Genomic DNA, 117,513 nt, shown 5'->3' with positions numbered 1-117,513 from the left:
TCAAAAGGTTGTTTACACCCCCTAATTCAGAACCTGTTTGGGTGCCAAATCATTTGTCACTTTAAACCCCTATTTGTTCAGCAGTCTACATGGTGTCTAGGAGATAGAGAGTATCTTCCTCTGTTAATATCTGGTGACTGGTGGATATCAGGCATTGTGTCTGTGTGCCCTTTGCAGAAAAATTTCATGATTCTTCAAAGCTTTTCTCAAGTTTTGAAGGAAACCATCAAATTCAACAGGCTGCTGCTGTGAGTAGTGAACAGGTCTCTCTGCTTTATCCACTGGTTTTATCTATCCTGGCAAATCTGACAGTACATTTTTCCCCACCCAGCATGGAATAAAGTAAACAAATCCCCTCTGGTGTTGAATTATAAAGTGCATAGCACATCGCAGCAGCGGATACAGTGAGAGGTAAAGCTGGTACAGTAATTAACTCTTGTGCTAGTTTCACACAGAGATGTTCTGTGGACATACTGTTTTTTGTCCCATGTACAAAACTTAACCAGATAACCAGAGTGATAAGATAACCAGACTTAACAAGCAATGATTATCCTCACTGTGGAATCCTGCCTCCTCCTTGCAAGAGGGAAATTAAATCCAATAAGAAGAGAAGAAGAGCCTTACTCTCCTCTAAGTTCTTGCTTCAGTATCTTGCATGTCAAAGTCCCTCACCACTGCTGTAGTTACCATACACCTTTCTGCCTTGCTTCCCTGGGAATTATCACTATAGAAATCCTTCTCTTTTTATATTTTTAGCCTTCCTTATAATTATTTATTTGTTCAGTTATTTCACTAAAACCAAGTCTTGTCAAGTGCAACAATATCAATGTAATATTCTCCATATTGATGGAGAATACAAGGAGAGGTCATGAAAGATGATAAGTACTCAGCAAAAACATCTGTTATCTCTTGTTAATATGATTTAAAACAAAAATTGTAATAGGACAGTGTTGTTTAAATTTAAGCGACTGCAGCTAGGGAATTTCTACTCCAGGTGATGTATTTTCCTTCAGTGTCTCCCTTTTAAGCAAAATGCTCTGTACCTGTCTGCCAGCCCATCTCTGAAAAGAATCTCTTCCCTGTTGCAGCGGCCTCAGGGAGACAAAGAGTTACATTGTCCCACCCCAAACCCCTTGTGAAGGGCGGCCCAGGAGTTCTGATTGGGTTTGAGTCCCTGGGGGGTTCTCCCTTGCTGTGTTTCTAATGGTCCCTGACCCTGAACTCCACCCTCAAAGGTGTAAACCCTCGGTTCTGTCCCTCAAAAACCCCTGCTGTGCGTCTGTTCGGGGCTCTCTGTTCTGGACCTGAGTTTGTTCTCATGCTGAATAAATGGTTTCATGAACGGGAGCCCGTCTCGTTGGTGTTTCATGCTGGTCCCCAGAACCCTGCTGCTTCCCTGGACGAGATCCTGAGGTTGCAGGCTGCAACAAATGGTGAGAGAATGCGTGGCATCCAACGAAGCACCAGGAGAACAGCAGGACCCGGCTCCATGGACACCTCGTAAGTCCCCGGCTGATGGCTTGAGAGCCGGCGAGACCCCCGCCTTGGAAAGGAGGACTCGAGAGTACCTGGCAGGGAGACTGGGTTGAGAGTGCCTCGGGCATGGGGGAAGAAAAGGGATTACGGAGGTGTGGGAGCCGAGACCAGACGCTGGGACAAGCACCTAACATCACCCAACGAGACGTATTATGGACGATATCAACATTATGGACGATTCTATCAACACTATGGACGATATTAACATTATGGACGATTATATCAACATTATGGACGATTATGGACGGTATGGATCTTCCGGTGGGCTGTTTTTGTCTTCTGTGGAGTTCCTTTTTTGGTGTATACCTTCCTGTACCTTCCCCTTTCCTCTGTTCCTAAGGGCAGGACAAAGGGTGAAAAAAGCCAAGATGGCTCGGGGTTGCTGCCGTCTGCCCGCCGTTCCGTGTCCTCCTTCACCCCCTGTCTTTCCATATTCCCCGTTCCCTGTCCGGGAAAGCCTGTCCCGGCCTCCCCCCCCATCCCAAGATGGCGCCGGCCACGCGGTCTGGGATCCTTTGTTTCCCGCCTTGCTCCTTCTTTTCCGGTCCCAAACCTTCCCGAACCTCCCAGTAACTCCTGCTTGGCCCCATCCCTTTGTTCGGTGCTCCACCCCTGGGGGCTGTGCCTGTTCCATGGTGGGCAACACCTCCTCTGGGGAAATCGAAACTGTAACCGAGCTCCAAAAGCCAGTGTTACACCGAGATCATCTAAAGAGGCGACGCCCACATGGGAGCCGGAGCCGAAGCTGGAGATCGAAGAATTCTGCCCCTCGTAAGAGGAGATCTAAGAGCTGCACCCTTCCTAACAGAGAATCCTAAAGTGGAAGAGACTGAACAAAAAAAAAAAAAAAAATTATGTTTGCATTAAGTACCATCACCGTTTAATTTGCCCGGCGTAGTCCGAGATTTAAGTGTTTGTTTTCAATTTTGTTTTTTCTGTTTGCTTAATGTGTTTTGTTATTGAGCTATTGGTGTACCACAAAGCAAAGTGGGTGCGCTGTGGAAGAGGTGAGATTTTAAGGTGTATGTTTGGAAACATTTTAAGCTCCTAATTAAAATTTGGAAAAAAATAAATAAATAAATAAATAAAAAAGGAGCAGATGTTGCAGCGGCCTCAGGGAGACAAAGAGTTACATTGTCCCACCCCAAACCCCTTGTGAAGGGCGGCCCAGGAGTTCTGATTGGGTTTGAGTCCCTGGGGGGTTCTCCCTTGCTGTGTTTCTAATGGTCCCTGACCCTGAACTCCACCCTCAAAGGTGTAAACCCTCGGTTCTGTCCCTCAAAAACCCCTGCTGTGCCTCTGTTCGGGGCTCTCTGTTCTGGACCTGAGTTTGTTCTCATGCTGAATAAATGGTTTCGTGAACGGGAGCCCGTCTCGTTGGTGTTTCATGCTGGTCCCCAGAACCCTGCTGCTTCCCTGGACGAGATCCTGAGGTTGCAGGCTGCAACACTTCCCTAGCTATTTCCAAGTGTGGAGGAGCATGCTAAAAGAGGGATTAAGCTTGGCCTTTCTCCTGTTAATCCAGCACTAATGCAATAGCTATCTATATCGCTGGAACCTCCCACATTGTATCTCCTGGACATCTGGCATACGTTGAAACTGACTGCTGTTCTCATCATCCTCCCACTGGCAATGGCTGTGTGTGTGCTGGTGGCTGCTGCCCTAGGCCAGCACCCACCTGTGCCTCCCACAGCAAAGAGAACCAAAATGGAGCAGGACTTGGGACAGATCAAAGCATTGACAGAAAAAGAGAAAGAAGAGGTTTTCACAGGACAGTGGAGTTTGCTTCAGATCTACAACATGGGTCCACCAGCTGTAGTACAAGTAGGAGAGTCTCCTGAGATCTTACTGATTTCTTGAAGTATTACCTTTGCTCACATTCTGTCTCATTTTCTGCATCTGTTCATTGTTCCTTGACTTGTGTCAAGCAGGTGATCCTCTGGACTGTTTGTAAGCCAGAGCTGCAGCCTTCTCTGGAAGTGCAGGTGCAACAGTGCTCAGCTTAGCACATTACTCCTGTGTAAGGATGGGATCAGCTGCTCTGCCCTTAAACACCACATTCTGGCTGGGCTGTCTGATGCTTTTTTCCAACACACTGGAAGCATCACCTGGCAATAAAGATGTCTCAAGCTGCTGCATGTACCGGCTTTGGCATGCTCTTTAGGTTCACATCAAAACATCAGCACTGTTTGCAGTTTTACTTGGAAGGTGACTCTGTTTCTGCCTGTATCAGGCAGTGTTCACTGATGGCTTCTCTGGCCACATCACAGGCCTGCCTGGGCCACTCTTCTTTATCCTCCAGGAGGCAGCAGGCTCCATACTTCAGTGTACTGATCCTCTGCAAGCCTCAAAGGACTGTTCTGTAAACCTTAAGCTTTTTTGTATCTTCTGAAGCCATACAGATGTGATATCTGATAAAATGCTCTATTCTATTGGATTGGAAAAAGCATTAAAAACTCTGATGCCTTGTTTAAACAGTTAAAAGTATAATTCAGGCTAAATGAAATTGATGGATTGGGGGGATGAATTATTCAGGGAGGTTTTTTTGGTTTGTTTCTTTTCTTTTGTGTGTTGTGGAGTATGATTGCCTTTAGGTGAAAATGTAGGATCACAAAATTACTCAGGTTGGAAGGGACCTTAAAGAACATCTAGTTCCTGCCCTCCTGCCATGGAGGACTGCACCTTCTACTAGACCAGTACCTAAAGGGCCCTACAAGAAATTTTAGGTTAGCTATTAGGAAGAAATTCTTTCCTATGTGGTGAGGCACAGGTGCAGGTTGCCCAGAGAAGCTGTGGAATGGCGCATCCCTGGAAGGGTCCAAGGCAAGGCTGGACATGGCTTTGAGCAACCTGGTCTAATGGGATGAGTACTTGCCCATGGTGGGTGGACTGAAACAAGATGATCTTTAATGTCTCTTCTGACCCAAACTGTTCCATGAGTCTACGAAATAACTGGCCAGCATTCATCCCTGGTGTTTAATGCCACGATGGTCGTGTGTCTGTGGATGCAATAGAGCTTGCGCTACTTCTGTCTCAGATACATCTTCACCCAGCTAAACTCATTAGCAGATAGTCAGCTTACTCCAGCCTGTGCTCACCTCAGCAGGGGCTGTGCTGTGGGACATGGCAGCGCGGCCGAGCGGGAGCTGAGCGGCCCCGGTGCGCCGGGAAAGTGGGAGACAGGCTGGGATGGGAATGTGGGAGACAGGCTGGGATGGGAATACAGGAGACAGGCTGGGATGGGAATGTGGGAGACAGGCTGGGATGGGAATGTGGGAGACAGGCTGGGATGGGAATGTGGGAGACAGGCCGGGATGGGAATGTGGGAGACAGGCCGGGATGGGAATACAGGAGACAGGCTGGGATGGGAATACAGGAGACAGGCTGGGATGGGAATACAGGAGACAGGCCAGGATGGGAATACAGGAGACAGGCTGGGATGGGAATGCAAGAGACAGGCTGGGATGGGAATACAGGAGACAGGCTGGGATGGGAATACAGGAGACAGGCTGGGATGGGAATACAGGAGACAGGCTGGGATGGGAATACAGGAGACAGGCTGGGATGGGAATACAGGAGACAGGCTGGGATGGGAATACAGGAGACAGGCTGGGATGGGAATGTGGGAGACAGGCTGGGATGGGAATACAGGAGACAGGCTGGGATGGGAATGTGGGAGACAGGCTGGGATGGGAATGTGGCAGGCAGGCCAGGCAATACCTCCTGCATCCTCCCAGCCAAACCTGGGCCTCTGCAGCCAAAGTGTTGTGAGGGGCTGTGACCAATGTCATTTCAAGCCACCAGCATAATTCCCTCTGCTCCGCCAGCCTCTGAGACAAGGTGTTCTTGGCCACGTTTACGTGTCTGTAATCTTCCTGCTTTCAGTTCATGAGTGAAACGAGGAGCATTGGGTATTTTCACTGTCCCTTTTACTTGGCCCAAATCTGCCAATTTTTGGTAACTCATTTGTCTCAGCAACAAAGATGAAGCAGACTAGACTTTATCTCTTGTAGGTCCTCAGAATCTTTCAGCCATTTTCTTCTTGAGCCCTCATGTTGATCCGGGTATGTTTACTCTCAAGGATGGTGATGATCACAGTTCTTCCTTATATCCTCCCCAATGAGGCAGGCTGGGGGAAACCAGAAAACTTCTGAGAAAAACAGTGGTGTGAAGCAAGCAGATGAGGGTTGAGACAGCAAAGACTGCCATTTTGTAATCAAATGGACAAACACTGTCCCAAAGCTGTCAAGACACAGCAGTTCTGGATTGTTTTCCCCATTTGCCTCCTGCCTGAGAAAAGGACTGTTTAACTCTCCTCACTTCTGGTCATAAATAGTCTCAGCAGAGAGACTATTAAGACAACTTATGTGTTTCTCTTTTGAAAATCTCACTCAGATGCTTCAATCATTAGTACTTACACTCTGTAGACTCCTAATTGTGGTAGTGTCACAGTGTGAGACCAGCTCTCCATTTGAACTGGTTAGTGTGTGTAGACCTTTGCCGGGCAGCAGCAGCAGGGCCATGGGAGTCTGGGTGCATGCAATGGGGTGCAGTGCAGCAATCCACAGCACAGCCCAGAGGTGGCATTGCTACCCTCTGCTGGACTTCCCCCCAAGAGGCTGGAGCAGCTAAATTCCAATTTGCTCAAGTGGGTAATGACCTGTGCTAGATTAAATCATGTCCCTGCAGTGGGCAACAGTGAGCAACTGAAGGCAGGAATCTTGATGGGAGCTGGAAGAAGATGGTGGGGAACTGTAGGTGAGGAATAGGAGCACCTGGCTGCCACTGGCCACCCAGAGCTGCCTGGGGCCAGTGCAATTCCATTGCATTTTACATTGCACAGGTTAAACAAAGGTGAGAAGAGGAGGAGCAAGACATTTCTGAGTTTTGTTCTTTTAATTGTCAGAGTCTCTGATTTCCACCAGAGGACCTATGTCATGGTGGAATGGGCATGGGCACAATTCTGCCTTTGCGGGCCTGTGACAGAAAGGAAGACCGAAGCAGCTCCAAACATTTGGTTTTTTATAGGAAAATGATTCAGTGTGGCTTAAAGAAAAAAACAAGAAAAAAACAATGTTTATGTGTTTATATAGTTTTATAGTTAAAACTGTAATACAGTTTTAATTGAAATCCTTCCAAGCATTTTGGTGGAAAAGGGAAAGCCAGGGAAAATGTTGCTGAAATACAATGTTTGATTCAGTGGAAAATTCTGATTTAAATTCTGAAAACATGAAAGACTGCGGTCAAAACAGAAGCTGTCATGCCACTGAAAAGTCGTATTTTACATTTGCAGCTGTCATTCTTGTCTGAGGGCTGAGATCCTGAGGGGACTGCTCAGCTTCCTTTCCCTGGGAGGTGCTGCCCTTGCTACTTGCCAGAGAGAGGGTGAGCCTGGCCTCCAGGAAAGCTGAAGGATACAGGGAGCAAAGTGCAGCCCTAGTCTGTAGACCCTATGACTTTCATTTTACAGGTATTTATGTAACTGTTGTAGTATTTCAAGGGTCAGTTTCATTTTCTATTAAACTCCACAGTTTCAGGAAGTCCTGTTTACATTCAGAAGCAGTTTCAGCATTAACAGTGCCTGTTAGCAGTTAATGAGTTCATGAGATGCACTCCAGGACTGGTGCACAACAGCCTTTTCCATGTGCCTGATGCTTTGTCCTCTCTTCTGCACACTGATAAACATGAGAGGAGAGACCCACAAAGCAGTTTTGGGTAAGGACACCCCAAGAAAAGAGAGGGGGCCAAGAAAAGCACAGAGGCAGCCAGAAAGCATAGGAAACACGCAGTCACTTTTAAATCTTACTTTTTAAGTACATATTAAGCTGATCAAACAAGATGTGCTCTCCCTGCTAAATGAAGTCTAGCAGAACTCTGTGGCACTGCTTGTCCCTTCCCAGCAAATCAGCTGACTGAACTGGACAGAGTTACTGGGGTCATGTTTCATATGCACAAACTGTTCTTCAATCACTTGTCTTAACACATCAGCAACAGGAACATCTGTCTTCCTCAGGTCTTTAAACAAATTCTTATTTTCTTCTTTATTTTAGTGTACAACTTCATTTGCAGCTGGTTGATCTCCTCACTTGGTCCTGGTTGGTTGTACAGACATTTGTTATAGAGGTGATGTCTTTTAAAGGTTTCTAAGCTGTGAACTGAGCTTTGATAATTTCTACTTATCAAATAATATCGGCCTCCAAATACTATTGAACTGAGCCTTTGACAGCAAAGAAAAATCCATGTCCTTCTCCAGATGAGCACAGGTGATATGGTTCCACTGATTTTTGGGGGGGTTTATTTATATCTGTACAAACCATAGGAGTATTGGTTAACTTAAAATCATACAAAAATCTGAAATGTGGAACTTAACAGAATCTGGGGTGACGGAGTTGGGTTGAGGGAGGTGACTCTACCTGGAGTACTGCAACCACCTCTGGGGCCCCCAGCATCAGAAGGACATAGACCTGTTGGAGCAAGTCCAGAGGAGGGACACAAAGCTGATCAAGAGGGCTGGAGCACCTTTTCTATGAAGACAGACTGCTAGAGTTCAGGCTGAGGGCTGTTCACCCTGGAGAAGAGAAGGATCCAAGGAGATGCTATAGCACCTTCCAGTACCTAAAGGAGCTCAAGAAAGCTAGAGGGGAGTTTTTTAAAAGGGCATGTAAGGATAGGACAATGGCTTTAAACTGAAAGAGGTCAGGATTAGATTAGATATACAGAGGGAATTCGTCCCTGTGAGGGTGGTGAGGCACTGGCACAGGTTGCCCAAAGAAGCTGTGGATGCCCCATCCTGGGAAGGGTTCAAGGCCAGATTGAATGGGGCTTTGAGCAACCTGGTGAAGTGGAAGGTGTCCCTGCCTATGGCACAGGGAGTTAAAACTAGATGACATTTAAGGTCCCTTCCAACTAGTTCCATGTCATTCCATTTATTTATATAAGTAAACTGCCACATCACACTTTTTTGAAAGAAGCAATTGTTATTAATTTACCAGTGAAGTGTCTGAGTGCAGGGCTGTGGTACAATTGAAGAAAAGGTGTTACTTTCATCCTCTGTGTGATCAGAAGAAATTTTATTCCACACACCATTCAGTGCAGTCCAGTGGGCAGCCCAGGTCCACCCAGCCTACTATTCCATGCTTTGGATGAAGAGACATCTTTCCCACACCCCAACTGAAGAGCATGGGGGGACCGGAGACAAGCCTCTCACCACAAGTACCTACTCAGCCAGGTCCCCATAATCAGGCTGAGAGGCCAAATGTCAGTGTCTGGGCAAGAGCAAGGTGGAGGCTGTCACAAGCCCTGCTTCTGCAGCTACCCAGGGAGCAGCACAGGATTCACGAGGGTAGCAGGATCTGCAGCACACTTGGAGGGACATTTGGAGAGCATGTGTGAATCTGCACTCTGCTCTGCACACAGCTCCACACCTGCCAGCCAAGGCACCAGTGCAAGCCCTTACCACCTCTTGTCTACCTGTCCTAAAAGTTGGCATCCTTGGCCAGATGGATGGAACCAGAACCACTCTTGAGTTTGATAACAAGCATGGAGCATGAACTATTCTCAGCTGCTGTCCCACAGGGCTTTTACTAGCTAGGGATAACTTTTTGTGACTCAAGGAGGGCTGGTCTTGACAAGTGGTTTGATGCCAAAGCTATTAAAGCTGATGCTACCTTTGGACTGAAATGCAAGACAAGGAGTTTGATGCTAGATCTGAAAGAACTTTATGCTGCCTGCAACGAGTGCCTCCAGCTTCATCTGCTGGTGAGTCACTTAGGAGTGTCTAATTCCATGACTCTTAGGAAACGAAACTTCACCAACCAGCTCTTCTGTTTAGAACGGTGTGAGGGAGAATTCAAGGGCTTGGTTCCCTGCAGCCTGGTGCAAAACAGTGTCAGATGCTTCCTTTCCAATTTTGTAGTGTTTTCTAGCAAGCTTGCCCTAGTGTAGAGATTTGGCAGCTTGCAGGAAAACGGAATGGAACATGCTGTTATGCCACTGGAAATCCTGGATAAGGTATCCACCAAGCATAAGTCACTAGAGCCCCTGTATTTCATAGATAGTGAATAATTTCTCATACATAGTGATGGATGCTGTGATAGATAATACAGTGCAGCGTGTGTTACTGGACAGTACCAAAGTACTGTTCTGAGATCAGTGATTCTGGGTTTGCATCTTTCCCTTTCTTGTTCCTCCATTGCTATTCACATCTTCTGGCCCTGGAGAGCCTCTAGTCCTGCTCCCCTCCTCTCTCTTCTCCCATCCTGAGCCGAGGAGTCCCCCAGAGTGAGAGCATCATCAAGTGGGAGTGTAGGAAGGAGGATGAGCAAAAGAGAATTGTACCCCACTCTCCTTTTGTGGCTTCTGGTGCTCTTGAAGCTACTGTCTTGTCTCAGCCTTTGCCTGGGAAGGGCACTGTGTGCACTGGGGAGAGGTGTGAGGGCCAGTGTCAGCACAGCCTTGTTCAGCTGCAGGTTCAGGGGAAGTTTCAAGGGACTTGTGTAAATCCAATGGGCAAAGTGAGCTAGTGAGGAGCTAGTGTGCGGAAACAGAGGCCAAAAACCTCTGAATCCCACTGGCCTCAGCCTGAAAAGATTCTGAAGAACGATGATATGGTATTGACTCTGTGTGTGACTCCAGTAACACCTTTTTTTTTTCCCAGAGAAAAAGGAAATAAAATGAGGGGTCCTGCACTAATTTCAAAGTGGATGTCCTGAATCAGAGTGCACCAAAATCATTATTAGTAATATTAGTCCCACTGATTCCCGTCATGATCAGTTTAAAGTGAATATTTTCTATTAGCAGTGTGTTTCCATTCTGCAGAAGTAAAATCTACTTTTACCAAGTTGGATGTGCAGAGAAAATAAATTAAAATACCATTAGAAGAAGAATTAGTTAATAAAACAGTTAGCCTAGTGCTGAGGTTCTCAGTTTTAAAAGCAGCAGTACATTCATCTAAAATAGTGCCATGTGGATGCTTTACACTTTTTCTCACCACATTGTATTATTCCATCACTACTCACAGGTAAGTTGGTTTGTGTCTTCTTCATAGCATCTTACACAGAGTCTGGTCTCCAATGCCAAATGGTAACATTCCAGATTCATCTGTGTCACACTAAGTGTATGATATGATTTTTTTTCAGAAGAAAATTCTAGTGATGGAAAGGATTTCTCTGCAGGAAACCATTAATTTCTTTAAGCACCCTCCTAATCTACAGGATTTGAGTTACAGATCTGCTCTCCTCAGCCTGTGCCTTCACCAAACTATTGTCATGGGGCTGTGCTGTCCCTTGCAGGCACATGCTGTAGCCAGGAATGCAGGCAGAGTGAATCACAATAAATGAAGGGGTCTCTTTATGTATGCTATTAACTATTCCTGGCCAGTACTGGGATTAATAACTGTTATTATCATATCCTATTTTTAGGATTTCTTGCCCTTGCTATGAAATGCATGTAGACAACAGACTAGGTCCATAATCTGAGATTATGGTAAAGCTGAACTGATTTCCTCCTTCCTTTTTATTTTTGCTAGGTAAAATAGTTGGTCTTGTCTCAATAGGGCCAGGATTTCAACTGAAGATTGAGAGACCCAATGCAAGGTTCAGAGTACCCAAAGGGGTAACATCTTGGGAGCTGTCTGGATACTATTCTTTGCCCTTTCCTCTGACCAAACATGTCTCCATGTCTCCGTTATCTCTCTGTTAAAACAGGATTATTCTGCTAAACCCCTTTATTACCGGGCTTTGGAAAAGGCTGGAGAAAACTCTTGAAATATTGATGGAAAAACCATGGCACTTCTCACTTTCTAGAAATGTCCATATATAGCTAAATTTAGGCAGTCTCCAAGTGGATTTATTTATTCTAGTAGATTGCATGGTCTATGGCTTTCTCCAACACTACTCTGCTCCCCAGGTTTACATTCCTAGGGGCTGAATCCTGAAAAATCAGTTTTGAAGAACATTTTGTGACATATCTTGGCCAAAAAGTACAAGTCTCCCTGTCCTGGCTTTACAGCCTGTCTGTTGTCAGATTACCTAAAAGGATCTGAATCCACCACCACTGTTAGTGTTGCGCTGGCAGCAAGATGAAAGTAGCAATGTGCTTTGTGCAATAGGCACGCAACACATAGGTATACGTGCTACTGGTGATATGTAGCCCTTTTTAGCACATTTCTCCCAGTATTTATGTTGTTTAATGTATCTGTTAATTTTCAGAGAAAAAAGTGAGAGCTGGAGAAATTTTGCTCTTTGTGAGGAAATAGAAGCATGGCATTATGTCACCTTTTCCCAATCTCTTCATAGCTTTGCTGGAAGAGCACAGAGACAGTTTGGAACTCCTTGTTCCTGGCTGTTTGTACTCCTGCTGTCATCAGCAGTGATGCTAATCTGAGGGGTACTGCAGTTGCCAGAGTGCTTTGGTGAGCAGGGCAATTCCCCAGGGGTTTAGCTGACATTGGGGGTGTGTATAGTCCTCATGAAGGAGTACCACAGATGTGCCATACTCAAAGTTTGTTACTTACCTGACTCATGTTGAGGCTTGATGAAAATCCCACCTCCTTGCCAGGGCTGTTTATGATGGGGTGCCTGACAGCAGCCTGACTTTCTCCTTGCTCTGCCCTGACACAAAAGCCCTGTGTGAATTTCTGCACCCTGCAGAGAGTTGAGGATTGCCAACTTCCCAGAAAAGGACATTCTTACCATGCTGACAGAGCAGGGCTTCATCCTAGTAGAGATCCCTTTGGGAGATCCTCTCTTTCTTCTGGCAGCTAGCCAATGACACTTATGCCTTTGTCCCTGTCCCCATTTCCTCCCTGTGACTCTGGCTGGCCTCGTGCAACCTGCTCACCTGCTGTCTGAAATGACCTTTCTCCTGGGTGGTGTGTAACTCCAGCTTTCTGGGTTTTTTCTGCAAGATGCTGCCGTTTTTCTGGAGTGGGAAAACTCACTCATCAGCACCTGGATGAAGAGAGCAGCAAGCTGACCCACTGTTACACCTCTCATTTGCAGAGTGACTGCTGTGTCTGGTGGCTTCCAGTTACTAAGTGGCTTTCTTAGTGACTCCAAGAGTCTTTGCAAATTTGCCAATCCTGCTCTGGGGCTGGGCAGGGACAAGCACAGGCTGGGCAGTTCCACAAGCAGCAGGGCTCTGCACAGGGCGGTGCAGCTCTGTCTTTGCTGGCAGGACCAGCTCCTTCTCTCACTGTCAGTACTGAGGTAAACCTCGAGCAGCTCTGGCATCGGCACTCAGCCATTGCTGAGCAGAAAGGTCAGTGATGAGATTAGTGCCACCTGGACACAGCCCATGCCCAGTGGGCACCACTGGAGCCTCCCGGGGACCTGGCCTTGGGTATTGATCAGATCCAGGATGATAGTATGAGACAGGCTTTTTGGGGCTGCTTTCTCTCCCATTGAGCACACAGTTTCTCAATTTATCCCAATTAAAATAAAAAATAAGGATGATTGATTGAATAAAAAATATCGTGAGTATTATTTTAATCATAGAAATCAGCCTCAGCAGCAACATTTTGTAAACATGTGTCAAAAATAGGCTTCAGTCACCATGTTTGTGTATTACCGTGGCCTGGATTGCACTTGGCCTCCTTCCAGGAATCCACTTGATATCCATGAGAGATTCTAGCAGGGAGGGTATCCAGACTGTGCAGTGGCCACTGACACCACTCATTTGACCAAAGGGATTTTTTTCTTCCCTGTTCAAATGAGGGAGATATATTTTATATTTATGGTCAGCAATAGCTGAAGAAATGCTCCCTTGTTCGGCTGTTCTATGCGAGTCTAAAGAACTCTTGCAAGATGAAATTCAGCACCATGAAGCATTTGATTTTTAGGTGGTGTGACTCGACCTAAATACCACCTTATAAACCATAAATAACCTGTTCAATAACATTACAAATTTTGTGGTATCATGTTCCCATGGTGTGTCTTCAGGGTCATGCGGGTTTATTTTTGTGGTCATCTGACAGGATGACTAAATTCTTTGTCAAGATCTGGTTTGTAGGAGAGTCTTGTGTTTCCTGGTGGTAAGCTCTTACCGTGGGTTCCCAAATGTTCCAAATAATCAGTAAAGGGCAGGGAGAAATGAAACACAAAGTGGATAAATGTGCCACCTACCATCTATCACATATACATTATGGCCCATTCATGGCATGATAGGAGCCAAACCCTACTGATGTACAGACTTCTTCCTGCAGGATTCTCATCTCATCTCAGGAACTGACTGCACTTTACAACGTCCACAAAGGACCAGAACCTCTGCATAACAACCTAATCTCTCTTTTGGGGAGTGCAACTAGTAGTGGGCAAGTGATTCAAGGTGACTAGGAGGAGCACTTGTGTCTCAGCTCTCAGTTTGCTCTCCTCTACCACATCTGAAGGTCATCTCAACAGTGAAGAATTCCAAAAATGGAAATTGGGAATGATTTGTGCTTGCAAATTTCTAAATGTGGGAGTTTCACATTTCCAGGTGCAACTGCAGGTTTCCCTGCTACTTTGAGGAGGCTTGAAATAGACTCCTGAGGAAAAAAAAAACCCACACTGTCTTCTTTCCCACCCCTACCTGAACTGGGGGAATGCTGCTTAACCTGATGAGTCCAAAGCATGAGCTAGATTGAGAGGTGAGAAAATTATGTAAAGTGCTTGTGCTGGTGAAAGTCTGACAAAAGGAAACAACCCTGTTCTACTCAGAGAATGTGAAAGGTAAGAAAACAAGGCAGATGAAGTGATTTCATGTCAAAGTTTTCTCAGGGAAATGAATGGGACTTCAAACCTCTCCTACAGAGGGATTTAAACTTCTAATCTCAGAAATTTTAGTTTCTGTAAAGCATTGTGATAAGGACATAAAGAAGGAGAATTCTCCCCCAAGTAAAATGTTCCTCCGTCAATAGGCAATGAATACAGTGGGATCCAACAAGGAAATCAATCCATTGTGAGACTTCACACCAATGAGTGAAATGGGTTTTTCTGCTGGGTTTGGATTTTGGCTTTTTTTTGTTGTTTTTTTGTAGGTTGGGGGTTTTTGCTGTTCTGCATTTTTTTAATGTCTGCATGGGTACTTCTGTGTCCTTTAAAAAGGCCACTCCTTCAAACAGACTTGACCTGACAGTGAAAGCAAGCCAGTAACTTTTCTTAGCTCAAGGTCTAAATGTTGCCAAGAGATAAACTATTTATAAGCTTAACACCTGACTAGGTGCTAAATAGCTCCAGCTGATAAAGCTTTTGGTGCAAAATTATCACTCCAGATTAAGACTGGAAACCCAAAGACCTGGAGTGCTAGAAAGGATTCAGGTAGGATTTAAGATGCATTTAAAAAGGTGTATTTACTGTATCTTCTCTAAGGTTGTGTAATTCAGCAGAATTATAGAGTTTGATAATGATAAACAAGTCTTTTACCTGTATGTAAACAACACAACAGGGAATTTATTTGAAAGAAAATCACCTAAGTGCTTTAATATGGCATTAAAACACAAATGGGTTTATCTACACCCAAGGAGCCTTCTGTGAGCTGGATCTGTGTTTAACAGCCTCCACTGGATGGTGGCCCCTTCATTCTAAAATAAATATTCCCCTGACCGTAGTGTTTGTTATAAAAGCAAGAGAAAAAAATATCAAAGCTTGTTGTACTGATTTGCTTGTTTGGAGAAGCTGACAGAGCATAGTTGACCTTAGACATGGTGGGGAGGGGGTCAGGGAGCAGGACTGTTTTCATTTTATAGCATAATAAAAGTTTCAACATATGACAACCCTCTTGCATGGGGCTACAGGGGTCACAACCAATTTGCTGAAAAACACTCAACAATAAAACAGTCTGGAGCCTCTTCTACTGCAGCTCTAATCCCCTTATAAAGAAGTGGAGATAATCAGACTGTGTCACTCACAAAAGGGCAGAAGTAGAATTTCAGGGCTGTCTCACATCCTCATTGCTCCCATCCAAGCATGTGGTGCAGAGCCATTTCAGGGCAAGATTCACAGACGCCTGGAGCAAGGGAATCCAACCATAGTCAAAACCCAAGCCCTGGGGCCTGAGGATGTGTATGCGTGGTCTGAGAAAAGTGCTGAGCAAGGCCATATATAGGTTGCAATTTGTCCAGGCAGTTTTCTTCAGGTTGGCCCCACCTGAGTGTGTATGGTTGTGTGGAGCCAGGAACAAAACAGAACAATGGAAATGGGCAACAAGGAGGTCAGGAGGTTCAGGATGCTTATAGTCACTTTGAGTCCAGTCTGTGCTTGGAGGGATAATGTGGTATAGTCGTCCAAGCACCACTGCCCACTTCTGCAGGCTCAGCACACCTGCTGCCTGTTGTAAATGGTTGAAGTTGCAGGTCTAAGGGCTTCCTGTACAAGAGGCATGCTGTAGAGCCCACTTTCAAAAGCAAGCTCAACAAGGCAGAAATGAAACAGACTCTTTGTGAATCCTTTCAGCAACTTCATGTCATCTTGGGTCCAACCCAATTCCTGAGTGGACATCATCAATTAATTGTGGTAATGCTGCTGAGCTGCTCTATGCAGTCCTGTCTTACTTTCTTCCCAAGCACTGTCGTATTGGTAAACTGAGGGATTCTGCCCCTTGTGCTGGTATCAGCTGGAGGAGTTTGTGCTCCTAGTTCCCAGCCATGAGGCAATGCAGATCTCAGGGTCAAATTGGGTTGCTGCTATTATTGAAGGGATCTGTCTCTCTCACCCCCTACCTGCCCCTTGGCTGTGCTGACCAGGCACAGAGGCTCAGCCCATAAAGTGGGTCTGACTCGCTCCCTGCTGTTCCTGCCATCAGCTGCACATCAGCTACCACAGCACTGCACAGCTGATTGCTGGTAACCAGACCCAGCTCAGGAGCAAACCGAGCAGTGCCAGTTGCTGTTATTACAGTAAAGGAGACAGCAGGTGCCTTAGAGTAACACTGTCAGGCAATTTGACACTTTTTCAGCAGGAAATCCTTCATATACTTTGTATTTAGCAATTTTCCTCTCTAGCTGTTGCAGCCTGCAAAGAAAATGGAGAAACACACAAGACAATTCTAGAAGTCAGTTCAAACAGTAAGAATGAAAGGTGTTAAAGGGACCTTTTAGTGTCAAAGGAGCTTTTAATCATGTTATGCCTCATGAAGAGAATTTCTGTGATGTTGAAGGAGTATATAAAACAACTATCCTTTGAGGGGGAAAATCCAGCCATTCTGACAGTTCAGTATCCCCGTGGTCTGAAAAAATAGTAATAATTTCAATAATCATAATAATAATAGCAAGTATTAATGTTCTGTGGTACTAGACATTTACTAGATCTACTCCCCAATACTGCATGCAGTGTGCCCAAAAGGCTGCCTCGGAGCACACAGGTGCAGTAGGGAGCTCTGAGCAGAGAGCCTGGAACAACGGGAACTTAGCTGGCTCACCACTCCTGAGAAAATATCCCAGAGTGGATACCACTGCTTTCTATAAATAAAGCAAGGGCATCACATCAGGGAGAATGGAGAGCCAGCTGAGCTAAGGGATAGAGTTGGCAGCAAAAGAAATAAAGGACCACGAGTCAATTAAAAAAACACTTGTAATCAGTGGAAAGAGGTTTTGAAAAATATGTTACTGGGTGTAACAGGAGCTTGGGTTAAAGTCATGTTGGACACCATCCCTTTGCATCCTATCCTTGCAAGTTACAGCCTCTTGAAAGCCCTGTAATGTTGGGTGTGCCTAAATCACTCAGCACTCCCCCACAGGCATCAGGAGCCTCTGGGGAGCTGCAGGCCCTGTGTCACCACATGCCCAGCACTACTCAGGATGAGCAGCTACATTCATTGCTCATCCCTGAGCCCCATCAAAGGTGGTTGATCACCAGCTGATATCCTGGGGGTTAAACCTGGAGGGCTTCTCATCATGGTCAAAAGCCACTACTGTACTTAAATCATGACTAGAGGAGGGGGAGAAAGTGCTCCACCACCCACATTATTTAGGCAGCTGTTTTATTGATAAATAGGATAGATAACAGCTTAGTTCCTGCTGACTGCAAAAGGAACCTGAGCCCCCAAATTTCAAGCCTCTTTTTGGTTGAAATCAGCATTTTTCTTGTCCAGCTCAGCTGTTCTTGGAGCCTTTTTTTGTGTTTCGCCCAGATTTCCTCATTCCTTTTTGATGGGTCTCATTATATTCTGTATGAGGATTGTGCCTAATGTTTATTTACATCAGGGGACAAAACCTAAAAATGCAATGAGTCCCTTTTAGTACCTTGCTCCTATTACCAATACTGCAACATCATGGTAATTTATTTTACTAACAGAATGGATAAACAACGACCATGCAGGAGGTCAGATGAGACCGTGTGCAGTCAGAGGCAGCCCTATGTTACAGTCTGATATTGTGGCAGAGTGAGCTTAGCACTACCTGATTCTCAGTTTTCAAGCTCTGCTGCCAGTTTATTTTTCTCTCCCTCTGTCATTTCATTAAATTATGTTTCTGCTCTGTAGTTTGTGCTGCCTAATTTCCTTTTCCCACTGTTGGTCTTAAAAAACTTACAAAAATAAAAGCTTGATTCTGGCACAAGACAAATTAAATGTTGCATTTAACAGGTGAATGAGGAACCATCTTTTCTTTCAATGATATTCCTAGTTACAGACTTTTTGTTGAGACATCCTGATTAATTATTTGGACAAGTCATAAGTTCAGTGATGCCAATGCAAATTAAAAGGGAATCGGTTGCATTTGTTGGTGTTATAATCAGGTTAGTTAGAAGAGGGCAGGATGCATCTACTTGTCTCTAGGACATTTGCCCTGAGCATACTCAATGCAGTGATGGCTTGAAAAGATCTTAAAACAATTCTGAATTGATAACAGGGAAGTTTAATATTCTGATTTTTTTATAGATTGATTGATTGGTTTCAGAAGCAAGTACAGATTTGAAGATCTTATAGGGCAAGGTCATTTCAGTATTTTTTTGTTATTTCAACATATCTTTTAGGTTCAATATTAAGTTAAATGGAAATGTAGCATTAAATCTGATGTATTTTATTAGATTTTGTTTTTAAAATAAATATTACACTGCATGTTTGGAAACAACTCAAGAATTTGCTTCTGGAATCAGACCTTGCATGAAAAAAACCAGCTTGCAGTGGTAAGATTTTTTTTTCCTAATACAGATTAGGTCAGTTTGTCATAACATGGTGCTAAATAATGGCAAGATTTTGGGTTCTGTATGGGCCATTCTCTTAACAGTTGGACTTGATGACCCTTGTGGATCCTTTCCAACTCAGAATATTTTGTGATTCTTGATTCTGTGATCCTGATAGAAAGCAATGATACATGTGCATTGCCATGGCATACAACCACACAGCTCTGCCTAATAGTGCATGATAGCAAAGGTGAGGAAGGATTGTGCTGAGACAAAGAAAGGAGTCTCTTCTATTGCTTTGGCATCAGCAGTTTTAATGCCAAAGGGGTTTTGGTCTGAGTGTTTACAAAGGTGGCTCTACTTTGAGATGTTCTGCATATAAAATGAATGGGTGTTTTTATAAGAATTTCTATCCCTGTGGGCAGAGCTCCTTATGAAGACAAAATGGACTAAATTCAGACTGAGGGAATATGAAACACACCTGTCCAGCTTCCTGACAAGCTGGTGCAAAGATTATACTTTAGGATTGCACACAGGTGCCAGGCAGCCAATACATGACATGACATTGCACAATGAAGAAAAGTGAAGTTTCCAACAGAAGGATTCAACACAGAAATTATCAACATAACAGCCTTGGTATTGAAATTTGCTTTAACATCACTGTTGAACTCCAAAGATTTGAAATTTTATAGATCTGCAAGCCCAGGTCCTGATAGGCAAGACTGACATGTATTTATCAGTATAATCCAGCGTGACGGTCTTTGGAGTGGATCTTTCTGTATGGATGGATGCTGAACAGCTCCTGAAGATTTTCTTCAAATGAAATGTTTGTTTTACCACCTCTGCAGAGATTTATTCCTTGGGCATGATGGCTGGAATATCTGAGAAAGTACCTGGTCTCATAGGGTTTATGAAAAGGAAAATGAGACAGGGGCCCAGCTACAGATTTTCCACTGGGCACAGAATCTATACCAAGATTGGTGCTGTACAAAATATCTTAGGTGATCTTATGCACTTCATGCTTTTCACAGTTATAAAGTTTGGAAGTCTGGAGTGTTTTAATACTGCGGATGAGTGTCTTTGAAGGCAAACTGTAAGCCAATGGTCTTGAAATGTGCAAAACTATTGGGCATGTCTGGTATGTTGCTGATCCTTTTTGAGAGATACTCTGTTGGAAAGAACTGTTGCAAACACGTGGGAAGGACTGTGCCTCTTGAACCTTTTGCACCATTTTGAGAAGGCTGATGGACAAATCAGCTCAATGTAAGCAGTAAGGAGGTAGGTTTGTGAAGCAACTTAGAGCAGATCAATGCATATATTTGTCACAGCTCTGTGCTGTGTAAATAGATATCACAGTGGTGGGCACACTGTGTCTGAGGGATGGATTAGATGGACTCAGTGCATGAGCAGCAGCTGCACATACTCAGTTTCCCAGGTCTGGCCTAAGCTTCTCTGGGGCTGAGTCAATCAGCTGTGCACATATGTGTCCTATTATGCATGATGTTGTCCTCTCTTTTTATTTTTATTCACTCCATATTATTCTCTATAAATTCTGATTTTTTCAATGATGATCACCTCATTCTACAATCTCTCTTCCCGATGTTGCAAAACAGACTTAACTTCAGTCAATGCCTACTGACATCATTCCAGTTTGCTTTAAAGTTCTGGGATGCCGCTCATAAATGTACAACACTAGGTATACAGATAGCGTGTACAGTAGTCTTTATGTGTACAGGAAAGTTGCTACTCAGTCACTCTGCTGAGCAGAAAGGGGCTGCAGAGACACACATTCCTGGCCACAGCCACAGACCCTGCTCCCCCAGCAGCCTCAGCCATGGCCAGGCAGAGATGGTGGCCAGGTGATCAGAAACCTCAAGGCCTACCAGGCAAATATTTCTTCTGCATGACCTGCAAAGTCATGCTAACACCCTTATCTGGGAAAATGTCCCTTCCTTACTGAGTGCAAGACCTTGGGGGAATTTTCAGCCTGAAAGCTTCTAAATCAACTGCAAAAAATGTAATATAATCAGTTCCAAAGACAGCTTCAAAATAAAATGCCACAAATAGAACTGGAGGATTTGGGTTAGATTTCTTTGATTTTTCAGAAGGTGTTTGGCTTTCTTGATGCTGTCCTTTTTTCACACAGTTTTTAGTCCTCTCTTTGCATCTGTGGTGCAATTGTGCATATTTACTGCAGCATGTGCAGAGCTACAAAAATTCTATTTCTTTTTAAAATCTTCCTCCCAATGGAAGTTGTCTCAGCAGTATTTTGTTTAATTTGCACAGCAAAACATGTTTTTCCTGCATGAAACAAGTGAGAGGTGCAGATCCCATGCTTACGTATGGTTTATGCCATTTTAGTTATATGGAATAATAGCTTTATTGTCATGTAATTTCATTTGGTTCTCTGATAATATGCAGACTGTGCTGCTAACCTTCCTGATGATCTTTTCCTTAGGAGACTTAGCCAGTACAGAATTTTGATCTATGCACTCAAGGTGGTAGAGAAACAGAAACATATACTCCCGACAATAAACTTTTTCCTGCTTACTGCAATTTAGCCTAACCACCTGCAGAATGTGCACCTGTTTCTTATATTTCATTGGTGCCTGGTTCAGAGAGAGTGGTAGGCTCTGTGCATCAGGTCCTTTCCAGGTGTATTTGCAATTGTGAATGTCAGTAAATTACCCTGAACCATATAGGATCAGCAAAGTTACTTATTTACTCACCTCAAAAGAGCTGGAAGTCTTTTTGCCAGTTTCTTATTCAACACAGGATATTGATCTGGAGCTCAAAAAGAAAAAACTGTTAATGTGTCATGAGAAATTCGTATTGCAAGTCAGTGTGCACCATTTGTGTGTTATTTCACAGATCTGAGGCACAGTTTTAAAAATCTCACGATGGAACATCTGCCTCTCCCTGAAGTAATTGTTATGCTCTTAGGCCTCAGCACCACTTGGAAGCAAGTACAGTTCCACTAAAAATATCAGGAAGGTACTGATTTATAGTACCTAGGGATCTGCTTGTTCTTTACATAAATAAATGCAAAAATCTGTGTTCTCTACCCTTATTTGTCAGTTTTCCAGCAAGGACAGATGGAAATTGTCTGGAAGTAGAGTTTTAACTATATGAACAATTTCTTATAGGAAGAAAGCTGGAGAAAGCCCATATCTTCTGCATTATTTTCCCCAGCTATTCTCTTGTCACATTAATTAAAAACACAATAAATACCTGTAATGGATATCTCAGGTAAAGGACTTCAGTCTTTATCCAAGTACAGCAGCTTTGTAGTAAAATCTGTTCATATGCACATATACATACAAAGAGAGTCCTTATTCATGTGCCTCCTGACAGAGGGTCAGAAGACAATAATAGTTTTACATGAATTACAAAACCTAATTACTCTGGGGAAAGAAAGTTTAGTGATGCCTGGTTGATCTATTTTCTCTTTACATATTTATGTGTGCTATTTCTAACATATTATGAGACCTTCAGGGGTTTTGTCTGATGGTTTTGTCCTCACTTACTCCAGTGTGACTCCATCAGCTTCCCTGTTACTGAACCAATACACCTGAGCATACCACTAAACAAATATTAATTTCCATGCTCTGTTACACAGATGTGATGCAGAGCAGAAGTAAACTGATCCTCAGGCCAAACATGTGGTATGGATTGTTATTACAAAGATCAGTAATGAGGACAACACCCTTCAGTTACTCCAGTGGTTTCTGATAAATCCTCCTTTTTCCTCCTCTGTAAAAAATAAAAATACTATTAAACCCTTCATTCCTCTTCATATCCTAAGCAGTGAACCAATAACCACAGATGTTTCATAGAACTGGTGAAAATTTACACCATCAATCATCTTTTTTTTGAGATAGGAAGGAGTGCTTTCACTTTTGCCAGATACAAATGTCCCAAGATCTGCTGCTGCCATGTGCTCCACAGGCTGCCCCAGTGAATCATCTGGAATATTCATTATGACCTGCTGCCTGAAAAAGTGAAGGTGCATGCATGAGGTTTTGGATTTTTTTTTCTTTGGGTATGTTTTAAAGCTAACCACAGCTTCCTGTGCAAACTGAACTCTGTGTTTCCAGCATACCCCAGTGTCATTTCCGAGTGACTCAGATCTGGGCTGGTGTTTGCAGCCTGGCGTTCTCCTCAGGCCTGACCCACAGAGCCAGCATGCACCAGGGAGTGAGGTCCCTGCTCCTGGTGTTCCAACCATGTGCAGGTCTTCACTGGTACACAGCAAGAGCTTGTCAGAAGCTTGACAACAATAGCACAGGAATGTGCTGCTTGAGGCTCTGGGACTCATTGTTTCAAAATGTCAAGGAGATAAATAATTTAGCAAGATTCATATTTGGGTTCAGTGTTATCTGAAAACAAGACTATTGATGACTAAACAATCAAAAAAATATTGGAAAGGTTGCAAAGTGACAAGGTTTTAAGATTTAAGCCAATCATCATGAACTGGCAGGATGTCTCTGAGGGGAACTGTTTATCCTGAACAAAGTTTTTTGCAAATGCTCCCAAACTACCACTGTTAGGGTCAGTCTACAGGGTCCACTTAAGCTGACCACTGGCCTGATTGATTTTTGGGTGCCAAACCACAGAAAATAAGATTATATCAGAGGTTAATCCATGACACATAGTAGTGACCACAACTGATGTGACAGACATGATGTACAATTGCAGCAGAGAAAGCAAAACCATTTTATTGAAAAATAGAATGTGTCAACCAAGAAATGACTCAGTCTTTGCAGCATTTCAGAGAAAATATCTTTGGCATCCTGCATGCACCCATTTCACTCATATATATAATGTGAATAGTTTAAGACACCTTACCTAGTCTCACAATCTCAGGTCAAAAGGGAATCACTCATTAAAGGAAAATATGATGAACTTGATTTAAGCACTTTCGAAAGGTACTGTGTTGGCATGCCTGTGTTTGGTATCCAGAGAGCAAGTACAAAGTAGATGGATGCATTTCCCTACACTGATGTGGTGTTGTTCCTTGCTCTGGTCCCAGAGAATTGTCCCACCTGAGGAGACCAGGCAGTACCCACCACAGCCCAGGATGTGATAGATCATCCTGTCCCCAGACTGAGCCTGCACAAGCTCTCATCAGCTCCTGGGCAACTCTCAAGTACTGCACCCTTCATTTGGGCTGGACCAGCATGACCCAGGGAACTGTCTGTATCCCACTTGTAGTGCCATGAAACAAAACTCTTTCCCTTCTCAGCTACCACCGGCACTCCCCCAGTGCTTGCTCAGCAGCCCTGCATGCTGCCCACGTGCTCTCCTCGGTGTACCCTGATCCCCAGCTGACTTGCACAGCTGTTGGCCTCTCCATTTGATGGTCAGCAGTATTCAGGATTTTGTCTTACCCTGGTGACCTGTCCTCTGCAGGTCATTAACCATCGTTACCCACGGGTAATGATGTCTTCCTCAGCAAGGAGCCACGGAGGCTGCCAGCTCCTGTAACCAGAGGAGAGCATCATGGCCATCGCCCACACATGGCTGAGGCACCTGTAGCCCCATCAAACAACGCCTGGTGAAAACACCCTAACCTGTCCTTATCAGCAGGGTGGGTCTAGATAAATGCCAAAGAACAGAAGTGTGGCCAGCTCAACTGCAGAAATTACATTCTGCTTATTGTTACAGCTCTCAGTGACATCAAAGCAGCTTGGCTGAAGCTCTGCTCTTTACTCCAGCTCTCATCTGTGCTTTTGTGCTGTTCTCATCTTATCTATAAAGGTGTTAAACAGATTTTCCATCTCACTTTGTGGTTTTGACGCTTGTAAAACATGTGTGGTTTTTCCTGGAGCTATGATCTCCAAACACAGCTCAAGAAGATAATGCTTAGTTTGGAGATCTGGGTCTACCTGACTCAGCCACATTGATAGGAGTTGCGTAGCCCTGTTTGTATATAGCAAGCTAATTTTTTACTGTGAAAGAATCGTTCCTCTTTTAGGCTTAAGGTGAGAGTTTTAACATTTAACTCTGCTCGAAGGAATGAGTGATCTCTCACTTCAGTGGCAAAAAAACTCTTCATTATTTCACTCTAATTTACTTATTCACTTGAATATTTAAGATTATCTGGACTGTCATACTTATATTACAATGAAACTGCACTTAGTACTTGATTTAAAAAAAAAAAAAAGCTAAGCAAGAACAGAAACAGGAAAATATTTTTCTGTCTTCTTAGTTTTAGTAATATCTTTATCCAGAATATACTTGTGACTCTTACTATTGCACTGTCTGCTTACCAGCTCAGTAGACAGAGTACAGAAGTCTGCTGAGTTAGGTAAGTGTACAGTTATTTTTAACCGAGTTGAACATTACATGTTCATATGGCATGTTGTGCAACAGATATACACTGGTGTCCTGACATTCTGTCCAGACACTTATTCTAAATTTAGCTCTAAATTTAACCTGAGATGTAGGGCAAATAATTAAATGTCAGCATTATGAATAAAATCTCTTGCTTTGTGATTTGAACTTAAAGGAAGCATAAACCCCTGCCCCTCTCTTGTTGCATGCTCAGTCAGTGCAGGACAAAGAAGCTTTCTCCATGGCAATATAAAGGACAGCTTATTTGACCAGGGCTTCAGGGATTGTATTTATTGCATACAAAATTTTCAGCACGCAAAACCAGCACTGGGTAAATAGAGGGGGTGGTGCAGTGTCCTTTAGCACAGCCTATTCTGGAGCCTCTGCTGCTCTTGTCTGCACACAACCATCCATGTACCAGGCCTTGACACCTCATCAGGGGAGTGGACCAGCATAGCAGAAGCAATGTGGAAGACAGCTTGTTCCCTTGCTTTCAGTCTCTGAGTGCCATGGCAGCAGTCGCTTCCCGCTGACTTGGTCAGAAGCAACCTCCATCCCAAGCCAGGCTGGATCCCACCTTTCTAGAGCCCAGCCCATGCACCTCTCCCATGGGGCTGTGCACAGGAGAGTCCTGCTCTGCCTTGCTCTGCTAGTACCTGCCTTAGCTTCTCTCCAAGCCTATAGGGAGCTGTAACTCCTTGGACTTCATTGTGGTAAAAGTTATGGACATTACTGCAAGCTGCTGAATTTAGGCAGGAACATTTCTTTTGTTTTTGAGGTCTGTTTATCTGTGGCAAGAGTAAAGCAAGGACAGATCCATATGCAGAAAGCCTCTCTTGTTGTTGCAGGAAGGGGAGCAATGCAATAGGTCTTATTGCATACAGGAGGCACAGTAGCTAGAAACAAATCAGTCTGAAAGGAATTAGAGGGTACCACAGAGAAGCTTCAAAAGAGATTTTGTTAATAAACTATCCTAAGAGACTGAATGGAGAGGTAAACAGCCATGGCATATATCCAAGGATTCCTTTTAAAAACCTATGAAAAAGTTGTTTTCCATAAAAATTGTTTTCATTTTTCCATCAATTTGGAGACACTCTTTTTCCCAAGACCTTTGCTATTCACAGAAGTTTGTGTCTCAGGTTGCCATTCCCATCCTCCTGCTCCCCTGCAGGAGCCTCAGAGCCCTGGGACTTCAGTAATATCTCTGAATTTTGTGGATTTTGTAAAGGTCAAAGTAAAGGCAAGTCTTTCATTAGAATTCTTACTAACATACATTATAACATAAGATAAATGATATTTGCACAGCAAAGAGAACTAAATGATAATGTTTGTGATTTCCCTCTTCCTCCAAGGAACATGTATTTGTTTATACAGTCTTTGGGTTGTGTTCACTTCCTATTAGATTTTCACGTTCCCTCTGACTGATTCTTCTTTCAGGTTGAGTCAGTGGATGTGACCTTATGGTGACATTTGCAGAGTGGCATTGACTGTAATAGCTGTACACTCTTACAAAACTCTCTGGCAGGGCTGAGTCATCAGACATCTGAATGTGGTCTTAGGACCTGGACATTGGGTCTTCCCCTTTGTGGTCACGTCACATTTCCAGAGGAGTGAAGACTTTATTTTGATTAGGCTTCAAAGGGACAAATTTTCTGTGAGGAGCCACTGTACAGAGATGTAAGTCATACACTGAGCCAAAGTCCACCCTGATTCAGGGTGTGTGTCAGCAACCATTGAAGTTGGTTAAATTCCTCCTGAAAGGGGAATTATAATCTTGGTAGAGTGATCTCAAAACAGCTACATCTTTCCAGCAAAGCAGTATTTAGGCAGCAAAGTTAGTATGGAATAATGTATATCATATTCATTACCCCTGGGCATGCGTGACATCCTGCACCTTTTCCCATACAAGTTTCTCTGGCTCCTTGCCTCTCTCAGGGTATTGTGGCCAAAGCAATCATTAGTTCTTGCAAAGGAAATTGAAACCATCTTTTCTTGTGGGAGTTCCTATATTCTCGTTATTTGAATGTGGGTTGTGTAGCAGGAGGCACAGGAGAGGCGCTTGTGGTTCTGGTGTTCGCATTTAATCTTTGGGGCTGTCTGATGGAGGCACAGCATGGCAACACTAAATGCAAAGCTCTGCTCACTGGATATATGGTAAAGGATGCGTACTCTAGATCTGTGCTCTCTATGGAAATGTGCCACTCAAAATACCTTGCTGTCTTTCTGCAGTAAAAAATTCAGACCAGATCTAAGTAATAAGACAACAGTTACAGGTAACTGGTGCACAAATAGATACGCTGTCCTGAGGTAAAGTGTTATGAAGATTTTCTGTCCAAGAACTATTACTGTCAGAACTAGTCAGTACTTTATTCCTTTCAGAACAGCCACACATTTGCCAAGTGTTTGGATGCAGTAGAATTAGTCGTGACTGGTAGATACAGGCTGTGGAAGACTGTTTGTGTTGATGTCCATTCTCACCTGCACTTCATCACACATCTGTAGCAGCTCTGCACACAGAATGAGGAAGTAACAAGCTCACTGGTCTCCTGGGAGGCACAAACTTTATTTTTTCCTCCAGCCTCAGCTGCCAGATTCAGCTGTGTAGCTTGGTAGAGCTGAAGGGCTTAATAGTGATGACAGGCTAATTAATTCAAACTAATGGAAGTAGAGACAAAGGAAAGAAATTTTAAATGTGCTATCCTGACCTGGCTTCTTCTGGTTATTTTGAAGAAATATGAAGGAGAAAACCATCTTTCTGATTATTTTGCCATTTGTTTTCACATGGTCATCCTTCTTTTCTCCTCCTAGATTCAAATCTCTTCTACTGTGCCTTGTTTTTGAGACCCTAGCTGACTCTCCTCCATCAGCATGAGTTGGCCATTTCCATCATTTCTATTTAAAGGAAGTGAACAGATCTAATATGCAGTGTCTGAGTTTAAAATCTGTTCCAGAAAACAGTGTAAATTCATATTCATTTTCAGGTGACATACATATATACATACATATTCATTTTTGCAGGTGACATTTGTAATCTATTGAAATGTCTCAGGGTCAAGCTGAAAATGCAGATCTGTAACTTTGCATGCCCCAGGGGAAATATTAGCCAATCTGATGCAATGCTAATAAATCATGATTGTTATTATTATGCTTTGGTTGTGTTGTAATAAAGCCACAATATCATTGCATCGGGAAAAAAAAATCAACCCCCTAATGTATGATTTCATTTCTGTATAGTATTATTTCTGTAATTAAAATTCAAATTTATATGAGGCTGTCCTCTGAGGATTTCACAGATACTAATTAAATAAGGTCTTATTCAGCAGTCTCTATCCATATAAGTAGTCCTGTTGGCTTCCCATCTGCAAGGAATTTTGGACTGTTCTCTGAAGTTAATGCATTTGATTATTTCCACTTCACTAATGTAGAAAATGATACACAGAGGAGTTAAATGATTTACTCAAGACAAAAGAGAGAGTTAATGGTATCTGAAAATAGATCTTCTGAAGCAGAGTCCCGTGCTTTTATTGGAAAATAGTGCATCAGCATTCATAGCAGCTTCAAATACATCAAGGGTGCACAGATTTTTGCAAGGAAGCCCAGAAACGTGGGAGGGAAGGCAACTGCAGTGTGCTTGCTGTGAATGGCATGGGGAGCCACCTGCAATGTTCACAGCCCATGGGACCTTCAGCCCCAATGTCTTTTCATAATCACACAGGCCATCCTGGGAAACTCAGACGCCTTTGCTTTTGCAAAGCATGAACCTGCATCACCGTATGAGCAATTTTTCTTGAGTTCAGTGATCAAGGGTGAGAGATTGCCAAAAAGGAAGCAGAAGGGTTAAATGTGGGAGATACCCTTGGTTTTAAGCCAAGGCTAATTACAATCTTGAAACAGTACCAAGGAAAAAAGCACTGGGTGCTGTTTAAAAGTCACAGAGGGTTGGCTGACATCTTGTCAAGGGCGTAAGAGTTTCTCACACTTGGTGATGACATCCAGAGCTCCTTTGTCTGTCACAGTAACTGCTGGATGACTTTAATTTTGGACAAAACAGTCCCAGCACTAGTTATGACAGGCAGATAGTTTTGCAGACAGCAGGGAAGGAAGGTGTGCCAGGTATTCACCATGATGTCATGCTGGAGCAAGATGGATTCAGGAGCAAGCATGGAGAGAATGATGCTGGTCTAAAGACTAAAACAAAGCAGATGAGTTGAAAGGAATCATACATTAATGGGTGATATGGTCTTGCTATGTTTCTTCTCTCCAAGATTGCTCTTGCTAAGCCTTAGATGTGGGTGTTCATGCATTGACAGGGTGCCTACAAGTGAACCTCAGCCTCTACAAGGTACTCAGAAAGGATTCCAGATCCACTTCCATCTAGGCTTTATTCTTGGTATATGCAATGTTTTGACATGGGAATGAGTGCAACAGGAGCTGAAGGAAAAGGCACAGGCATAAGTTTAATATTCTATTATAGTTTTCCTCCATTCATTGTATTAGCTGGACAAACACATGGAAACCTCCCCAGAAGGACCATTATTATCCCTATGATCCAGACGATCCAAGTGTCAGTTCTATGTGTGCCTGACTGTTCTAATTTATCCCTGGATCAGTGCTATCTCCTCCTTGGCCAGCTTGCCCTCATCCAGATATGGGGAAGATGGGTACCACTTCACATTTATGGCCTTGAGGAGTCTGAGGGAGAGTCTATTGTTCACATTTAGGTGGTAGGAGAGCAGTCCTTTTCCACTAGTAAGCTCTTACAAATACTACTTGGAACAGGTTCACAAAGTGCTGTTGTCATCTTTTGGAATCCTGAAGTCTCCAACTTGCAGCCTGAAAAATGTATGAACAACTCCAAGCTATCAGTAAATACCCATGTAATGTTTGGTTGCTTTGTTTAATAAGCATCAGCTAAAACAAAAGTAAATGGAAATCACTTCTCCCCAAGCAAATAAAACTCTCCAGGACAGCATATTTTACTGGAAAATTTTATGGCAATTTTTTTTTCTTCTTTAAGTTCCAGAAACATATCCATATATGGTCTACTTGTCAGGGACAATAAATAATGATGTAATAGAAAGGTCAGCTTTGTGTCATTTAGCTACAGGATGTTGATGAAGTGGAGTTCTTCAGATAATGCAACAAAGAAGAACTTTAGGATTGGTACAAGTTTCTGCTGTGCATCTTCAAACAGGAAATCTGAGATTGGGAACAACTTATATTTTGGCTTGTATTCGCTGATCATGGGGTGATCCAGAAATAAACTCCAGGCTTCAAAGCGAGCGTGTTTCAAAGCTGTCCTGCAGTTGATCGAAACATCCAGGCAAAGCAGGGAGACAAATACCAGCGAGGATTTTCTGAATTAAGACTTAACCAAGGAGATAACCCATTTCAACGCCATTATTACCCTTTTATTTCAGAACAAAAAGGTAATGAAAACATGCATGTTTTGAATTTATTTAGTACTTTCAATCTCTCAATTCATTATGTCTATGCAAATATTTATTCCTACAGCAGTTTGTAACCTAACACCCTAACAGTCTTGGAAGCATTGTGATTTGCTTTTGCTTGTTTTGGGTTGGTTTTTTTTCAAATATGCCATAAAACACTGTCTGGTGTTAAACAGAACAGTAGCTCTGTCATTTCCTTATTTTTATTTTACTCACAGGTGGTGCCTGTATCTTTGTCTCTAGAATATCTTGCTCAGAAATCAATGCTGTAGCTACAACATACTCAGGTAGAATGTAGTATGCAAGGCACAGTGTGAATGAGAAAAACTACATCAATAAATAAGTTCTTTAATTTCTAGTTGGTTTGACATGAAGCTAATATTGCACTGATTTCTGTGTGGAATAATATGTTCTGAGAAGAAATAAAAGCTTGCAGGTGTATGATTTCCCACAAAGAATTTGCACAGAATCATGATTTGGTGGCATCAGGGCATATGCCATGCTGATAGGTGACCCGTTTTGACAGCTGAGGCTGAAGAAGGGGATTTGTTTGCTCAGAGGATTCCTTTGGGAAGCCAGGCTTTGCTCCTTCAGCACTGGGCTGGTGGTTTGAGTGGCTTGCATAAGCTGTCACTACAAAGAACTTGCCTGTTGCTGCAGCAGGACAGCATGAGGTGTCATCCTTCTGATGTCTCAGCTCTGGCAGATATAACAGGCACTGAAATCTTTCTGTTTTTAAAAAAATCACTTGCTTCCTTGTAGTAGTTATCCAATATAATACCCTTGTAAAACTGCAAAGTTTATCAGGAAACCGACCTAAAATGTAACAAAAATGTGAGTGCTTTAAGTGCTGGAAGTTGTTCTGGTTTCCATTGCCCACGGAGGATCTGTCCTGAAAAGTGCTACAGTAAGAACTGATGTAGAGGCTCAGTTTGTTGTGAAGACATCCAGCCGTGTTTGCCTTCCCCCATGTGTGCTCCTGCTGCTTTCAGAAGTAAAGACAAACATGTGGAAATGCAAACACAGATCTGCAGAAGCAGGAGCTCAACAATTCCTTACAAAAGGCAAAATGATGAAGCTGCTCCTCTACTCTCTTTTGCAGCCTACAAAGACTCGGTTATGTTTTCACAAATGTGGTTTATTGCACTCTGAGCCATAAATAACAAGGTTCTGTATTCAGTTACAAGCTGACTGGAATAAACTCAGCGCAAAGGCAGGCAGAGTCTGGCTCTGTTCCCTTAATGACCTTGTCACTCATCTGCCATCTTTCTCTGACAGAAATAAGTAATTCTGCTAATTCTGCTGCCTGGGATCTATTGAGAGGGGACAGGCAGCCTCGCTAAGCTTTCCTTTAAAGAAGTGCTATCAACAGGGACCAGTTGTTTCAGATGCTAATGGTATTGAATTGCACGGTTCTGCATGTTCAAAGCCAGCCATAATCCTTGTTTATTTATGTTGCATCAGGGATCAGAGGCCCATTCTCCTAAGCACAGTATGTTGACAGAGCTTGTAGTCTGAATATAATAGCAACCTAATTGTGTTTGTCTCTGGCTTTTGCCATCATGTAGGTGATTACTAGTACTCCCCTTTGTGAGTAGTACCTTTGGTTTCAGAGATCGAGCAGGTACAGCTGTTCATCAACACAGGTTAGAAGGTCACAAGCATATTTGCACAAGTATTTTATTTCCAACCTTACCTTCTTGTCACTGGATGCATCTAAGTTGCCTCTGTATGGCACAGGCCTGATTGCACATCTGAATTAACAAATTCTCACTGAAATCAGGATAGTAAAATTAATATCAGGACCAGACTCTATGTGGAAATGGTGGTAAATTTAGATTCCAGAAGATCTTGTCAGATTGACCTACTAAATGGCAGCACAGACAGCAGACTTCCAAGATATGTCTCTGCCAAGAGAGATCACTAGCATTCAGACCCGAAAGCAAAGCATTCTCTAAGAAATAATATGGGCCCTATACCCACAGCTTTAAAAATCAGGTTCTGCTGTCCCAGTAGATGCTGTGTGCTACCTGCATGTGAGGATGGGCTCTTGGGCTGCCAGGGAAATGCACAGTACAGTCAAATGTTAAAACATTCCCCCAAAACCTGCAGCATTTAACATTGAAATCTAATTCAAATACTTCAAACCTACATTAAGCCAGCTTAGAGCAAGGAAATAGATTCAAGCTACATTTAGAAAGGCCACTTTGGCCAGATCTTACTAATCCAGACTTGTTCAAATATTTCTAGCAACTTTTTTTTTTTTTTCACACCTTCATTACAGAAGGTGGAAAATATTTAGCTTGTAGTGTATTAGCTTAGTGAGCTTTTATAAGCCTGTGGTTGGCAGTTCACTGATGGCCTCAGATGGGGTAAACTTAGCCTTGCTCTGTCAGCTGAGCCAGGGCACTGCCAGGTGATGCCACGGAGTTTGGCCTCAGGGAAAGAAGGGTAAACCGAATCAGGCTGTGGTGCATTAGCCTCCAGTCAAAGGCATGTGCTCAGCCTGTCATCGCAGCTCAGCTGTCTCACTGCAGCTTCTTACAGACACAACTCAGAGCAGTGCCCCTGGCCTGTGGTCCTGCAGCTTCAAACAAAAGCGTCGGCAGGTGGAAGGGAGGGCGGTGGCTCTGCTCGCACCACTCTGCAGGGAGCTGTAGGGAAGAAGGCATGTGCCCTGCCTCCTGCCAAACTCAGCCACAGCACACAGGCAAACTGCACACACACACTCGTCTGAGCAAGTGGAGACAGCAGGGGGATGCAGGGACAGCTTCAAGGCCAACTAGAACACTCTCTGCGGGGGTTCAGGGCAGCCAAGACTGTCCCTGGCTCTCAATAAGGACCCAAAAGCTCCTGCAGCCCAGGATGTGACCCCACACCTTCATCGTGTTTGTGCAGTGCAATGAGTAGAACTGAAAAGTTTTCTCTGTTTTGAACCCTTTCAAGTTTCTCCCTGCAGGATGGATCAGTGATGGGAGCTGCAGCCAACACTGTTAATTCTGAACTCTGTGGAACTCCTATCAAAATATTTAGATTAGTGAGGCTCACCAACATGCAGGAGAGGTTCTCCCTTTTTTCTGTGAGTGGGTTGGACCCAGTTAACCCCTACAAACGATAAGAGGATGAAATAGGAGTAGGAGTGATCCCCACAAATTTAAAATCTCTTTAGCTCCTTTTGCCTTAAGAATGTGTGGGGAAAAAAAAAAAAAAAAAAAAAAAATAAAAAGGAGGGAGGGGAAGAAGGTCCAGAAGTGGCCTTTATACCTGGATCCATTTGGATGCGGTGAAGCAGCTTTATCAGTTAGCTCCTCTGTGCCAGGGTGTGGAGTCCTGTTGGCAGAGGTTTCCCGTATGGTCCTTAAAGCCCAGGCTCCCACAGAAGGCACTGCAACACTCAGATCAGAAGCACAGCAGCGGTGGATTCACTGCCATAAGGATGCTGGCAATGGGACTGGGGAGGATACAGAGGAGGAATCCGTGTCCCAGCCTGCACTGGTGCAGGTTGCCCTCAGAGAGGAGCAGTTTCATCTCCATTCTTGCCTTCTTCAAGGATTCATTGTGCATCACCTTCATTAGGAGCTTACGATCAGATCCTGCCCTTCCTGCTGACAGCTTGGTTTAGGTTTCTGAGTCACCACTGGGGCCAGGTCCCTACATTCAGGCATTGCAATGCTGGATGCTGCAGACGACTGCTGGATGTTCCCTCCAGCCGGTGGGTTCCACACATCTGCAGCTCACCAGTCACTACGTGAGTTCCTAGGCTGAGCGACTATGTAAGTACTGCCCAGCGTGCCAGGGGCTGAGCAAGCCAAACAGCAGCAGAAGCTGCTGGACAAACAAAGCTGTGTCATGGTTCCTAGCCAGCTGCTGGCTGGAGAGCAGCCAAAGGCAGGTACCGGAGCAGCGGGGGCACAGGGAGGCTATCAGCAGTGTGACGCCTGGGCTTGGATCTTCAGGACAGCAAGGGTCATAGCTGAGCTGAGGCACTGACTGGAGAAGGGAAACAACAGCAGCCATGAGAGATCTGGCTGAAAATAAAGGAAGAAAAAAAAAAAAAAAAGAGATGAAAAAACACCAAAATTAGGTTGCATTATTTACAGTAATTGAAGGTTTTATTCTGGCATTTTTCATGCCTGTAAAATGCATCCTTTGTTGTTAAATGTTATGATGTCAGTCTGAAATCTGCTCAGCTTCCCTTTACCCTGAAGACTTCCCACTTCTGGAGGGAGCTTAGAGCTTAAGATGGCTGTTGATGTGGGAGATATCACCGTGTCTGAAGTGAAAAGCCTAAATCCAAGATTTTAAGTTACTTGATTGATTCAAGCTCTTGCAATTTCTTCAAACTGTATTTGGGGAGCCGTCATTTCCTCTGGGTCAGGACTGTCTTTTGGCTGTGTGCATAGCAGCAAGGGCTGCTGCAGCAGGGCACTTTCCTGGTGTCAGGCTTGTGGCCTGCTGGACCCCTCTGCTGTCGGTGTCAGTGTGAGTGCCCAGGAAAACAGGCTGAGCTGGGTGCTTGGTGGAGAGAGCTGCTGTACGGTGAAAGGGAGCTGACAGCTCCCTGGAGGCTCCCATTGCTCCTCACCCCAGTGCTCCCCATTATTTTACACAGTTCTTGCTCAGTGCTTATAAAATCAGACCAATTCTGCATTGGCTATTATCTTCCTAAAAGAGGAAGATAGCTTTTCCACCTCCTCCCATAAAATAAACCCTTGGTTCTTGGACACTGATGGCCAGAATGCTCTCTGGCATCCGAATGAGATCCTGTTAGAGCATTATACCATTCATGGTATCAGTACTTCCCTATCACTGCTGGAAATTCTGCAGTATTTTGAATTGTCTTTGCCTTTTAGAGCCCTGCAGTGGTGGTTCACAGTCATTCTGTGATTGCTGAGTGTGCCAAATGTTTCCCCCTTCTCTCATTTCTGTCTCACTCGTGACCTTGAACTTTGTTCTGTGAAAAAGCAAAAAATCAGAAGTGAAACAGAACAGTGTGGTGCTGCTTTCCTCGTTGAGTGAAAGAGTCACTTCAAAGCATAGCTTTGCACGTTGCTTGAGAGATCTCCAGATAAGGTGGAAAAAATTACAAAGCCTCTTTGCACTTTATGGTGCAAAGGAACCTGTCCTTGCAGAAAACCAGAAAAGAGACAAACCTCTCCCCTTAATTTCCTGCAAATACAGCAAGAAATAAAACCAACAAAAAGAGACATCCATTGGTTTTCTCCTAAATAAAATTCAAAAAATTGTCTCTTTAATCTTAAGGGGATTTCCTTTAACTATTTTTCTCTTGAGATGTGGTAACCAGAATAAGCAGATAAAAACTTGCCTTGCTTGCAACAACTTCCCCTTTTTTAAACACCAGCTAAACCAGTTATTTCTGTGTAATTGAAAGGAGTTAGTTCATTCAGTTTTCATGCAGATTTTAGCTGATAACGTTCTCTCCATGGTGAAGGATTTCTGACGGGTTTTCTGGTCAGCCTAATTAAGAGGCAGACCTGAAAATCAGTACAAGATAGTTGAGGTTTTTTCCATTTTCCAGATTTTGATGATCACAATTTCCTTTTACAGGAAAGCAAAGAATTATAAAAATGGCTACGACGGCAGCAAATACTCAAAGACAAACGATAGGCTGTGAGGAGTACAGCCTGTACAGTAGCCTGAGTGAAGATGAGCTTATTAAGATGGCCATCCAGCAGAGCTTGGAAGAGGACCCGGCGGGTCAGCCAGCGGCCCAGAGCCCCCAGAAGTCGCTGGTGGCCCGTGCTGGTGAGGTGGGCGCCCCGAGCCGCGCCAGCCCCCACAACCCTCCCTACCGCATCTACCCCTGGCAAAGGTAAGCGAGTGCCAGCCCGGGCTGTTCCCCCCAGAGAGCCCTGCCCAGGAGGGGAAAACAGGCTCCCTGTCAGTGCCCCTGCTCTCTAATTAGCTCTGCCAGGCGGCTCCTGGGCGAGTCTGTCATTAGTGTCAAAGCTGGAGTCTGCTATAAATCCAATGAGGTCAACAATTTACGTGCTCATAGCAAGAGGAGGATTTCCTTGATGTTGTCTGTTTTAAGCAACAAATATAGTGAAAAAAGGGGCACAGCCAAGCTTTCCTGAGCAACAGAAACCCTCCCAAGGCCAGCTGTTTCTTTTCCCCACTGTATGCCAAGCTTAGGTTTTGCCAGAGTGGGAACAAAGCATTTGTTATGGGAAAACATAAGAGAGGCAGAAAAAACAGGTGTATAAAACAGTGGTACCTGATTACCTGTTAAACACTTCAGTTTTTAAAGGATGTGCTTGTTTCAGATCAGTCTGACTTCAAGCACACCACTCTTAACCAAGAGCAACTCCAGACACCAAATCGTGGCAGCATCCCCCTCCCCTGAAATTCTGAGCTGTGGTCACAGAGGCCTGCTGACAGTTTCAAACCCAGATATTGTTCCCCTTTCACTTTAAAAAAGGCAGATTTCTCAAGGGGGATGGGAATAGATTCCAAAGTCACCTCCAAAGCAAGGAAAAATATCCTTTTACACTTTTAAGTTACTTTAGTTTTCCCCTTTTTAATAAATTGACAGTTACTGAAGTTCTGTTCCTCCTCCTTTTTCATAACTCCACCACCCTCTGATGTCTTGCTCATTACCACCTGTGGTTGTTTGGTTTCCAAGGCTGGGAAACTAGGCGCAATTTGATGAGCAGTAAGCATGTGCATAGCTGTGGAATCAGGATGCTGTGCAGGCAGCAGTCCTGCTCCCACCAAAGACTGGTTTCTTGGTGTGGTTACTGTGCACCTATACAGTCAGCTCTCCTGTAGAGACCCAATGCAGGGGACAATAAGGGCTTCCCTGGCCATTTGGTCCTGTCCTTGTTGAAGGTCCTTCAACACCTGCTATTTTGGCAAAAAGCAGCATTAGCAGTTCTGTGCATTAATCTGCCCCACCTCAGCCCAGCAGTGTTAGACCTCTCACAAGAGAAAAAATCTTTGGAGCTTGTAGCACCAAATCTGTAGCATTGTTGAGCTCTTCTGCCACCTGGGAAGGCAGAGATGGAAAGGAAGCCGACATCCAGTAGCTCTGGGTCCTCCTCTGCCCCGACTTCTGACCTGTTTGCATGGCACTTTGGAGGTGATGAACATCACCTCACCTTGCTTTGTGCCTGTTTCCTGTGTGGTGGTGGTAGGGTTAACCACACTGTTGTCTTATATGGTCATTTGAATCCCCTGACGCTTCCTCAGAGGGCCAAAAATAAACTCGAGCCGAGTGAGCAGCTGAATCCAGTGCAGAGCAAGCCCTGGCCATCTGCTTTTATTCAAAGCCCTGACCGGCAGGCTCGCTCGCTCCGTCTCTGTGGATGTGTGTCTCTGTTTCTGCCTCAGCATGACCTGTTTCTCCTATTCGGAGTATTTCTCCTTATTTCATTCATGTCATCGCCACTCCAGATTGGCGGCCCAGCAGACAGGCCGTGCTCAGCCATCCAGCTCGGGGGCAGCCTGGGGGGTCAGGCGAAGGTACGACAGCAGCCTGTTCAGCACATCCCAGTCCGTGTAAGTGTCTCCCTCTCCCTCTCCTGTTTTCCCCTGCAGCCAAAACAAGCCTTGCTACCCACTCTCTCCCTGAGACATGTCTTCTGGGTGGTGATGGTGCCTGGTGGGGGGAAATGCGGAGTTCATCTGGAGGAGGTCTCACTGACACCTGCACCTCACCCTCGCCGCACTCCTGTTCTTGTTCCAACCTCCCCACTGCCCCAAGCCTGTGCTCTTGCAAGTGACCCATCTCAAATACCCTTGCTCTCTCTCCCTCTTCATCTCTCTCCATCCCCCCAGTGCTCATGTCCTGGGGACTCTGGGTCCAGTCAGAAGCTCTGAGGTGACAAGGACAACAGGGCAAGGATGACTGCACTGTGGTTAATTTAAATAGGCTGGCTCACTTATCAGCAGGATAGATGAGGCAGGCAGGTGCTGAAAGTAACTGCATTGGTATTAAGTTCAGTGTTCAGGAACAGGGAAAAGTGGGGGGGGGAAATGTATCACAGCACATAAAGCAGGTGAGAAAGTCCTTACTTCAAGTAAGTATTTTATAAATGCTCCCAAGATGCCATGCCTGCTGCCAGCCATACCTGTGCTGTCCAGTCACACTAAGGAGGGCTTACTTGTCCAAGGAGGAAACTGCCTTGACTGACTGATCCTCCTGTTTTGCTGTTGGCAGAGGCTGCAAATAAGCTTTGCTGAACACAGTCATGGATGAGAAAAGCAGTGGCCCAAGCTCTGTCCCTGTGTGTAGTGCCTGTGTGTAGTGCCTGTGTGTAGTGAAAATGTGTGAACCGTGATGGGTTTATTACAGCTCTCTGCAGTGCAGAATAGAATCATGCACCTGCCCTTAGCTATCAGATGACAAGAGGAAAGTGGTACAGCCAGCACTTCCCTGCGTCCTGCAGAAAAGAAACTCCCCACCTTTTCTATCTACCCAGTTCAAATTTTGTTTGATCCATCTTACACGTCCCTCCCTGGATGCACAGGCACAGTGACTACCCTTTCACCTCTCTTCTTTCACCTCTCACCCAGCTCTACAATCTCCCCCACCTCCCCCTGCATCCTGGCTGATTCTGACTGTTCCAGACCCTCCACTGGCATTGCCCTCCTTGACATTGTGAAAACCTCTTCCTGCTACAACATGAAAGCTGCCTTATCCCAGTCACCTGCCAGCCTCTCTTGGCCACACTGTAATCACATCCTCTCACTAGGTGCTCTGCACTTCTTGCATGCCTCTTTGATGCAGTAGAAAACTTGAGGGCAGGCTGTTGCTCTCCACCAGGTAGCTGCATAGAGTTCAGTATACAAGAAGGCTGATAAATTATCCCTCCTCTGCTGCCATGTAGAGCATGGGAGCATAGCTGGGAAATCCCAGGAGAAGATGATGGTATGACTGGCATTTTTATAGTCTTAGTCTCAGAGCTAGGCAGGGATAATATTTGGCTTCACCTGGGGAAGTGGTGTTCCTTCATCCTGCCTGCATCTCTCCAGGCTGTCAGGAAAAGAAGGAGCTTCTTGAACCATTCCATGCTCCACTGAACCTCTTCTTCAGCACTCAGAATTGACTTCACCAGACATCTCATCTGCAAGGGGTATTTATTATCTTGCCTACTGGTCTTTGAAATGCAGTAATTCTTTAGAGTTGCCTATAAGGTTAAGATTTCATCTTCAGGCTACCTCCGTGTTTTAATACTTGTATTTTCTATAGCTGATGAAATCCAGGCAGCAGAATGTGATAGGTTTTTATAACAGCAAACTGTAAGTCAGGCAGAAAACAAGGATTTCACATGGAGATTCATTAAACCTTCTGTTCTGATCTGGAATTTTCTTGGCTAAAGCATCCACAGCCTGGTCCAGCAAACCCCCTCATCTTACTCAGGAATCATTTAAGGTCAAGGAACCCAACAGAAGTTTGCTTCATTCAACATCTGAGGGCTTAAGCAGAATAATAACTGATTCTTCACACATTTTTAACCCCAGCCCAGATCCAAGGTACCTCCTGCTTTCCCTGAGGTCTCAGATAATGTGATTTACCTTGCATTTGCTGTGAGCCGGCCCGTGCACAGACTCCTGCCATGGCCCACCTGGCATGCAGTAATTCATTAAGCACCAGTAATTATATCATGTGCCCAAATCCTGAGGTCACAGCCCTACAAGTGTAACATGAGCCTTTGTGCAGAACAACAGATGGTTTCAGCAGCCTTGTGCCAGAGGTGTTGAAAGATGAAGATCCCCCACCTCCGCCTCCTCTCCCAGCCAAAAATGCCAATAGCTGCTGTCAGCAGACTCCAAAAAAATGCTCAATTTCAAACACCTGTATAAAAATCTATTACATGTACACAATTTGGAATGTTAGGTTTAGTCCCCAGGGTACTGTAATCAGTATGGAGATACAGCAGTGTCCCTGGGACATCCAGCCAGCAGTTATCAGGTCAGTCGATTCCTCCTGGGAGGGCTGTAGCCAGGACAGCAGCTGCATGTTCTAGCTGTTATCTTCTCAGGCAAAATGCCTGGCCTTGTGTCTCATATCTCTCTTCATTCCAGTGCTGCTATTTTTGTGACCCTACTGTCTTGAAAACACTGTTTCCATCTATAGAGAAGGAGCAAGTGGCACCAAATACTATTTCACCTGGGAAATGGTGTCTTTACCCATTCTCAGGCACAAAGGTTGAGATCACCTGTCCACTCCTGGCCCTGAATTTATCCTCAGAAAACCAGATTGGTGACTTCTTTCAATGCTAATATCAGTGTCTATGCCATAGATTGTGTGCCTTTGGGCAAACTGAAATTAGTGAGGCCTGTGTGAGTTTCAGACTGTTGGTCTGTCCAGCCCCTACAAGCCAGTGAAGTTCAGTGCTGCTCCTGTAACTCCCACAAATTGCAGAGGTTGCACCAGTATGCTGCTTTGTGAGGACTCCTGTGCTGACCTGCCCATATTTTTATGTCTCTGATCTCACTCTGTTGTGGTATTTTAGACTTCTTGTCATAACTAGAGTTTCTGGTTGTTCCCATCACCACTAGCCTGCATGACCTCCACCACGTGCTGTATTCCTGCCCTGGCAACGCCAATAGTCTGAGACAAGCACCTCTCTCCCGCATCTTGCTGTCTTCAGGACTGCAAGATTTTCTCTGTAGAGCTAGTTCAAACCACAAATGCTCCAGTGCTTTCTACAACTTCTTGTTTTCTGGCTCTGAAACTACAGCCCACATTCATTTTTTGCAAGTCCCCATTTGAACTGGTAAAATGCTTCTTCCTTCACAGTGTTGGCCGTGCTGAATCTTACTCATTAAGTGCATGGCAATAACAAAGCTGTGGCTGCCTTGTCCCAGCACAGCTCAGCTGCAGCAAAAGCAGGTGCCAACACTGGAAGGCACAGCCCACCAGCATGCACAGAGCTGCTGCCCACCACGGGCAAGGGTCCTGCTGCCTTGGCTGCAGATATGAGCTCCCCAGATCCCCACCTCTGCCATTCTACCAGCAGCCTCAGAAGGGGTGGAAGGAGTGGAAGGAACCAGGTGCTGCTGACCTGGGGAAAGTGGCTGCCAGGCAGTGCTGGGACTCCCACTGTGTGGGGAGACTCACAGGAGCTGACTGTTGTTCTGCAGCAGGATTGGTGTGCCCAGGTCCGCCCTGCTCTGCAAACACACAGAGAGCTCAGGTAAATGGGTTGCTGCCCAGATTGTGCTGAATGCACACTTGGCAGAGGGATTTGGGTAGGTGGATTTTTTTTCATTCCTCCCTGGATGAAGAAAGGAGAGCCAAGACCAACACCCCAGTGTTGACATGCTCTAACCAGAGCTCTCCCTTCTTCAGTGGTCTGGCTAAATTCTGAAAACAGGATTACACATGGAAATGAGAAGTCTCTTAAAAATACAAGAGTAAGATTTATTGATAATTTCTGTTAAATCCACCTGCAAGTCAAATCTAAAAATTTCTTCAAGGATATACACGGGTAATTCTCTTCAGAGTTGTGCTTATTTAAAAGATCTCATGTGGAAGCACCATGCCACAAGGGACAGCGAGGTGATGCAATCATCAGAGTCGTGGACACTCTGTAGTGTGTACAGCACTGTCAGAGCCAGTCTTGCACAACTCCCAACATCTAAAATATAAGTGTTTGTGTCAGATATTAATTACACCTACCTAGTTTCCTTACATTCTGAGGAGAGTGATCAGTAGCTCCAGACAGAGATTCTTCTGATCTGCTGGGAGTGACAAAATTAGAGAAGACAAGTTTCATCTTTACAGGCTCTATGGTGTCTCACTGTACAATTACGTGCTATATAGGCTGCAGGGGTTCACTATTTTGGGAAAATATAACAGTGATGTTGCTGCAGAAAGCTTCTCAGTAATGAAGGAAGCAATAACCAAGTTTTAATCTTGTTTTAAAGAGAAATTGACCCTGTAGTGGCAGCAATCAGGGATGGAGATGAAAAAGCAGTATGCAACATGATGAAATCAGGACAAAACCTTTCTGTACCTAATAAGGATGGCTGGATACCCCTCCACGAAGCTGCATACTATGGCCAAGTGGGCTGCCTGAGCCTGTTGCAAAAAGGTCAGTGAAGTTACAATTACAAAAGGAAAAAGAACATGGATAAACTAAAAGGCCAAATTAGCAGTATTTCAGTCCTAGCCTGGGGCTGTATATGAAGCTTCTTTCCAACCTCCCTGCCTGTATATTAATTTCACCTTCTCTTGGAAAGTAGGTTTCCAGACTGAAGCCTCTAAAAGCTAGGATATTTGGGAGAAAGTGATACAGGATAGATTCTGCCAAGCCCTGGGATTCTCATGCTCAGGCCTTGAAGCTGAGCTCTCTCCTGCTATGAGCTGCTTGGCTGCTGCAAGCTGACAGGAATAACCGCAGTTTCCCCTGGGGGGAGATCCAACCCAGCATCTCTTTGCTGGTGCTTGAAGTTAATTACTGTAGTTTGTTTTCAAACTGCGGCTGAAGAACAGTTACTCAACAACTTTCTGCATCACTAGTGGCCAAAGCTGAATATTTTAATCTAAACTGAGGACAGGTTTCCATACTCAGCCTGAGTTACAGTAACATTATGGTATATTCCTAATTTACATTGCTTATGGAAATGAATAAAGAATAAAAACTTAAACCCCCAAGGATTTAGAAGGGTGGTGGTGCTGCAGATAGTTGTGCACTACATGCCACAATGACTTTGGGCTCACCATTCCTTCACAGCGTACCCAGGCACCATTGACCAGCGCACCCTCAATGAGGAGACGGCTCTCTACCTGGCCACCAGCCGGGGCAACCTGGACTGCCTGCTCACCCTGCTGCAGGCTGGGGCTGAGCCCGACATCTCCAACAAGGCCAGAGAAACGCCGCTCTACAAAGGTGAGTAGCTGCTTTTCCAGGGATGCTGAACTCTTCTGGCACCACCAAGGCAGAACTGCAGGACCACTTGTGATGAGGGGCTCAAGGGCAGTGATTAGCTCTTGTTTTCTCCTTCCCTGTGGTAGTCCTCTATCTCCTATGCCTCACCTGCCATGCCATGGCCTTTCATCTCATGAACAGAGATAGGAATAGCAGCTGTCCTGCAGGGTGCAGGCTGTGATGATGTGCTGAGAGTGAGGGGTGAGATTCTCACTGGGGCCCTAAGCATGGGCTGCCTGCACAATGTCCCAAACTTACAGAAAGCTGGGTAGTGAAGGACTACATATGCTTTGTTAAATGGTAGGACCCAAATAGCTGTTGGATGGGCAAGTACAGTAACTACAGACATGCCAGTGACTCATATACTGTGTGGGTCAGCCCAGGCTGTGTGCTATGGGACAGTTTTCAAATTAAAAACAGTTCAGTGAGGTAGATAAAGTATTTAACACAGACACATTACTTTGCTGCTGGTTGAAGAGAACATTTTTTTCTTTTAGCAGACTAGCAATATATCCATGATATCACAAACATTCACAGGAGACTTCTCACACCTTCCTGTCCAACGTCCTTTGCTCCTGCCATGAGTTTTTAGCACTCTAAAATATTAAAAACACATATTACAGGTTAGAACAACAATCTTGCCTCCAAACTTGGATGCCTAGCATTAGAGCTACATTTAAAATGTTTTTGTTTTAAAATTCTGGCTTTTAGTTGACCAGGGAAAAGCTGTTCAGCTGTGCATTAAACACACAGTAGTTGTAGCAGCAGTAGCAGTAGCAGCAGTAGCAGCAGTAGCAGTAGCAGTAGTAGTAGTAGAAGTAGAGGTCATAGTAATAATAATCACAACAACAATGATATGAAAACACCCTTTAGACAGAGAAGTTAGTAAGAATGGATTATCCTTGATGCAGTATCTTCTACACTATCCTATGATAACAAGAACAGCAAACAAGAGTTTAAAAAACTGTCATAACAAAATAGTCATCCCTCACATGTAAGCAAATTAAACTCTGCAGAGCTATGGATCGATAATTACAGAAATGTCTAATTACATGGTTGGTTTCAGTATACATATGACACCTGTTTATGGGGGAGAGCACCATGGAGCTATTGCAAAGAAAGAATCAGTGGGACCTCTGTGAGAAAAATACACTATTATTTCAAAGAAAAAACTAATTGTTATGAAATGTGCTTCTCTTCTGTACATTGCACAACAAACCATTAAGGTGCATGGGAAGCCTCATGATTTGGGGTTCAAAAAGCTATGGGACAAATTAGAAGAATAAAAATCAACAAAATGCTATTAATTATTAAGAAACTATCTTTAGCTCAGGATGGTCTTGAGCTATAAATTGAACTATAAATTGAGAAAGTGCTACTGAGCTACACAACTGTTGATTTGAGCTTTTCTTACTTTCTTCTCTACATGGATCTTTATCTGCAGTCCATGGCAATAAGATAAGGAGTCAGTTTGCACAGAATTTGGAAAGAAAGTGTTCAGGTCACATGATTTCTGTAACATATTTGTTCTTCATAAATTACTTCGTGCACCTTATCACCTCACTGTGTCCCTTTGGTTTCCTGTTGGTACAAATGTGCAGGGCCAGATTCCCCTCGGTAGCAGACTTGGCACAATCCCTGCACAGGACACTTATCCGGGACCAGCTGAAGACTGGCTTCACTGCCACATCCTTTCTGAGCCTCAGACAGTGTCACTTGGCAACAACCTTTGCTCTCATACAGGCTTAAATGGATCTTTGGTCTTACTATGGCCTACTTGTATTATATTGCCTTGGGCTACCTGAAATGGATGCCCAACACCCAGAATACTTTCAAAAGCCTGTCCTAGCCTCTTCCCTTTTTTCTAAACAGCTTGTGAGCGCAAGAATGCAGAGGCTGCAAGGCTCCTGGTGCAGTACAATGCAGATACCAACCATCGCTGCAACCGAGGCTGGACTGCTCTCCATGAGGCTGTCTCCCGAAATGACCTGGAGATCATTGATATCCTGGTGAAAGGAGGTGCCAAGATTGAGTCTGCAAATGCCTATGGGATCACTTCTTTATTTGTGGCAGCTGAGAGTGGGCAGCTGGAAGCTTTGAGATACCTTGCAAGATGCGGTGAGTACAGCTTACATGCATCTATTCATTTAATTATTAATAATTCAGAGCTTCCCAGCAATTCTCCCTGTCTCATTTTTTCTGCCTCTGGAGGCAAGGCCTAGCCTGAAGAGACACTAAAACCCTGTTGCTCCTGATGATGGGACTGGGTAGGGTCTTTCACAGAGCATGAAATACATGGTCTAGAAACACGTGCTTCTTCAGCATTCATTCAGGGTCACCTGCTCTGGGAAATAATGTGGTGCTGTCTGACTGCATTTCCTTACAGCTTTCTAAACCCATACTGCTGCACACACATAGCCTAAAATCCAGTCAGTCATAAAAGACAGCTGTAGGTGGTGATAGATGGCAGAAGTTGAACTTCAGCCAACCCCATCTGCTCATGAACGTGCAGTGATGAACAAGGTTAGCTGTCCTCGTAATGTATCCTCTGAAAATAGATAAAGCACTACTGTAGAGTTTATGGGTTTATATCAAATAGAAGCAGATTCACTGTCCCTATGTGTAAGTGTTCAAACATATAAACACAGTGAATTTGAATCTAATTTACACTAAAACTATCTTTTATTGCTCCACTCATGTAAGACAGCTTTACAATAAGCACAATACACTTCACTGAGGCATACTTTATTTTCACAATGGACTAATATCTTACATGTAAGACTTGGGTCCTGCACTTGCAAAACAAGAGCTTACCAGTGATGAAGATAAGAAAAACTTTTGAAAAAATTAGAAAGATTAAGAAAGATATGAGAGTTGGGAAACAAAAAAAATGTGTTCAGCTGCCCAGATAGTCTTGTCAAGAGAGTTTTGTATGACCAGTTAGTGCATTATGCTGCCTATGACTTAAGAAACCAAGCCAGAATGTGATTTGTGTTTCAAATTAGATAGATATTAAGATTTCCTTAAAGTTCAATTTTGAGAAAAATGCACAAAACACCAATAAAACTGTCCAATTGTTTCAAGCCCTGAAAAGCTCTTCTAAGCATCCCAGGAATGATATCATTCATTTGTTTATGATGAGCAATTTTCATAATGAAAAGGGTTTCTTTCTCATTAGGAGCATAGTCCTGTGTTATGTTTTGTCACTGTAATTATCCTGATGTTTCCAGCTACAACATCTTCAAAGGGCCAAACACAACACAGATGTTTCAGCTTAGGGTGAGAGCCCAGGGAAATGTCCTCATTGGCAGAGAGTTTTCATGATCAAACAGAAGACTGATTGGTTTCTTTATTGGAGTTTAGAAGCAAAACTCCAGTGAACTGTCATTCCCATTTAGGATACACATAGAGCAGCCTTCCTGAGAACACCATGGTACAGTATATGACAGCCAAAAGCCAGGCTTAAAGGTCTTAAATATCTACAACAGAAAAAGCTAGATTCCATATTGTTTATGGCAAAAAAGTATTGCCTTAGTTTATACTTGCATGTTATTTATTAAACAAAGCATACATTAGAGCTCAAGAAAAAAACTCCCATATAATCCAGTAGTTCATTGATAATATTTATCTAATTTTTATAGTAGAACTTAACATTTGAAGCCTAACTCCAACCCTCATGAACTGAAGAGATATGGCCTCAGGTGCTAAGTTTTGAAATGCAATATTCATTGATTAAGGCACTCCCAAATAAAACCTGTTTAGAATTGTTGATCAGCACCATGCAGTGGTCATTTTTAACAGTATTCTTTTATCCTGGATACATATTCAAATCAAACTGGAGTATAAATACTATAAATGTGTATTTATAATAATTACAGTGTGACTATATAGAGTATAAATGATAAATTTAAATAAATATATAGCATAGATATCCATAGAATTTTAGAGAGCACCTATTGGGATGATCTAGTCCAAACTCCTGCTCAGGAATAGTACATATACATAGTGTAAACACATAAAAATTAATGGAATTGCTGTGTTTGAAGGAAAGGCCATATAAAGAACAGCCCATTGATTTTTTTTTTACCTTTGAGCTACAGATGAATGGAGCCTGGACTCATGATTGGGACCTAATAGTTGCCACCCATGATAAACTGCCCCTCATAAAATTCCCATCATATTATAAACCAATGTAAATCTATGATATAAGGGTGATATGACTGTGCCACCTCTGACATGTCAGTGTTCACATCTCCATCTAGCACATTTCATATCTCCAGTCATAGAAATATAAGTGTTCATTCAAAGTATGCTCCTCACATCTCATCTTAACCTTTGGGTGCTAAAAGGTTTTCTTCCTTCCTAGGTGCTGATATAAATACACAAGCCAGTGATAATGCCTCTGCTCTTTATGAAGCCTGCAAAAATGGACATATTCCTATTGTGGAGTTTCTTTTGTCCCAAGGAGCAGATGCTAACAAAGCCAATAAGGATGGCCTGTTACCTCTTCACATAGCAGCCAAGAAAGGGATTTGCGAGTAAGTTTTAGTTAGTTTTATGGTGTTATCTTTTAGAAAAGGATCCAAAGTCCTTGCAAAAAGAGAATGTAATGTCCCAGAACTCATTCTGAGTAATGTGAGCAGGGCAGATACCAGCTGAGAGGTGGGCTTTCTGCACGCAGAGCTCAGGCTAGAAACTGTACACTGGAGAGTGTATTTAGAGATTGGGATGGGATGGGGTGAGCAGGAATGTGGGGTGAAAGATTCCTTTTATTTTAACAAGACATCACTTATTACAGCTAAATAATATAACGTATCTTGGAAGTGGGTTAAACTGAAGTCCTCAAAATATTCTTGAAATATAACAGAAAAAGTATTGGTGGGGAATATTAGTCCCTAATAGCTTTTCCAGCATGGCTTGCAATCATTTCCCTACATGAATGTCCTGGTTTAGGCCTGTTGTGATTCTTCTGCAAAAGCAGAAGATGGTGGATTTGTCTCTGGTGTGCTCAGGTTTTCATAACAATCATTCAGTTCCTGACAGCAAGAAGTGGTTAAGTGAATCTCTAGGGCATAAGTGAGATAGAATATGGTGTTCAGTTCTGATATCCTTCCTTTCAGAAATCTTTCAGGAAATTGTAAAGGCTTCAGAAAAGAAGGACAAGAATTTCTCATGGTCTGGAAAATATATTTTAGTAGTGAGTGATTAAATAACTCTTAATTGTAACACACAAATTCATAGAAAGACCCACTGCTTTCCTTCTGAAATTAAATGTGTTTGGGATAGAGCTGAGCATATTTTTTAAACAGAGAGAAAAGTAGTGGAAAAAATAAGCAGAAATTAGGTAGTCCTCTGAAACATATTTTTCTAGGAAAGTGACAAACTATAATCTGTGATAAAGAATATCAATTTAGAAGATGCTGTCTGGGGATGGGATGTTGCACTGTCATGTAAGTAATTACCTGGAACATTGCAGCATGCTTCTGAGTCTGAACTCCATAGCATTGACTTCTGATCCTAGAGCAAGTTTTAGTTCCTGCTTTCAGTCCCTCACTACTAGAAGTGTGAGTGACCCACAGCTAATTTTTCATTGCAGTAACAGACCCCCTTGGTGACTGAAGAGGACTCTTCTGACTATCACAGTTTCTACCAAAATATTTCTACAACAGGGAAATGAGAGTCCAACTGCAGTGACTGTTCTGGACAGGACAGCTGTCTTTGCATAGAACTGCTCAAGTGTATTCCTGCATATTTCACAGTATCTGAGGAACAAAACCTTTTAACTTCACTACACCTTCCCATAATGTTTTTCATTCTAGCATTTAGATTTGCTTGGGAATGTCAGTTAAGCTTCTCAAGTCACTTTGATAGACCTGAGGATATTAATCTTCTGTAGTTGGAGTAGGCCTGGTTCCTTGTGCAAGCTGTGTATTCTAGAGGGCAGTGTCAACTTACGTAACATACATGGGTTTATACACTTACATCATGTGCATCCATACCCTGTACTTACTAACATAAGTATGATTCAAAATCTTCTCCAGGGTTTGAGTTATAAAGTAATTTTCTTGTGTGAGAGACAGAATTCAGCTTGAGTTGTTCACTTGCTAAAAAGTTGATCTGAAAGTACAGTAAGTTGATCTGAATCCAATTTGTTTATAGATTATGGGCCAGGTCTCTGAATCTTTCCCTCCCCTCAGTATTCTCACACCTGAGAATAAATTTACATGGAAACTCCACAACCTGAGTTCACCCGTGGGTTATGAAAGCAAGGGTCTGATTCAGAGCTTGTATCTATTACTCCCAACAACCAGCAGCACAAATGAGACCAGAATTTAGTTAAAACTCTGCATTCCTTCACTTGTAAAATACTGAGCACAAATTTTGTGCACAACTGCTGCAAACAAAGTAGAAAAGAAAGACAGAAGAAAAATATATTCTCTTATAAATATTTATCTAAATGACAAAACTTTAGCCTATTTGGCTGATCATCCTTAATTCCTCTGGTATTCAGTAAAATAACACCCTTCATGATGACCTCTGTATTCTTGCAGATTTAATACGTAATTCTGCAGGAATTCCACACTTCAACTTTTTTGCCAGAGCACGAAGGCTCCCTACCATCAAAAAGCCAAGAATGTGGTCCCAGGGCTCAACTGTCAACTCTTGTTGCTTGGTGTTTGTTTATTTTAAAAGACACCTTGTCAATACTGACCCGAAATTCATAAGGGTCATCTCATAAATTGTAGTACAGTCACAAGCAATCATTTAACTCTTTCCCCCTTAGAACTGAGATGTTGAGAAGGGAAGACTTTGTGAAGCATGGGCAGATTTACTAAGTGAGCACAAGTCAGTAAACTCCTGGCATGCTCACACTAAGGATGCTCTGTCTCCTCCTCCATATAACCTCTAACAAACAGAAAACACAGAAGCAGGTGTCAGGGATTAGGGAAATCTTAGCACTAGTTAAAAACTGTACGTGAAGCTCATCCCTGTGACAGACATGGGATGTGGTCTGACTTCTCTGGCCTTGGCTGCCTTGAGTTGCATTCTCCCTCTAGAGAAACAGGAAATGCTCCAGAGGCACCATATTACTGAATTGACCCACTTTGCAGGGTGAGAAAGAGACACGGGTTCAAGCTACACAATTAAACTGATGAAAAATTGATGCTTCCTGCTTGTCATACCAAAATAAATGTGGGGTACAGGGACTGTAGGTACTGCGCTCCAGGACACTGCAGCATTGGGATGCAGAGCCTCAGCATGGCACCTGTGCAGCGAGGTTCAGGTTCCCCTTGCAGACAGAAATGATGCAGTGCCTCTTTAACTCAGATGTGAAGAGCTGGCTGAAACCCATATGCTGGAGGGAAAGAACAAAACAGACCCTTAAATCTTCAAAACATTTGATCATGGGATGAGTAATGCTGGTACTTGGCGTTGTGTCCTCACAGTCCTCTGTGCCCTTTTTGTTATTAGGCTCTTACAGAACATTTGCTGAGGGTGGGAAGCTGCCAGCTCACCAGCACCCAAACCTCCTGCTCCCTGGCAAGTGTCACAGGGCTGGAAAATTAGTGTGACCTCTTGGAGAAAAAAAGAGTGCTTAATTTCCCAAGATATTTACATAATTTAAAAAGCCTTTTTGTTTAAAAATGAGGTGTAGAAGTAACTTGGAGACATCAACAGTCCATCATGTAAATAGGAACATAATCCTGTAAAATGCTATGCATCTTCAACTCTAATTTCAGCTCCTGGGAGTGTTGGATCTTTCACAGGATCACAAGATCATCACAGACAAAGGTTTTACTGGCTTATTTTCATTATGTAAATATATGTTTGAGGGCCCAGTGTTGGGCCTAGCCATTGCAGTCAAGCTGAAGATATGCAGCATTTTAAAGGAGACACACTACATGTTAGGAAACTGAGCTTTGCATGTGTGTGTGCCACCAGGGCTGTTGACTGCTAGGTAGAGCAGTCTGCATGGGAGGAAAAGAGGCAGAGAGGGTGTGCTTGGCTTCCCTGCTCACACAAGTTTCTATTCAAGATATCCCCCCTCTACACAGATATTACAAAGGAAGTCTGGGCAACTCCTGGCACAGCAGGCAGACTCAGGTTGGATGATCCCCAGGTTCTTTCTGAAAGTAGCTTGAGGTGACTTGTCCATATCTACAGAATCAACCTAGGGCCTTGGCTATATCACCCCTCTTTATGAGCAGGAAATGAAGGTCTAACCCATAAGGCTGGTCATGCAGCTCCACTGACACCTGTGCAGATGAAAAAATGATCATGGATTTGTGACTGCAGGGCTTCTGTGCATCATATATTTGAAATTCATATTACATATTAGATCAGCTTTGTTTATGTTGTTGTGTTTAAGGCCACATCACGCTTTCCAATAGCAACCCCTCATTACTGGGGTTTAGAACTTGGCTGCACATTTTTTCTCCCTCAGCTGAAACATGGAAACCAGCCTGAAAAATATTTTACTTCTTTTTCTCCCTTTTACTAATTGTCTTTTTAGCTCCCCATGATTTGGGAAGGACATTGATAGCCCCATGAATGTGCTGTAGTCAAAAGCCGCACAGTGAAGGCCTACAGGATAGGGATCCATGCAGGGTAATAAGTGAATTGTAAAGTCTAATAGGGAAATCTTGGGAACCAAATCTGTAGTTCATCCTAGCTCAGACCTGTAGACACAGGGTTTCACCCCCTGACTGGTGTCAAGCCCGTTACTGTGGCTGTGACCCACAAGACGTGCCAGCACTTTGTGTTGGCACCCTTCTCTGCTGACCAGTAAAGCAAACCCTGTGAAGGGGAGATGTATTCTCTCTGCTGGCACCTCAGGCTGGAGGTTGTGCACCTCTTCCTCCAGTCCTACCCACAGCATGATGATGAAGGTGCAGAATATCTGATAGTTCCTGGCTGGTTGTTGCCCTTTGGGCTTTGGAACCTAAGAGAAATAACAGGGTGGGTGTGTGCCAGCATGTCGTCTCTTCCACTGTAACTGCCCCTGTAGCTGCCATTATGTCACAGAAACTGGGTGATAATCTCAAAAAAATGTGTTCCTCCATGAAAGGGGAAGGTCACACAACTCACATATTTGGCAAGGTAGGTGCACAGGGAGTTGCTGACAGGTTTGAGGTTTGCACTCTGGTTCCTATGAGCTGCTCCTGTGTCCAAGTTAGTAGGCTCTGCCTTACGAGTACAATCATAAAGCTATGACTTGCTGTAGTGCTGTAGATGCCCTGGAGTTCACTGCTGCTCACTGAGTCTCCTCCTGGCAGGATTGTCTCCATGCTGATCCCTGTCACCAGCCGCACCCGTGTCAAGCGTAGTGGCATCAGCCCCCTGCACTTAGCGGCCGAACGCAACAATGACGATATCTTGGAAGAGCTGATAGAAGCTGGCTACGAGGTCAACACTGCCCTCTCTGATGAACGGTCCTGCCTTTATGAGGACAGACGCACCACCCCACTCTATTTTGCTGTTTTTAACAATAATATCTACGCTACAGAGCTGCTGCTGCAAGCTGGAGCCAACCCCAATGTTGACCTCATTAACCCATTACTCATCTCCATCCGCCACGGCTGCCTGAAGACCATGAAACTGCTTCTTGACCATGGGGCAAACATTGATGCCTATATATCAAGTCATCCCACCACATTTCCAGCTACCATCATGTTTTCAATGAAGTACCTTTCCGTGCTGAAGTATCTCCTGGATCTGGGCTGTGATGCAGGTTCCTGTTTTGAGTGTCAGTACGGAAATGGCCCACACCCTGCATTAAATTACAGGCGGGAAAGACTTAATGATCCTCAGGTGACCAGAGAGCCAACTGTAGTACAGGTAAGCACAGCCTAGTCTACCTACAGGACTTCTGAGGACATGTCCTACCATTGGGTTTTGACAACATTAATGTATTTTTTCTTCCAACTTTTTTATGAAATAAAATGCCATGATCCCTACTTTATTTACAGGGAAAAAAAAAAAAAAAAAGGTTCAATATGAGTCTTCAAACATTCCAAGTTGGTGTTCAATGACTGCAGGAAGGTAGGCAACAGCCACTGTGGACATAGCTTGAATTTACAGTGAATTGTAGCCATCTTGACAGTCTTAACCAACAGTTCTACAATGCTCTTTTCCTCTGGACCTGAGGTGCCAGGACTGAGGCATGTTTTCCTGACAAACATATAGATGATAGAATATGGGTGGTAGAAACCTTTTTTAACTTGCCCTGTAGGATTTGTTTTGTCTGATACAGAAGGTTAGCTACTGGTTACATGAAAACAGTCTAGCGCTTCACTCTGTGAGGGTAAACTATTGAATGTGAGCAACTGCAACTTCTGCATCTACTGGAAAAGTAGTCATGGAGAGAGAGCATAAATTATTACATTAGCTGTGTGACTGAGTTATATTTGAAGTTTTCACAAGAGATTAGGAGATTTAGGTCCATGATTTCGTATTTTCAAAGCCACTTACAAGGCTTTAGATATCTACACTTTATACATGTATCTTTGCAGTCCTTTCTAAAATGCAGCTGGGCTTAGCTTCCACCGGGCTAAAATGAGACTCTCAGTCCCTTAAAGGACTTTGCAGAATCTCAGATTATACTTCTTTTCTGATTTCTGTATGTTCTCTCCTTCCAATGTATCTCAAAACCTAATGCTCCACTCAAATTCTGCTATCTTCCAATACACTAGACAGAAATGAAATCTCAACATGGAAGTTTTTCTGTTTTGCAAAGAATTTGGAAAGAAATCAATCAGCTTCTATCTGGTTTAAGTGCAGGTTTGAGGGATCCCGAAGGTATAGTTACCAATATATGTTCTTTGGGGGTGGAAAGAAAAAAATTAAAAATAAAAAATCCTAGGAAATATTGACCTTTTTATCAGTCCTGTCTTCCAAAAGACTTTACTCTGCAGTAACATACCTGGGGAAAAAAAAAAACAAGCAAAATTAAAATCTTATAGAAAGAATTTTAAGAGTTCATTACAATAATCTCTTATCCTAAACAGGGCTTTATCTTCAAGAGTCTTTGTCACAACAAAACTCTTCCAGGATACTGTATTTTTTGTCAAAGAAAAATTTATAAACTATATCATCTCTAGTTCTTGATCTGTGATATGGTAGCACACTGAGTGAGTAAAGAGATTAAATTCCAAGGCAAATAGAGAGGGTTTGTCTGTGGCTCTCTATGGTATCCTGGCCATTCAAAACCAGTTCCTTCTGGATCTCACCTGGAACTATTGCCTAAGAAAATATCAGGTCACTCACAAAGAGTCATTGCCTCAAAGGTCACAACACATGAGGCAGAGATAGAAAAAACTCTATAAAATTTTATCTGTGCCCAGAGAGAAAGCAGTAAGGACAGATGCGCACAGGAAAAAAAAAAAAAGTAACCCCTTCCCTCTAGTATTGTTTTTTATTTGCTTTTACTGCTAGGATTTTGGCTAATAAAAGTGAGGCTTGTGTGGTAGCTTCATGACATGTAGTTATGGTTTATATTCTGAAATATGGAGCACCTTATGAAACTACAGCCTTCTCCACACAAAGGATGGTTTTTTTTCTATTTTCTTCCATAAGATCACATAAGGATAATAAATCTGAATTATTGGTCTTTATAAAGGCTACAAACTACTGTAACTGGATTTGGAAAATGCAAAAATATAAATCATCACTGATGCTACTAAATTAGTGTGTGCTGGAGAAAGTGAACACAGAAAAATGGTTGCTGACTCCCTTCACGTTTCCAGAACTGCTGTTGATCCCAGGAAGGTGGGGACGGACAGCAGTACTGTACTGCCACGAGAGGGCATTCAGGTTTCTGCCGAGAACACAGGCTCAGAGCCACCTTGTTCCTGAGTCAATCCCACTGCCTGGTCTTGCAGGTTGCATCATTTTCCTTTATTTTCCTTCTTTTCCTGCAATGTGTTTTGAAACATGTTTATTCCAGGAGAGGTTTTTGTAAGCTGAGCTTGTGAACAGGGAGAGAAAAAGGCAGGCATGATCTCTGGCGGAGAGAAGAGAGCAAGATCCAGTGTTTTATGGCCCTACACATGTCTTCATTTCAACTGCAAGGAGGTGGTAGAGCAGGTGCCCAGTCTGTGCTGTCCACAGGCGACTGCATGGCAGTGACACACTCACTGGGGAGTGACAGCCAGACATACAAAACTGCACTTCCTATAAGCAGCCCAGGTAGGAAACTGTGGGCTGTCCACCACCATCCTTCTGACATTACTGTCTCCAGTTGTCCTAGGAAACTTTACATGGTGATGTTCAGTGAAAAATAAGAGTCAGAAGTGTAGTGAACACCTCTGTGAATGCTCTCACCTTGAAGAAAATAACCTTATTTTCCACTGCTTTATTTTACTAGGTGAACTAATATAAGTTTACTTCTGAATAAGAGTATCCACACAAGAGTATAATGATTAGGAGTTGAGTTAGGACTCATGCATGAATAATCAAATTTTATCTAGTTACAGGGATTTAAACTGAGAGAGCTTTAAGATGGCACATTTTCTTTCCTGTTTGGTGTGGGCTTAGAAGGTGTTTGCAGACAGTCTGTGTGACTAAGCTGATGGATGGTGCTTCAGCCACCATCATTCAATAGGGTTCAGCCATGTGCCTGAGTTCTTACCCACTCAGCATGATTTAATTCATGTTAAACTTCCTGACTGCTTGCATGCAGATTACATCCACAGATATCTTCATCATATGCAGAACCCTAAAAGAGACAAATGAAACTGACTGGTATAATATACATATTTATGTTAAAGTGGGCAGATTTTTTTTTTTAATTAGACAGCTTAAAGCCAGGTCCTTAAGTCTATACTTCACTATCTTCATAAGAAGCCCTCCATGCAATGGATTTGGGTACTCTGCAGCTTACACTGGAGACAGTAGAAAATTTGCATGATCCAGGACTGAGGATGGAAGGCGCCCCTCTATTAAGGCCAGGATAGTTCTCACATGAGTGAGTAAAATGGCCTGCAATTCATCTCAGCAGAGATTTCTCCAGACTTGTTTCTAGTAAGATGTAGTAAGATGTTTGCTCCCCCAAAGCTGCAGATACTAGCAGGTTCACAAGAAGCAGGAGGTGCTGCATTCTTCTGAATCTCTCTCTTTCCCTGAGATTCCTTTTTGCCCCTCAAAACTCCACCCAAGAAGGGAAAGGACCCAGCATTCTAGGTCACAAGGCCCTAGACTGCAGGGATCTTTCAGCAGCCCCTGACTAGCTTGGGGCAAAGTTTCTCTGCCCTTGCATTTCTGTGGAAGTAGGATCCTAGGACTTGTAAACAATTCAGTGTTATTCCATGCTCCAGAGTTAGGACTTTACTAGGGATTTGTGTCAAAGCAACTGCAAAGAGGGGTTCTACCCTCAGCTGGAAAAGAACAGGCTTCAGTTGAAATTTTCTGAAAGGAAAGTGGCAATTTCCCTCACAACTGGTAGAAGGGGGGTACCACCAGAGCTGTCAGGGTTATTGCAGTTGCTGTTTCCACAAGTGCATTTATGTCCCACTGATTGCAGTCAATCTGTTTTTCCTTGAAGTTTTGTGAAATGGTGTCTACTCCAGAGATAAGTCGCTGGGCTGGGCCGATCATCGACGTTCTTCTGGATTATGTGGGTAATGTGCAGCTCTGTTCCCGGCTCAAGGAGCATATTGACAGCTATGAGGACTGGGCTGTCATTAAAGAAAAAGCAGGTATGCTCTCCCAGAAGAGAATATGGCACAAATAGTCCCACTGTTGGATTCAAAACCTCAGTCACCATCTCCTCTTAGTATTCATCCCATAAACTTGAAAGGATTTCCCTGCTGTGACTGACCAGGTATGAGGGCCAGAAATTTCTGGGGTGTCACTGGCCCAGTGGTGTGAAGTGCACACCAGCCATTTATCTGACCCACTGGGAATGAGCATAGCAGTGCAGAAAGGCCCATTTGGATGTAGCTGGGGTTCTGTCAGATCAGGACAGGTAGGCAGCACAGCCATCTCCACAGCAGCCTAGCAGGCACCAGTGGCCTTTAAAACTGTCATGAATATTCCACTCTCCTAATATCCATTCCCTCAGGGAAAAATCTTTCATAGATCAGAATCAGTTTTCTGGCACCAAGATAAATTTGGTATCTATTGCATTATTTTCAGTGGGAAGGCTGAACACTTTGAAGTGGCTTGTTTAAAGCCCACTGTTATGGCTGAGATGGGTACAGCACCCCATCCTCCAGCCCCACATCCTCCCCCATATCATGCCTCAGAATAGATGTTCTATTCCAATCCCAGACATATTATCCCTTCATTACTGAAAAAAAACCCCTTTTTTTATTCTTCCTTCTCCCATTTTCCTCCTGCCCAAGCTGAGCTCAAGTCCCTCAAGTTAAAATCTATTCTGCTCATGTTTCTGACCCACCTATCTTTCAGAACCTCCACGACCTCTTTCCCATCTTTGCCGCATCAAGGTACGGAGCCTGGTTGGAAGAAACCGCATCAAACTCCTTGACACCCTGCCTCTCCCAGACAGACTGATCCGATATTTACAGCATGACTACTCACAGTGACCCCAAGCACACTGGATATGCAGCAGCTTCCTGGCGTGGCACCCGGCATCACCACTGTGGCACAGGTGCACACCGGGCAGGAATTGCTGCGGGCTTGGTCAAGCACCCTCCCATGACTAATCCAAGAGAAATGCCCTTTTGAAGCATGAGTGAGAAGAAAATGGAGGAGACAGTTAACACAGGAAACTGCTGTTAGGTTTTTCAAGAGAAAACAAAATTCACCTCAGACCTCAGTCTGAGGAGAAGAAGAAGAAATGAGAGCCAACACTGACAAATGAGCAGTGCTGAAGCGAGTATCAGTGAGGAATTCAAAAGTGTCCTGAACCTGTGGTGGAGCATAGCACCCTTGCTGTGGTCACAACTCAGAACTTGTCAAGAATCAATGTATTTGGGAAAACAATCACATTGCCTTCACTGACTGAGATTTATATTGTAGTTTCTATTCTATTATTTGGATTTATGCGAAGTGTGTTGGTTGCTAATTCTCAGATATTTTGATACCACCTTGCTAGCACTTCTTTTTTTGTACTTTTCATTTTGAGTACTTGATTTTTGAACCTTCAAATCTCAGAAGATTTAATACACTAAAATCCAGAAATGCTGAATCTTTTAAAAGTCAAGGAAAGGTTTATTTAAGGAGGATGGAAGAATTATATTTGCACATAGTGAATACAGTCCATTTTGTATTTTATTTGCAACAGGAAGTAAGTGAAATTTTGCTTGAGAGAATTTCCTAGACTGGGGATTTGAAAGCAACCCTAAGCTCTTTTTTTTGGTGTAAATTAGAAGTAGCTGTACTGTAAACAGTAGGTTTATGTTTTCATAAGGCTGGTGTCAGAACAGAACAAAGCCCTAGAGGAGCTGGAACAGAGAGTGATGTGAAGGAGAGAGGCAACACTGCTGAACCAACTTATTCTCTTCCTCCCCCAGAAGATCTTATCTCTACAAAACCCAGCCTCTCTGACCTCCTTTGACCTCTATGGCTGTAACAATACTATGATTGAAAGTAAAAGAAATTATTTCAAAATTATTGAATTCAAACTGCAAAATTTATGGAAATGAATACCCAGAATTAGGTTTCCAAATCCTTATTCAGCTGCCTAAACAATGCCAAGTTGCTTGACCAGGTGTTGTTCCACTTAAACCAGGGGAATCATATTCAGTATCAGATATTACTGAGGCAGAATAAATATCTCTGAATTTAGCCCTGAATTTTCTGATTTTGGAAGTTTGAAATATCTATTAGCTTCCTTTGACACTGATGAAAGTTATTATCTCAGCTTCTTTGAAAATTAGGTCACCTATTTACAGCTCAGATCCACAACTGATTTATGGCAACTTAACAAGTCACCATCTATCTGCTGAACCACTATAATTGTCCGTGAAATTCTTTTATTGAAGTTTTTAACAAGTCACATTCCCTCACAGCTGGGGAGGCCAAGGAGCCCATGAACAGTTATTGGCAGTGACTACAGATCACTTGACAGGTGTGACTTGCTGAACTGCTTTGATGAGTGCTTTATTCCTCACTAGGCACCTAAGAAAGAATAGAAGAAACTAAATTTGGAACTACATCTTTTCAGATCTTAAGCTAGCAGCACAATCCTCACCTTAGGTGACAGAGGAGCTGTGCCTAGTGTGCCTGGTGGGGTCTGCTGGGAGTCCCTACCAGGGACCTTACAGATCTGGTTTTGTTTGTATAGCATCTATGGAATATGATAGAAATCTAAGTAGGGAAAATACACTGCACTGAGTTTTATTTGTGTGGAGTTTCATACCTGAGCACAGGACTAAAGTGTGTTGCACAAATACAAGTAATACAATCTATCTGGGCACACAGACTGTGATGGCTTTGTGTGAAATGTGTTCATCACTTGTGGGATGGGATGTGAGCAGAAAAGGGATTGCTTACAGGATTGCTTACTCTGTCCATTGCTGTCCCCTTTATAAATGCAAAAACTGAAAAACCAACAGAGTTTATATTCACACTGAACAGTGATCTTCTTGTAAAGCTTTGGAAAGTCAGGTGAGATTCCTCCATTGGTGAAGTTTCATCCACTAACTTTCTTTACTACCAGTTTAGGATCTATCCTCACACTCTTCTGCAGTGTGAACGGGGAATTGGTTCAGATTAGAAAAATATTGGATGGATAGAAAAGGATGGGGAACGAGAAATTGCGCTATCAATTCTGCCAGTGAAGGCCCTGTATTGGTAAGCAGTCCCTGGAGAGACAGAAAATCACTGTGGAGTTCATGCATCTCTCGCTTTCTGGGGCTGAACAACAAAGGTTTGGGTCTCACACTGATAGAAATCAAAAGTCCTTGAAATCAAGCAAATGTAACAAAGCAGAGTTGTAGGGGGTGATGGATACAGATGGAGCTTGGAGGAGACCACTCCAGAGTTTGGTGTGCAGTGACAGCCCTGAAGAAGGTAGAAGGGTAGACAGGGTAGAAGGGTTCACAATCACCAAGTACATGTATAACTCCAGAACTGGGATTTCATAACTATCCCAAACTGGGAATTTCCCCTGAGCTAACATTTTTGTGTCCACAAAAGTCTAGCAAGTAGCAATCTCTTTTTATATCCTAGGAAAACCTGAAACTGTGTTTGAATGGGATAAATAAGGAAAGCCCATTTCTTCTTTCAACCAAGAGACTTTCACTTCTATTGGGAGACCCATGTCCTGGTTGCTGTCAAGGATCTGTCCTGAGCAGAAGTCACTGAGGCAGAGAGCACTGGTCTGATGGGAACATAACACAGCTGTGGGAAGGATAAATGCATGCTCTGCACAGAAACTGAGGTGAGAAGAGTCTGTTAGAGGGGGAGTCTAGTAATTACGATGTTATTAAATCCTTTCTGCTTGATCTTTAAAGCATACCTTCACACACTCAGTTTACATTTATTTTCACTGAAATGGAGCTCACTACCTCTCCACTCCAGTCACTGACATACTATTTTGTGCACAATACTGAATCTGCATGAATTCAATGTGCCTTTAATACATCTACCTAGAAGTTACTGTGAAAAGAAAAATCTTCCAGAACCCAGGCAAGCCAGGATTTGTAAGCAGATCAGTAATTCTAGTTTAAGGTAAAGTGGCTTGTTTTACTGAGTGTGATAGTTAGACTCCTTCAGAGATGATGACTTTATGTGAGATATTCTAGGAATATTTCATGACCAGGTTACTGTACATTTTTTTTTACTGCAACATGTGCAATTCACTTGATGTTCTTCTGCACTTTTTTGATTTTTTTTTTTAATTTCATTTTGTATAAAAGTTTTTTCATTTACCTCTCCCTTCCTATTATTTATAAAAGCTATTGTGTTTTTTAAAGTATAAATCTGCACTGTTTTAGTAAATAGCAGCTCTCAAATGTTATGTTTCCATCTTTCAAACAAAGTGTGAATAAACAAGTAGATTCTTAAGGACTATCAGCTGTCCTGAATAGCAACATCAACCATTGACCAGCCAAACACAAAAATATCCTGGAAAATTTGAATCAATCCAAGCTTGAACAATTAATCATTCTGTTGTTAATCTCAGGGATGAGAGAACAGTAAATATTACTAGAGAGGAGGCAGAGTTGCTATTATTTGCAAACCTTTTGGAAAGTCTCACACATCCCCATTCAGGGATTTTGAATATACTTAACAATTGTCTTCTGTTCATTTGTGTTTTACTTCACTGCTGCTTCAGTTCAAAGCCCCAGCAAGGGCCATTGCCTGCCTTGGGCTGGGGTGGGGGGGAACTTCCATGTCACAAAGGATTTTGAAAAAGTAACATTAGTTTAAATCTGAGTGTAGGAGCATAAGTATTTGAGTCTGAGGTCATTTAGAATGGTCTGTTTCAACCCATCATCATAACTTTAAAACACTATTTTACTACATGGAAAATATGCAGCAATATACATTCAAATAATAAAGAGTTTTAAAGAAGGGAAAAAAATAAAACTAGGAATTTAATATTCAAAAGATAGGTTGTAACTCACATCTTCCTCTGGATTTCTTCAGAAATAAAATTTATACAGAGGCTATCCACTTTGCCAAGTATTTTGAATTTTTATAGAAATCCTTATTCTGGTGTGATCCACAGCACTATGAAATTTCCCTAATGAACTCAAGGAGCAACACTTGAGCACAGCAACTACTGCAATGCCAGTAGTTCATTCCATGACCTGGTCTAGCCACCCAGATGCAAATCCAGACCAATGCCAAGGACGCGGCTCTGCATTGATAGTACTGAAATAGATTTCAGCATCTGGCTGCATCTGGATTACAGCACGACACAGAGCTACTTACGTGAGGAAAAAAAACCCCATTTCCATGTAAAAAAATTCCTTGCCTACAGGTCTGTAAATTAAAAGCCCTTGTTCTCCTACCTTTAACTTCAATGGCTCTGGTTTCTGTTATTCTTCTTGTGGAGTTTCCTCATTGATTTTTTTCCAAAAATGGAAAGGCATTTAAGTATGTTCCTATCTCCAGTTCTGGATCAAGAGCTAACCTGACATCTTTAGCCCCTAGATTAGCTCTTTAGCACCTCATGCCTTGCATGTAGCTACAGGTATGTGCTACCAAAGACATTTCCTGCTCTCTCTCCTACAGGTATAGTCTATACTACCTTGATACATATCAAGTGCCATTGCAGGGAGAAAGCAATGAAATCCATCTCTGTTTCTACACTTCACCTGCACTACAAACACATTACAGACATTGTTTCCATAAAAGTGAACATTGGTGCGATATGTGAGGTTTGGGGAAAGAGTAAACCACTTCTAGCCTGGGAGTAGAATCACAGAATATTTTAAGTTGGGAGGGACTCACAAGGATCATCAAATCCAACTCTTAAGTGAATGGCCGATACAGGGATCAAATCCACAACCTTGGCATTATTAGCACCAGGCTCTAACCAACTGACCTAATGCCAGGGGTAGTTCATATCCCAATAAAAGTTGCAACGAGGTTATATAGTACCAAGGCCATCAGAAGATGCAAAATGATACTCTACAACTGCTTCAGATGATATTTTTTTTTAATGACTGCAATGCACTCAAATGAAGTGTTTTCTGGTTTTCCCCTTGTAATGATACCAGGAGTCATAGAGAGCTATGCCAGTCAGAGACCAAACCAACCAAGGCCACTTCTATTGAGTCCTGGGAGAAGTTCCCATTAGCTTCAGCAACAGCAGGTTCAAGCCCTGAGAGGTCATGGATGTCCTTTCTTTGTCCCTCTTTCCTCCCAAAATACACTGCTCTTGACTTCAGTGATTTACTACAGTATAACCAAATAGATACAAACACCTGCAGCCTTAAACATCTCATATCTCATGTTCTGTGTCTTAGTACCACTTTCTCCATGGGTTTAGAGAAACCTAACTTAAAAACACTTCTTAATAAATTCTCCAATGCAAATTTGTTAAATAAATTAGGAAAAATATTAGGCAAGACATTTACAGCCAGGTCTTGTGATATCATCTTAAAATCAGGCAAAATAAAAGATGTCTCTCAACCAGAAATCAAGCTAGTCCATTCTTTCCTTTTTCTTCCATCATACCTAATGGTTTTGTATTAAACTAATACAATTCCTCATTTATTCTGTTGATGCAGGTCAGTTCCTGATGTGGAAATGCATCCCGCTTCCATTTGCACCAGCTTAGCACTAGCTAACATCCTAGCCCCAGAAGAATTACTTCTGATTTATATCAGTCCCAATAGGCAGAGATTTCAGCCCTCGTATCTCCCCACCAGTGGGGCAAAACTAAACAGAGTGTACTTGCAGAATCACCGAAATAAAATTACTTTCTTTCTTCTCTTATTTTTTTCTTTTAATTCTCTCAGTATTTACATACAACAAGAGTTTAAATCAATCACAAGTGGTTTCTATATCAAATACCATCCTTCCAGTCTCTTGCATGCAAAACGAAATGACCTGAATATCTTGACTTCTCTGGAATTACTTTAAAGTACAAAAACTCTTTGAATGCATTTAATTTATTCCATTTCGCTGCTGCTGCCGCAGGGCAGCCCCAGAAAGATGTTCCCACGTGGAGGAGGTCTCCTAGGCGTTACAAGTGCGGCTATGAACGGCCCGCAGCCCCGCTCGCCGCGGCTCAGACAATGCCCATCGATGAAAGAGACCTGGTGTGCCTCATGCTGCATGCCACCGGCTTCGCAAGGTTTATTGCCGATTTGCCCCCATGTACGGAGGGGAGAGCGCAGCCCAAGTACCTTCCCAGCAGTTCCTTATTCCCTCCAGCCCGCCCACGAGGCTGAGGGTGTGATCGCCGGCCTCCTTCCCTGCCGGCGGCTCATGCCCGAAGGCTGACCGGGCGTTTCAAATCCCCCTCAGGAGCTGTCGTGTTCGGCAGACTCCGGCACCCGCCCCGCTAAAGATAGCCAAAAACATTGAAGATGGGTGGGGGGATGGCGGGCTTGGTGGGGATGGGTTTCAGAACCATGGGCCTGTAGAGTTTCTGTCCCGGGCCATCGGCCTCCTTGCAGAAGTGCGGCACCTCGGCCGGCAGCGGGGCCGCGCTCTTCCGCCACAGCCCCAGCCCCGGGAAGGGCGACGGGGGCAGCGCTCCCGGGGGCTGGAACACGCCTGGCCCGGGGCAGGGGAAGGGGCAGCAGGTCCAAGCACCCACTCGGCCCGAGAGAGGCCCGGCGGGGTCCTTCTCCCCGGTATGTGGCGCAGTGTCAGCGGGGCTCTCCGGGCCCGCAGCCTCCGGGCTCCTCTTGCTTTTCTTCCCCTCATAGGGAGGAGGGTCTCTGGGGGCTTGGAGCCCCTCAGGGCTGGCGGGAAAGGCTCTGGCTGTCAGGCTCTGGGCCGGCCGCGGCTCTTCCCAGAAGGAGGCGGGGAGCTGTCGCTTCCTCATGGGCACCTGGTCCGGCCGGGCAGCCTCGGGCTTTTGTTCCTGCAAAACCCGGTCCCCGGTGAGGCTCTCCTCTGCCTCGGCTGTCTGCATCACCTTCTCGGCGGCCGCCCCGCCGTGGGAGCTGGGCTCGGGTGCCTCGGGCAGGGGGCCGCGGGCCCGGTCCTCTGCTCCCCTGCGCCAGCCGCACTCAGGGGGTTTGCTGGGGTGACACCGTGGGATCCGTGAGTACTTCTGAGAAAACCGCTTGAGCTGCTTCTGCAAATATTTCCTGTGGTCAACTGACCGGCGGCAAGGAGCTGATTTATCCAGAGCCGCTTTGATGTCGCTCGAAGCCAGGTTAACGAAGTTCAGTAGAGTTTTTACCTCGCTGTCCGATGCCATCTCACTGAAAGCACCGTGCAGAGTTTCCCATGAAAAGTTTATAATCCTTCTTCAGACAAACCTTGGCAAACCTGCGAAACACGACAGGCAGAGTTTTGAACAAGAAGCTTTGGTTCAAACGGCACTAAGCAAATGGAGGGAGGGTAGGGGGACACGTCAAATTTCTCAGCCACGCAAACAAGTTGTTGGTCAGCTCGCTTCCTCGCAGGGCCTCGCTGCCTGTGCCCGCAGCCCACCGCCCCGCAGTGCTGCCCCCGCACACACCGGCACGGGGAGCGGCTCACGGGGGCCAGCTCCGCTCCTAATCCTGTTAGAGAGCGCTCAGGTGCACAGGAGCCGGGGTGGCCGCCCTGGGAGCGAGCACGGACACTCACCCGGCGTGCGGCAGCTTTTCTCACCGGTGCTGGCGGCTGCGTCGTTGCGGAGGAGAGAGAGCCCCTTCCCCGCTAATCTCGTTAGGCAGGTTACACACCGCCAACCTCGGCGGAGGCAGCCAGGGCCCGCCAGTGTTTGGATGTAGTTTAGCAAGCACTTGAGCAAGCTGAATGAATATCGACTCCAGCGAGTTCGGGGCTCTCCCAGGCCAATCAGAAGCCACTTTGCCAAATACAAAGCATCCCAATCAGGCATCAGCCTCCCCTCCTTGCATTCTTTGCCATCACAAATTGTCTCCATGGGGACAGCCGCAGAAAGACAGCTAATAAATACAATCATTTCCCCATGATTTCTACCATTCTCCCTATCCTCTTCACCCCGATGGAAACCTTTCATTTAAAAATTACACAATCCAAAGCAAAAAATGCTGAAGATCAGTCAGGAAAGTTTAGACACCCTTTCCTCTTCATTCTCCAAAGCTGTCTGGGGGCTGATACTAAACATGCTTCATTGGCACAGGACAATATAATATGGGGACTGGAGTAGCCTACTTTTAACCGTTCCCCATCACAGCTTTTTTTTTTTTTTTTTTTTTTTTAAGGGGAGGATGATGTCAGAAAAAGGTAGGAAAGGAACAAATCTCTAAAGAGATGTGCAGATATCCATGGAAAGGGAGCTTGAGCGCTCAAGAATCTTGTCTTTATGTTTGCCCCCTCAATTGAGTTACACAAAAGCTGAATTACCCATTCAAACTACCCGAACAAAAGGATGGAGTTGGATAGTACTCTTGCATCTGTAGTCAAACAGTTAGAGACTTAAATCGAGTCGTCATGATGGAGAAAGAGTTAGACAAAGCCCATAGAATTGCCATCAGCAAACATTTTCCTGTGTCATATTAGTGGGTCTCCATGACTCCCCCTGGCCTGGGGACAATAGCACAAGTTTGCACACTCGACTACTGTCACCCTGCCAACGCTGGCAAGGAGCAGAAACAGGACAATCCTTTAAGGGGAAAGCATGCCCGCTGCAGGGAAGGTAAGAAGAGAGGGAAGAAAAGGCGTGTGAAATGCTAATTGAGCTGCTTCCTTTATTGATCCAGAGTTATGCGAGCCCTCTGCCTTCTCGAAGGCTTGTCCCTAAGGGGTGACAATTACTTAAAAGCACAGTAAAACCTAGAGTTGGAGGAAAAGGAGAGCAGAAGAGCTGCCCTTGCTGTGCACTGATGACACAGAGCTGGCAGCAGCCTGTGTGCCAGCCAGCACCCGCTGCCTCCCACAGCTGAAGAAGCTTTGCTCCTGCTTTCCAGTCCCCAGTACCCTGGGCAGGGGAAGACTGGATAGGGACACAGGAGCTGTGCACCATCAACAGGGAGATACTGCCAGCTCTGAACCAAACACAGATGTGTGCTGGGGAAAGCAGGAACTGAAGTCCAAGACACTTTGCAAGTAAAATCTACTTTACTGACATGAAGCATCAAAGTCCTGAGCACCCAGGGATGAAAACAGCCACATTTTACAACTATTTTACTGACTGTTGTTTCACTTTATTTCTATTTATCCAATTTTCATCAGAGGAAGCCAAGACTGAGACTTTGCCATTATATGAAAGTCTGGGCAGAGGCCCAATGGATGTCTCTTCAGGATCCCTGTGTTGGTGCACTTATCCCTATTCACACCTTTTCTCCCAGTCTAGCCTGAGCCACATATGGTGGTGCCCAGGCTGAGGTGTTTCTGGTCTAGGGAGACCCAGGACATCCTGCAAGAGAGTGTGCTGCAGAGCTGTTGGCATCACTGTGGGCTGTAACATGGTGTGTTACACTTGCAGGTGTCCCTCTCTCCTCCTAGTTAGTCTCTGTGTGGCCTGCACAGACACTTCTGTGTAGCTGAGGCTACAGGGAGAGGTTTTGTCTAGTTTGTTCAAAGAGATGCACACCAAGGCATCATGTCCCTCTTTGCAGGAATAAATTGTGTTCTGTGCTTGAGCTTTCAAGCTGAGCCTGGGACACCACATTTCATGATGCAGTCTCCCACTAGAGGTAGTTGGTTTCCCAAGGCAGAAAAAGGGAGAGATAGGTATGTGACAGGTGCCTGGGAGTCAAACATTACCTCAGTATATTAATGAACTATGTCCTCAGAGGCCCAGAAAACTTGTGCCATATATTATGAGACCTACATCCAGTCACAGGGCTCCAGAACCCTGGGCTGTGCTCTGGGCCTGAGGCTAGTGGGTCAGTTGCATTGAGGAGGGTGGATGTGACTTGCCTGCTTACTTGGGGGATACCAGACTCGCACACCTCCAACACACTCACTGCAGAAGCTCTTTCCAAGCTGCTGCACTACAGCCATGCCCATCTTCTCCCAGAAGGGTGCTCATACAGGATGTGGCTCCTTGGGCACCACATGGCAGAGGTGGATGAGCTCCCCACGCCATGCTACGCTCGCTGCTCCACCATCCTGTTCCCCTGCAGCTGGTAACAGTGGGGTGCCAGAGGGGAATGAACCAGCAAGCAGGATTTAAAAACCAGAGCAACCCACCCTCTCAAGGTCAGACTCAGGTTGAGCTGCACAGGGTTTTCTCTAAGAGGCCACCGGAGCCCTTTTGTTCCTCGCTGCTCTCACCATGTTCATCCCAATGTACATGTGAAAGGAACAATTAACAATAGGGCACTCCTCTATGAGGATCCAATGCACTTTGAAGTGTCCACCAAGCAAAGGCTCAAGAATGATACATCATTTTCCACTGTGAGCATGTCAAACTAGTACAGAAATTGAAAAAATGTCTCCACATGCCTTCCCAGCATGCAGACAGGGACCAGCTGGAGAGCTACTTCATATCCGACATGTCACCTCCTGACAGCTGTATTCTTAGGAATTTTTGGTATGTAAAATTTTCTAACTCCTTTTTTAAAGTAAAGCACAAGAATAAATCTATTCACTTGAAAATTGCAGCCAGGCCTCTCCTAAAATGAAGTATTTCCTATGAGACTAAATGAAGAAGAGAGAAAAGAAGATTTTCTTGCAAAAAAAATACCTGCAATTTTTTTGAAAGTGTCACTAATTGTAAGCCATGTCAACTTTTAGTCACGTCTACACCAAAATCTCACAAAGATTATTTCCAGGCTGAGGGGCCCATTCAGCAGAGGTATTCCAGCATTAGGTTATCCTGGACCATGTGAGCACACCCAGTAACCAAAATGCACACCATTACCTGAGGCAGGGATCCCTCCCCCATAAGTGCCACGAGCATTTCAAATAGCAGGAACACCTAAATCATGCTGGTAAAGCCAAAGTCAGCTCAGTGAACAACTGAGCAGTACAGAGATTATACAGAGGAGGAGAGAATAAAAATAAATTTCCATTGTTTTATAAATTTTTTTAACTATTTTTCCCCAATTGGGTGACAGTCCTGTTACTCCTTGTTGAGCCTAATGGATGTGGACTTTGAAGCAAAGAGAAAATGGGGCTCCAGCTGTTCTGAAATGTTAGACAGTTAACTGGAACATCTTAGATGGGCACACGTGAATTGTTCCTTTTCTTTGTCCAGTCCACTATAGGCAGTTAAAAGCAAAGACAATTCAGTTATGTGATCTGTTTTCACTCACCTGCTGCCTCCTAAGCCTCTGCTTTGTCTTCACACTTGAAAAGGAGAGCCAAGAACCTGAGGGGAGGTGATGATTCATGGTGAAACCAGAAGTACTGGCCTGGAGAAGAGTAGTATTGGAATGGAGGGTGACCACTAAACTCTTCCTTGGAGACCCTGATTTTAGATTGCATGTTGACAGAGACTGAAGTGAGAAGATGTTAATGATACAGTGATGGCATAAAAATTGAAGATGTTACTTAGCATCATACTGCAAGAAATGGGTGACCTTAAAGGTGAATGCAATGGGAGAGGAAAGGGTTGCAGTAGCTCTGAGCCACACACCTCAGGAACTGATAGCAGGAATTTCTGTCACAAGAAAAAATGTCATTGTCTGTAAATGAGAAGGGAAATCAGGTAATAGGATAAAAATGAATCTCCCTCCATCTAGTCTGACCTTCAAAGTGTGTAGAGGGGAGAGGGATGAGGGAGAAAGGTGGTCTGGTACTGATGGCACCCAAAATCCCAAGGATCCCAAACTGGCTTAGAGCCTGGCTCCAGCCTGGGATGGAAACTTATCCATCAGGACCTGCAGGTTCATTTGAAAGGGATGTCTGACACTGGGGTGCAGCCAAAGGCTTTAGCATCCCTTCCTGCACCCCAGCACACAGGCACTGCAGACAGCAGCAGGGACATCTCTCCCTGGCACTGACATTCACACAGCCTGGTCCTGCCCCAGAGCTGAGTCCTCTAAGCTCAGGGAAAGAGAATATGGGATTTCTCCCCATTCTTGTGAATGGGGCTATCCAGTTGCCCCTTTCCTCACCCTCCACATCTTGTTGAAACTAACACCTCTGCTCCCAGGAAAACAGCAGCCTGGCACTCCAGCAGATGAAGCTTTGACTCTTTCCCCACCCTCCTTTTTTTTTTCCCCTCTCGACAGTCTGCTTTGACCTGAGTGACATCCTCTCTTTGCTTTCAGTCTCTGATTTTCTGCACTTGGGGACAGACTTTGAGCAGGCAGTAAGTGTTGAGGCCGTGCAGAGACAGCACGGGGGGGCTGCTGCTACCCCACAGCCTGCCATTCAGGCAGATGGTGGAGGGGGCCGATGTGAATAGCTCCTGTCAGTCTCATAGAGAGAACTTTACAATTGTGCTACGTGTTGGACTGCACGTGACTAATGCCATTCTTCTGCAGGCTGCAGGCAGGACACAGCTGTTTCTTCAAGGAGAATTTTGTTTTTCTGGACAGAGAAAAAGCACCCATGACAATATTCTCTCCATGTATCCAATATTACGGCCCGTAAACAGGCATGATCAAAGTCCATCCTGCCTTTCTCTGCCTCTCTTTCTGGTAAATAAGATAGTGTTTTAAAAAAGGCGTGGCCTTGGTTTGGTCCTTCTGAAGGTTTAAATTCTACCTCCACACATGGCAGATGTGCACTGAAAAAAAAGCAACAGGGCTAAATATAGGTTTCTTTACATAATTCTATAGCAAATAAGTATTTCAGTAGCAGGATGAACTCCATGACAAATGCTACAGGGTGTGTCTGTTGATGAGTAACAGTGCTGCAAAAAGAATTTAAAAAATACAGACATTAATATGAACATATAAAAGAGTGACAACCTTCTCTTAAAAGCTGCAAAATAAGAAATACACTATGTGCTCTGGACAGGGAAAGAGTCTGGATCTTGAGTGCATGGTACAGAAGAGCCATGCAAGACTAGAAGTGTAGTGTGTTCCTCCTGCACATGTTTTGGCCAGGCTCACAGCCCTGCTCCTTGCTCCACTCTGTTTTGCAAGGCTTCTCCCCATGGGTGTTTCTGCACTGAAATCAGTGCTGGGCTCCTCAGCCCAGAAGCACACCCCTGACTCTCCTGCACCTGCATTCCCTTACCACAGGGCATGGCCCAGTACCTCAGCCTGGCAGGGGCTGCGCTGGCACTTGGCAGCCCTCGGCGCCTGGACAAGGTGCAGGCAGCCCCAGGCAGTGCTGCCTTGAGCTGCACCCATGCCAGGATGACCATGAGGCTTCAGGCAGGAAGGAATCTATCTAGCAAGGCACAGTGTGTGCTTCTATCCCTAACATTTCATTCTGGCTGCCTCCCTTGTTGTATTTCCAGACACGGTGTATGCCCACCAGCACTGGTGAATCACCCCATGGAGAGTGGAGTAGGGCAGGAGCCTTGGTTTGGCTGGAGCGTGAGCATCACCCACAGATGTGTGCAGGCACTGACTCAGCACAGGGGGAATTCAGAGAGGATGAGAATTGCTTAAAGCATCTTTGCCATCCCCTCTAAAGGGTGAGCCAGAAGGTGTCTAAGCAAAAGAGTTGTCTTTGATCTCTTTCTCCTGCTTCCATTAATGAGCCACTGAGGCTGTAACAAGTTGTGTTTCTGTGGCATAGCAGTCCCAGCTCAGACTGTGTTTGTGCAGCACAAATTGGCCTTGGACCCACACTTGCTTGAGGTATTTCATACACAGGATTGATAGAGACAATAAAAGCTAACACTACCTACACTATTTTAGTTTCTATTTGTTTATAAACAGTTAGAAATAACAAGGGTCATTATTGTCAAACCAAAAAAATAATTCCTTTCATATATATAATGACAGAAATAGCTGATGAACTACAACCCTCTTCTTGGACCAGATCTTCAAGCTCTCTTGGTGGTCTGCAGTACAGAAACTATGGGGGTTCTCACACTCCCAAGTGTCCTACAGGAGGGATGCTAGGACGAAGACTCAATATCCAGCCTAGCTGGACTGAATTATCTATGCAGAAGGCTTAGAAAAAACTCTAAAGATCTCTAAATCTTCTCTACACTACCTGTTGTCTTGATTGGTAACTTAAGCACTATTCATGATTTGGGAAACTCAGACACCTTTGCAGTAGGCAGCCATTGCAAAAGGAAGTAGAACCAGCACATACCAAGTTCAATGTCATCCCTCCATCCCAGTTTTGGAAGTGTCCTTCTCTAAAACTGACCTAACGCTTCAAAGGAATATGCGAAGTGATCAGGGTTGCAGCTGTTACTGAGGGTCACCGTGGGGACCCCTACAAGGGTCCATAGGAGGTGAGTGCCAGGAAATGTGAAAAAGTGCCAGGAAGAGCACACTGCACTTGATGAGCAACCTGGGCACAAGGAGCTTTACAGGGCCTGCTTTTCTGCAGGTTGGGTAGATGGAAAAAGTTCCACAGAAAAGGCAATGATCATCATGCCGACTGAAGAACCAGGAGCCTCTCTGCAGTGCCAGCTGCTGCCACCCTCAACTGCCCTGATGGTCTCTAGGCGTGCACGCTTGAGCTGAGCACCTCGAGGCTAAGTGTGTACGCCAGGTCTGCCTCTCAGAGCGATGCATTTGGTTCCTAGGCTGTGTTGGCACAGGTAGGCGGCCATCACCTGTGTCAAACGCCGTTCGCCGCACGCTTTCGCTGCAGGGCCCGCCCGTGTGCGCTCTGCGGGCACAGCCCGGGGACAGCCGTGCGCCGCCGCCGCCGCCAGGGAGCGCTGCGGGAGCCCGGCCGGGCCCGGCCGCGCTGCCACAAGTGCGCGGTGTTTGCGCGGGGTGTGCGCGGTGTGTGCGCGGTGTTTGAGCGGTGTGTGCGCAGGGTGTTTGCGCGGTGTTTGAGCGGTGTGTGCGCGGTGTTTGAGCGGTGTGTGCGCGGTGTTTGCGCGGTGTTTGAGCGGTGTGTGCGCGGTGTTTGAGCGGTGTTTGAGCGGTGTGTGCGCGGTGTTTGAGCGGTGTGTGCGCCGTGTTTGCGCGGTGTTTGAGCGGTGTGTGCGCGGTGTGTGCGCGGTGAGTGCGCAGGGTGTGCGCGGGGTGTGCTCGCTGAGCGCCGACAGCCGCCCTCCCTGCCTGCCTGCCTGCATCCCTGCCTTTATCCATCCATCCCTCCCTCCCTGCCTGCCTGCCTTTATCCCTCCCTGCCTTTATCTCTCCCTGCCTGCCTTTATCTCTCCATCCATCCATCCCTCCCTGCCTGCCTGCCTCCATCCCACTGCTGCTCTCGTCCCGGGCAGCAGCAGCCTGAAAGCCAACATCAGGGGTTAATTGTTATTTATAACACTCCCCTCCCCTCTTCTCCTTCCCTTTCCCACGGGGATGCGGGGGCGCTCGGGAGGTGCTCTCCTCTCCCCACACGGTGCTGCTGCTAAAATGCACCAAGAGCGTAGGAGAAGCCATCGCGGGCTAGCAAACCAGCTCTTGTGTCCACGAGTCCTTTGCTGGGCAAGAGGTTCAAAGACGCCTGAGCAAAATCCTGGGCCGCCTCACAGCTCCCTGTGTTCAGTGGTGCCTGGGCATGCTCTGCGCTTTCCAGATGCTTGAGTCCATTTTTTTGGGACCAATGCTGCATAAAGCATCAGGAAGATTGTCAGAGGAAAACGAGGTCTGGGCTGAAGGAATGGAGCAAATCACAAAGCCAATGTTAATCAAAGTACTGGTGATCAGAATCAGTCTCTGCTGGAGCTCAGTGTTTGCTCCAGGTATTCTGGGCTCATTGCTGCCACTGAAGCCAAATTTTAAATGAGCATGGATTTTTACAGGTATCAGATTAGGCTCCATCATGAGTTTTCCATTAAAAATACAAGAGCTGGGTACTTGGAGCAGATTAGTACTCTGCTTTCCTGGGATATAACAGTGTTTACATCCACTGGGATCCTACAGCGGGTGTTGATGAGAGGCAGCAGTGTTTGGTATGTGCTTCTGCAGAATGTAAAGGATTTAGAACACCAGTATGGTGAAGGAAAAAAACCAAAATCAACAAAACAAAAAAAGAGTTATGTTTATTTGCCCTAACACAGTCTTTTCAACCATCTTTTGCAGAGAGAATGCTAATAAAGAAAAAAGAAGTATTTAATTGTTTATGACAAATAACAAGAATACATTGTCTAAAACCTAATTTTTTCAAGTCTGATACTTGTTTTTTCCTTTTGTCCTTTCTGCCCTCAATGAACCTGGTACATAGGGAAGTCTGTCACTGTTGCACAAGCTAGATCTGTGCACGCAACTGGCAGGCATGAGCAGACATGAGAGACATGAGAGACAGTGATATTGGGGGTCCTGGTCTGAGGCGTCATGGGAACCAGGGAAATTAATCCAGGTGGATGGTGCTTTTAAGCAGTGCTTCACTCACAAAATTCTATAATCAGTAGCTCATGGCGAATGAGAAGATTTGTAGCTATTTCTGAGAGTAGCTTAAATGTCTATTACTTGCAGTGTGATTTGCACCTTGGCAATGTAATCAGACTTTTATATCTGAGGAGGCTTTTATATAAATATATAAATACTTCTCAGAATTGGGATTGTTTTCTTCGTGAAAGCATATTGTGGAGCTGTACTCAAGGACAGCAGAGAGTGATACAAGCAACATTTTGGCACAGCTTTGGCAATCCTCAGCTTAGTGACTGCTGTTTCTTCTAGCAGAGAGGGATGACACAGTAAACTAGAAGAGACTCACCAGTTTGCCAGCCTGACTGAAGCCAAGCTCTGCACCTGCTTTTCAAAGAAAGACCTGTAGACTATAGAGCTGCCTGCAATGAAAATGGGAATATGAAGGGTGAAAATGCAACTTGCTGTCCTGCTAGAAGTCTCCTCACAAGAAGAGACAAGCATATCACGTGTGTTGCTCCAGATCTCAGTTCAGGGGAACACATGGGCACAGATTTTGTGTACTACACAGATGTCAACACAGACTTATTCACATGGACTCTAATACACGAACCTTTGATTAGCACCAATCAGTTCTTCCTAGCTCACTTCTTTGGTACAATACAAAAGACTACTCCACTGCACTGCCATGCTCAACAGAATGCTAATTCTTGGATACTGAAGGAGTCCCCAGGCCTGAGCTGGTAGAAGAATCCCCCTCAGTCTAAGACCTCAATGTAGGTGTACAGGACCCTTCTTTTAAGGATTAGTTTTGCTGGAAAATGCATAAGGTTGACACTTCTGATAAACAAGTAATTGTACCTGCATTGTTGCCGGAGCTGAAGCTTTGATGGTGAGGTGGAACAACTGTGGACAAAGAGAATCACAGACAGTCTCTGTAAAGCAGACCCTCTTGGATAATTCAATCTGAGCCAAACAACGAGGACAAAATGCCATTCAACTAAGTGTGCTAAAAGAGCTCAAATATGAAATTACTGAGCTACCAAAGCAAAGTTTAAATCAACCACCATCTCAAGGAACAAAAGTGAGTAATGTGATAGGTAGTTGAATGAGTGACAGAAAAAATGAAACAAAGTTTTTTCTGGACTGGCCGTAAATTTACAAAAGGAGTGTACAAAGGCTTTAGGTTGGGATTGGTGCTGCTCACCACCTCTGTATGTGGCATGTCAAAGTATATGAATACTGGCAAAGTTTGCAGATGATACAAAATTATTCACAATAATCAAAGGTAAAGCTGACTGTTGCAGAAGGAGCTTATAATACCACCTGACAGTGAACTGCCAGATGAAACTCAATATTGACAAGTACAAAGTAAGGCACTTAGGGGAAAAAATAACTCTGCTTCTACAGGTGCATTGACAGTCTCTAGATAACAACACTTAAAAAAGATCTTGGGTAACTGAAATTAAGGCATGAGGTTTCTGAAAACATCACTTATTTCCCTGCAACAGTCAAAAGGAAAATTGGATAGTAGGAGCTGCTGAATGAGGGAACTCAAAAAAGTAGAACAGAAATTCACTGCATTACAGCACTGATCTAATAAACTTTGAAAATATATAGAACAGGTAGCAAGGACGGTCAGAGTTTTGTAACAGTGTATTTTTCAGGAAAGACTAAATTAGAGCTTTTTGGCTTGGGAAGAAGACTACCTGAGGGGACTTGGTGTAAGTGTACAAAATAACCAATGGCATGGAGAAGGTAAACAGGATAAGTTTTATTTTTGTTTCTCCAATGCAAGAATTAGGGGTAACAAACTGAATTATCCTCCAGTAGATCTAAACCATAAGGAATGAATTTTCCACATGATACGTTAAGTCATGGGACTTATTGCCAAAACAGCAACTTGTTCTTGCACAAATATGTTCAAAAAAGACTTAGACAAAATCATGTCATATAGGACCATTATTAAGATGAAATATCCACCTTCAACCTGTAGCTCAGACAATCCTGAAACTATTGATGATCAAAAGCCAGAACAGTACAGACCAGTGCTGCCCCTATCCCTTGTGCACTTCCTTAAATATTCACATGGGCTGACATCTGAGGTCAGGTTCTGGGCTACAGAGACCTTTAATCACAATCACTAGAACATTTTCATTTGAAGGAATGGGAAAATACACCCTGGATATATTATGCAGTGAGGGGCAAGGAAAGGGTATACTGGAACTATATTAAAAACAAGGTCCCATATGAAGCCATATGAAAAATAAATTCCTGTCCACCAACTATTTGAAGGTTTATTTAAGACAATTCTGCACTGATAGCAATTTTGTTGTGATCCTCATAAATGGACATCTTTAACTCAGAGTGGTTTAGTTATGATTTCTTTAGAAGACTAGGTTGTTCTAAGGGGAGCTAACATAATTCAAAGTGTCATTCATCATGACAAAAAATATTTTTTGAGAAGATTTTGTTTTGGTTGCTGTTGAATTATGGTCTTAGTCACAGCATCTTTCCTTACAACAGAATATACAGTATAAGCCCATCAAAACGAAAGTCCCAGCTGAGTTCTGAAAGCAGCAACATCCTGCTTACCTCTGAAGCCTCTCTCCAGCACGGCTGGAAGTCAGGCTAGTTATTCATTTCCATACACTTGAGTGTGTGTGTGCTTGCAGATTTGTGGCACAGAAGAAAATCCAAGCCAGAGAGACAGAGGGAAAATTACATTCTTATTTGCTTGTTGGCAGGCCCCACCAGGGGGTCAGATGCACTAGTTCAGTAGCACAGTGTCTGCATCCAGACTGAATATGGGGTCTAAGACATAAAGTTGTTTTGGGCACCACACATTTGCCAGCAGCCAGATGCAGGCCTGACAGCAGGAGCAGACAAGCTCCTGGGGCAGCACAAATCCAATTTTCTTCAACTTGCAGCTGAGTCTCATGTTGCACCGCCTGGTCTGCAAACACTGGAGGCATGTTCCCAGTGGAGCTAAAACCACTGAGATGGAGCTGTTTCTGCTGTCCCACTTTATCACACAGATTTCATGACCACATTTGAAGACATATTTGACTCCTAGACAAAAGCCAAGGACTTTAAGATTTCCCAGGAGTGAGACAAATACCCATCCTCAGCTCCACAAGCCTTCAGATACTGCAATGAAGCGTTTGGTAGAAAAACTTTGGTTGCCTTCTGTTCCAAACAGCTCAGCTTTGATAAATGCAGCAGGATTGATCTGTGCTGTGCATCCCTTAGCTGAGTTACATGTATAATCCTCCCTGGAACGGAACATTTACATTCCACTGACCTAGTTGAAAAAATGCATTAATTTTAATTTATGCAAAATTCTCCCAATAGAAGAGTGAGAGGAGAGAGGCGATGTCTTATTTGCAGTCCTTGCCTGCTTGGAGCTAGAAGTGAAGCCAGCTTTTTAATCAGGATTTTTTGAAAATGCTGAAACATTTCAATGGGTGTCTTGTTCATATAAATCCAGACAGAGCTTTTTTACCTCCCACAAAGCTCACATGGTCATGAGTACAAGATGTGCCATTAACCTGTCTCCTCTCCATTGAGTGGTGCCTCTCTGTCTCTGAAGACCCTGGGCCAGTGGGGCACCAGGGACAGTTTAATGCAGACTTCAGCCAGATACCTCACTTCAACTCCCCGTTGCACACCTCTCTGAAGTCTATGGAGACAATAGGGAACTTTATTGTTGAAGAAGGAAGTTAATGGTGCATATGCCTGTATCATCTGACCTGAAAAGCCCCAAGAGCATAGCTAGCCCACAGTCCAGCCCCAGTGCTGCAGCTCTCTCAAAGGAAAAATGGCCAGTAATGTTTGAGAGAACTGGTTGTGTAGCACAAAACTTGGCTGTAGGGTCACTTCATCTGTCTCAATAAGGCAAACACAACAGGTACATGTACAAAAGGGACTGAGTGGACGGTGGTTTTACATTGCTTCAGCATGGAAAATCATTGCGATAGATGTCCTCATCTGAGAATTCCCTTTAGTAAGGATTACTTTGGGGTCTTGACTCAGCAATGTTGCTGCTACTGCAGCCAGACAGCCCTGTTCCCACATGGGAGGTTGTCAGAGCAAGGAACAGCTAGGAGCCATCATTTTTTGCTCAGCAGGCTTTTTGGCAGCTACCAGCATTGCTGTAGTCAGTGTGAAGTAAACCAGTTAATTAGCTTTTCATGCCAAAATGGCCCAGGAAAAGGAGAGCACCACAGTAGCTAAGCCATCTTTTTCTTTACTTCTGCTTAAAGGGTAGATTTGGGGCAGGTGAGCATGAGGTCCTTTCTCTATCCCTGGAGGCTCAAACCCAGCCTGCCTTACTCATGCTGACAGCCCAGCTGTGGCTGAGGGGACTCTTCTCTCTGTGCCCGAAGCAGGAGCTCTGCCTCAGCTGTCCACAGGAGCCTGTACGTGACCTGAGGGAGCAGCTCAGAAAGCCACTGATCTGGAGAGATGTTCAGATCCAGACTCTGCCAGGAGCCTTCCCAGAAACATCAAAGGCAGCCCGTGCTCATGCAATGTTGCTGCACAGCACATTGTCTCACGTAGTCCTTGACAGCTACCACGTAAACAAGGAACCACCACCTGAGCAAGGCAGAGGAAAAAAAAAAATAAACATAGAGGAATCTGCAACAGTGTAATTCTTACATCTCCTTATCATGTCGTACCCCTGCTGTTTATAGTCCTGCACCTTTCTTTGTCTCAAAATCAGCTCTGTTGCAACTCTAAGAATGAGCAAAAGGTCCCTTGTAGGTGCAAGTAAGCATCTGTGTTTATTGGAGTATCACAGGGAGGAATTTTATTACTAATGTGTAAGGGCAAGAGCCACCATGCTTTCAAGAGACTGCTGCCCGCCTGACATGGTATTTTTTTCTGGTTGCTGGTATCTTTAGCTTACAGTAAAGCTTATTTCAGATGGAAAGTACTGTAGATGTTTCACTCATTACCAATGGAAATGTGATGGTGTGTTCTCAGTAAGGCTCTGAATGTGCTTATCTCCAGCTGTTTAAGGACACGTATTGCTGAAGAAGGGCAATCCCTACACTAGGCTGCAGCTGCTCAGGGAGATATAGTATCATAAAATACAGACAGTGATTTCTGACAATAGAGAATTTTTCTTTTTTTCCACAGCCAAAAAGCAGTCATTTTGCACTCTATCTTATGCAGAATGAAAAAGCTTTTATGAAAAGTAACTTTTCCTGTTTTCTAATAAATAAATACCGATAACATCATGGGTGCAGTATCAGGCGGGTATAAAGAAAGAAAGGCAAGGAAAGCCAGAGGAATAGTGTCCAAAGAAAGTACTCCATCCAAATGAGCTCCCAGAACATTTCCGAAGATCTATTTGTTAATTAAACCAGCAATATTAATTTCAGATACTAGAACCAAATTGTCAGCTTCCCAAGCCTAGGTAACTCAGAAGCTGTCAGATGTCCTTCCAAATGCATATACTCTCTCACAAACATTGTTTTTTCTGCAGCTGGACTTTGGAATGGTCTTAGAACAATTGACAGATAAATGACTATGCAATGATACAACTTCTGCTACAAAGAAAGTAAATAGAAATATCAATCAAACAATGTGTATCTCTCTGTACAATTTAAAATTTGGAGAACACTGTCCAGGAAAAGGGAATTTTATTAACCATTCTTCCAGGCATGGAAGTGTTGAGAAGAGACCAGGGTTTTTCACTAGCATGGGTAGACATGGCTTAGTAAAAGCAGTCTGCAGGTGGAAATATTCTTTCAGAAGAATCTTTATTTTCCATGGAATTGCTCATGGTCTTCAGGAATTTGATTAACTCCTAGTTTATATAGATTTGCTATAATTAATTTGGTTTGTTTTAACAATCAACATGTCACTTTGTAATGTCACTCTAGGGGCAAAGATGACCAAAGACTTTCTTGAGAGAGAAGATTGTTCCAGGGCTTTGAACAGACCTGGTGTTTTGTGTCATCACATCCAGACACTAGCTAAGCAAAACTGCACAGAATCATGAGTGTTCTTTGCCCACAGGTAGGATTGCTCCACACAGGGGTAGTCCATTGTGCCATACCCTGGACCAGACCCTATTCTCCACACAGGATCTCTATCAGTACAAACATCTGGCAGACCAAACTGGAGGTGCTGGTAAATGTATTTAGAGGGAAGAAGAGGTCTATCAAGAGACTGGCAAGTCTTTTTATATAAACTGAACCTGCCTGATGTGATCCCACAATATCTGGGAGCAAAACTATCCTTAAATGTGTGTTTTAACTTTTGTTTGGCACCTTTAGGACAGGCTTGGTTGAATACAAGGGTTTCTGGCATGGTAGCCTCATTAGCTTGATGCAGATGCATTAGTCCCTTTCTTCTCCTCTTGCTATTACTTCAGTTCATATTTATGCAAGCACACTGGTCAGAAACTCCTTGGGACTAAAATAAAGGTTTTTTGGGTTTTTTTCTTTTTTTTCTTTTTTTCTTTTTTTTTTTTTTAGTAAGAATTAATCATTCATTATTTTCTGGACCATTTGGTTACCTATGTATTATCTAGTGGGTTAATTAGTTTTGTGTCAGTTCAGCTGTGTCACATGGTGTCATGTTGTCTTGATTGGGTGAATGAAACCTTTGAAATGGGATGTAACAAGTAAGGAATACCTTGTTCATACATTAGAGTGATTGTCAGGTGTGTGTGTGACTGAGTGTTCAAATGATTACATCCAGGCCAGTGCAGCCATCCACCACAGGGTGAATGCCGCATGCCAGCTGTACAGAGAATAAGTGGAGTTTGAAAATGCCATGGCAAACCTGGTCCCACTGATTTGAATGCTTCTCCTTTTTACAAACCTTTTGTAAGAAAAAAAAATTAACTGGCCCTACAAAATGATCAGCACTATCATCTGCTTGTTTGTTTTTGTTTAACAGTGACTTTCTAAAACCTTTTAAATGCCTGTTGTCACCACTGGACTGAGTGTGATTTTGTTATCTGAATGCACTTCCCATGATAGCTGTTACCAAAAGAAAAGGGAGCAAAAATAAAGAAAACAACAGTAAAAAAAATAAATGGAAAAAAGTTAAAAATTGAAAACTGAACTGATTCAGAACAGTTTTTTCCTAAATTTGTTTTTGTATTTTAATGCGCAAGCATGCCCATCAACCATTCAGCATTATTTCAGCAACTGTAGTACACAGAAACCTTAATATGCCAGGACTTCTTGGTCCTCTGCTTTAGTCTTCTGTCCAGGCTGAGCTTCAGCTTCTCCTCCTTGTATTTTCCTCCATCATAGATTCGTATTATTTCTATCATCATCTTGCTAACAGCTCTTATTAGATGTAGAGAAAAGTAGGATCTCACCCATATGTTTATCTTGCTACTGGGAGTTATCTGAATAGAAAAATGAGCACAAGCAGCACTCATTTACCATGAAAAAGCAAGCTGGAAAGTGTCAGCAATGAATGAACTCCTCCTGCTAGTGGCTAGCTGGCCTTGTTATTAATATGGTTATAATAACGTTAAGCTTCTCTATTAAGTCAGCAGACATGGGCTATTGGTTACATTTCATTTCTAAGAAACAGGCCCATTTTTCAATTATATTGAAAATTGACATTTTCCTTTAAATACCTGGAAAATACAAGTTCATGAACAACTCATTGAAGATGATGCAAAGTTTAACTAAAACAAAAATCTTTGTTTAGAAAGACCACATTTTCTGGCTTGTGATTCATTTCTTCCCTGTTCCCAGATGAAGGAAGAAATTAATTACTCCTGTGCAGATTTGGAACCAAATTTCATAACAAATAAAACTGAAAGTAAGTGGACATTACCCTGAGGACATGATTGAACTTGTGTTCTTAAAACCCTCTGCCAGAGCCCTCTAAATGCTGAGTTACCTGGTTGTCCTAAGCAGTCACATACTGGTGTGCAGCTGCAATTTTGGAGTGCCTGTCAGCATCAGAGCACAGGTGTTAGAGCACCTTTATCTCTTCCTCATGTCTCTGTGCCCCTGGCCCAAATGTCCATTTGCAGTCCCTTATTTGTTTCTGGGGCATAGATACGGTGCAGTCCATCCTGGGGCTGTGGGCCACCCAGGAGAGCAGGGCACCAGGATCCTCATGTCCCTCAAGTTTCTGGGTGTGCAAGGAAATAGCGTTACCTCAAGGGTGCTCCTGGACAGTGATGAAAGCAAAACACAGCCCAAACTGTTTACATCTGCATCACTGTACATTCTGTACATATCTGAGCCCCCAGCCTTGCCCAGGTCCCAGCAGCACTACTGCCCCTTCCTGCTGTGCACACACTGTGGGGACTGGCTCCTGGTACAGCCTGCATCACCATGCCTGCTCAGGAGGAAAGCAGAGTCTTCTTCCCTCTTGGTGTCCTTTCCACTTGCTCTCTTTCTCACTTTCTTTGTATTGCTCCAAGACAGCTCAGCTCCTACCAGCGTGGCAGCAGTGATTTACTCTTCACACTGAGGGTAGGAACAGGGCCTGGGGTATGTCTCTTTTTCCCCCATCTCTTGATCTTTCAGCTCCAGTGACTTGTACGGCACTGTGGACATAAGCACACCTTTGTTTAAGGTCTGTAGGACTTATGGGAAGAGCCCTGGTCCCAGGCAGTGGGGGCTATTGCTCAGCTAGTAATTGTAGGGGTGTCTATGATAACAGTGAGCATTTCTGACAGGCTGCAGAGAACAGCCTGAGACATTTCACCTCCCTGTTTGAAGGAAATGAAGCAGCCTTTTGAATTTGGGAGTGACCTTTTCATCTCAGAAGGACTGTCTTTAAAATATGCTCTGCCTGCATCTTGGGATGTGCAGTGAACTGACCTGCATTTGAAAACAGGACTTAAAAGGACTTCACTTCCCAGGGTCTTGGTCCTGCAAAGGGAAGTGAGTTGAGGGTTTGATCATTCAGGGTAAGAAATTACACGAAGGATTGGGGTAGGCAGTTTCACTTTCCATCTTGCTCAGCTGTGCCCAATGCCAGGGCATCCTGCATCCCATCTGCTGGTGGCATTAGGGCTGGCTGGCTGGAGGAGACATGCTAGAGCCCAAGTGCAGGTCCCACCACAGGACACAGGACAGGACCTGCCCCAGTGCCAGCCAGGTTACAGTAATGTGTAGCTTGTTGTCCTCCCAGTGTGTCTTGTACTGTCATTTTGTGGTGGGAATTGTCTTATCCACTGACAGGGTTTGAGAGCTAGTGCTGCCAACAGCTTGTCCTACTAATGGATTTGAAACCCTCTGAGTGGTCATGAGGTTTGGAAAACTGAAACCATGTTTTGTAGATCCACCAAACTTTTGCAGTTGGCACAGCAAGAGGAGGAACCCCTGTGTGAGGTGCAGGGGAAATGCTTCCTTAATGGGGACAAAAACTTAATTTAAGATATGAGCTGTCTGCCTGCACAGACTTATAAAGACATATGTAAAAATGAGCAAGAGGGTTGACGTGTTTTAATCACAGCTATAAGGCTCTTTCTTAGTTTCCTATGTACCTAAATACAAACAAATATCTGACAGATATAACAGCGGGTCTGATGCCAGTTCCTTGCAGGAAATAGCAAGGCCAGGATTGTTGATTGTGGGCCTATCAAAATTACAGCAAGATACAAATCTCTATTAAAGGATTGAAGAAATTAAAAAGGAACTAGAACTAAGGAGTCAGAGACGATGATCATAGCAATCTTATGATCATAGTGAACTTTTTAAGCTTTAAAATTATGATGCTCTAGAAAGGATATTCTTTTCTGTGCAATACAAAAATGTCTGCAAAGCCTTATTATTTTCATCATATCATTAGTAATGCCTAAACCAAGGAAGAGTTTATTTCCTCTCTACATAGTGGAAAGGAAGTTCCAAGAACTGCAGAGGTGCACTGAGAAGCAAATTAGGTTGATGATATTTTTGCAGCTTTCAGCTTCATTTAGTGTACCTCCTTTTGCATGGATGCCCTTTCTGAGCTGGATTTCTGCAGCTGTACATAGGCATGGGGAAAAAAAAAAAAAACAAGAAAACTTTCTCAAGTATATGCATTATCAACTAGTCCTGAGGCTCATCTGAAGCTGTTGTACCTACATAGGCAATGTTTGAAGAGCTTTCAGATCATAATGAATTCATGTACCCTACTTCATTTAAATACATGGAGACACCATTTTTAAGTGCATAATCCTGAGCTCTCCTGTTTTGTTTTGCACATCAAACAGGAAGGTAGCTGGGATCAGTCTCTGTTCATGCTGCTGTTACAAGGGAACAAAAACTATTTCAGTGAACTCACTGCAAGGGTGACACCTCGGGATGCAATGTTTGGTGCAGTGAGAAGTAGCCAAGGGATTAATCCAGGGACCCTGATGCCCAGACAAGCTGGGGGAAAGGGGGAAACCTGCTGCAGGCTGTGCCAGAGGTACCTGAGCAGATCCAGCAGGTCCACCTCATTGCAGATAAAATGGTTGTGGATGATGGAGGGCTGACCACCCATTCCTGTGCAGGGGATTGAGGATGGTGAACCGTCTGGAAGTGGTGGCTCTGGAGCAGCATCAGCAGAGCCCACACTCGTGGCTGTCAGCAAGACCACTTCTGATCATGTACTGCCTGAAGCATAGCAGATCTCCTTTGTTCCCCATTCTTTTTGAGCTAGTGGTATCCAAGCCTTCCCCATGTCTTTCAACAGCCTTTTGCCCATCAAAATAATGAAGGATGGAAAGTGCTATTTTTCTGTACATTAAATAAAAAATCGAGTAAAAATTAAGTAAAAGTTAAGTTTAAAAGTACAAGAAGTAAAACTGTATCTCAGACTGTTGAAGAACCCCCGAGCAATTCACCAGTCTTCACAGAAGTAATTGTGAACGCCAGTTTATTTCTATTATTAGCACACTTTTATAGGGTTCTACAGGGTTTGCAGGCAGAGTGAGCTACTATTGGTTAACACACACAGTTTACATTCTTGTCTTATTACACAAGAACATTGTTTTACTTTCTGCAGGTAAGTTTCAAGGATTTTAGCCCTTAATATCACGACTTATTTCAAAGGCTGGTTTGTGCATACAGGCCTTTACTAATATATAAAATATAGCAACAAATCCCCCTTTCTCTTTTTGCACAAACCAGGCTTTGGATAAGATAACATACAACTTAGACTGTCATCCCAATTAACATTATAAGTAAAGTCTGTCCCCCTTCTAGCATAAGAGACTTCAACTATTCAGTGATGCCCCAGCTGGCGAACCAACTTCCAATGGGATTACTATCTTCCTTCAGGGCATGTAACCCATCCTGTAGCTGTTGTAGTTGCTCATGGATGGAAGCTGAATGATCAGTAAGATCCAAGCAGCACATGCCTTCAAACTCTCCACAACCATGTCCTTGTGCTAAGAGCAAAAAGTCAATTGCAACTTGATTTCATAGTACTGTATGATACACACTACTCACATTGGTTGAAAGCTCACTTAACATTGTGGATGTTAAGTTTAATTCTTTCCTAGTCCAGCAAGCGAGCCTTTTTAGGGTGGCTAAACTTTAATTCATTCAGGCTTCGCTTTGACTGTTTGATGTTCTTCATTTTGCTAGCTATATTCAACAATTGATGTAAGCTTGGGTGGAACAGAGTGAGTTTCCCAAGATAACAGGGTCTTCCATGTGGATTAACAAGAATCTAATTCCATGCTTTATCTCCACAGATTAGGAATATGGAACTAGGTAATCGCTTTGGTAATTGTTCTGTGAGATTGCACCACGAATAAAGGCTTTACTTTCAATGGTAGTAACGAGATCAGCTATAGGGCTGACTGCAACCCAGTGCTGCATTACTTTGTTAGAATGACTTTTTGTCGGGGGTTCAAACATTATCTATCCACCTGAGGTATTGGTGGAACATAACAAATCTAATAACATTAAGAACTTTGGTAATTTTTGCTTGCTAACAGGCTTCAAGTTGTCTTAATGTGAAGCCAACAGTGCGACTGCACTCTTGCAACACTGCCAATCGATTCATTTGAGTCTCATTACTAATTAAACTTTAAATGCTGGAGGATCCCATTCAGGGACTCCTACGAGACAGGTGCGAAAGGATCTCCAGGGGTGGCTAGGCTCAAACACATTGACCTTTGGCCAGTTCAATGTGCCAGAGTGACCCATATGTTTTGTCGCTTTTGGATATCAGTCAGCAGACAACTGGTTGGGGCTACACACAGCACAATTACCATAAGCAGTTTGTTCCATACAAGTGGCGTCATGTTTGCAATTTCACGGCTAAAACTTTTAATCGTTAAGTGAACTTCCAAGGATGCTTACGCTAGCTTTTGACGGGGGAATGCTTATACCTTATACTAATATAGTAATTACTACACACACTAAACTTATCTTAACTCTTATCTATCTACTTTAACACACGTGCTCTAATATATATATATATAATCTAAGCGTGAAAGCAATTTGCAAAAGGATAAACACACAACTAAAATTTGTTTTATGCACAACTAGATAGAGTCTCTGCACTCTTCTCAGATCTTCACAGGAATTTCTCACGAACAGACCACGATTTGACACAGCTCAGTCTTGAAACATTTGTTGTTCTCGTGGTGTCAGCTGACAGCCGATCAGGGATTGACTGAGGGCATCAACGTTTTGATTGTTCTTCAGATCTTTCGTGGCTGGTTTGGTCCATCGGCTAGGCACCCACAACGGTCCAGTATCTGTGGAAACACAACTGTAACCACGCCCGTTAAATAGCAATGGACTCGGTCCCTCCCAGATACCTGTTTTTGGGTTTTTGTAGTATAACTTAATCTCTGGGGTAGCTTGCATCTTTATTTGGCTATTGTGAATGACCACTGGGGGCTGCTCTAAATCTCCAACTAAGCTGAGGAAATTTAGGGTGAATAACACTTGCTGCAATCGAATGGTAGGGTCTAACTGTTCTGGTGTTTTTTGTTTATTCAAGTACTCTTTTAGAGTTCTATGGGCTCTCTCTACAATGGCTTGTCCAGTTGACACGTGGGGAATTCCAGTTACATGTTTGACTCCCCATTTTTGTAAGAAGTGAGATACTCGTGTTCCTACATATGCAGGCCCATTGTCTGTTTTTATTTCTTTTGGAACTCCCATTACAGCAAAGCATGCTACTAAATGCCGAATTACATGTATGCTTTTTTCCCCTACTTGTGCAGTGGCCCAAACCATTTTTGAAAAGGTATCTACTGTAACATGTACGTATTTGAGGCGACCAAATTCAGGTACGTGTGTTACGTCCATTTGCCAAATTTCACAGGCTTGAAGACCCCTAGGGTTAACACCTAAGCCTAGAGTGGTTCCATATTGACTGCATTGTGGACAGGATTTTACAATGCCTTGTGCATCTGTTAAGCTGATGTTAAATTGTCTCTGCAAGGCTTTTGCGGCTTGATGAAAGAGAGTGTGACTCTCTCTTGCAGCTGCAAAAGAGTCTCTCGGTGCTGCTACAACAGGACTGACAAGCGTGTCAGCTTTCGCATTGCCTTCTCCGAGACCAAATTCTGTTTGATGACTGCGAATGTGAATGATGCAACAGGGCTCGTTTCTGTCCTCTATAGCCCTTTTGATCTGAAAAAATAGTTGACACAATCGCTTATTATCTGGCGGTTTGATGAGGGCATCTTCAATACGTTGTACCACTCCTACCACGTACAATGAATCTGATACAATGTTCAGCTTACTGTCTCGCCAATGAGACAGTGCCCATGCGACAGCTGTGAGTTCTAACGTCTGCAGTGAGTCGTGTGCATCTCCATCTATAACTTTACTTCTCCAGCTCGAGTCTTCTTGCCAGGTACAGGCTGCTTTCTTTCGTCGACTTCCTGCATCTGTATACACTGTAGGGCCTTTCACTGGCTGCTTCACAACTTTAGGCTGTTGTAACCACCGCTGTTTTAGAACAATTTGCAGGCGCGGGTCGCTAGGTTGCTTGTTGTGTACAGTTCCTGGATAGTTGAGCAGCGCTAATTGAATTGGTTCTGAGTGTCTCAGCATCCACTCAAGATTCTCTATTGTTATTGGTAGACTGATATGCTCTGGTTCAGCACCACTAATCTCCATTATTCGTGTTCTCGCTTTTTTGATGAGATAAGCAATTGCTTCTGTCCTCTGCCAGATACTCATCGGCGGCGTATGTGGTGTGAAGATCCACTCAAGGATCGCTAAAGGTTCTGCACTTTTCCTCGCTAATTGCATTAACATTGGCTTCTTGGCAGGCTGCTTGGCACTTCGACGGCTCTTCTTAGATGGGTCTTCTCCCCCTTTCTCTTTTTGCCAAGCAGGCCACTGAAATATGATGGCACATGGTGCAACAGAGAGGTTACAAACCAAAAGTCCTAAAGGCACATCTGGCAATCTTCTATCTGCTAGTGTTGAAAGTAGTTTCTTTCCCAGATAAATGAGACAGTTCTTTTGATCTGCTGAAAGAGTAATTGGGGCTTGCGGGTCTGTACCTTTCAAAAGGCTCATTAAGGGTGCTATCTCATCATTTCGGATACCGGCAATAGATCGTACCCATTGCAGATCTCCAATAAGTTTTTGTGCATCGTTGAGAGTGTTGATCTTGGTAGTTAATTCTAATTTTTGCGGGTGGACTGATGAGGATGTCAGAATCCACCCTAGGTACTTCCAGGGGGCTTGTTTCTGGATTTTTTCTGGGGCAACTACCAAGCCTTTTGCTGCGAGCTGGTTGGTGATAAATGTGAGATCTTCATCTTGAAATGGATCACGTTGACAAAACAAGATGTCATCCATGTAGTGATAAATAATTGTCTGGGAGAGCTTGGCTCGCACAGGTGTCAGTGCCCAGTGCACAAACAGTTGGCACATTGTTGGAGAATTTTTCATCCCCTGTGGAAGAACCACCCATTCAAATCTCTGAGATGGACTTTCTTTGTTGATTGATGGTAAAGTGAAGGCGAATCTCACTGTGTCTTCCTTTTGCAGGTGTATTGTGAAGAAACAGTCTTTCAAATCTATGATTAGAAGATGCCATTCTTGTGGCAGCATTGTGGGAGAGGGCATCCCTGGCTGTAACGCGCCCATTGCCCACATCTGGTCATTGACCTTGCGTAGATCATGCAGCAATCGCCATTTTCCGGACTTTTTTGGGATGACAAAAATTGGAGTATTCCATGGGCTGAGAGATGGTTGGATATGTTTTGCTTGTAGCTGTTCCTTGACAAGCTCATGTGCAATTGCCAGCCGCTCTTGGGATAGAGGCCACTGCTCAATCCACACAGGCTCATTAGACTTCCACTGAATCCTTGGGGTTGGCGGCCTGTCAGCAGTGGCGACTACTAAAAAGGCGATTGATTGGGGAGAGTTAGCGTTGCTCCGAGCTGGCTGAGAACATCTCGACCAACGAGCCCTCCAAGGGTTCCAGGTAAAGGCATGACGTATGGACATAAGGTGGTAGTCTGTCCTTCAGGAAATCGAAATTGAATTGGGTGTACACTTCTCAGTGGCGTGGAGTATCCTCCTACACCTTGTACCGAGCTTAAGGCTCTGTGGAGAGGCCATTCTCTTGGCCACCAGACTCGGCTGACGATGGTAACATCAGCTCCCGTGTCTAGCATCATCTTGACTCTTTGTTGCTTTGATCCGTGGCACAGGGTGATTTCAATTACCGGTCGATGACTCATCTGTTGAACAAGGTTTACCACGGTGTCTCCTGTTGATCCAAAACCTTTGGCTCCACGTGCAGGAGCACTTCGAAAAATGTCTTTTTCAGTTGCCACCTTTTGAAGCAACACCAATTGAGCAATTCTTGTTCCCTTTTTGATTGTAAGTGGAGGAGCCAAAGTGTAGGCACACACTTGGATTTCACCCGTGTAATCAGCATCGATGACTCCTGGGAGAACGATAAGTCCTGCCATTCCAGCAGATGATCTTCCAATCAGCAAAGCACCAAGCGCACTGTTAGCAGAGTAAACAGGTCCTGTGACTCCAGTTGGGATTTTGCGGGCACTGGTGTCGATGAGTGTGACGTCTACTGCTGCTGCCAGATCGAGTCCCAGGCTCCCTCGGGTTGCTGGTGGATTGAGCTGTTGAATAGAGTTGGGCCGGCAACTTGTGTCCTCGCGCGGCGGCTCTCCGCGCTCTTGCTCATGTTTTTTGCCAAGCGACATACCGAGGTAGCATGCTTGCTGTTCTGGCAGTGATCACACCACACAGTAGCTGGGCAAGATTTTCGCAAGTGCCCTCTGCGGCCACATCGAAAACAGATGGCTGGAGGTGAGGGGAAGGGTTTGCCTCCACTCTCTAGCTTGCCAACAGCGGCAGCAATTAGATTTGTGGTTGGCTTGATGGCTTCTGCAACAGCGTTGGCTACTAGCTGTCCTTGCTGCGTTTGATTTACTCGCAGGGCAATATCTAGCATGTCTCCCACGTCTGCTTGCTTTGGGAGTGTGGCAAGTTGCCATCCAGCTTTTGTAGCACTTTTCAAAAACATTAAGTCCAGTTTTTAAACTAAAACCCAAAATCCAAATTGGTAAATATGCAGTTATATGTGTTTTATAACAAAAAAAACTTACATTAAAATTCCCTTATTAAAATTATAAAAAAAACAAGCAAATAGATAATATATACTTTAATTTAACTTTGTCTTGTACAGTAAAATTCTCTTAACTAATTATCTTTTAAACCACAAATTTTTTCTGTAGATAACATTAATTGGAAGGTTTTCCTAAAAGCTGTAAATTACACCATGTTTTAACCTTGGGTTCTAAAACCAATTATTGCAAGGCAACTTCTGTTAATATTTACCTTAAACACTTTTTTTTTTTTTTTTTTTTTTTTTTTTTAACTTTTAGAAAACCACAATAATTTCTATAGTAAAATCCTAAAAACTGCAATTGCATAAACTCATAATTACTTAAAACACAAAATTAACTCTACAATGGTATATAAAAACATTTTGAAAACCCAATAAATCACGACTCTGCAACAAGCCAGGCACCGTCCCAGTGCCCCCCCCGAGAGAGGGAGCGGGGGGGTGGACTGCCCGCCCCGCCGCTGCTGCAGCTCTGCTCTTATCTTTCTTCACATTCTCCACATACTCTTGCAGCGAGGAAAAACGGAGAGAAAGAAAAAAAAAGCCTCACAAAGTTAACTTTAACAAATGCAGTTTTTCTCTCAATCTCTCTTGTTGTTTGCTGATAGAGGAAAAAGGCATACTTTTGCAAAAGCAGGCGATTTTACACGAAAAGTCTCTCACGGCCAGGTGCTAGCAACGGTGATCATTGCGGTTTATCAGCTTCTAATTACAAGGATGAATTTTGAACTAGATACCATTTAGTTTGAGATTTTTTGACTAGTTTGTCTCTCTTTGAAGCTGTCTGAGCCACCTGTTTCTGCTCAGTTGTTTCTGTAATTGCTTAGAGTGGCCTTGGAACTTTTCTTGCGCTGCTTCTACCCCCAGGGTGCCTTTGTTCTTTGCGCTCACCTCGCTGCTCCCTCATTTCCCCCTGGTTTAGGTGGAAACCAGTCCAAATCCGGCTTCTTTTCTTTCAGGGTGGTAAAGATGGAACTTAAATAAGGTTGTAGTGCTAAAAGTGACTCCAAAAATGAAGCAAATAGTTCTGGATGTATCACATCCTGCCATAACTGAACAGATTCTGTTCGTTGTTTCAGCGTTCCCTGTGGAACTTTTTTTTTTCATTATTTTCTTTTCCCTAACTCTCCCTCCCTCTCTCCATGGGCAATATAGATAGGAGAGCTTGCCCAGCAGTGGGAGGTAAAGGCATCTGCCGCTGTGACGCAGGTAGAACCACGGAGCTCACAGCTTCAGCATATCTTACTTTTCTGTTTTTTAGGGTATTAATTACAATCTGCCAAGTTCGACCGAGAAACACAGTGTCCTTGCTCTTTTCCGTAATTGCCGTTTTCCATATCAGAGCCGATATATCAGTCCATTCTTGCCCCGCAAGAAGCAGTGAGCACTGCAAATGCTCAAGACAATTAGCCCATATAATGAGCATATCCAGGCCCCTTTCCTGGGCTGCTTCGCCCCGTTTAACGAGGATGCAGAGAAGCAGTTTTTTCGCTGTCGCAAATTCTGTCTCCATGCCGACAGCACCCGCAAGTCGGAAGGTCGCGATCCCTCTCACACGCACTTGCCTCCTGGGTCCCCCCCAGCAGCCCTACTTCCACGTCTAACCGCTCCGCGTCTCACCGCGCTCAGGCTGCCTATCTGGTGCCGATCCGAGCCCGCGACGATTAATGCCCAGATCCACTCCGCTGACTCCAAAGCCCCTCTGCCCGCAGGGGTGTCCTTGGTCGGAGCGCCAAATGTTGAAGAACCCCCGAGCAATTCACCAGTCTTCACAGAAGTAATTGTGAACGCCAGTTTATTTCTATTATTAGCACACTTTTATAGGGTTCTACAGGGTTTGCAGGCAGAGTGAGCTACTATTGGTTAACACACACAGTTTACATTCTTGTCTTATTACACAAGAACATTGTTTTACTTTCTGCAGGTAAGTTTCAAGGATTTTAGCCCTTAATATCACGACTTATTTCAAAGGCTGGTTTGTGCATACAGGCCTTTACTAATATATAAAATATAGCAACATCAGACCTAGATAGACTAAAGTCATCCTGCTCTTCAGGGGACAGATCCAGATGAAATCTTATCCATGCAGATGAGGCTGACACTTCCCTGTGATCTGAAGAGGGAACAAGGCTAGAAGATCTCCTGTGACTGTGACTCTAGGAGCGGGCAAAGCAGCAGCAAGTCTGGCTTGCACAGGAGTCTGCATGGTGGCAAGCTTGCCCCAGCAGTCTAGTAACAGCCACCTCGGGTACCCCTACAGGGTTGGCATGCCAGGAAGCTTCACTCTTCTGAAATGGTACTGACTTCAGCTTGTCCCTCAATCCATCCTCTGCTTGCCCTCTTTCTAAAGGAAAAAATCCTTCCACAACCCCCCCACTCCCCTCCCTGGCACTGCCCCTTGCCGGCAATTAAATAATGGACTAATGGAACATGTCATGATGCTAAGTGCTTAAAAGATTTATCTTTCTGTCTTCATTTGAGGCATTTTAATATCAGCCAGCAGTTTCAAGCCATCATGATAATTTATTTAAATTATTTATGTGGAAAAACAAGACATTCCACAATACCTCTAAGACGCATCCTGGAGTGTGGCTGTTGCTGGCTAACACTGCCTCTGGGAGCAGAGGTACTCATTTACACCTTGTACTTCTCATCTCTGCGGGGAGGTGATTACCCCTGACAACAACACCCCTTCCCAGGGATTTTAAGCATTTCTGCTTGAACAAATACTAAGCTACATGGAATTTAAAAAGCACAGTGCACAGGAACAACATGGGAAAGAATTATTTGAACAGTGTTCAGTGCTACAAAATGAAACAAAAAGAAACAAAAAAAAAAGGAATAGATTTCCCCAAAGTAAAACCAAACGTATTTCAGGACTTCAGAACAAAAAAAAAAAAGGGGGACTGATTAATCTGTGGCAATAGTCAGACACAAGACTCTACCCTGTTAAAGCTTTCAGAAGCATTGACTGAGAGCAGCTGCAGAAAGTACATTTTTGACCATAAAACAGTAGCGAGCCATTCTGTAAAAAAAATATGAGCAATTTACAGTCTCACCATTGCCTCTAGAACTGCCTGATTTATCCATTTGCAAAGAAATATTGCCAGTTAAACAAGACTGCAGTGTACTAAAAGTTGACTTATCCTATTTCTGAAGTTCTTCAGTGAGCAGTGCCATCCGTTCTTCTCTGGACTCAGTGATGTCCCTGCAAGTTACATTAATTTGGAGCCTGGGAGTCCTATCTCAGTCATCTCCAGCTTTACTGCAAATGCCTTCCCAATACCAAGGATGTGATATATGCAGACATATGACTTCCTTGTCAGCATGCACAGAGCTAAGGGGATTTTGAGACTCATTCTCCTGCCAGTGTGAGTTGGCCAGCTGGAGTCAAAACAGCGTTCAGCAATTTCTGCCTTGCAGACCCTGGGAGCAGGACCAGAGTGCAGTGGGCTGGCTCTCCTGGACCTGGGCAGAGAGGTAGGCTGAGTGGAGCAAGGGGCAGAGCCCAGGGTCAGCACGCTCAGCTCACACCAGGGCCCGAGGGAGCTCTTCCCTGCACCCACAGATACGTGTGTGTGCAAGCTTGCTTCCACTATGGTTGTGGTGACACTTCAAATGGCACATCAGAGGGCTCTGGATGGACCTCACCCAGCTGCCCTCTATGTATACATGTTTTCCAAAAGTCAGGGAGTAAAGTAAGAGCTTCAGCAAAACTGTGACTTTATAAAGGCCTTGAGCCTGTGCTGCTGCAGTAGGGAAGAGACAGGCAGGAGACACTCCTGCATGAGGCAGTGTGCACCCACTGACCCTTTTCCCAGAGCACCAGTTGCCTGGCCCCTGGCACACAGCTCACTGATCCAGCAGGCAGAAGGGAGCATTCCACCTTGCTATCTGCTTGCAGTCAGAGAGAGCTATCAGGCCTGGGGGGAACATAATAAGTAGGAGTATTCCTTAATCTAAAGAGCAAGTTATTTTCTCCCAGGGACCAGGAGAACTGTTAAGCATAACAGAGGGCACAGCCTGTCAAGTTACTCAGCAGATGCAATGCCTTGCCACAAACTCTGCCCAAGCAAGGGGTCTCCACACCAAGGACAGAGAGCACCAGCCTGAAGGGAGCATGTCCTTGTTCTCCTGCTCCTGCTGGTGTAATGGAACTACCAAAGCTTTACTGCCACAACCTGAGCCAGCCCAGCTGGTGCTGCCTAGGTGGTAACATGCCCTGAAACTTGGGCAAATGTTTGCCCAGTGTTTCTCCCCATGTCCCCCCACCCCCAACCCTGTTTCTCCATCTCTGATAAATTTCAACAAAACCAGCAGCAGTAACCTTGCTAGGTAATACCTGTTTCCCTAGGCCAATGTGAACAAAGTTAAATAGCCTTCCATCCAGCTAGGGACCTTGTCTCTGAAAACTCAAGGTTCAGGCATTTGTTCTTGTTACACTCACAAGGCACAGGCTTTCTCAAAAGCAATAGGTTCTTAATAGCCTCCTTAGCTTTGATGAAGTGGTGTTTTTTGATAAATAATAAAATACTCAACTCAGAAACAGCTATTAATTATTCACTGAAATAGCAACTACTCATGTCCAAATCCAATGTTTCATTGCAGTCTACAACCTCCTAGTGAGAGGAAGAGAAGGGGCAGACACTGATCTCTTTTCTGTGGTGACAGTCACAGAACCCAAGGGAATGGCTTGAAGTTGTGTCAGAGGAGGTTTTTGTTGAATATTAGAAAAAGGTTCTTCACCAGAGGGTGACTGGACACTGGAACAGGCTCCCCAGGGCAGTGGTCACAGCACCAAGCCTGACAGAGTTCAAGAAGAGTTTGGAGAATGCTCTCAGGCACATGGTGTGACTCTTGGGGATATTTCTGTGCAGGGACAGGAGCTGGAATATATGAGCCTTCCAATTCAACATATTCTTTGTATCTGTGAAGAGCTGGTTTCTCTTTAAACTGACACTCCCCAGATGACCGGATCATGATCCTGTTGATTTAATGGGCTTTTCCCATTTAGTTCAACAAGAGCAGGAAGAGCCACTTTGTTCACTTACACTTGCTGACAGATCCACTGACTCCATGGAAGTCATGTCAGTCTCTGATGTCAGAACACTGGGTGTTTGATTTCATGCATGCTGGCAATAATCTGAGTAACTAGGTGAAGTCCAACTTATGTCCATTATTTGCAATGATAAATACCTGCATTATTTGTTAAACCTGATTGCTGGTTTATAAGCTCAAATGAGTAAATTGCACTAGCAATAAAATATCATTATGCCTCGCACTGAAAGTTTGATAGCTGATAGGCATGTTTGGAATATTAACTTGTGCAAATAAAAAGTAAAGAATACTCTAAGAACAGCACTGGACAGACACCAAAATGAAGTAAAGAAATAGGTGCCAAATAGGTATGAAGCAGGAAAAGCAGCAGGCCTGCTTTTGCTGTTAGCAGAGTGTTTTGATTCAGATGCAGTAATAAAATGACATTAAGAGGATGGATGAAAACCTGAAGTTCTGGAAAAGGCTATCTTAGGTAACAGAAAGTCTTGTTGATTCCCGTAACAGTCATATTCACTTGTAAAAGCTACCTTCTTATCATTGCTGTTTTGTTTTAAGAAACACAAATGCATTTTTACATTTTTAAACAGAATTAATCTTTTATCTGTAAAGACTAATAGCGGGTGGAAAACTGAGTAATCTGTAGGAACACAGGCTGTAGGAAAGGTCCAGAAGGTAAACCAAAACCATAATTTACAGACCTCAAAGTGCTAAGTATTATTCATCTGTTTGCATACCTGGCCATAACTGGCTTTATCTTCCTTTAACACACCACAGCCCACAAAATACAGCACTTCCCTCTTACCATGCTATCTCCTGAGCATAGACAGCACTGGAAATGATGACTCCTAAAAACTACTGACATGTCCTAAATATTATTGTGTTTGTTTTGTCCAAACCAGGCAGAGAGTCGGGATTGAAGCAAGCTGGTGTGTCTGGCTGAGATGGGGTGGTCCTGCTCATGGAGTCTGGACTGACACAACCACTGAAGGGAAGCCCAAGTAGAAAGCACGTGATAAATTCATACCCACAAAATCATTATCAAATAACAGCAGCACTGCTGTGTTCTCCAGTTTGGAAGGAAACCATATAACCACAGATTTGATTGAGCTTCTGCTGGGAAGTGTAATCATCACCTTCAAAAACAGGCCTGTTGTCTGTCACAGAGACAAATTGCTTATGACACTTTGCACCATTCAATTATTCTTACTTATAACAAGATTGAAAAGAAGTTTCTCAGGGTGCTTTTTATCCCTTTTCTTCCCTTTGCAGAGCTAGTGAGGGTGCTTGGCTTTAGCATGTCTTTTTGACTCCCTGAGTTGAGGAAGTTATCTTTTCCAAGCAGCTGGATCACAAGCAGCTTTTTGCATCACATATTGCTCCACAGGGACCTCTGGGAGCTGGCCACAGACAGGTCAACACGAAAAAAGGTGGCAGAAATCTGCAAGATGTCGTTGGCTTTAGGTATTCTATCAGCACATATTACACAAAGCAGAATTTGCCCTTAATATTCTTTTGTTGTTCTTACATCAAAGGGCTAAATTATGCCCACTAATATGTGTAAGAGGCTTTTCAGTTATCTTTCTGATGCAAATTATATCATTTTGCATTATCCACTGATTATCTGCAGTTTGCAAAGTACCACAGATGTTGAGCAAAGCCTATATGTCAGTTTTCTCCTCCTCTGAGAACAGCATTCAAGTAAGCAAAATTGAAACAGTCCTATGGGAATTCAAGTTTAGCTGTAGCTCAAGAGGGAAACCAGTCTGAGCTTCAGAAAGTTTCTCAGGTATTTGATGAAACTGTGATTAAAGGACTGATTAAAGGGTGTGCCCAGCTCAGCACCTGGATGTATACCAGACCATCTCCAGCACATACATCCTCTCCCCTTTCTAGATGCCCATATTGAGCACAGTGCACTGTTACATTTAGCAGGTGCTTCAGGTCCATTAGACGACAGCCCAGTGTGAGATCTGCCCTCAGCTCTCATTGCACAACATGGAATAAATTGTATTTGATTATGGCAACATGCTGACAATGCCAAGGTTGATGAACTAACAAAGAATACTTAATGAAGTCAAATCATGGGTGATTGTTTTACTAGGTGGCATTTAGTGTTTAGAGTAATCATTACAAAGTAAAACCTCTACCCACCTCTGACTGGGCTCTCACAGAGGTACACAACATTTCAAAAGACAGTTGAGTTGAGAAAAAACAAGTACCCAAAAAGTCTGCAAAGCAACATCAGCCAAATGTGATATTACTGTTTTTAAGGAGCAGTGACAGGAAAGTATGGGAGCAAAGAAAGATACCATGACTCTGCCTCGTGTTTTTATCATAATGTAGGTAGACCACCTCTCTGCTTGTGCCTGTGTTAAATCTCAGTAACCTGGCTCATTTGCAAGCTCAAGCTTTTGCTAGTCTGTAACATAGCCTGGGACTGTAGTCTACAGTTATTAATTTAATGGTGGTTTCTGGACCATATCTTATTATCTAGTCAGATATATTAAATTATGACAGAAGACTTTTCCAAAAGTCCAGTGAGGGCATTCACAGAACACTGCCAGATGGTCGGTCAGACATCCAAGACAGGAAGGAGTAAGAGGAGCCTTTTCACTCAATCCCATATATCCCTTTGAAGGTCTGAAATTCTGTCAAACTCACCTATTCCTTAGCTTGTGGAATATAGGGAAGATGTGGCTTCGTAGAACTCTCCTTCCTCCTTTGCTGAACACCCTACAAGGCTGCAGTGGGGCCAGAGACAGGCCTTGATCACACATCGAAGGGCACAGTATGAAAGGCACCTGCCAGAGTTGGAAGAATCAATGTCAGCTCCTTTTCTTTGCCAAAAAGACTATTGATTCTCTATACTTACTCCTGTAACTTGGCTGACAGGTTCATAGGACAGCAAGAATCTCAGCTAACAACAGTGCTGCTTCAGCCAGTTGTTCTTAATAACCCTGCCAAGGAAAGAAGATTTATAGACAGGAGCTGAACGAGGCAAGAGAATACATTTTTTTTTTAATGTTATAACATATTTCAGGATGGTTTGCTCAGGCACCAGTTGTCTCATTCTTTTCCACAAAGCTGCAAGAGTACAGTCTCTCTGGAGTGTTTGATGGGTAAGAGGTGATATATGAAGTAGGGTAAGAGGATATACATAAAGCTGGTTGGTCCGTGTGTTCCCTCATATAGCAGCAGCTGTACAATAGCAAAGGTTCTTAAATCATCACCTTCTAGACTCACAACTAACCCATTTTCCCTTGAGGTTAATTAGAAAACTCTTGCTGATCTGTATGCAGGTTATATGCTTAACACAGTCAAGGTCTGTCCCTCCATACAGCCTCTTTACCCAAGGCCATGCTCTTGTTTGGCTATTATTGCCATGAGAACACATCTTCTTCAAATTTAATAACCAGCTCTTTCCACATGACCTCCCTGCTTTGTCAGACATCTATATCCTGACCTGCTGCTTCTGAGACACTACCAAATCTGGCACAATGCACTGGCAAATAAAGGCAATGCAATAAAAATAGGAATGAAGGTGACTGGTTGGATGTTATTGCTGTGGTGTAATGTATGCCAGAAGAAGGAATGCGCCATGCTGACTGTAGGAGAGCTCTGATTTACTGTACTTTCAAACCATACCTTAAATGCACTGTGGTTTTCAGGACGTCTGTAATTTCTTTCACCTAAAGCAGTCCCTTCTATCCATTATCTTTATGTGCCCTCTGTCCTCCAGAGACTATCTGGTGGAAATGCCAACCAGCCCAAAGCACCTCACAGGCTGGCACCTTGGTCTTTACAGTGCTTTTATGGGAGCTATAAAGAAGACACCCAGCAAAAATAGACAGATAAATTAAATAGGCTGCACATGCTTGTTAATGTGACAATGCCAGATGATGGAAATAGATATTTCTCAAGCTTTATTCATCAAAAAGAAGCAGAGAGAAGGCCAAGCTTCTTTCATTGTTTTCTTTTATTTTTGTAAATCATGCTTCAGTAAACCACATGAGTAAAAGTCTAGTTTATATTGACCTTCCAGTCTTATCTATTTGTTGAACAGCAGCAAGCAGATAATTTTTGGAGGACTTCTGAGGACTTAGAGCCTCTAAGTTTGGTCTTCCAGCATATATTCTGTACTGGAACAAAAAGCCACCACCCTTGGCAAGAAAAAAAATCACAGTCTTGTGAAAACATTATGCTTCTTGGATTCTGGCAATAGGAGTGAGCTTTGAACTCTGAGATGACAAGGTGTGCCTGGTTAGCTTCAGTGCCAGGGGGAAGGAGTCCCCTGGAGACAAATACTGCACAGAGAGAGAATTTAATCACTAAGGTGTTTTTAGGCTGAAACACCTGAATGGTGGATTAGACTGAACAACAGTCATAGAATGTGCTGACAGGTGTTCTCCAAGTAGGAACCAATTTAAAAAGAAAGGACGTTTCTTTCTGTAAGTATAAATTTAATTTTTTGTTTTTCTCCTGAATATACAATATAGAAATTATTCTACTTGAAAAGACAGGTATGAATTCTAAATGTGCTTGAGTCTCTCCTAGTACTAAGCAATTATTTCTCCCTTTTTCTCACCCAAAAGCCTTAGGCTAGTTTACAAAAAAAATAATATTCTAAAAGATTTGTCTGTCACTTTGCTGAACAGTGGTTTCTGGCTAATAGGACAGAGTTCACAATCAACCTTAAAAGGCCTGTGGTAGAAACTATTAAATACTCCAGTTAGGACTGAGATGGAGCAGTCCCCAAGAGACCTTTGTGCTCTGATCTCACTGCCACTGCAAGAATAACTAAGTGCATAGCCTGTCACCCTGGCTAATAACTCCCAGAGACAGAGGTTACCATTACGCAATGGGAGTTAGCCTCTGTTTCAGTAATGTCTGCCTACTAAATTTGCCTTCCTGAAAGGCTTTTAATGACTATAAGAAAAAAAAAATATATCAGACTCAAAGCTTATGACCCAGCAGTCTGGGTCTTATGACAGCCAGCACTAATCAAGCACTGAATATTTTTTTAAATAGTGTACCAATAGCTTTTCTTTGGAGAGGAATATGAATTATGATTGTCCTGTCTAGAGGGAGTACAAACATTTCCTGACCAGGCAATATCCTGGACTGTACAGGACACTGCAGGAGGTCACCAGGTCCCCAGTAACCATAATAAGGAGGAGCCAGAGGAAGGACAAAATTCAGCATGCCATGCTGCATGTCATGTTGTAGGGTCCTGAAAAACTCCCTCAATGAGACTTTTAGAAGGGCTTACAGTTGTTCACGTACTCTGAGTTAGATTAATGGGTGAGATACTGACAAGATACTCCCAGGAGTTCAAAACAGAAAAAAAAACAAACAAAAAAACCTTTACTGGCAACCTCAGACAATCAGAGAAATTTGGCAAAAGGTTTAGAGCATCATTCAATAAACATAAAACACTTCTCAAAGCGTTACCATCACAAGCTCTAAGCCAGTTTGATTTTAAATTACTCAAAAATTCCAAGAAGATGCAACTAGCAAAAGAAGGAAGGTAGAAAAGAACAAATATATCTACCAACTCCCAGGTTCTAGCAGCATTCAACTAATAAAAATGACAAGAGGTAGGATCGAGGTGTGCTTGCCTCATGTTCCACTTTAACTACGCCTTGGCCTTCCTGGGCGCTTCCCAAGGTGGGGCCTGTGGTCATTTGGCCACTGGGGAGCTGGGTTGGGAGCTGCAGGGGCAGGTGTGGAGCGCTGCCTCCGCTGTGTCAGGGACTGGTGGTGCCTTTGGGGCTGGGACACAGGCCCAGGGGGTGTATGGGGCAGGGCACTGCCTCGCCAGGGAAAGGCCTGACCTGCCTCTTCCACACACAGACACACACAAGGTTTTGAGCCAGCAGTCCTTCCAGTCTCTCACACACGTGCAACAATTTGGTTTCAGAGATGCAGAACACTTAAGGTGGGAATTCTGCAGATGGGAGAGTAAGGAAAGGAAATTATGCTGGAACCTGCAAGACTGGGAAGGGTGACACATTAAAAATGTTTAACGCTTTTATAGGTTTGCCTGCACTAATCAATCAACTAAGAAGGCAGGAGGTGTTAAAGTCATTAGTGCCAATTACTAGTCTAAGGAGTTCAGAAATAGCAATGGAAACAAGTGATTTTTGGCTTTTAATGCCACAAGAAAAAATGAGCTACAGTGCTGCTTAAGCAGCCAGCATGATGGATACACTGGGAGGTTGGTTTAGGCGAGAATGGAGAAATGCTGGTTTTCTTATAAAGTTTTAAATTCTTTACCTCTATCACATGTCTTTATTAACTTTCAAGTGAAAAATTGAGCTGGATGTTTCTGTAGGGTCCAAACTGCAGCAGAAATAAACAGAAAGGCAGCTTTACAGTGTGCATGAATTCCTGCTAACCAACCTTCAGGGCAGATTTACAATCTCTTAAAAACTCAAATCTGAGTTTCTGACCCCTGCTTGAAAAAAAATAATTAGATATAATTGAAGTTGCAACACTTCTCTAACACCTTTTCCATTTACAACCCTCAAGTGTTTTACAAGCATTAACTTACTGCAGACCCCGGGAGAGCTTCATTACTTTTCCCCTGCTCTCTATTTTACAGGTGAAAAAACAATGCAGAAGTGAAATGTCTTTCCCAAGATCACATACATTCTGCCTTACAACCACCAGTTTTGATGCTCCTGCTCATACCACTATATCACACTGACAAGTTAGTGATAGTCCCCAGTGAGAAATGGTCTGCTGGGAATAAAATATGTAACCCATCAAATATACTGCTTGTTTACTCTTGCTTACATTTTAAATACCTCTTTAAATAATATGTTTTCAGTGAGAAATTTGAGCAACTCATGATTTATACCATTAAATCATGCTAAGGTGTTTTTTGAAGTCAAATCTAATTAAATTACTGTTAACTTCAAACAAGAAGCTGAGCCAGTGATTCATTGAAGGATTTATCTCTGTCAGATTTGCAGTTAAACATATTAAAAATTGATCCATTTTTATATATTTTGCTCTAGTTACAACTATCAAGGTTATAAATTCTGAACAGTTACCATATTTGTGGTAATACCAGTTTTAGGAGGACAACATTCAGAATAACCTTTCTTTTTGCACTAAAAATATTTTTTCTCCACAACCTGCATGTTTAACCTCTGAGATTTCCCCTTCACCAAACACAAAGGATTCTTTTTTACCTGTGTGTTTTAGAGATCATCAAGAGGCAGTGTACTTTCGTTTTCTTTTCCTCAGTGAGCTACTGCCTTTGAAATCACTTTAAGGCATAAAATATTTCCTTGTGAGTTTACATACCTCTTCCAAAAGCAGTAGAAATGCCAAACTAACACCTTAAAACAGGTAGGTTTTGAGGCTGTCTCCATATTTATGTGTCTGGTTTGAGGTGTCTGGAAAGATCCTGGTTCAAAGGGTGGATTTTCAGCTTGATATGTCTCTGAAAAGACTGTGTATATTTATATATGTAGAATAGACTGTGTATATTTGTATGTGTGATCTGTGTGTGCCTTTGCACTGAGCTCTCTGAGTGGGGGACTGGTTTCTGCTGTGAAAGTTCTCAGTCCCCTTGAATGGAATCAAACTTGTGGATTCCAAATCTTGTACTTTGGTAGGAAGTGAGCTCATGGGCTGTCATGGTGTTCAGCCCCACTGGGTCACCTCTTGGGCCACAGCTGCTTCCATTCAGAATAAAGAGCACCACCCACTTGAGCATCCTCCTTGGGAACTAAAATTTTTCTCTTGCTGCAAATTCCTCCCAGTCTTGTTTCTCCTAACAATTCATCTCAAGCCTTCAGATTTTTCTCATTCTTGGATTTTTCTATTTTTAAAGCCTTTTTTTTTTTCCTATAATATATAATCAGCACTCACCTGACAGGAGAGTGTACTCAAGACTTCAAAAAAGCTGCTTTAGGACCACATGATAATAAATTCTCCTTAATCCCAAATATAGACGAGATACAGAGCAGGGCCTACAACAAGTTTTATAGAGAGCATTAGTGTCAGCAGTTTAGAGAGAATTAAAAAGAAAAATAACATTCCATCCCTGAGGAAAAATCCAAGCAGTGCATAAGACTAAAAGGAACATTTCTATTGGGAATTGCTTATGAAAGAGATTTCTAGTTCAAAATAAGGAAATCAGTCGGCACTGCACAAGGATTATATTGATCAAAAATAGTCTTCTGAAATATCAGGATTCGGAGAAGAAACCAAGAAAAAGACACAAATGAAAGTAAGCAACCCAAATGCAGGAGGAACTACATCTTGACTTGCAGAAAATATTGTTTGTGTTCAGACTCCAAATAAGACAGATGCTTCTTGCATCTGGGAAAATGTGAAACCTGACTTATAGCTGTGATCCATAACAGTGCTAGATTTATTGACCACCTGCTGTGAAAACAGAGCCTTTTTTTTTTGCAGCAAAACCTCAGCTCGCCATTTGTGAAGTGTCTCCTGTGTAATTTTCACAATTTCCTAGAAGATGTGATTACCCCAGATGCCAGAGCTGCTCCATTCCTGCATGTTCACCAATCAGTGCAGGATTAATAGGATGCCAGGTGAGACCACTGAACCTCCTGGTGAGCTATTGAATGAAAAGTGAGTGTGCTAAAAATATTTAGAGATTTATTTGATTTCTCCACATGAAGTCCTCTATAATTTATCACTTCAGTTCACACTTGTTCTGTTTTCTGCTTTGTTCTATTTTAGAAGAGGGACTTTCTCTCCTGTTTTTACTGTGTCCACATCACAGGTTTGGATCTGTGACAGTTATCAGTGCACCCCAGTCCCTGTGTTTAGCTGTTTTCCTATCTACTACACTAGCAAGCTCCTCCAGTTGTTCTGCTGAGCACAGAGGGGCTGAAGTTACACAGATCTCAAATGCATGTGTACTGAGCAATAAAGTTAGAGTATTCTCTCATTTGTCAGTTATGTTTTTCATAAATATCCAGAGATATGAATGGGCACAGAGCTGGAACAAACAGGGGATTGATTCTTATTCTTCTGAGCTGCAGACAAAGCCTGCTCTGCTTTACTAAATCACAGTAAAACAACCACTTCATCTAATGGTTATTTAATTTCATCCAACAGGTCTTCTTAGAACAGGCAGATTTTCTGTGAGGAGCTGAAAACAAAATCAAACATGACATTTTGGGATGTTCACCAAAAGCAGGTGAATGGATGAATGAAAATCCCAGTTTTTCTCCAGTAGTTCCATACCCAGGGCTGGAGACATGACAAATTTTATAAATAAAAAAATCATTTGGCTTCCATTGAAAGTTGCTGACAAATAGTAGTGATCTGTTAAATTTATTTGAAAACTTGTGTTTATTTAGCATTATGAGCATAGAAACAGCACCATGGAGCTTTTGGATGCCATGTAGGCAGTAACAGCAACTATTCCTACTATTCTCTGTATGAAAGACTTCTAAAATCAGCATGACTACAAAGTGCAAAAGCAAAGCAGGTACATGAACATATAGGTAGTGGATGTCATTGCCACTATGGATGGCATAGTTGGATCTCTCACTACATTTACTAAGCAAGACAACACGGTATATTTGTTTCTGATTCTACTAAATAGACACTGAAGCCAACTGCAACACAAGCATGAGGCATAGACTGGTTGAGAATTGTACAGAATAAAATCAAGTTTTTACTACAAATCTACCTCAAAATGGCTAGTCCTGGCCAGACTGAGAAGTCAATATATACCAAGCTACCTTGCAGGTGATGTTGAAGTAGAAAAATAGATATGTTCATATATATCTGGAAATATAAGCAGTCAGACCAGTACTGGTCAGGTGTAAAACAGAAGGCATGAATGATACTCAGAAAAAAGTTTTGGTGAATGGGCATATTACCTGCTTAAGTTATATCCCAAAAGTCTCAATGAAGCTGATATTGTTGTCTTAGGCTGAGCAACTCAACTTTGCTGCTCAAAATCATTAGCTGTCTCTGGAGTTCTTGATCCTTTATGTGGAGAGCCATTTGTAGGTGAGTAGGTTTTTTTAAAAGCACATTGCTATATCATATTAAAAATGCATTATATTATACTACATTAAAATACACTGTTATATAGCTATGTAAATAAATATATAAATTAATTTGTTCCATTCAAGAGAGAGCTGTGGGCATGTTATATTTATCTCCACTGAGCACTGAATAAAAGCTTAAGAGCCTGTGGAAAGAAGTAAGGGTTGAGTACCTCTGAAAGGTGGAAGCAGGCATTGCCTGTCCTGTGTACTGTTTACTACTGTTGCTCAGTCATAGTTTCACAGGACTTAACCCCAGGCAGAGATTAAATGGCAACTTTTTATGAGTTTAGACAAACTTACTGAGCCAACTGAGCATGCAAGAGTACATTTTCCTTCAAAGATGATTTATCTCCTCTATGTGGCTGGAGCAATAAATACTCAAAAATTAACACCGTGCTGGTCTGTAAAATAAAATTCACATTAATCTCAACTATCAGAGACAACTATAAATCAAATGAAAGTGAAACAGTATAAAGAGGGGTTGGAAACAAAGCCCCATCCCTGGGAGCACAGCCCTAGGCAAACATTATTGCTGGCTGAGACTAGCTGTCAGGAGGCCCCAGAGAACTGGCTCTTGGGGCACCTGTGACTATGTTGAACATGAATCTTCAAGTCTCCATGAGCCACATGCAGGTCCTGGAGACCACTGTGGGAATAATTACCTCTACTCCAGGAAGGAGACCAGTAGGAAAGCTGAATCTTTTGTCAACAGGAGGAGGAATGAGTAACTGGAGAGCAGAAATACAGAATGCAGAATGTAGCAGTCTTTAAATTTTAACATAAGGTACCGTTGGTCATCATGGGTCAACAGAACTGAGCAACTTCACCTTGTCCAGGTGATGTGTCTGAGTCACAGGTGTGTGTATCCAATGTGTGAGCTATCCTGGCTCTGTCTTTCTGCAGCTAGTCTTCTATAAAAAATTGTTTCTAAATTATCTTTCTTGGGTTAAAAGCAAATGCTGCTTTTGAGCTAGCTTTGAAGAATCTCCCCCATAAGTGAACACACAGGATTCCCTACAAGCAGTGCCTCCAGCTGATGCAAATTGAGGGAACAGGAGTTGTTCCGCATTTGAAAGCTAAAGGTAAGGAGATGAAGGTAAGAAGTATAGAGAGCTATTTCAGAATGTTGGGGCAGTTTTCTGAAATACAGTGAAATTCCTAGTTCTCTTAGCCTGAATAAACGTATTCATCAGGGCACCCTTTCATCAAAGAACACTGTATCCAGGTGCATGGATGCTACATCCTATAGATGATATACAGATTCATTGTTACATATACACTTACAAAGCCTCCTGATCTGCAATCTAAACAAGCATAATTTGCTATCAGATTTTCAGCACTCTGATATTCTGTGCTCCAAATTAGTCCTGGGTGAATTGCATAGCTGCAGCTCACCCATTTTTCTATTACAGCTAATCCAATTACTTCAGACTCTTATCTTCCTTCCAGTGCGCACATATGCCATCTTCCTCATGGAAGTCCTCCTGCAGAAAAGTTATTAAACATATTTATGTTAGAGAAGTTATGGACCAAAGTGTTTATGGGCACAGGAATTTATTATCTTTCTGGTAAGTGAAGAAACATATTGATGGACAAGATGGATGAGAGATTTAAACAAATTAAAAGGAAGCACGAATGGATAACTGAAAAGGGCTACACTTCACCCCCAGTTCAGACTGGAAATAACACAAAAAGAAGTGTTCTTGGAAGCAGATGGTTGACACTGGAGAAAGCTTTTGAACACAAACTTTCTCCCTTTCCAAGATTAAAATATGCAGTGTGCCCTTTGCTGATGGGGTTTCCCACCCTGTAGGTGCCAGTAGCATCTGACAGTGCTCACCAGAACTCTCTACTTCAAGCAAGTCAGAGCTAAAATTTTACTTTGTTCTAATTAAAACTTTTTGTAAAAAGAGGAGAGAATCTGTGTCTTCTTGCACTTGAGCTAGTTACAGAAATGAGTTTGAGATGTTAGCAGAGTGGAAAATGCCCGGAGGCCTTTGCACACAGGTGGTTCACTGCACACAGAGGACCCTACTGAAGCCTGAGTGTGAAAATGCACCCACAGAGTTTGTCAGCTTACCCCAAGTAATTCCAGCAAAATCTTTCTGGTGCAATTATTCTCTTTCTGCACCTGTGTGGTGACTTATTTTCCAAATTGCCAGTGGCAAGCTCAGCTTCCAGATTCAATCACCAAAATAGGATCCAATAACTGCTTATCTGTGATGTCTAAGAAGATGCCTTATGACTGATGTATGTTTTGAAAGATGAAGGGGCAAGACCTCTACTAGCTGAGACCTCATCCTGCTCCAGCCCAAATTTGGAGAGAAAAGGACTAATGCACACCTTGAGCACTGCTGCCATCCCCACCAAGGGGGCTAGGAGACTGCTCCCTGGGGACAGTGCCTGTCCTGTCCCCCCCTTCCCCCAACAAATAGGGCTGGGAAGAAGGGGAGATCAGTACCAGGTTAACCTGTAGAAGGAAATAGGAGGGGGAAAAGGGCGAAGAGAACCAGCCTGTTTGCTCTGAGACCCAAATCAGACCTTAGCTGTTCTAAATAGCTCTGTGAGGGACTGTCAGCATAGCAGATGCTGGATTATTGCAGCAAAAATAAGCATTATGGAAATATATTCAAGTTCAGGAGAGGGATGGGGCAAACCAGTATCTGGTTTGTTGTGAGGCAATTCTTTATCTCAAGAGTAAACATTTAATCCCCCAGGCAAGAAATCATCACTGTTAAAATCCTCCATAATTAAAGGAGCCATAGGATATACCATCTTGAGGACCTGATTTCCTCTCCTGGTGGGAGGACACATTGCAAATACATTCAAAAGGACAGTGGGGGGTTGTTATCAAAAGCAGGATGGCAGGCCCAGGGAGCTCCTAACTCCAGTTCTTCCTGAAGACATCAAAGACAATGGGCTTCTGCCTGCAATATCCAGTATACAATGGCAGTATTACATTTCTAGATGTCTAGGATGAGTGTGTGGAGCTGGACTGTGGATTTGCAGTGCACTGGATGGAGCTCTACGGGCATGGGTACACACAGGCTGCTGCAGGCATTTCAGCTCCTCTCCCACACCTGGGACTCAGCAGGACTGCTGCTGTCACCTGGCCAATTTCTGTAGAAGAAACCAGAAAAGGGGAGCTAAGAAGGGCATTGGATAAATAGCAGGGTGTTCCAAATAAATATTAAGCTACCCTTTGTAAACAAACTTATTTCAAGGACAGGGAATTGCTTCTCAATTTCCTTTAATGCTTGCATTTTATACCTTCTCATTCTTCTTCTCTTTAAGACTGTAAGTGCACTGGGGCATCCCTGCCTTTCCTCAGCATTTGACCAGGGCCTTATTAAGTGAATGCCTAATATTAGATTATCCCTTGGCACTGCAGCAATAAGCAAAAGAAAATAATAATCATATTAGACCGCCACTATCACTTTGGATACTAGGAGAGTAAAATGGATGCTCCTGTTCATAAATAGAGAAATGTTTCCTTTGATTGTGGGTTTCGTCCTTGCTCATTACAAAAAATTGTCAATTATTCCTGCCTATAGGTAAGCAAGATTTAACAGCAAGGCACTCCACAATTGCTTCTGTAATTCAGATTTAAAGTCACTACAGCAGCACAAGTCCGAAGGATTAAATGAGAAGGAGGGTATGCTGAATACAGGAAAATACAGTGTGCAAAGTGTGAAAATTCGTGACTGAGTCACAAAAATCATGTATTCAAAATCTGTCATGATTCAAACATTTAAGAATACAATGCTATACATTTATGTAATGACTTTCATCAGAGGATTTCAAAATGCTTAGGAGGCACTGAGATGAATGCATGTCAGTCTTGCAGGATGGCACAAGGTGCATTTCTTTTCAAATCAGCAGCTAGTGTCTCCCAGGGATTTCCAACACAACAGACCAATAGGGGATGAGGAAGGGCTGAAAAAGATGAACCTGATACATCCTCTAGTCCTCAAATGGATTCAGGCTCTGTTGATCCTTACAGATGCATTTCTAATATCCTTTAAAATATCCAGTGATAGAGCAATTAAAAACATATCTAGCCGCTTTCTTCTCTCTGATTATACCACAGTGCCTTCATGTAAGCAGCAAGCAAATACATTGGAAATAAGCAGCAGGAAAACACATTGCAAATACAGTAATACCCCCAAAATTTTCTCACTAGCCAAGAATTCTTGGTACCAGCAAAACCATGATGTGGCTCATCACTCATCACAGTAAAGAATGCACTGGAATTTTTTAGCGCATTCCTTCATTTGTTTTCAGTAGGCTGAGCAGAATGGAAATTTAAAGCAAGAGAGAGCACACCTCTCTGTGTGGAACAGAGTGTGGACACTGATGTTAGGAGCCATGAAGATGGAAACCTAAATCACTGTCTTCCTGGGACTTCCTGAGAGTTCTCTCACTGTTTGGTGAGAGAAAGAAGGCTGCAAGATAAAGAGTACTCCAAGGTATAAGTGCTTCAGATGGAGGAACTATGGACTGCTAGGCCCTACTGAGAGTTTTCTTCCTCTTCCTAATGCATGTATTTGTTAAGATGAAGAAGGAAAAGGAGCAGATCAAGGATTTGAATGTTTCCAAAAGGACAGAACACTGTAATCTTTGAAACATAAAGATAATAATTGGGATTTTATTAATAGGAGATAATTCTTTTTGGAAAGCAGTAAGATCTAAATCCACTGGCAGATTCAGAGTAAAATAGGTGTGTTGAAACTGCTGATATATGCCTGCGACGTTGGTGGCCTTAGTAAGAGACATCCCCACATTTTGCAGAAGATTCTGCCAGGAAAGCAATTTGGCATTACTGACAACTTGTGACATAAAAGAAGTTACAAGCAGTGTAATCTCTGTTTGATTTCATCAAAACATCCATAGCATAGGCTCAAGATAAAGTATTTTGGAATTTATACCTTTTTTCTTAGAATTGCTGTATAAATATATTGTTGCCTTTCCCTTATGTCTAGCTGAGAAAAATCTTTGCACTGTGTACACCTCCAGGTCTACCCCTGCACAGAATGCTGCTGCCCGAAAAATGCCTTCTGACCCCAGAAAATACTTAGAGGGGACAACAGAAACCCACAGGCACAGCCTGGTAGGACTGCTTCAAGGACACGTGGTTGCTGCCAAGAGATGTGAAATGCTTTGCCATACCTCAATGTTTGAAGTATTTCATGATGTAGATTTATGAACTTTCATAGCAGCATTCATCTGTGTTCTTCAAAGGCCAAGCCAGAACTGGTGCAGTTGTCAGTGCTATAAGACCCATGTGTTTGGCTGTGCTCTGTGCAGGGAAGGTGACATGGTCTGTCAGGCAGTGCATGTGTGTGGCCCTTTGACAGCCAGCCTAAGCCACAAGGAGCCAGGCTCCCAGCTACTGCCCCAATCTAACAAAAGTCTAGCAATGTCTTACCAAATGTTAACCTACCACCTACTGCCAGCAGGCAGACCCAAGGGTGTCTTCTGCACACCAGAAAGCATAGGCACCACTTTAGGTATCTTTCTTCTCTTTCTTCAGATATTACAGACCACACAGGATCCAAGAAATTACAGCAGTGGCCAACTGGATTGGTGTACCTCAAGGTGACTTCAGACACAGGTAATGCAAAAGATTTAAAAAGATTCAGCAATCTGAAAAGTCTGGAAACCACTGACGAATGACTGGATTTTCCTTTCCATCAGTACTGAGTACACAGTTTACTGACAGGAGATTACAAATGTGTTGGACAGTTCTGAATTAGTATATTAAAAAAAGGCCTGTATTATATACCAAAAGGATTTGTTGGAAGAACTGGGACCTGCTACCAGTAATGCTCCTGGGATCTGCCAGTGTTTGTCCCAGAGCAGTGTTTGGTGCTCAGCATCCAGACATCTGAAAGAAACTCTCCCCATTAACCCCAGTGCTATATGACCGCAGCAGAGGTCAGTGGTGAGCTGGTGCTGTCTTTGTGATAGTGTCCCTCCAGCAGGGGCTTACAACCAATCAATAGCTCTTGTTACGAGACAGATGGATCCATTACAGTCTGACCTGCTCAGAGTCTGGCTCTTAACCCTTCACCTTAGCTGATGTAAAATGTTCCACAAAATTCTGCGTTAGACATTGGCACAACCTCCTATTTCTTTCCCTACCATTAACAAATGTCACGTATTTGTCAATGGCACGGATTATCTCATCCACCTCACCACAGTGTATGCCACATTTGTTGAACATGTTAAAGAATGGCAGCTTTTTACCAAAATCCACTCCGGTGGAATTATGTGGAGTAAATGAATAAAAACAAAAATAAAGTTGGGGTGTGTTTCTACCAGTATTTTCTTACAACAATTTATAGCACATTTGTGATTTCCTCCCTGCATCCTCACAGCTTGGAACCCAGATATGAACCCAGATGGTCTGTGTGCTTGCAGTTACAAAGACAGGCTGGACAACCCACACCTGAGATATGCACACTGACAGCTTTCTAAAATCTGGTTCCTAATTTTTCAGACTAGGTATCACGTCAACTAGAAACAGAGGTAAAAAGTGACAGAGAGGGGAAAGAAAGAGAAAACAATGTTCTGTGAAACTGATAATTTTTCATGCATTTTTTAATGAAACTGTCAAGCATACAGACCTGAACACAGTAGTTTTAGTCACATATTTTTGTTAGGCATAGAAACTCTTGGATTTGTAGTTCTAGGGAGTATTCTGATGCTTGGGAATGATTAAACTGACAACAAAAATTAGATCCGTCAGACCAAATATGTGCAGGTTTCTCCTTGAAGGGTAAGTTTTAAAAAAAATAAGCTATACTGATAATTTTGTTTTAGAAGCAGTAATTCTCCATCCTTGCCCTTCATCTGGAAATACTTAAGACTCTCGTACATTTATTCAGCCCTGTCCTTGCTACCCATCTGTTTCCATAGGATCTGAGCAAACAGAGTCCAAGAGTAAATGTGAAGGCAATGTTTTCATGCCATCTTTTACACATCCAAACAAGTATTTAATCTTCGAGACATAAGCAGCAATGTATAATGACTGAAAAAGTGATATAGCACTTAAATGATTGCTGCAACCTGCAGTTCACTCAGCATGTAGAGATTTCATTATAAAGTCACAAGGGATTGAAAATGTAATATATGTAAGAAGTAATGTGTTGTGTGAACAATTGATAAAGCTGAAAAAATGACATATTTGGGGCATACAATCTCTTCTTTTCATCTAGGATTTTTCTGGACAGTTTAATAACTATTCCCACACATTTTACCTTTATATTTATAAACAAAGAGCAGGAATACTGCTGAGCAAATCCATTTGTGAAGAGAACAAAATGTGAGAAACTACTGCAAGTGAGTAAGCAGGAGGCCTGTTTATCACTGAAAGCAGCATCTCAGAGCCAGAAAAGTGAAAATACAAGAACAGGCTTGTATGATGTATAGCCACAGCTTTTTTGACCATGAATAAAAATCTACTGTATCCTGTAATTCCAGGTGAGGCAACACAAGCTAAAGATTGCATACAACTTTCCATGTTGTCTTCACCTAACCTGACATGGAAACATTGATTTTGATTGCAGTATTCCTGACCTACAGCAAGGAAAAGAAGGCATCCTGGAATTGTTTTCCAGATGCAGTGCAATAGCCTGTATTTATCTGAGACAAAACTTTAGGAGCATTTATTGAAATTCACATACTTGTGAAACTTAAAACTCATTTCCAAAACTTGAGTATCATGAAAATCAAAGAATCATTTGTTATAAAAATGTATTCTAGATATGCTCAAAGTTGGGAATCTTTTCCCACAGGTTGGAAATATTGAACAATTGAATAATCGAATCTTCCAAAAATCAAATCTGTTACTTGTATGCTCCTCAGTTTTATTAAATAATTGGGATCATCAAGAAGAATTCTCTCCCCTCCCTGGGAAGAGATTATGATATTTGAAGAAATGCAATTTCCTCTACTGTTTCTGCTGCCGTGACCTTTATTGATTTTTTATCTTCTAAAAACATCCCAATAAATTGTGGATTTCTAGGTAGAAACTTTAAATACAAAACCAGTAAATTTTCTTTCCACATGTTGAAAGCACTGCTTTAGATATATGGAGTAATAAAAATATCTTTTAAAAATAGTAACAAAAATATTTTCAGTGCAAGCAAATGTGATACTGTACATTTACCTGCTTACTGATGTTTTTCTTGACTCAAACCCAAAAATTAATCTGGGACAAACCATGCCAGGCTAAAGAAAGCTTTGAAAAGTCAGTGCTGAAATGTTTTCTGTTTATGTTTTCCAGCATTTCACCAGGCTGGATACTCTTCTTGAGTTCACTAACTTGCATCCAGAAACGTCATTAGTAAAAAAACCTTAGAAAAATTCTTTCTAGGCCTGACTGACCACAGAGGCTGAAAAGAGGTTGCCTTTGCTTTCTCTGCTACTGGCTTTAGCTAAAACACCTCTGATGTCTCTGAAGACAAAAGACAAAAAAATTTGAAGGCAAAACTTGCCTAAAGTCAGACTGGGGAATATCTATTGATTTTAATAAAGTATTGACAAGTCAACATCAAAGAGAATCTTCTCCTGTGCTCTCTGAACATTTGAATTTATGTTGTAAACTCCATCAATACCAACAAAATAAATAGCCTCTTAAAGTCCATTATAACCATTATGGTTACTTAGATTAAAGGAATACGATAATATCGTTTTGTACAGCTAATCAGTGTTGCAATCCTTACTAATGCTTCTGGAGTAGTTGCTGCATTGGAGTGTTAATCAGAATTTCTCTGATTATCAGCAATTGTTTAAAAAATAAAAATATGAAACAAACAAGATAAATATTGTTCCTTGGTAATCAGACCAAAGATGAAAGGGGAAAAGAGTAATGGTCATCATTCCATTGAGTATTCATATTTGACTTAAATTTTTCAAGAAACTGCTTGAATGGTGCTGTTTGTGCAGTCTTTTTCTGAAAACAAAAAAATAAGAAGACCCTTTAAAAATAGTCTAAGTTATTATTTTGAGCTGTAACACTTATAAATCACTTTTCATCTCCAGAGCACTGAACCAGAGCACAGACCTTTGTTGATCACACCAGCAAAGGATCTGGTGCTGTTCTATGTTTGCGTGATGAGCTAAACATTTTGGAGGACAGGATCTTGTTACTGCCTTTCCAACCAAACACAGTAAGAATTTCAGGTAGCTGGATCTCACTGTGCTGTTTTGACAGGCAGGAAATCTGGTACAGGTGATTTTAAAAACATGCCCAAGGTAGCAAAGGAAGTCAGTAGTAGTGGGACTACACCCCAGGAAATGCTGTTTCTGATTCTGGGGTGGTAGCCCTAGCCATTATCCTTCTCCACACTTCAGTAATGTGACTGCTGCAGAGAAATCATTGTGGTTCTTCCACATACCAGTCCTGGTGCTACAATATAGTTAATGTTTTATTAAGCAAAACATATTCCAAGCCTGCCATTGATTCAGGGCCTACAGTCTTGCAAGGATTAGATAATTTATCTTCCTTATAAGTGGAAAAAAAATCCTGGACTTTATTTTCTCTCCATAGAAACTACAGAGAAGCCAAAGTAATTAATGAAAAGTTCTGGTGTCATGTGGACAAGAACAGGGCACACATTCAGCCCTTTCTTCAGCCATTCAGATTGATGGGAAATGTGTCTCTGTGTGGACCATATGACCGGGTCCAGAGGCTGGATTTTATATATTTGCAGCCCAACCATTTTCCCAAGGGAATTGTCAATTACCAGTGTGAGACAGAAAAGATGCTGATTACCTGGGCCAAACTCTGCTCTTGTTTGTGTCAGAACAATATCCCTGATTGTGTTTGCTTCCGTGCGGCTGTGGGTTGAGTTTGGCTCTGTCTCCTCAGTTCCTGGGTTGTCTTTGAACCACGGGAACAACGCTTTGAGACAGCCACTTGGGCAATCGCTAATGGCAGGAAAATCCACAGTTCTTCAGACATTAAGGCATTGTAAATACTGAAAGAAAATAAATCTGTGTTGTATTTTTTTGGCATACAATGCCTAAAGCCTTATCTCTCATTCTGTCAGGAACCAAGAACTATGTATACAGATGGTGCAATTTATTATGTTCTGTACTGTGACCAAGTGCTGAAATACCTTCAGGAAATCACCAGAAAGCCTGAAAAGCTTTGCTGTCTCTTGTGACTCCAGCTCACTAAAACTATAATTGAATGAGCACAGTATATTAAGCCCTGCGTATTACACAGTAGGCTTACAGAAAGGGACGCCATCTTTTTCAGCATCATTACAGAAAATATCTTTGCTGTACGATTACTGCCTAAACCCAAGATCATAATGTCTCTGCCTCTCTGAATTCTGCTCTTAGAAAACCACAAGACAGGGATTTACAAATAGATGCCTAGGTTCCACAACTCTACCTCAACTCAGGTGCAACACCATTAAATTCCTGTTTGCTGTTCTCATTTGTAAAATGCTGCTGGGCCTGATAGTCCTGACATTTAAAACAGTGCCTGTCGGGGCTGAAATGAATGGACATGAAATGAATGTAATACTGGTATGAAAAAAGAATTTTAGCTGTATATCAGTTCAGAGGCTAATGTATTTCCATCCCTGCTTCTCTGAGCAGATTTTTATGAAACTGATGATTAAACTTGGCTCAGTGAGTGCAAGAAATACAAAGAAGAACTAAAGTCAATATCCTCAAACTCATTCATCTCTTGATATGAAATGTAAACCTTGAAACTAGTATTTTGTTCAAACCCATGTGCTTCCTGCATTTGGAACATTGAAAACAGGACCCCTGGATCCCTGGACCCAACAACAAATGTTTTATGGTCATCTTGATACCCACAAAGCCCAACTTTCAGCAGTAGCTACCATTCACAAAACAGCTGTTTAGCTTTTAGTGCTTCACTGGAAGTAAAACCATCTTCATCCTAGATTTTCTACTGCTTCCTTCCTGTGGGGAAGCCGGACTGCGGTGCTTTGATTTTGAGGGGTGGTCTATCCACCTCCCCTCATGCTCCGTTACACATTTCCGCGTGTTTTGTTAGAACCAGAAATGCCATGAACCACACTGAACCACGAATGCCACGGAGCGCCTTCCCTATTACACCCCGGAGACAGCGGGCCGAGCCAGCCCCATGTCCCGCCCGCCACAGGACAAGCTCTTGCATCACTCCTGAGAGAAGGGGCTGAACACGGACACCACCATCCCCAAAACCTCCTGGCCCCAGTTCGGGGCTCGTCCAGGATGGGGGTGCCGGTTCACGGCGCGGTTCCCCCTGTGCTCGGTCCCGCTCTCGGCCGGGCGCTCCCGCAGCTCCCGGGGCCGCCCCGCCGGCCCTCAGCGGAGGGAGCTGCCGCCGGGAGGAGCCCGGGCGGGGAGCGAGAGACCGGGGGAGCCGTGCGCGGAAGGGACTGCCTCGATGGGCTTGAAAAATCACTGCAGCAGCGGCGGCGGGCTGGGGGGAGATGCAATGCCCCGGCTGCGCGGCCGCGCCGCTCTCCCCGCCTCTCCCCTCCGGCTCCGGTCCCGGCCCCGGCCCTGCCTCTTTTTTTCCGCGCCTGGCTCCAAACTTTTGCCGCCGCCCGCTCCCCTCCCGTGTGTTCGGGAGCCCCGAGCTCAGCGGTGAGCGCCGGCAGGGAAGCCCCCGGCACGGAGAGGCTGCCGGC

At 43.4% G+C, this 117,513-nt stretch overlaps 2 protein-coding genes across 6 annotated transcripts; one reads left to right on the top strand and one right to left on the bottom strand.

Moving 5' to 3' along the window:
* The first annotated feature begins 14,755 nt into the window (after nucleotides 1-14,755).
* On the top strand, nucleotides 14,756-59,708 carry ASB2 (ankyrin repeat and SOCS box containing 2). Of its 4 annotated transcripts, XM_058829869.1 has the most exons (11): nucleotides 30,190-30,397; nucleotides 30,637-30,705; nucleotides 35,987-36,251; nucleotides 37,835-37,939; nucleotides 42,317-42,483; nucleotides 43,126-43,281; nucleotides 45,193-45,438; nucleotides 47,687-47,858; nucleotides 52,599-53,160; nucleotides 56,864-57,017; nucleotides 57,730-59,708. In XM_058829869.1, exons 3-11 carry the CDS (start codon nucleotides 36,007-36,009, stop codon nucleotides 57,864-57,866), a joined length of 1,944 nt encoding a protein of 647 aa, XP_058685852.1. In that variant the 5' UTR covers nucleotides 30,190-30,397; nucleotides 30,637-30,705; nucleotides 35,987-36,006; the 3' UTR covers nucleotides 57,867-59,708. The 4 variants fall into 4 exon arrangements, with proteins under 4 accessions (XP_058685853.1, XP_058685851.1, XP_058685852.1 ...); XM_058829870.1 differs by lacking the exons at nucleotides 30,190-30,397; nucleotides 30,637-30,705 and adding an exon at nucleotides 14,756-14,831; XM_058829868.1 differs by lacking the exon at nucleotides 30,637-30,705 and having other exon boundaries at nucleotides 30,181-30,397.
* Nucleotides 59,709-61,089: 1,381 nt separating this feature from the next.
* Nucleotides 61,090-72,434, bottom strand: FAM181A (family with sequence similarity 181 member A). 2 transcript variants are annotated; one of them, XM_058829874.1, is made up of 3 exons: nucleotides 72,007-72,434; nucleotides 69,096-69,151; nucleotides 61,090-65,190 (listed from the first exon to the last, which is right to left on the bottom strand). In XM_058829874.1, exon 3 carries the CDS (start codon nucleotides 65,117-65,119, stop codon nucleotides 64,250-64,252), a length of 870 nt encoding a protein of 289 aa, XP_058685857.1. In that variant the 5' UTR covers nucleotides 65,120-65,190; nucleotides 69,096-69,151; nucleotides 72,007-72,434; the 3' UTR covers nucleotides 61,090-64,249. The 2 variants fall into 2 exon arrangements, with proteins under 2 accessions (XP_058685857.1, XP_058685855.1); XM_058829872.1 differs by lacking the exon at nucleotides 72,007-72,434 and having other exon boundaries at nucleotides 69,096-69,977.
* Between the last annotated feature and the right edge of the window lie 45,079 nt (nucleotides 72,435-117,513).

This window comes from Poecile atricapillus, chromosome 1 (assembly GCF_030490865.1).
Source record: "Poecile atricapillus isolate bPoeAtr1 chromosome 1, bPoeAtr1.hap1, whole genome shotgun sequence".
NCBI classification, from domain to species: Eukaryota; Metazoa; Chordata; class Aves; order Passeriformes; family Paridae; genus Poecile; species Poecile atricapillus.
This window is presented reverse-complemented; position numbering and strand designations above follow the sequence as displayed.

What these genes read in the sequence shown, in the direction of transcription:
- ASB2 (XM_058829870.1), top strand. Translation starts at nt 36,007, where the DNA reads ATGGCTACGACGGCAGCAAATACTCAAAGACAAACGATAGGCTGTGAG. An exon ending in GAGATACCTTGCAAGATGCG is followed by an intron (nt 45,439 to 47,686) that starts GTGAGTACAGCT and finishes CTTCCTTCCTAG; the next exon opens with GTGCTGATATAAATACACAA. An exon ending in GCCAAGAAAGGGATTTGCGA is followed by an intron (nt 47,859 to 52,598) that starts GTAAGTTTTAGT and finishes TCCTCCTGGCAG; the next exon opens with GATTGTCTCCATGCTGATCC.
- FAM181A (XM_058829874.1), bottom strand. Translation starts at nt 65,119, where the DNA reads ATGGCATCGGACAGCGAGGTAAAAACTCTACTGAACTTCGTTAACCTG.